This window comes from Zosterops lateralis (genome assembly GCF_965231275.1).
Source record: "Zosterops lateralis genome assembly, chromosome: 5".
Classification (NCBI taxonomy): Eukaryota; Metazoa; Chordata; class Aves; order Passeriformes; family Zosteropidae; genus Zosterops; species Zosterops lateralis.
In genome coordinates this window covers 35,954,024-36,085,994 of record NC_139766.1, presented here as the reverse complement: position 1 = coordinate 36,085,994, position 131,971 = coordinate 35,954,024, and the positions used below count along the sequence as shown (strand labels likewise).

General features: G+C 35.8%; 1 protein-coding gene across 3 annotated transcripts; it reads right to left on the bottom strand.

The window, feature by feature from the left end:
* Nucleotides 1–53,192: 53,192 nt before the first annotated feature.
* GLRA3 (glycine receptor alpha 3) lies at nt 53,193–127,103 on the bottom strand (the record flags this gene model as incomplete). 3 transcript variants are annotated; one of them, XM_083861961.1, is made up of 10 exons in its annotated part: nt 53,193–53,462; nt 57,071–57,190; nt 60,869–61,015; nt 62,580–62,794; nt 75,567–75,704; nt 85,767–85,849; nt 88,559–88,782; nt 101,647–101,714; nt 106,950–107,077; nt 127,033–127,103. In XM_083861961.1, 10 exons carry the CDS (start codon nt 127,101–127,103, stop codon nt 53,193–53,195), a joined length of 1,464 nt encoding a protein of 487 aa, XP_083718087.1. The 3 variants fall into 3 exon arrangements, with proteins under 3 accessions (XP_083718087.1, XP_083718088.1, XP_083718089.1); XM_083861962.1 differs by having other exon boundaries at nt 57,071–57,175; XM_083861963.1 differs by lacking the exon at nt 57,071–57,190.
* Between the last annotated feature and the right edge of the window lie 4,868 nt (nt 127,104–131,971).

The window sequence follows — 131,971 nt, the reverse complement described above, 5'->3', positions numbered from 1 at the left end:
CTATTTTGCCCTCTCTCTTACCCATCCTCTGTTTTCTGCCTTTATCCATGGAAGAAAGAAATGACATCACTCCTAATACCCAGCAAACTGTTACAGAACATTAAGGTAACTATGTTACCTAATTGAGTAAACCCAGTGACACAAAATGATTATTATAACCTTTGTCCTTAAAAATGTGAACTAACATAATCCAGCTGCTACACTGGATCACAGCCATTAAAGTTTTCCTAAAGATCATGATTCACTGCACTTCAAAAGAGCAGTCAAAGGTGGCCTCTGGGACAAGTGATTTGTTAGAATAGGATACCTGTGTTTCTGGGTGGACTCCAATTTGCTCTGGACCTGTGAAAATGATGCCACCTGAAGTGTCATGCCTAATGAGCTCTGTCCCAACCAGCTGAGCCAGCTTCCCTAATTTGTTGGGACACAAGCGCCAGGTTAAAGTCACATCATGAGAACAGTATTACCACATAGGGGCCTAACAATAGCATTGCCATGGTGTCTTTCACCCTCAATTTAACCCCGATAACCCCCTGCCCCTCCTTCCCCCTCTTTTCCTCTCCTATGGCAATGATCAACATCTGTCATGGTCTTTATTTCCACAATGTAATGTTTTTTTAAAGAGCTATGCAAAGGAAAAGATCAATAAACCCTTCTGTATTCCAAACAGCTGTAGTTGGGATGACCTTTGGCAACAGTTTTCTAAATTGTTGATAATTTGGAATGAATGTTAAGAACAATCTGGACTCTTTATAAATGATAGAATGCTTTAAGATCTGAGTGCACACACTGTTTCCATAAAAAAAGCTTATAATTCTGTGTCCAGAGATCAGCTTGGTTGAATACAATCTTGGCTAGCATAGGCTGAAATAGTTTAGAAGTATTCTGATAAACTAAGCCAGGTTTTCTAACCTGTATCTGTTGGCTGAACAGACTCTTGCCATTATTCTATTCAAGAATCTAAATGACACATCTTCCAAGGTGGCAAAACAGTTTCCACACTGATACCCATAACCTTCGAGAAAGATATTTGATATAAGAGACAGTGTTCCTGACTAGAACAGGATGCACCAATCCTCCAAATTCAGGAGGAAGTAATGAAGGATGGCTCTGTGATTTACCCCTGGAGCCAGAAGAGATGGCTTGGCTCTATGGGATATGTGTACTTTGCTCTTGCAAACGACACTGGATTTGTTGCCAACTTAAGGTACTCTTAAGAAAATTATTGCAATGTAGTCCTTCCTTTACCACCTCAAGTTTTTAAGTTTTTTAAAGTTTTATTTTTTTACCAACTGCATAAAAGATAAAATATTGCCCATAGGAAGAAGCTCCTTGTAGACATATGTTAGAAATCCAGAGTTAGCATCTCAGTCTTCTTGGCGAAACTTGGAGGTAGGGAGTAGTTATGAAATACTTTTCTCTCTTATTCAGAAATTGACACTTTTTGAACCTTTCCTTCGATTTTAAAGAAAACTTTCATAGATGCCTGAGAACTTCCATTGTCAATTTTTTCAATGGTCCACCTTTTCAAATAACCCAACCTTCAGAAGAAAATACCCAACCTCACATAAAAAGTTGGAAGAGCTGTCACATCAGGCAGTAATACACCGTAAATGATCTGTCTTCCTAAGTAGCCAATTTACAGAAGACTGAGTATATGCCTTGGGTACTTTATTCTGTGTATGCTGATATGCTTATTTAAGCTGCTATGCTGATTTAGGAAAATGTGAGACAGTTAATAATGGTGCATTATTCAATGGTCAACAGTCAAACCAAATGTTACCATATTTGTGATGTTTATCACCAAAGTGAAATTTGCACTAATGCTTGCCCTAAGGATTTTTGTGTAATACATTAGCTAGACTCAAAAGTATCACAGAGAACTATTGTCTGAAATCACAGGCATGAAAAGATACTAAATGAGTCCATGAATATTTGATTTGGTGCTTTGAGAGAAAGGTAATTCCATGCACTTTCTGCTCAAATGTAAGAAATAATAATACTACTAAATAACGTCTTAGATGTTGAGGCTGCTCAGGTCAAATGTTTCACACAAACTCCTACACAAGAGTGCAATGTTGAATATTTATTAACCTTTGCATGTTGTTTGTATACAGAATGTAATTTCATTTATTGCTTTCTAGTAAACTTATTGGCTAGCAATGCCTTTTTTTGCTTTCCTTTTATGTCGTTTTACATCCATGTGAAGGAGCTCCAAGTAGTTTTAATCTATTTTTGTAAAGACAGAAATATGACCTCTCAGAATATGTCACCCTGTTCATTCATTTTTTGTTACCATCTTCTCATTTTCTGCAAGGTGTTGCCCAATTGCTATGAAGACTAACTAAGTGGTATCACACCTGCTTTGCATGTGGTAATTAAAAGCCAGATTTCAGACCACATACTTAATGGTGTGTGTTTGTTCATTAACAAGAAACTTACAGCAAGTATAAAACAGTTTTCCATGTCCAAGGGGCTTATCCATAATGCAATTTCTGTGTTTTCTCTCTGCATGTATTACATTGAAAGGTGTAAATTACTGCAGAAGAAGATGAGCTTATGCAGCTATACTACATTTCAGGTATTACACCTAGCTGTGTATACAAAAGACTTCAAGACATAGACTGGCTGCCAGAAATATCTAACTAACTAACTCAGAAGAAAATGAATGAATAACAGGCTCAGAGATTTGCCAAAATGCATTTTTAGAGGACAACATCATATCAGCTCATGATAGTGAGTGGCTAGATTATTTTGTTCACCCAGGACAGCAGTAGGACATGCACAAAAATATAATGTACTTGAGAAAACAGAGTACATCAAAGTAGAGTACAAGAAAAAAGATGTCAAAAATCTTTTTTCATAATGCTTGTACTGTATGTTCAAGATGTCATGATTTTCATGATGAGATTTGGAGTAAGACACTGACACAAACTCTTAATAGTAGACAGAATTGGAAAGCAATAATGTGGGTTTTTTTTGAAAATACAAGTAATTGAGGTTAGTAGTACTGTCATAATAAAAATGGTAGTTGATGAGGATAAAAAGTCCTTGTTTATTAGCTTAAGGAGGACCGTACAGTGAAGACTAGATCACTTTGCTTTATAAAATTGAAAAGGAATGTCACTGGAGATGATAAAAAAGAGAAAGAGAAACCTGTACAGTGCAATTTTCTGATTCTTGAGAATGTCTAAAAAGTATATAGTTTTTGTGAAAAGATGTGACAGAACTTGTGTGAGGATGTGACAATAAATGAAACACAAGAGAGATGATGACTGATTTTTAGATTGCCTCTAATTGACATTAGAGAATGAGAGAGAGAGAGATTCTTATCATTTGGAAACATCTACCACTACTACTGAGAGAAAAGTTTTGAAGTAAAGAAAATAATGTAGTGTCAAATATCTAGAGAAGAGGTGAAGAAAGATGCCCAGGAGGATAAGGACAAAAGATTTAGAAATCCTCTCCTGAGTGCCTGTTCAGAGAGGCTTTCTAGCTCTCCAGCATGCCTCCATCAAATTATTTCTGCCATGCTCAACATTAATTCAGTCTGTATCTCAGGTATCACAATGATGAATATTTCAATCCATTGTCCTGCATATAGTCCATATAACTGGGGAACCCTTGCTACTTGTGTTTCCCCTTAGATATTTAATTCTGTTAAAAAAATAAAAAAAAGCTTAAAACAATTAAGGTAACACAATGTTCAATGTTCAATGGGGATACATTATTAATAAAATCGCTTAAAAAAAGTTACTAGATAAGGGAATTTGGGGTTAATCTCATGCTTGAAAATCAATAACATGTATTAAAAAAATACAGTCTGCTGGACTGAGAACATGAGCATGAGGCCTTGCTAGGAAGGCAGTTCTGCAAGGTGTTAAAGCTTCTCAAGGCTTGAGACAGGCTCTAAATGAATAAGGAAAGATTCAGTAGTAAAGCATGCCCTGCCCTTTCTCTATCTGATATAATTATAGGAGAACCTTTAAAACCCTGTATTTGGCGCTGTCTTTAAACACCACAGCAGTACAGCAGCTGGCAGCAAAACCAAAACAAAAATATGTGAACCCCTCCCATGCCTCTTGCAAGTTTGGCAGCACACCATATGTAGGACTGACTGTCTTCCCTATTAATTTGACTATCAACCCATCAAGCACTGCAAATATCTATATGTTTGCAAAGAAAATGTTGTAGGCTTACACTTAAATTTTAAAGGACTTCCTTAAAAGCTACAGTGAGCAATTAAAATTGCACTAACCCCCAGTACAGTGACTTGAGTTTCTTAGAACTGTGTAATTCTACTGCTGGAATTGTACTGTTGCATGTTTCTTTAAAGGATTATAACCACAGAGTTATATGGATTTGTTGAAATCCTGGAGTCTTATTAATTATCTTATTTGATAGATAATACTTATGTGCTTTGAGTACTATCCAGTTGAGAAGCAATATTGTTTTGATTATGTTTTAATTATGTTTGAACATTTAAAATGAAGAGGGAAAAAAAAAAAAAAAAAAAAAAAAAAAAAAAAAAAGAGAGAGAGAGAGAGAGAGAAACCTCAGGAAACCTTCATTCCAATATGAAAAATAAGGAATTAGCAGGGAACCATGAAATCAATCAATCTTCTTATTCTGCTCTCCAGTTTTACATATGGTCTGATAGTGATACTTATCTTTCAAGCCAGAGTTTTGGCTCCCTCCATTTTTCTATACATACAGTCACTGTCTGGGTGCATCAGTTTGTGGATGTTCTGTTTTAAGAAAAAGATATCACATACAGAGGTTTTTTTGAGTTGGAGCAGATTATTTTGTGTTGTTGCAGAGTGATTGTGAGATGTATATTTTAGGGAACATCTATTGCTACTGAAAGAAAAGGTTTGGAGTGAAGAAAACAATGTGCAAAAATTGGAAGTGGTACATACGATTTATAGTATTCTATAGATTAACAGCTGGTCAGAATAATGAGGTAGTTCACATCCAGAAATAATAAGAAAAAGTTACCCAAAAGTCAAAGATATGAAAAAGGAAGTAAAAATTCATGAGTGATCTACTTGCTAGAAATTATCACATTAAGTGAAATTATGAAATGAGTCAACAGTGTCAAATGTCAACACCATGGCACTTTTTCTTATAGGAAGTTCATTTTTTTAAGTTAAAGAATGCTATATGCAAAGGAAAGTTGTGTTGAAACAATTTCTCTCAGAAAAGTAACTGATATACTCTTTTAATATTTTCCTATTAGTAGTTACAATACAGAATTTTTAAAAAACCCTCAACAGTTATGGATTAATTCCATCCTGAGGTAAATCAGGCCGAAGCTGACAGCAAAGATAGTTTGATCTTATTTTATTTTATAAATGCACATAAAAATTGTTTGAAAACATTGTCCCATATATCTTTGAACTGCAGAAAACAAAAAAAAAATACTTACAGGAAATTTTTCATTTTTCTCACACACTGAATTTACTGGAGGGTAAAAACCATTTTGTTAAAATATTATGTTAGAAAAAAAATTTAAATTTTCACAATTAAAGATCTTAATGAAAGAGAACATAAAGTATTTTCTTAGAAATTATGATTGCAACTATAAGCAGGGTTGGTCGCACAACCCAAGAAGCTGTCTCACCTTTCTCATTAGAATTTTTCTGCTTAAAATTCTTTATAGTTCTACCATGTTAAAAGGAAGATATTTTCATATCAGATGTTTTCTTCTGATTGAAAAAGTGCAGGTAAAGACAAGTTCAGTGAGACCTGAGACTCCCTCAGCTGCATGTCTCATGTGTTTGGGCTGTGCCATGCAGAGCTACATCTGCACAAGGTTTTCAATAGTTTTTGAAAAAGTGCTCCCAGGATGTTTTTGTTTTCCCAGGAAAACTGTCTCACTGGCTGTTAATGGGTGAAGTGTAAACTTTGTGTTAATCTTTGTCCAGTAAAACCTCTCAGCCTTGTGATGGTCCTGTATATGTGATTTGAGCAGCCAGCACAGACACTGATTTGGGCTTTGTTTAGTGCTGTGACAAGGCCTCTCTCACTGGATTATATTGTTGTGCAACCATTACTTTTCAAAATAATTCCATGAAAAAAATAATTGCCTGGTTTTTGGCTCTTTTTCTTTTCCCTATCAGGGACAAAGGAAGGTTCAAATCCACATTTCAGTCTTTTGAGAGAAGTATGTATTTACCTACCTAAATTAAAGGTGCTTTAGGATTAAAGTGCTTCTAGTATTCTTTTGATACAGGGTAATGATGAAATTTCTTTTGGCTGGGTAGAAAGTGAAATATAAAGGCAAAACCACAACAAATACCTTCCTGTTGTTATTTCCTACTTACTGCCTTTGAAATTATTTAGAAATATGTATAGTGCATTAATTAACAATTTTGTATTAAGATAGGCCCAGTGTTTATTGGGATATTTAATTTCTCTCCTAAATTTTATAATTCACTGCTGTTGATGGAGTTAACAGGTCTATAGAATTGAAATATGTACATAGCTACAGAGATACAGGTATTTTTAAAGGATCTAGTCCTTCTTCATCTTGTGACTGAATTTCATTTCTTGAAATAAAGATTGTCAATACCTTTGCACTACAATATTAAAAAACATTTTCAATTTTCTGAAATGACTTGTCAATTAGGAGAGAAATATTGCCCCTATTTGAATTATTTAATGTCAATATTTAATAATAGTATAATGTTTGAAATGCTAAGAATTACTTAACCTTTTCAAAAGAAAAAAAAAATCCTGACAGCTGAGAAGTTAAAAATCCAAATCAAGGATATGAGATTAACATAGGTATGAACATGAGAATGAACATACCCTTCTAAAAATCTGTGAACTGTGTAAAAAACCAGAATGAGCCCTAATAACAACCTAAGTATTTTTGCTAATGTGAAGTGGATCAGGTTGGATATTCCAGCTTTCTGGCTCCCTACACCACACCATATTTCGAGTCACTGTTCTCTGCAAGTAGGGATGTTGAGTGTTTCACTATTAAGAAAGCAGAATCTCTCATAGAACATTTATTTTCACACATGTCAAATAAAAAATCATTAGAACAAGACTGTGCTTATTTCATTAGTAATGATAACATTTCTTTTGGCAAAATTAATTTTATTCCTAATTTGTTTTCTTAATGTTGATTTGGACTTTTATGTTCTGTTAGTTGTGTTATGCCGCAATGCAATTTCTGTTGTATATGATACTTTTGCATGTGTTTCAGTTCTTTTAGCAGTTCTTTTTCCCTGAAAATTTCTAATTTCATATTTCATGAATAATTTCCTGATTATGAATTCCTTTGTAGTGATAAAGGTAGTTGTGAAACGTGAGAATTTTCCATGACACTGAACTTCAAAGTCTCAGCCATTCTAGTCAGGAGATTTTAAGGCTTACTAATTATAAAGCTTATTAATTTTAAGGCTTACTAGGCAAACACATGTAGACAGACTGCCTGCCAGGAAAACAAATAAGGAAAATACTACTAGACTGCATTCCCATGAGTGAAACCAGCTATTCAATACCCCCATAATTTTTATTGTCTCCCAATTACTGCCTTTTTACTTTGCTTTAAATAAGGAAGGTCCCATAAAATAAAGTGTATGCAGTACAAAAATTTATTAGATATACCATGATATGAGAAAACCCTCCCAGTTTTAGAGGAACGTTTTTGTTGGTTTATGAATCCCAGCCTAAGTTTAAAAAATTATGCAATCCATTTTCAAGAAGCTAAGACAACAAAATCTATAAGGCAGAAGTATTGCAGGAGAAGTCTACAACTGATTTTATTTAAAGTGCTCTGGTGATCTGAAGATATTCATAATCCAGCACTGAAATTAAAAATGTCCACATCAACAGAAATTTTCTCATTTCAGTGCCAGTTTGCCTTGTTAGGCATATCTATCTATCTATCTATCTATCTATCTACCTATCTACCTATCTACCTATCTACCTGTCTACCTATCTATCTGTCATGTATTAATCTACAGTTAATGACCATTTTTCAACCATGTCCAAGTAAGCGAAGCAATTCCAAGTTATGAAGCCCCTGGTCCCAGGCTGACTCAGATAACTCAACTGAGGCATTCTTTGGTAAGAGACATAAAGCTTTTGTACAGGTCATTGAGAGAATGAGCTGTGTGATCTAAATGGGAAACACATGCTGAGCTACTTAGAGCGTGTGAGTATGAATGTTAAACATTGCATAGGGCTTGAATAAGCCTTGTACTTTGGGTTCATTTGCCTTCTCAACACCAGTGTGTAACTAAAAAGTAATACTTGACTATTTAAAAGACATACCAGTGGTGTCAGGATCACTACAGTGTGCACAACGTGGCTAGACTGTGAAACCCATTGCCATAGGGGGTCATATAATTTTAAACGAGTTAAAAAAATTATCAATGACATTTACAGAATCACAGAATAAACTGAGTTGGTAGGGGCCCACAAGGATCATCAAATCCAACTCGCAGCCCTGCACATCACTATTCCCATGAGTCACACCATGTGCCCAAGAGTGTTGTCCAAACACTTGAACTCTGTCAGGTTTGGTGCTTTGTCCACTTCCCTCAGGAGCCTGTTCCAGTGCCCTGCCACCCTCTGGGTGAAGAATCTTTTTCTAATATCCAACTCAACCCTTCCCTTGCAAAGCTTCAGGCCATTCCCTTGGGTCCTGTCACTGTCACCACATAGAAAAGATCAGTGCCTACCCCTCCTCTTCTCTTCAAGAGGAAGTTGCAGACTGCAATAAGGTGTCCCCTCAGTATCTTTTTCTCCAGGCTGAAACAACAACTGCATTGCCTTTCTTGTGTTTTTTAATACTTCCCAGAATAATCCTCTCCCATAACTTTACCAGGCACTGAAGTGAGATCGACAGGTCTGTTGTTTCTGGAGTCCTTCTTCTAGACCTTCTCAAAAACCGGGACAATGTTCACCAGCTTCCACTCAGCTGGGACCTCTCTGGATTCCCAAGAATGCTCAGAATCATTGAGATAGGTTTTGCAATGACATCAGCCAGCTCTTCGAATATTCTTGGCTGAATCCCATCAGACCCAATAGATATGCAGGGAGATCTCCAGCTGGAGATCCCCCACAATTTCAGAGTTGACTGGGAGTTGATCATCCTTGCATTCATGGCCCTCCATCTCTCAGTAGATCCCCTTGTTCCATCATCCATGTTGAAGGTAGAATGTGTTAAACACCTGTGCCTTGTCTGTGTCTGGGTTTGTGAGGTGACCAGCCTCTCTCTGTAATGGGCTGATGTTATCTCTACACTGCCTATTGCCTTTAATAGATTTGAAAAAACTCTTTTTATTGTCCCCCATATTTCTGGCCAGCTTCAACTGTGATTGAGCTTTGGCCACATGAATTTTCTCCCTGCAGTGGCAAGCAGCATCTCTCTATTCTTCCTGTGTCAGCTGACCTTGCCTCCACTGTGCAAACACCTTCCTTTTTTGCCTTATTTCCAAAGAAGATTCCTGTTAAGCCAAGTGGGTCTTCTGCCTTATTTGCTTGACTTCCAGCATTTGGGAGTTGCATGCTCCTGTGCACTGAGACAGAAAATTACCATCATTGAAGGTGAGATAGCAAAATGTGGAATACTTACACCATATATATATATATATATATATATATATATTCTCATATGTTCTGGTGACTGTCAAAGAGAGGATTTTAGAATACAAGGCTCTTTGCTCAGAATGAGTTAATCCTGGTTTTGGTATTATGGCAGTACTATAATGTCTATAAAGTTGACTAAATCTATTCCACATATTTTTTTCAGAACACTTTTTACAGATGAAATATTATTTATGAAGAATGTTTGATTTTTTTAACCTAATTTAGGTATATTTCATTCTGTTCTCTCTATATCAATATGCACTCAATAATCAGTGTATATTTGTGTGTTTATACAAATATATATATATCTTGCATATCTTTCTATATCTAGGAAATAGGCTGGTTCTCCATGTTATTTATTTCTATTTGAAAGACAAATTAACCCATTATGAAATACCCAAACTGCTACAAGCTGGAAGAAGAACAACAGTGTTGATAGAGTGAGTTTATAATTTCTTTTCTGGTTTAGGTGACATTAGGTGGGACTGACAGAGATCAGCCAAGAAAAGCGTATGTATTTTCATCTCAAAGGGCATCTTGATGAACTAATCTGATTCCATCCCTTAAAAAATTGTGCTTGTTTAAATGAGAAAAAAGAAATTTCAATGTGTGATATTTTTACACTTGTACAGTAAAAGTTTTTGTTTTTTCTCCTCCTGGATTTCATGAGATTAAGGCCGACACATAAATCTAGTTTGTGAGTGATTCTAAATAAATTTCAGGCAAGCTGCAGGTACTTAGCAGCTCTTAGGAGAATCTGGTAGGATCAGATTCCACAACCTAGAGACAGTTTAACCATAGAGTTTATCATATGGCTTTAAACAACAGAAAACCAGTATTTTACAGGAAATTAGGGAAGAGAACAGCATTGATTTTAACAGACTTTCATACATGTGTTATTTTCACAAGTTATAGAGGTAAGAGACATTAAAAATACACTTAAAAATATTCTGTATCTCTGTAAAGCTGATTAACTTACTCAAATTCTGTTAAAAATAAGACTATTCTTCATAAAGAAGAAGATGAGTACCATAACTCTTATTATCATGCCTATTATTATCAATATATTCCTGAATATACTTATTTATTTTAATTTGGACTTTTTATGTTTACAAGTAAATATGGATGTTTATTTAATTAATGCATATTTTCTGTAAGGTAGAAACATGTTCTCTTCAAGTCAAGTAGGGGCTTCCCAGAAATAAGGCCCAAATAAACTCTAGATATGTTGAATCAGATGGCCCTAGTAAGCAAAAAGTCTACTGCTAGGCTGAAGCCTTCTGGTTTCCTTTTTGCAATTTTTCTAAGGTCATTTTTCACAGTATTAAGCATGTAGATGGAGCACTTGTTTACTCAAAGTTTTCAGTGTACCTTCTGTGCATGAAAAGTGAGGGTGGATCTTGGCACCACTGTAGGGGTTTTTTTCCATATCTGTTTTGGACTTTTTTTTTTTGTTTGTTTCTGGGCTCTAGCTCAAAGTTACTAACCACATCTGGCATCTGGACCAGATAAAGTTCAAGGCAGGGTGTCTCAACAACCAGTAAAGATGTCCAAAAATTTAGAGAGCAACTATGTGCAAGTTCAAAATCATACACTAGGAACCAAGACAAATCAAATATTGCGTGACTAAATGTAATCCAATGAAGCTAAAACACACATGAATTATTTTATGCTGATTCACTTAGGTCTATGACTAATCAGGCAGAATTGACACAGGTTAATTAACACAGTAGCAAACTCAAAAGGGAATGAGAGCTGGAGAGATCAGCAAACTTTGCAAAAATATCAGTAACTGGGAAAACACTTTGCTTAACACTTAATTTATTGCACAAATCCATTGCATAGCTTCCTTCTATTGCTCTGAGAACAAATAATCAGCCTAAACAATCAGAGATGTGTCTATACTAGCCTTTTGCCCTACATCTTTCAAGCATTAGTATTAGTGAGGAGGCAGTCCTCATGGCAGCTGGTGCAGTGCTATAGCACCAAGAGCTCCTGGCATGCAGACAGCTCTGGAGTCAAAGGCACTAGTGGTTTTTCCATAGCAGATCACTGCAGTTTCTCATAGGACTGCTCTACTTCAAATCAAGGCTCAGAGCTTTTCAGGCCAAGATCCACCAAAGTGTTATAATGCCAAAAGGGAATCTGTAGATGGTTCAAGCTTCTAAATCCGAGACTGTGATTCTCTAAAGTCCAGCTGAACCATGTAAGGGGCTGTATTTTGGTGGCAAGACTCCTCTAATGCAAAAGATTCTGTTATTTTCAATGAGTGCCATCTTGCTAGGATTAAGACTGGTAGCTGTGTGAAACTGAAATCTGTCTCCTGTTTTGTGGAATACCTGAGCAATTAAAGCATTCACATAGAATATGGGGCCACAGGTTAAAGACTTTCCACAAAATGAATGAACTGAAATCCATATCTCCTCAGAAAGTGTTTAAACCTTAAGGCTGTGAGGCTGTACAGTGATACTGGTTTTGGTGTGAGGAAATGTCCTTTTGAAACCAGGGCACTTTAAGTGCCTTCAGTAGTTCCTGTAGTATGCCTGTGTATTTGAAACTAAGTGATCATTTTATGTAGCTGCAAAAACATCCAGGCTTATGTGAGATGTTTTTGTTATTTGTTTATATGCATACCAGCATGATTAATTTAAATTCTAGACAATATAATTTCTTGCAAAGACTCCCGTCTCACCCTGTGGGCTTAAAAGAAATCCCACAATTATAAACTGCAAATAGAAGTGGAAAATTCCAACAGAAAAGTAATTTTATCGTAACTGAGGATTAATTTTTGCATCTAGATACTGCAAAATTAGTCTTCAAGAAAAACAAATAATGAAATAATAGATAGAGAAGTAAAGCAGAAAGATCTGTGAGTCTGTCGAATTTTTACATGGAATAGTTTCTGGTTATTTAACCTAGAAGTTGTATCAGCTGGAGATGTCATTTATCTTGACATTAACTAGTTGTGACTAGTATTTAAAAATAAATGTTTTTGCAAAAAATGAGGTAAATAAATACAGCTGAGTAACAAGCTACTTTGAGACAGCTGTTCTGTTTGTTTTTCTGGCATCAGGGAGCATATTTTGGTCACAGAATCTAAATGAATTTTCAATTCTGTGATTATGAAATGCATATGTAGTCAGAATTAAACTAAAATAAGAAAAAAAGAACTAAAGAGAGAGAGACTAAAAATGAGAAAAGTAAATAAACACACAGTATGTGATGACTACAACATAGTATACCATAAATATGAAATACAGATGGAGTATCCTGTGGTAGGGAAGTTACAACTGAACATCTGTTTCTTCCAAATTTCCAAAGAAAAATAGGTTCACAAATAACGTCCAAACTTTTAAGAAACTAGACTATACAAACATGTCAGAAAAATTCAAATTCATATTCAAATTTTAGCAACTTAGTTTTTGTGTTTATAGACTGTCTTTAGTACAGTCACTGTCAAATAAATAATAGTCAATAAAAATGCAGATATACACCACATTATCCCTTAGATCTGTCCCAAGAGAAAGTACTTCACAGACTGTCTATGTGTACTTAGAAAGAAAGCAAATATTTCAAATTTTGAGCAGTGGCCATTATGGCCATCTTCTGTGCCCTAAGAATTATTCACAGAAAGCCTCAAAATAGTTATAGCTCAAAGCTGAAGTATTGAACTTAATCTTTGAGCTGCACTGTATTCTGTAAGACATATTTTACCTCAGTTTAGAGACAATAGTGGGAAGAATTCTGTGGCTTAAACATTGGAATCCACATAATTTGATATGCATTAAGGAGTAGCAGATACCCACTGGTAGATTTGCCATAGAGCATTCCAGAAACACAGATTTTCTGGAGCAACAGGGAAAAGGTAACCATGCACATGAACATGAAACCCAAGTCTGCCCTATGCAACGAGTGGGGATTTCCTATAAACAAATTAGTTTCTCTGAGATGTAAAAATTGTCCTATCCTCTTGATAGTTTTTACAATCCTGAGATTCAAGAATTATGGGGAGGTGACAGAGCATAAAGGTGGATGTGTGTGTGTGTCATACATATATATATACAGGTGGAGACAATGAGTTAATGAGTTCATGGTAACATAAAATGTTTGTGATCACATAAATGATTAGTTCCTAATCCATTGTGAAATAATTTTAGATCAAGCCTGGTGCTCTCTCACCTCAGAGCAACTCATTCTAAAGACATCATTGCCATGGAACAATAAAAGGTAATAAATAAAAAAGAATTTAAATATTTTTGTGTCTTACCAGGATGTTTACAGCCAACGAGTATGAAATGAATTATTACTTCAGGATGACTCCAGGAAGATGGTATAATAGTATTTGGAAGATGGAAGATTTAAAAAAAACTGTTGCCTCTGGCACATGAGAGTCTGTTTTTCATTTCGGTTTACTTAATGAATTTATTACTAGTGTTTAATTTAGCTGTAGTGACTCTCTGCTAATAGCTGCTATATAGATTCTTTGCAGCACAAGTACATTCATGTCACTACTCACTTATGTGTCTTTAGCAGGACTTTAGCTCCTCAGTTTGTTCCTAAATGTTAACATCTTTATATCACCACTGAATAAAGAATAGATTTTTATTCAGTGAAAGAATACTTTGAAGATCAGATCTCTGAGGTTTTCTGAATCTATTCTGCACTTTGCAAGTAGTTTTCCCTAAAGTTGGTCCAAATTTTTCCTGAATAGCATTTTTTTTTCCACAGAAAATACTGGTAAACCAAAGCCAAATAATTTGCATTGGCTTTAGAAAAATTTCCAGTAGCATGCTCAAGCTAATTGAAAAATATGTTGCCTATTTGGTATCACTCTGGTTTTATTGTTTCATTCTGATTTGATTTCAGGAAGTTCTACTTCTCTTGCATGTTATTGCATGTGTCTGTTGACCTTGTGAGTGCATACTGATGATAGACCTGGTTCAGCCTGGAGAGGAGGAGACTGAGAGGGATCTTATCAATGTATAGAAGTTTTAAACCAGACACTTTAGCACAATAAATATATTTAGATGTCTGAATGGAGGGTGTCATGAACTGGGCCCTTCTCAGTGGGGACAGGCAATAGGACAAGAGGCCACAGGCAGAAACTGGAACACAGCTCTTCACATGAACATAAGGAGGAACTTTGCTATTTGGGTTACTCAGCACTGCAATAAATTTCCCAGCGAGGTTGTGGAGCCTCCCTGGAGATATTCAAAATCTGTTAGGACACAGTTCTGAATAACATGCTCTAGAGAATCCTGCTTGAGCAGAGAGGCTCCTGGAGGATCTCCAGTGGTCCCTTGCCATTCTGTAATTCTGTGAAACTGCAGAAACTTACATTTGAAGTCTGCCCCTAGTCATAGTTGTCAGATTTTCCAATTGAAACTGTGTCTGTTTAAAATGGTGAAGGGAAGGAACTGCCCAGAGGAGCAGAAGGAGCAGTCTGTAAATGATTCTCTAGAAAAACGTACGTAAGCATACTGTTTGAATGATGAAAAGGAGGATAGGACTTACTAATTTGCCCTAGTCTCAAAAAAAGAAGGGGAACTTTGATAATGCAATATTTCTGCTTGATCTGGCAACTTCCCAATTCCCAAAGCCACGAACTGTGTTTATGGTTCTAGGAACAGCAGTACAGGCTGTTCCCAGCATTCCTCTGAGCCTGACTTCAGAAGCAGAAACAGAAAGAAGTCCTCTACTTCTGGAACATTGCTAAGTGGAACAGTTAATCTGGAAGTTTTGCAATGTGAATCCCAAGAATCAGTAATTGTGAATTACCTAAGCCAAACTCTGACGTAGAGGTACAGCCCTTCACTTTGAGAATGTTAATGATGTGGAAGAAGACCATCTGTAATCAGCCTGAGATCACCTGAGAAAACTTCTTCAAAGTCTCAAAAGTTGCCAGCCTTTTCCCAGAGATTGTAAATTAAATCTGTAATCGTGATCGACTTTCAGTTCCGAAAATAATATTGTTGCATTTTTTCACAGCACCAGGCTAGATGCACTCCCTATTAGGAGAGCAAGTGACATATTTCTTGATATAGATCATCTCCACTTATATTTTTTTAAACCCAAAACTATTGAGTGGCCTTTTAATGGCCTTGCAGATGTTTTGACTGTGATCTGAAAAGTCTGGGGACATTAGGCATGATAAAATAAATTAAAAACAATCACAGAAAATAGTATTCCCCGGAAGGTTACTTCAGGTGAAAGGGAGTCAAGCACTGTGTCTGCTGGCAATTTCAATCTAACATTGAACTGTTGCTTCCATGATTTCATCAGTTCATTCCAGCAGCATGGCTCAACACACTTTAGCAAGTCTTTTCAGAGGCAGCAAAAATACCATTGCAAACACCCTGGAGCCACGAACTTCAGCAGGTAACATGTGTGGATGCTGACCACAGTTATGCTTTCCTCTAGGCAGTAGCAGAGACATTATTTGCTTTGTTGCTGCTCCTGCCTTCACTGACAGGTTCCCTGTAGTGTTAAAAACGGCATTTACCAGACTCTGTTTTGCCATGAGAAGAGCACTTCTGTACAGAGGTGATGTTGGCAGAGCACAACTCGTCATCTACCTTGTCCACAAATGTCCATAGGATGACTCTTCCTCATGTTACAAACGAGTAAAAACATATGGTAAAGAGGGCACATCCAAAAAAGGGCAGTTTACCAGGTGGTCCATTTTCTAACAGGTGAAAGAATAAAATGCTCCCAACGGTGTCTATGGAAAAGCACAGGATCATGAACGACTGATTCCAGAAGCTTCTGCTGAGTTTTTGGAACATGACAATAAAAACTTCACAGGTAAAAAGAATGATAACTTTTGGCATGAAAATCAGAAGTTCTTAAAATTCATGTAGACTTATTTTCCAGGTGGATGGTGTTGTTTTAAACCCCAAAATATTATTTGCTCTTACAGTAAACTGGTATTCCTGTGCATTCAGGAGCCAGAACACAGATGTGAAGTTACTCAATTGTAACTTCTTTTCTTTCATCAGGAAGCAACAATGCAGGGGAAAAAGAAGTCCAGAAAAATCTGACAGACATAACTAAAATCTATCTGTGTTCAAGACAATGTCCTCATCAGACTGAATCAGACTTTAAATTTGTCCTCAACACCCTTACTGAACTTTTTTGGTTATATCTTAAGTAACATGTCCCTCTTCTTAATCCCATGGATGGCACCACTGAAATGGCCTAAACAGATCCTCTAAATCTTTTAACTCAGGAGCTCTTTATCTGACTTTGATAAAATCACATACACTACTGTCCACACTGCATCATATAATTGGGTCAAGTTAAAGTTCATTCATGCACAACCCTTTAACTGTAAAAAAGAAAATAGCAGCCACAATTATAAAAATGTTTCAGAGATACTGAATAAATCAAATTATCATTGAAAACCAACCACAAATTCACTTCTGAATGTTGTAACTAAAAGCAATTCTTTATGCTTACACTATCCTTATACAAATCATATGAATGATATGGTCCCAGAAGATTAATCTTGTGAAAAATTTTTACAGAATTTAGACTTTCTTTTAATGCAAATTTAGTCACTACTTTGAAAGAATAGAATTAATCTGTTGAGGATTCAGAATTAACATGCAATGTGTTTGAATTAAAAAAAAAAAAAAAGTGTTTAGTACACCATGTTCTTAAAACAGGCTGAACTGACTTCAGTTTTAGATCTTTAGCTTAATCTACTTACCAAAGCATATTCTTTCAGCTGGAACAAAGGACAGATAACCTTCAAGACCCAGCAGAACTTTACAGAAAATAACAGGAACTAAACTGTCTAAAACTGAAAACAAAGATCTTGCTGCATGAGTAAAAGTTCATAAAGAACAGTTCAAAAAAGAAAATAGTGACCCTCTGAGGAAGTTAGGAGTGTGTTTCTTTGGGGGATGTCTGGTGCCAGAAGATATCTTTTGGATTGGAGGCATCCCAGAACACAAGCAAATGGACTGAAAGGTTGCATATTAAAGAAGGCAGATGTGTTGATGTGACAGTTCTGAACAAAATAGCCATTTTGCACAAAAATCCATACTGAATACAGAAGGTGTGATATTGGAAATGCGGATTGTTTCTTCAGTGATGTGAAGAAAATGAAGAAAAGAACTAGGATTCTGTGATACTAAAGGGTAAACTTCAAATATAAACTGTCAAATGTACTCATCCTTATGTGGTATATATTTTGCCCTTAAATTTGCATGAATGCACAAGCAAACACAGTCTTGTTTTGAAATCAGTGTTGCGCAAATTCTAGCTGATTGTTGGCAGTTTTAGAATGAGCTGAAGTCAGTGCCTGAGGCACAGCTCCATAATAAGTAATAACATAATGACAAAATTCCGTAAAGAATCAGATCAAATGGCCAATATTCTCCAGTGGTAGCAATAAGAAGTAAGAAACAAGGCAGAGCAGAATGGTTCTTTCCCTTTTATACACATAATGATCTAAAAAGTAAGGGAAAGCTTAGTTGAATTCCCCTTTAAAAAGTATTACGTGTTCCCATGCCTCAGACAGTGCTTCCAAGTAAGAGAGTCATTCCTCGGCCATTGGGCAGATCTAGAAGCATCTGTCAAAATGTCAAAATATGCAGCTGCAGGACATTGCAATGACTAAGATATGGAAAAGGGAGCAAAAAAAAAAAAGTTCTCTGTTTCGACTGCTTGACCAGACAATTAAAAGAAGAGCATATTTTCTATTAAAAAGATTTTTTTTTGTTTGTTGTACTGAAGTAAGCTTGAGTCTTACTTTCATTTCCCACTTCTTAGCAAAACCCTTTGTTCAAAAGGAATGCTTTCCAGGTTCTGTCAGAACAGCAAAAGGAGGGAGTGTAGTTACAAATCCAGTGAGAGGTCACCTTTTATTTTGCCAGGAGATTGGGATAATCAGACATAGAATATAGAGTCTGGCATTTTCTCTGAAAAATTTTTGAGATTTCAAATCATGTCCTTTACCTCCCAAAAGAGCATTCTAACTTCCTGGGTGTGGAATGGCTCTCAACTATTCCTGTTACAGTCCATCTTATGGGAACTGCAGAAAGAAAAGAGTGAGACACTAAAAACTGGAAGGAGAAGAGTGACTCTGGTCATTGGGACATTGACTATAGAAATAGGCACCTAGATTCCCATTTCACTGAAATACTATGACTTACAAGGGTAGGTAGAGAAAACCTTCCACTACTAAAGAAAGTTCATTTAAGAGGCAGGAGATGCAAATAGTCATCAAGTTATGAAATTATTTTTTACAGCTTTAATCTCAAATAGACTTTTCTTCACAAGCTGGTGCTTGCTATGTATATATTCAAATTTGGAGAAGTAAAAATTGTATTTCTTTTTGTTCTTTCCTTATTTCTGAGATATGAAAGCATGCAGAATCTTTAGTAAGTTCATTGTATTTAGTACTTTGTTGTTTAACAAAAACCTTACCAAACTTTAAAAAAACTACCAGAAAAAAAGAATCTAACCACTGTGTATTGATTTACAATATTTGTTTGTATTTTTCTGTACTGGGATGCTGCCAAGTTTGACTTTTCTCTCCCTTGAAATGCTTATTCTTATATGAGGAAGCATTAAGCTTAATCCTGCTGTGGTTAAAAAAGAAGGTTTAGCAATTTCATTCCAGGCCTTCAACTGTTCTTAGCCATGCGTGCATGTTTCTTGCTACTGTTTGATCTGCTCACAACAGATTTGGTTCACAACGTCATAGGGAGATTCAGCATAGTTATGAACACATGATTTAGCTGCTGATAACAAAAATATTTGCTGTAAGATTGCATCTTCTTTGCTGTAAGATTGCATCAGTTGTAAGTAGTTAAGGAAGAGAATAATCAAGCATTTTTGATGGTTGTCATGGGTGTAAATTGCTCAAGGGATGGAGCCATGAAAAAAGGCAAATGAGACTGAAATATTCCCAACCAGGAGAATTTCAGGGGAGCTAGTGAGCAGGACGATGTGCTGCAATCATCTGGAATACTTAAACCTCCAGTTGCAGATATGCAAAAAATTAAACTAAAGCTAGTTTGTTTGCAGAGAAGGGTGACAACAGGAAAGGAGAACCCAAGTAACGAAGATAGTGGAAGGGAGTGATTTATTTAACTTTGAAAAAGGAAGGCTGAGAGGAGCTAAGATTGCTCTCCTCGAGGATAAACACCATGAGGGACCAGATCTGTTTAAATTAAAGAACAATGCTGGCACAAGAACAAATACATATAGACTGACCCTGAAAAAATCTTGGGTTGGATGTTAGAAGAGTCTCACTCACTGTTATTAAAGTGTTCTTCAAGCAGTGACAGCCATCCTGCAGGATGGCCAGTGTACACCTGCAGGTGAAGCTAAGAGATTTACATCTCTGAGTGAGAATGCATAGTCCAGAGGCTGAAAGCATAGTTTTGTAGGTGTTTTTCTCTGGAAGCACCAGTGTGTTTCTCTTTAAATTTGGTTTGCCATATGAGTCTGAAGTTTAATTTCTGTGGACCCAGGTGTGAAGGCTCTCTTCCAATCTCTCTTTCCACCATGTAATCCCAGCTCATGTTCCCATTATTTTCCTAAAATTTAGCTAATAGAAGTTCAATTCTTTACTGTGATGTAATTCAATTCAAGAGGAAGTTACTGACTTAATGCAGCATTTACTTGCTGACCTGCTCTGCTGTGTGTATCTGATCATAACAAACGATCATAATGGTACCTTCTAGGCTTAGAGCCCACTAATCTTTAATGTGGGTGACCTGACCATGGAATCCAGGGCTTCATTGGTTTTTATAGATAACAAAGATATTTTTTTTAAACAGCAAAGCATTTTTTTCAACATGGATTTTGAGGTGTCAGCTATAAAAGCTGCCATAAGGTTTGTTATGATATTGCAAATAGAAAGTAAAGGGGCTTTGAAAATTACAGCATTTACAATAGATTATTTACTTTTGGCTGTCAGTAATGAAAGATTTAGAGTGTAGCCCAAGTTTTGTTGCAAGGGGTTATGAACTTAAAAGCACCTGCTTTTTTATGTGTTAGAGTAATATGACATTTTTTGTCATATACGGTGATATTTTCCTTGCAGGCAAAGCCTCTGTTCCATTATCAGTATTTTATTGAGGAAAAAGAAATCCAGCTATTGAAGACTTTATCTGAAATATCTTAACTGTCATAGGGAACACAGGTATAGGACCAAACACCTGGCATAAAAAACGTTAAGATAAGGTCTGTTGAGAAGAGTATAGTTAGATAAAAGACAATAAATAATTTCCCAGAAGAAACTAAAAGTCTTTTAGCTACCGGCTGTTTAAAATTAACATGTCACTGAGGTCTTAGGATTTTTTTTTTTTTTTTTTGTAACAGAGATTTGAGTAGCACTTTAATGATGGAATGAGAACTGTGCTCCTAAAAATGGGGCAAGAAAGGATATTTGGCTTTGGAAGGAAATCCAGTGGAAATTGGGATAAACACAGTCTTAAGGAGAGGGATCAACTTGTCCAGTCTAATTCCTCTTCCCTTCCTTGGACGGTGGATGAAAGACCTAGCACATATTATGGTGCTTGCTATCTTTTATTCTTTAATGTGCCATTGAAGTAGTGTGTGAACTGGGTTCCTGGAAATCGATTTTTGGTCTCCAGAATAAGATTTTCAGTACATGCAGATTGACTCACAGACAATATTTTGTCTGTCTTTTGTCTGTCTGTGTGTGTGTCCATCCTTACAAATACTGAGCAGTAATAAGAAAGAATAAGAGTATTGAATACTTACAGTTCTGTGGCAATGCGTGGCCAGGCCTCAGGGAAGAACTCTGAGGGATTTCGTGTGACCTGGCCCTGTTTTTTGGAACACTTTTTGTAACTTTCTTGCTTTTGGAGAGTCTGGCGCTGCTTTCTGGGTGAAGGGCTGTGTTAGTATATTATCTAGCCAGGGGCCTTCACTGCTTCTCAGCCCCTCTGTCACTGCGGCTAAATATGAGGATGGTTCTTCAGCTCTCCATGCTTCCCCTCTTTGGGAGTGTCTTCTCCCTGGCTGTGTGTCTGGGATGTTTCAACATCTCTGGATCCCACTGCACAGCCCTGTCCCACCAGGTGATGTGGGGAAAGGTGCTTTCACATGGGGCCTCAGGAGCCACTTTGGACCACTGCATGTCACAGGCCCATCTGTGGGTCACCTGTGGGGTTTGGGCATCCTCCCTCCACCAGGCACTTCCAGTGCCCAGCTGACAGTCCCAGCTCTGATGGAGGCTGGGCACTTCCTGGGACTCTCCCCTGACACACAGAAACCCAGTCTGAAGAAGGGAAGGTTATCTGATCTTCATGTGCACAAGCAGATGGTGTTACTTTCCTGAGTAAATATTTGCATTTAATAATCCATGCCTTTTTAAAGTTCAGAAATTTGAGAAGAAGCCCTCAGATAAGCCACACATTCAGATAACTCCTGTGAGGTGAGAGGAGGGGTAGGTACTGCCAGCAGTGTGTCCGTGGTCAGTGTGGGCATTACCTGTGGAAACCAGGGAGGAGGGAAGCTGAAGGGGAAGGGGAAGAGTAGCTGAAAACATGGGCCAGTGGATTCCGGGCAGGAAAAGCAGCAGGCTGTCACAGGCCAGAGGTAACAGGGAACATGCTCTGCTCTAACATTTTACATTTGCTATTGAGACTTATGTTTAATCCACATAACTGCTGAACTGCACTGAATTTTAGTGGGTAATCTGGGACTTATAGATATATGGTAATATGGTAACAGTGTGCAATCTGTCCTTGCACCCAGTAGCAGGAACCTGGACTTTTGTTGTGAAAACTGTATCCCTCCCTCAGATGCTTTAGGCACTTTCAAACTTAGTGTTAAGGGTTTTCCTCCAACTTCAAGGTTTCCTGTGATTCTTTATTAGACTATTTGTTGTCTTTGCTTCTACGTTCTGGTACCAAAAGCTTGTAGAGAACCCTACTTAGCTGGCATACCCAGCTAATTTACTGGGAACACACCCTTTCACTGATAAAATCTCCCGTATTTGCACCATCCTCACCTCCCCCCCCAAAAAACAAATATTGTCAAGGTAAGGAATATTTCTTTCTTTTGTAGCCACACCCAACATACTGTAACCATGACTCAGTCTTGTGTTCATCCTATGTGGCAAAACCATCAGCCTCATTTTGTAAGGGTTGGAATAAAGAACCATATTTTTCCAGATGAAAGCATAACAACTATAAATATTTCCTTCCAGAGGAAAGCTATATAAAAATAATTTTCCAAATAACCTACTCTTAAAATTTTCTGATTGTAAGTAAAATATGAAGCCAAACTCTACTCTTACTTGCAGCCCTTTAAATCTGGAACACATCCATGGACTTCAATAAAGAGATTCCAGATTTATTTTTCTTTAGGCAGAACTTGGCTTAAGTCCTTATGGATGAAAATTTTTCACTGGATTACAACTTTTAAAATTCATGTGATACCATAAATCCTGAAGCAAAACTTTTGCTTTTATGTTATACTCTTCTAAAACTCCCATTACATATGCCAAAAGTTCTATGAGAATATCAGGGGGATATAGGGCTTCATTGCTTCTTTTATCTCCAAATATCAAATAACTTTGAGATCATTCTCATTTATAAACTAGAAAACTATGACAGGTCATGGCTATTTTTGCATCAGGGACAAAATCAAGGGATCTTCTTAATATACAGTTGGCATACAATTAGCTCTTCCTCTTCTAAAGAAATCTTCTAAAGATCAGATCTTGCAAATATTTAGGCATGAGCTTAAACTTAAGTAGGTAAGCAGCTTCAGTTAAATGGATCCTACTCATATAATATTTACTTGTAAACTGAAGTACTTTGAGAATATAAAAATATATATACAAAGCCATTATTTGCATTCATTTTATCTGAACACCCTTGTCTTAAGAGTATGCTGATCTGTAACTAATTTAGCCTTATGCGTAATAATGATTATAATGAAGAAAATATAGGAGAATGATCTAAACATCTACATCTACAAAAATACACAATGAGGCATAAACTAGTATGAAGTTAAAACATGGAGATATACTTGCAGGGAAATGTTTTGATATATGATGTGAGGACAGAAAAGATGTGAAAAAGAGATTAAAAAGCTATGAATGGTAATAAAATTACCCAGGTTAATTGATATAAGTTGCTTTTTTTGGAATTTGCAGTTACTTATTGTTAGATAAGATTGAATTTCCTGTACTCTTGATACTTCAGAAGGAATTCACTAGATGTTGGAATGGTCCTGATCTTCCCAAGAAAGGTGGCACAAGCACCATTGAAGAAGAGATCTGTTAATACAGGTTATAGAATTGGCACTAACTAAATACAAACCAAATCAACACACTTCACTACTTTTCCTGAATATATTTTTTTAAACCTCAGTAAAGCCAATGTGGTGTTTGACAATGTTACTTCAAAGTATAGACCTTCAGTTCACTTCAGTGGTTAAAAATACACTGATGTTGTCTCGTGCTGTGATTTATTAAATTTGTGTCACTGAAGGAGAAATTTAGATGTACAAGTAATATGCCCTAATTCCTTATGAATAATACATGGAAATGGAAAGGAAATAAAACTATACGTAGGACAATAAAATAATGGGGATGTTTATTATTTTAAATAATTAACCTCAGATATCTATGAATGTTTAAATAAATATCTCTTCTTCTAACTTTTTTTTTAGATAATGTGTATATTTGTCTTTCAGCATGTTTATTTAATATTGGTATCATCCATAAGTCTCTTAAAAGCAAATATTCTAGAAGTTCTGTTAATTCTTTAAAGTAAGTCTACAGCCTCTTGCTTTAAAATAGAACTGTTTTGTTTAGTCTAAGACAGCTGTGGCAGCATGAAAAATGAAAACACAGCATAAATATTAGCATTCCACTTTGTCTCTTAGCTTACTGACAGAAAATCATGTGAATTTTTATGTTAGGAAGACTATCACATTTCATTTAAGATCCATGTAATTTCTGTATAGAATATATTTTAATGAAAATTCTAGCTAATGTTGCAATTTTATTTGAGATGGTAAAATTAAACCTGTTTCAAATGGGTGAACTCAGGTAAAATATACTACAGCATTAGGCACATAAACCACAAATATTCTTTCAGTGTTGGGTAAAAAGGTGTTCTCTTAGCATGAAAAATTTCCAGATCTCAATAAGACCAAGGAAGCAGCTTGTTTCCTCAGATGTGAAACAGTGCTTATACCTCTTCTCTTCTTCTCTTTTCTATTAAAAAAAAAACAAACCAAAACAAAAAAAACCCAAACCAAACCAAACCAAACCAAACAAACAAAAAAAAAACAAACCAACAAACAAACAAAAACCCCAAAAACAAACAAACAAAAAAACCCACCAACTTGAAGGGAATAAAGTACAACTATCTTCTTTCTCCCTCTTATTGAGATCAACTACAAAGCAGCTATGTCAAATTTGCGTTTCCACAAAATAAACTCCATATCATTGCAAACTAGAGTACACAGCAAAGAGATCACACAGGACCATTATGCTTATCTTATTTACACCACTGTTCTCTCTCTGTCAGAAGTATTTGTGAAGGGAGAGCATAACAAATTTGTCACTTTCCTGATCCCAAGTAGCAGTCATGCATGGGAACAGCTCTTCATTGTAATGTCACTGTACATGTTAGCCTTGGATGAGTATTGCTGTGGATTGCTTCTGATTTACACCTCCTACCATTTCAGCTGTCATGACTTGGTCCTTAGTCTGTCCTCTGGGTTTTGTAACTAACCTTCACAGGATTCATCATCACATTAGAATGTGATCCATGGTTTCTATATTTTCTTACTTCTCTTCCTAACTGTTGCACCACCAGACATGCAGTGAGAGAAGGAACACAGCATTTCAGACAGAACTCTGTGAGCTAAAAAGATTATGGTTAAAAATGATTTATGGTGATATGCCAGGTTCTGAGCCTCACATAAGAGACCTCTTGCTGATGGAAGTATTCTGATAATTATTTGTGACTAATTTGAAAAGATAGTATCACAATACACTCCCTCTGCCATTTCCCATTAAAATACCTTAGACAAATAATGTCCTCATCATTAGGCCTGGGGCATACTTGTGATAATCTGCTGATAATACCAGTGCAGGTTAGAGATTGCTAACACTTAACTCATCTGAGCTCACTCTTTATCACCAGCTCAGTCTGGTTGTGAATACCTGCCCAAGACTTTGTATTGTGTGGTCTAAACCACTTAACTGCTACTTTTGGCAAAGTACCCTTTTTGTACCTTTGAATATTCTACTGCAGATTTACTGGGACCTTGCCAATCACAGCAGTGTATGTTACATAGAAAAAGTCATTCTTCATGTCTTACTTGTGAATAGATTTTCAGAAAAGCAATTTTCTGAAAAAAGCAATTTTCAGAAAAGACAATTCTCATAAATTGACCATTATGCAGTCCTTTCCAAAGACATTTATATTGCTTAACCATCTCAAGAAGAATTGGCTCTTCTCATCTGACCAGTTTTTGTGGAATAATTATTATGATTTTAACACCCTGTACAGTACTCCATTAGATGTGACTCATGGTAATGTAACAACAAAACACTTCACTGTCTCATCTATTTTGTTTTCTGCTGTTGAAACTTTGTGTGCCATAGTTCCTACTGGCAAATATGGCAGCCAGATCTCCCTTCTGTTTCTATAAAATTTCATTCTGCTTTACTTGTACTGTAGAAATTTCCAGGCTATCTTTGCATGCTGAAATGATGTTTGGGCTGAAGAGGTGAGTTTCGATGGAGTGCCTGAAAAGCAATGTAAAGTTTGGAAAGCTGGACAATAGGAAAGTTTAAGCTATAAATTTATGTCCAATTTTTGGACAGCAAAGCCTCACATAATAGAACAGTGTATCTAGTTGCTGTAGAGCTCCATCACATTTTTCTGGCCGCCGCCAAGTTGTCTGTTGTCTCAGAAAAGCTGTCTTCCCTTGGGTACCTTCTGTGGTTACTCTAATTATCTGCAGAATCTTTTGTACAGCTTCCTGTACTATAAAATTTTCATTTTCGCCTCTGCTGAACTCTTCATCTTTGCTGTCATCTGTCTAAATTTCTTTTTATTTACCATCTTTTAGTCTCTCCTGAATTAAATTAATATTTTCTACTTGGATCTTTGCCTTCCCTTTCATCTGTTTCTGATCATGTTCCGCCTTGATTGACATTGTAATTACCATGTCCCAGTTATTACGTGGATGTCTGTAATAACTCCATATGTTTTGCTGCTGCTTTGTTGAAACAATTTCCTCATTGCCTTTGTTCCAAAAGCTAGATGTTATCTATCTTGTAGCTGCCTCAGGAGTTCCACAGTCTAGAGGATGCCTCGTTTAAACAGACTTGCCAATATTGGTCTTTTTTGTGTGTCAAGTAGAGTAAATATGTTTTCATCAAGTAGTCTTTGCTGAACATCTGTTCATGGACAAATGTAATCATGCTTAGCAAGACCTGTTGAAAGTGTGTGGGGATTAAGACAAATTACGACTTTTTTTAGCTATGACAAAATTATAAATCTTTTTTATTGTGTTCATTTCAGCCTTGACTGTGGTTTATGAGATATTTGGGTACAATTTTGAATCTGTCTAATGCAAAGAGGCATATTATAGTGACTGACTGATAGATGTACTCTACTGGCATATTTGCACACCTGCAAGGCCTTGAAAAGTACAATCAGGGTTTGTGTGTGCATGTGTGTGTGCGGGATTCCTTAAAATTCAATACTTGTATGAAGATATATGGTTTCTTAGTCTGTCATGAGAGACAAAGAGCTGAAGACTTGACCGTAAATGGTGTTCAAGTGACTCAGTTTGGAACTGCTGTGTCTTACAGGTGTAACACCAAAGTAGGTGGTATTTATTACCACTTGGCATCTAACTCAAAAGTTGAACTGAGGAAAACACAGCTTCAGGCCAAGTATAATTCTTGATTATCAAAATGTGGAAAACACATCTGTTGCACATAGTCAACTACTTTTCCTGCTCAGCATTAATCTGTTTTGGGTCTAAGCAGAGTAAATTCCATACATACATTTTAAGTATTACCTTAACCTAAAATTAATTCCAGTCTGCACATGGAATCACAACAATTTGGTTTTATAAATTTTATAAATTTTGCAACATGTTACTCTGAAGGCTGAGCAGAACAGTACTTGGGTGCTATAGCACACATGCACTGTTCCACTGCATGAGCTATTGATGTCCCTTTTATTCTGGCTGTATCTGCCTCAGCTGCTGGCAAGCAGGTGAGGACATCCATGCAACACTTTTGCAGTGGGAGAGATTACTTCAGATAAACTCTGGGCTTGCATGAAGTTGCATGAAGTCTGTTATCATCTGAAGAGTTCTTATGTATGTGGAAGTGAAATCCTGCACTGTAAACCAGTCTCACCCCAAAGTGTAGCAATTCATGCACTCTGAGACTGCCCTGCAATGCAAACCAGCATTTGATAGTTGGAAACAACTGAGGGACTTCCTTCATGAGGCTGCTTTTGGTCTGAAATAAAAAGCTACTTTAGGTAACTGCTGCTTCTAAAATTTTGTGAAATTCTCTAGGATCCTTTGAAATGACAGAATTGTACAGATGGACAAAATTTCTGTTTCTGTGCCTATGTCTTGCAAGATACTGTCTTTTCTAAAGTCTCCTATTCCTTTATCCTGCTCCACACTGACTACATCTTTTGGTATTTCCAAATACATAATTTCTTGCCTCTCACCTCAGCTTTATTACAAAATTCTTCGTGCTTTTTTTCATATGGGTAAAAATTGTTAGTCTATAACTACTTTGAAGACTTTATCAGAATCAAAGCCTATTCACTACCATGACGCACAATGAAAGGCTATTATGAGCTTTGAGAATCCTTGCTTCTATGAATATTAAAGCAAAGCTTTTAAATCACTCAGTACTAGATTGTTTCCTGGAGCCTTGAGCTGTATGAGGAGTGATCCAAATATCTCTACTTCTCTGAAAAATTGCCAAGAAGAAATTAGACTGGGAATCACTGACAGTTGATTAGTGTGTTTTATTAATATTGCTTTTAAGTATGTTCATATTTTGTTTTGTCTTGTTTCTTAAATTTTATATTCTTATCTATCTATCTATCTATCTATCTATCTATCATCTATCTATCTAGTTTAAGATAAAATAACCTATTCTTGCTTTAACCCAAATGGTGTCACTTTTAATACAAGATTTCCTAGCTGTTGGCTATGCAGAAATTTGGAATGATCCCAAAGGATGACAAAAAATTCTCTCCCCAAACACCATGCTTTGCTTTTCCAGACTAAGTATCTGTTTGCATGAGAGCTGCTTCCAGCTTCTAACAGAAGCTTAGCTATTAAAAAGGAGTCATTGTAATGCATCCACATTACAGTATAACATTTTGTGGTAGTTCAGGAGTTTGGGGGTGCACTAATACCTTCACATTTTGTGTAGTTGTAAAAGAATCAGACTGCCTGTTCATACTGGAGCACAGGACATTCTTGAAAAATACGTAGCACTTCATCCATTTAGATTGCTTCATACTGTTTAAAAGGTGACTCAAGTAAGCAAAATACTTAAAGGGATCACAATCTTAATGTAGATTAAATTAATTTAGGGTGGAAACATGGGTAACTGCAATCCTCCGGGAAGATTCAGTATAGCTTTACTAAAGGGAAGTCCAGCATTGGAAACATCTTGAAGATTTTCAAAGGGCTCAACGGCCATGTAGCTAAAGGTAATCTGACTGCTAGATTACCTCTCTAAAGACTAGTTGGGTATTTGTCCAAAGACTTTTAAGGGGACTAAGTTATCGTGGAATTAGAGAGAAAGCCCCATTGATAAAATGCTGGTTAAAAGATAACAAAAATAGAATTTATATGTTTTGATTACAAGAGAGAAAGGTTACCACTGTAGTTCCACTGCATTACACAGCCCCTTGGATAAGCATCTTGGCTTATCAACATACTTCAAAATTATTTAGAAAATTATATTCTCAGTGGGTGAAACAGTTTTCAGATAATACTATTTATTAGAGCATTTAAAGACAGATAATGGACTTTAGAAATCTATGTGACTATGTAATGAAGAATGAACTAACATTCATTTTATATATATATACAGCAAGATGCACATGAGGAAAGAATATCTTAGCTTTACATGAAACCTGGCAATCTGCAACTTTGTTTCTCGTAAGTGAACCGGTGCTATGATAAATAGCTGTGTCAAAACACTGACTTAACATTCAGCAGTGGACAAAAAGGAATGTTAAGAATTATTACAAAAGGAAGCAAGGGCAAACGCCAAGTAAATGTTTATGCCGCTTTGTAAATAAATGCTTCGTCTTTGCCTAGAATTCTGTGATTTTTTCTTTATCTCACTTCAGCAGAATATAGGCCTACAGAAGCAATCAAAAAAGTTCAAGGAAAAACAGGGATGATCAAAGACATAAACTAGCTTCAGAACATATAATGATTAAACTGAATGATGTTCAACTGAGAGATGACTAACGAGATAGGAATATGGTAAAGCTCTTCAGAATCATATCTGGAGATAGTTAATGTAGAAACTAGAGGAGGTCTCTCCACTGTCTTTTACAGGACAGCAGCTGAGGGCTAATGAATAAAGCTGTAGTTTAAAACTTAAAGAGATGATTGATCATGCAGTGGTGTTGTATATATTTTGAACTTTTTGCTAAATGATATTTTATACTAAAAAATTAACATGTGCTCAAGCAAGCAACTGGAAAGAAATGCTTAGAAATGTGATGCAAGTACTGGGGAGGGGTTGTTAAATAGATAAACCACATGAGGCTCAAGAAATTTGATAAACTGAAAATTATTGAGGCTAGGAAAACATTAGAGAAAGTATAATGTGTGCTTGCCCTGCACTATCTTTTTTCCTAGCTACTTCCTCTGTCTTTTAGAATCAGGACATGGGGATACTAATTTTACTCAGAGCCCATGATCTCATAGTTTTCTGTACTTCAGTTCTGTTTCATTATTTATTTAAATTTTCTATTTATAACTTATTTTTATTTATTCTTGTAAATTAAATCAGTCTCTGCATTAGCGAATTTCAGTAATCACTTAATCGAAAATTCATTTACACTGGTATTCTTAGAAAATTTGTCCTAATTCGATTCGATTCATACAAGCTGCCTGCCAGCCTCTCCAATAAACACACCCAAAGAATAAACTGTCAAAGAAAGATATTTGTGTGATTTATGAGGAGTATGAATAAAAACATGTATGTATTTACTGGAAATTACTGATGAGCTTTGCCATTTAACTAAGTTAAATTTATATTAATTCAATTTAAGGATTATTGTATATGACTTTTTGTATGTAGTTGTTTCTTCTAGGTTTATAACGACTTTCAGTGAGACAGGAATAAGCTTGGTTCCATGTAGATTCTCTTGGAAGGGAAGAATGAATTTCTTAATATGTAATAAACAGTAATAATTTCACAGTACTACCAAGCAGGCATCAGGCTTCACACTCTCACCAACTGTATGCAACCACCACTCCAAACCCCACAATTATAAAAACCTCACTCTGTCTTTGATTATTAAGTAAGCCTTTACCTCAGGGTAATTACTACAAGCAAACTGCATGCACTGACAAGGAAGCTCAGCTTTTCTACCAGGTAAATAAATATAAACCAAAATAGACACCCAAAGGTATACTGCTAACCTAATCTATTTTACCTAAAAGCAAAACTGAAGAATCTTGCCTCTACTAAGCTTCTAATTCAGCATAGCTCTGCAATGGGATGTAAAAACAAAGCAAAGCAAAGCAACAATAAAAAACAATTCCTCTCAAATTACCATTTTCTAAAGCAATAAAGCAGTAATTATCTCTACGGAAAACCCCCAAAGCATAACAAATGGCATTCTAGGATCATTGCATGTGTACGTTTCATTTGGAAAATCAGGCAAATCACCAGAGCCCTGGCTTGGATTTTTAAAAGAATGTTAACCTTATGATTGCTTGCCAAGAAAAAAATATTTTGTTTAAAACCTCCTACATGATTCAATCTAATTAGCAAATTTTGCCAAGAAAGCCCTTAACAAGGGACCAATATCTGTCCCAACACCTAGTCAACTCCCCTTCTCCCTGTGGTTCTTATGAGTTATTTGCATCCTAAATGTTCGAGAAACTTCCTTCTTTTGTAACAGTAGGATGATAAAGATCACCAGACTATTCTCATTGTAATCTTAGACTTCTTTGCTTTCAGATGAGTTGTAATTTAGATCTCAAGTAAACAGATGAATTCTCACACATCTTGTTTTCTCAAAAAAATCATTACTCGGTTTAGCTAGCACATGATAAATAAGATTAAGGGAAAGGCCTTATGAAAATAAATCTATTCAGAATTTCAACATGAATTTAGAGGTGGTGAATAGCCAATGTATGAAGCTGAAATTTCCTGACTTCATTAGGAATTTCTTAGGCATTTGTTACCTTAGGTGACAACACACCTCGTTTCCTACTGAAGACACATCTCCATCAGAATGGTTTCCATGCTTGGAAAAGATTTTGCTACCTGCAGGCAGGTAAGTAAACAGGCAGACACAGGCACACAGAGCTTACAGTCATTTGGACTACTTGTCTGCTTCAAATTAAGCAGCAGTTAAATGTTTTGTGGCCCATAGCCTAAGTTTTGGAATTTGAGGCCCTTCCCACTCCCCCATAGGTTTTAGAGAGCCTGCTGTCAAGACCTTTGGAGACAGTCTTATACAGACCTTTAAAGTTTTTGTATAGACAACTCTGTGGAGTAGGATTTTGTTTAATGTTTTTCTTTTCACCAAGAAGTTCCTTGGTTTTTTTGTTTCAATGTTTTCTTCCTTTTTCTGTGTGCGTTTACTTGCGAATACATTCATGTTGTGGTAGGAAGTTTGTGGATCCCAAAGAACAAATACTGGTGATGCTATATGGATAAATAACAGTGAAGATTGATAATAAAACTGATAGTAACAAGTGTCTAAACAAAACTAGTGGACTTTTACTTGTTTTCAAGAAAGTTAATGGAAAATAAATGTGGCAAATGGCAAGATTCCAAATGCTGTAGCTAGAACATGCCATAATTAATTTCATATTTTTTTCTGATGTATGTCAGATAATGATTCATTTTGCAATAAGTGTTTAACACAATGCATGACTTCTCTCTCTTTGTTTTTGTTATGGAAGACTGAAAACAAAACAACATAGGAAAACTGTGTCTCTGTGCCAGCTGCGGCTAAAAGAAGGCAGGGGATACAGGAATGGACTGATGATGCAGAAAGGTTCTTTTGCAGTTAGGGCAGAGAGTCTTACAGAAATTTATCTTTCAAGTGAACCTTCTATATGTATGTCACTCATATAGTGGTAATTTGACCATAGCACTACATATGTTTCCAGTCTCCTAATAATACAGAATAAAATTCTTTACTTCTTGCTAAATAATTGCTGTCTCCTGCAAGCTTGTAGGAATAGCAAATATTTCAAGTAGTTAATATACAAGGTACTGTTTGTATTCATTATATAAGCACACATGCATGCACATAGGTGTATGTAAACATACAATGCAAAATAATCAGATGTTATTCAGCCATAACTCATGCTTTTTACCTGTTTTCACCTAAGTGATCTGTCTACTGGGCCTAGTGAAAAACAAATTACCCACTTGTGAATTAAAGCTACAACAGTAGCTGTCAGAGACAGAGTTTTTCTGTGATAACTGTGCACCTGGTGACACTGGACTTTTGCAGGAAAGTGATGAGTGCATTCAAGATCAGAGTTCTGTAAATTTATCTGATAATATATTTTGCTCAAAGACTTTATTGTCCTGCATACCTTTCTTTAAGCAAGACATGGTTAGTTATGCATATCGACTCATAAATTTCATGTATATTTTAACTAGAACAAACTGTGAATTGAAACACATGGTCACCATCATTATGTCACTGTTCAGGGAAGACTTTTTTTCCAGGGGAAACAAAATTATCAACAAGCATTTTAATATCCTCTTTTCCAAGGCAATAGCTTGACATTTTTCTAAGTGAACTGGAAACTGAGTATAAATTTAACATGCAACAGTGAACTTCTTGTTTTCATAATGTCCACAAGAATATGTACACAACCGAGAGTTCTAAATTTAGGAGATCACTTTAGGCTTAAAAGAGCTTTATTTTAACTGAGCAGAGGGCCACAAGAAAAAATTTAATTTTGTAGAAAAATTGTACAATATTTTCCTCCTCCATCACCTCATCAGGTGAATTTTCAGGGTGAAAGAATTCCTTATCCTCTTTTTCCAAGACTGTGTGAAATGAGCTATTCATGACAAGTATGAAGACTCTTTAAGGGCACTAAAACCTGCTTTTATGTATTTTTGAGTTAACAGGATCAAGTGAGAGACAGTAGTACATCAACATTCTCCTAACAACCTGACATTCAAATGAGTGGACGAAACCAGTGAGATAATGATAAAACAGAAGGAAACCATTCAGGATAACTGATCTCACTCTGGTTTGTATTTTTATTGTTCTTAAACACACCATAACCATCCCCCACCCTCCTCTGAAGACATGAAGTCAAATTCGTTTACACTAACTTCCTGGGCTATGCATTGTCTTAAAAAATGCTCTTCAAGGCAACTCATTCAGACTTTTTCAGGGAAAAAAAGAGAAATAAACAAAACAAAAAAGGGAAGTAACAATTAAATGAAATCATCTGTTTTTAAGAAAAAATTCTGAATTACTCAACAAGAATATCTTATTTCATGTTTCAAAAACCTCCATATTCAGAGGGCATTTAGCCATAAGTTTGGTGTCTAATTTTTCTCACCTTTCACAGCAATCCCTCTTTCAATAATATTTTTTCTGAAGAGCAATTGCTATGATTGTGCAAAAGCAAGGTTTAAAGTTCTGTGCCATACAAAAATATGGCTTTCCAAAACCGTGCATGTACTTTCCTTCAGCCCTTTTGTGTAAAGTGAATTTCATCATTCTCTTTTTGTCATAAAACACTCCAAAACTCCTCCTGTCGTGCAGATATGAGAAGGGATAGTATTCAAATTCATATTTGAGTGTTGCAGTTTGAGGAAGCTGCATCAAGTGAAGGGTGTAACTAAAGATACCAGAAGAGAAAGAAGAGCACATATCAGTGGCTTTAATTGCAGTGACAGAGAAGCTTGTGTCTATAACAAAAGTCTGGACTTTGTGTAGTGTGAGATAAAGTTTTCAAAAGTTGCATGAAGACATGAAACTTACCACTGACACTGTGGGAAAGAGGAACCAAAAGAAGGTATTCTGACTAAGCATCATAATTTTTACACAGAAATTTATTTCCAGATTTTTCTATAAAATTTCTAAGGGTTAAGGTCATGTATTTGTAGTTTAGAGTAGATCCAATAAAGAAAAGAAAAGAAAATATTTATCACTTTAAGTTGGATGATGGAAGAATTTAAGTCCAGATGTCATATGCTCTAAAAAGCAGATGCGTATCTGCGATTTCGATTGTTTTTCAGCCAGAGTTTCTTAAGAGCAAGTCATATATTTTTACTCCATCCAATCTGACTCATAACAAAGCACAACAATATTTCCTCAGTACAACTGCAGCATTTGTGCTTTTCATGCAATTCCCTTCACAATGGGGAACCTTTCAACAAAAATAACTAAAGAATTGAAAGAGAGTTTAAGGGAAATGGAAAGGTATGATACTCATAAAAATTTGATTGCAATCTGTTTTCTGCTGAGACACAAACCCATAGCTTAATCTGTGATCCATGGGTCTGACGATAGCTAATTGTTTTAGCATTTCAGAAAAAAGAAAGCATTTCTTTCTTTGGCAAAGAACTCTTACAAATGCAAGAAATACAAAGCTACTAAAAAGGAAAACAGAATAAAGAAACCATTGGAATTGCTTTTGTATAAAGTCATGTAGAGCTATATATGCATAGTGTGTTGTAGGATTTGTTCTATCAGTTAGATAGAAAAAAAATGCAAATAAATTAGCACAACCTTACCATGTTCTATTGAAAAACCACGTTATTCAAATGCACGGTACGTGGATGCTGATTCTTTAGGAAGAGAAGGGAAGGTTGTCCCTACTGCCTGGGTTGTTCCTGGGTTTTCCTGTTGGGAGTGGCTGAGAGCATGCTGCATTGCTTTCGCTAATACCACTGAGGATAAAAAAGATGGATGGAGGCAGTAAAATAAAACATTAAACATACCCCATGTTTCTTTTGTTAACATTGCATGACTAAAAAACTTAAGGACAGAACATGATGCTGCTATTGGCTTACTATTAAGTAATTTTTTGAATTGGCTTATTTTATTTTAAATTTTTAAAATAATGTCTCATGATACTTATTCATAATTTCTGTATTCATATATAGAAAAAAAATCCTTTTTTCCGCCCCAAATAGGTAGTGTAAAAATACAAAGGGAGCTGTTAGATAATGTGATCAGTATTGTAGAAAAGACACCATATCTGTAAAAAAATTAAATAGAGTTAAAAATTGTGGAATTTAGTGTAGAAAAGTTTCGGCATTTTTAGTGATGATTTCCAGATTCTGCCTTGTAATAGCAGCTCAGGTTTAACTAGCTGGGTGTGCTGGAGACAGCAGGCCATGGGTCTTGTCCCTGGATCTCTGGAGGGACTTCAGGCACAGCTCCACATCACAAAAGGAGTAAGCTGGCTGGAATTGTTCAAATCCAGAAGTGTATTACAAAATTTTGCCATCAGCTCTGTTAGCTGAATTATTTTTTTTTTTTCCCTGGGATCATCTCAGTGAAAACGGACCACTCGATGTCCAGTTGTTCAAATCCAGCTCAGCTGGAGGATGGTTTAAGACTGAGCCCAAGAGGTTGCCAGCCTGAGAAGGGCCTTGGGTAGGGCCTTTGCCAGCGGGTTCAAGAAACACTAAAATTTCTTTTGCTTCTTTAGAAATATCCAAGAAACCCTTCAGTACTATGGAGCAAATAATGTTGCTTCTTTAGGTAGCTAGTTTGGATCACTATTCTGGATAATCTAATCACCAATGCCACAGGTATTTTTGGCTATAAATGTTATTAATGAGTTTTGAAATGTGAAATGGGTAACTGGCTTATTCTTCATTTATATACATAAAATACATTCACAAATACATTCAAATTTTTATCCATCCAGAAGTAATTTAGAGCTAAAGATTAATACTAAATGTAAATGACTGTAATTTTTTGGTATAATCCTTGAAAAATTATGTCTCCTCCCTGTTCCTCAATGTTTTGGTAGAATGATTGCCTGAAAGATATTTGTGGAAATGGTGTTATTGCTCTTGAGAAATAGATTTTTTTCATCCCTTTTGAAGAACGTAAATGTAGTTTCATATGACTCAATCAGTTGAAGAATATTTTATACTAAAAAGCTTAGCCTTGAATCCCATGGTCCTGACTTTGAGCACCCAGAATTGACTCTTCCTTCCCTGTTTCTATTGATAAAATGGAAACAGTGAGCTCAATGAGCTGAATTAGATTTCTGAAGGGCAGCCACAGAGCTGGTATGAGGGACAGAGCAGGGCTGTGTGTCTGGGGATCAGGGAGGAGTCTGGCAGGGATGACATCTCCTCTTTCACTCTCACTGGGCTGCTGGACTGCCTTGATTTTTATCACACCTTGAAGACTGTGCTGCACTCAATACAGTGAGTGAGTTACTACCAATTTCAGTAATTCCATCAACACTGTGGCTGAACTAACAATAGTGAAAATAGGCCCCACTTGGCTTTCTTCTGACTAATTGTAAGTCCATGATAGAGCAGGAATTGAACAATCTTACGAAGCTGGTGCCCAAATGAGTCACTCTTAAATTGTACACTGTTTTTCAGGGTATACTAAGGTACACTCAATCCTAACTAGTTCCTGGAAAAATATATTTGTTCTTGCTTTGTCGTTGTGTTTATCTAAAATAAAAATATTGTATAACAATTTAATGTCAATAAAAACACTGACTCAGGGCTATACACCCAAAGTACATATTTTGCTTTGCAGTGGCAAAAGGTTATGACATTTAATTCCTGGCCAACCTTTCACATATCTCTATTTACTCTTCACATTCATACAGTCAGATCAAATACTGCCATGGGTAAAAACACACTCCCATGGGTAAAATGCATTATACAATAACATGCAGTTTCTATACAATGAAAATTTTATCTGCTTGCACATATATGTGTATGTATGTGCACAAGAACATATTCAAACAGTAATGGAAACAATGTATTAGAAGGAAATAAGTCACTGAGAGAAATCCCATTCTATTGTAGGAAAGCACATTATGTTCCTTAAAAATTCTCTAGTTCCTTCTAAGTTCTCTGTTTGAAGGCTTTTGCACCTACTGATTTCACTAGAAGTCTATTCCAAATACTGAAGGCTCTATAGGTTAGGACTCTTTCATCTATAAGGAGAAAGTCTAAAATACTAATGGCCTCTTTTTTCCCCCCTGACATTCTTTCTCAGCTTAGAAGGGTCCTTTTTTGTTCTTGATGTTTACTCTCATCAGGATTACAAGGATAGGTTCACTTTCTGCAAATCAGTCATATATGCTTGTTGCTTCTATTACCAAATTAAAAAATTAAGCTCTTCAAGCCATCTCATGTGAAAGACAAATTTCATATTCTTTTTTGTAACAGAAGTAGTCCTCCTCTGGATCTGCCTTAAGTGTTTGAACGTATTCATCCAGTACAGTTCCAGGACTGTTGAAAGGAACCTTTTCCTAAAAAAATTGTGTATCTGATTATGCTTCCTATGATTCCTTTTGCCTTTTTCTCTCCTACAATGCATGATAGTTTAGTGCTGTTCTGTACTTATCTCTAAATGCTTTTTTCTGGGCATTTCAAGCAGACCAGATTCTGGTTTACTGAATATTTTGAAGACTTTCTGTTTCATACTATTGAATGAAAATTGGCTCCTCTTTCTCCTCTAGCATGAAAGGTCATTGAGAAGTTTATGGAAACTGTTTTACACATTTCCAAACAGCTGTGTTTGCAAGTTGTGAAACCAAATTTGAAGTCACAAGCTGTTGGAGAGTTACAGAACTTGTTGCAATGATCTTGTGCACTGCTAGTGTTGATCTGGCATCATACCATGTGCTTCCAAACAGTCAAACGGTTGACCAAGCAGCAGCAGCTATTAAATGCAACTTAATCAACTGCATCGGCTTCTTGGAAGGCGTTTTTGTGACCAGGAATATATATGCCTATGATTTCATAATGGCCCTGGTGTGACAGGAGTCCAGAACCACCCAGGGAATTTTCATGTTCAATGTAATGTGTTTTCGCTTTTTTTTTTTTTTTTTTTTTTTTTTTTTTTTAAAAAAAAAAAAAAAAAAAAAAAAAAAAAAAGGAAATCACTGTAAAGTTACAATTAGTTTTCAGTTAGTTATTTTGTTTCCTTAACTGTGGTCACAACCAGACCTTCTTCTCTACTACCTTGTATTTTTGCAGTAACTTACCCCATTGCAAGCATGGAAAAGAGAAAAGTCAAGATTATTGAACCTCTTGGATGACCTCTAAGTAAAAACAACAATGTCAGGATCTTAGGAAAACAAACAAATAAACAAACCAAGCAGAAAAAGAGGATGGGAATTCTTCCTACCATTCTGACTTCATTTCTGTTTCAACAGAACCCATTTCTCTGCATCACAGATACAGCAGCACTGAAATAGTATTGTCACTTATTTGACTATATTTAGTAAATCACGATAGCCATTAAATTTGAACCACAAGACAAGATCTTTATTAGAAAAATAAATTAAGGTGAAGGAGAAAAAAGACTCTTCGTGAAATATTGAAATTCTCAGTGTCTAATTACTATTTGCTACTTACTCTGCTTCCCAGGGGCACATAACCTCATGTTCCTTTTCTCACGTAGAAATCAGAGATGCAAGTGATATGGAATAGGGACACAAAAAGAGAGTTCACCATCACCAAATAATGGTTAATGCCTTTTCTTTAGAAAGTGCTTTAGACAACAAATATTCCACAGTGGGTCGAGACACCTGATATAAAATCAGCCACCAGTTTACATCAAATAACTTACTTTTGATAGAGGACTTACTTCACTGCCTTCCCTCTCAATTTTAAAATTAATGCCTTCTATATTTTGCAGAGATAATAACTACATGAGACTAAGAATCATGTCTCTTTTCTTGTTTCTTTAATGATTTAAGAGAAATCCTTAGCATTGGCCTAATAATGTTTTTTCAGATGTCTGAAATTACTTCAAGGGAAGCTTTTGGATTTGCTGACATTTCTGGATTTTGGAAAGGGTTTTTTCCCCCATGTGCTCTCTGAAATAGCTGGTAGTCCCATTTAATAATTCTTGACATGCAGAACAGTTTGGCAGGTTCAGAGAAAAATTAAAAATAAGTATTGATTTTGAACACATTGTCCTTAGCAATGGGAAGGAGGGACTAGAGGTGTGGGTGTATTCTTGGAATACATTGGAAATCCAAATGTACGAATATTAAATTGTTTGGCTGAATTTTACTGCAATTTAGATCATCGCAATTATATAAAATCTCAAAAAATTAAATTGCATAATCTCTAGGAGTGAAAGACAACTTTAAAAACAGATTTCTGTGGAGGTACTGTAGATTTCTGAATACACCTTCTCCAAAGGCTTTTCTTCTCACTAGATCCAGCTGCCTTTCTGTAAATGACACTACTATGACCTAAATATGTCAGTGTTTTAATTAGTAATTTCAGATTTTTCTTTTCTCTCTCTAAACAAAAGTATTATCATCCAACCAAAACACTTTGAGGAACTACACCTAAGATGTTCTTCTAACATTTATCACAAAACTTATTCATTCAATAACAGAAACTCCTCCTCTTTAGGTGCCAGACATATGCTGAAAACATTATAATAGCTCTCTAACACGGACAGAATCCTCCATAAGAAATTAGTTTGTGCCTGTGAGCATATATGTATGAAAAGAGAAGGATGGAAAATCTGGTTTTTATTTTCTGAAAGCAAGAAATGGCATGAGATGAATATTTACTCAAAATTTCATGCTTTCTTCCTTAAAAGCACTCTTATTACAGCATGTGAATAATATGTATCTTGGCTATGACTGGGAAACTTTGTTATTATTGAGTGATTGGGACGGCTCTACTGACACAGCCCTAAAATCTTTGAAGACTTTTGAAGGAAGGAATTTTAAAAGGAAGGTTCACAAGTAGTGAGCAAAATATTTTACTCCAATACGTGAAGTAGGAGGCTTAGGAGTATTTGTGCACAAAAGAAAATCTATGGATTAGTGTGGCTGAGCATGAACCAGCAGAGTAATTTTCTTTTACATGCAGCTGTGTAAAAGAAAATGTATAAACAGAACCCTATAACCAAAACACATGAAGTAATCTCTCTGCTCTGCACCTCACTAGCAAGGCTGTCATTAGAATATTTTGTGCAATTCTGTTTTTTCCTCTCCAAAACGGGCGGACGATTGGCTGAAATGCACATAGAGGAGAGAAGCAACAGTGACTTCAACTCTGAAACCATGATCCATGAGGAAAGAATAAATTATTTAGATTTTTTTTTTCTCTTGAAAAAAAAGAGAAAAATAAAGAACTATGGTGTGCAGAAAGAATATAATAAGTAAGCCATTAGCAAAGAGGGGGTAATGCTTTCCCTGTTTGTTGTACATAAAATGAAAAATAATAACCTAAATTGTAAAAAAGAGTTATATAAGATATTTAGGAAAAAACTTCCAAGAGTAAGAATAATGAGCTGCTGAGAAGCTGTGAAGTTCTTTTAAAACAGATTTAACAAGTGTCTGTCCACACATACATATCTGATTCTATGTTAACTCAGAAATCTCTTTTACTTCTATGATTTTATGTTCACTTACAAAGGACATTTTAGGTCCACACGGTTCATTTCTCCAAGCTAACTCGAGATTTGCCTGTTACAGTAACTGTTTAGTGATCTCTCTCTGTCCTTTTATTGAACCATGAACCTTTCCTAATATTTTCTGTCCCCAGTCCAGCTGAGGAGAACAGTGCCATAGCAGCATTGGTGGGCATCTGACATTCAGACTGGGTCTGCCCACTGCAAAATATCTGAAAATAATAACATTGTAATTTTGAATTCTACTTAATGTATTTTATTTATTTTATCACCTACTTATGTTTCAAATAAAATTGTTGATTTGACATAAAGATAAATTTTACTTTGATTAAAACTAAAAAAACATTGGGCTGACTTTTTTTCCCAATTTTTAATTGCATAGTTATAGGAAAACAAATTGTTTAGACAGATGGGTTCATAAGTAATTTTTATTCTCTACAATATCCAAGGATGATTCTTCTGCAGATAAAATATGGGTAAAATCTATTTCATCACCTGTGTAAATTTCTCCCCTGTTTCTGGTGATGAAAGGGAAGTTCTTATCAGCACAGAAATCCCAAGGAGACACAGTTTATATGATTGGACTTGGAGCAGTTTCAAAAATATCTCTGCTCAATGGTGTATCTGTTTGGAGGGTACATGCAAAAGTCCACTTCCTTCCACAAAGGATTTGCTTTGTTTTAATAAGATACTGTCTGGGGAAAGACAAGAGTTGTTAACATTTAACAGATTTAAAATGTTGATATAGAAAATTTCAATTTGACTTTTCAAGAGGGAAAGGAAAAAAATCATGACCCATTTAGGATAGTTATGAATATTCTCTAAAACTTGAAATAGAAAGCAAAAAGCTACCTTTTTCTAAATCTGAACTCAAATATATTGTCTAGAGCTACGCGATTTAAGGGTTTCTTTCCTTGTTCTGACCTCTGCTGACTATTTACTGTCTAGATATAAACAACACAAACAAAAATATTTAGTTTGTTTCCACAGGTTTTTATTCCTAGAATTAAAAAAAATAAACAAACACTAAAAATAATAAATAAGAACAAGAAAACAAACAACAAAAACCAGATTGGAGGATAAAAGAAGTGTCAAAAGGTTGTATGACGGAAAGAAATTTTTTGGTTGCGTTTCTGGATGTTGCATGATTACTATGTTACCGCCTCTGACAATATTTTCCATGTTTATTTTACTATTGAAAATATTATAGTATAATTGAAACCAGCCACTCTTGAGGTCTGTAGAAATATTTTTGCTTGAGGCAGACCTAGATTTGATGGCAGTAGAATTAAGAGAGGCAAGATGGCAAGCATATTTTACAGATGTTCAAGTTTGGTTCAGATGTTCATGTTCAATTTAGATTCTGCTGCACTTTATTTTTATGAAGAGAATAAATAGCTCATTAACTTGCAGGCACACAACAATTAAACACTGGAAAGGACTCACAGTTTGCCTAACTCCCTGAATTTGGAACATCTGTTTAAGATCCAAAGTAAACTGAAGTTTTTCAGAAAGATTGTATCAAAGATGATGATTTATTTGCCTTTGAAAGAACAATAATTAAAATTCCAGATACAATGCGATCTATAACGACTGCCTTTTGTAATCAGGTAGACCATCCTGATCCAATTTCTCAAACATTTTTCCATTGACTTCAGACCCACAAAATAAAGTGATTGGTAGCTACCCAAACAAGCTTGACAGAAAAATCTGCTTCAAAATATATTCACAGAAACTCCAGCCACTAAAATTCTCTCAAGAATATTAAGCTCAGAAAATTGCAACCACGGAATTAACTCAGTCATTCAGTGATTTAAACTATTGATTATGCAATTTGAAGCACCTTTTTCGATGGAGATTGCATCAGGCAAGATGGATGGGCACACATAATTTGTAACATTCCCACAGAGATGATATTACAAGGTTTTTCTCCCAGGTAGACAGCTCAGAGTGGTCTGGTAGCCTGGTTAGATACTGGGAAAAAAAATTGTATTGGATGGATTTACACATGCCTCAAGAAGCATGCAGGTTGCTCTGGTGGTTACAAGTAAAATATTCTGCTTTAATTTGCAAAAGGTTAAGTAACCTTACAAAATTCACAGATGAACTAATGCTGGCCATACCCTGAAATTACCCTGTAGAGATCTCATTAGTATTAGAGAGTGGGATATGGTTGGGATGAGAGCTACTACAGGCTCAGGAGAGATTATGAGGGCAGACAGGAAAATGGAGTGTATGGGATTTTCTGTGTATTTACAATTGTCCTGCAGCCCCTCTGGACATCCCAAAAGAACTGTGCCCCACAGGTGAAAACAAGGAAGGAATAGAAAAAATTACAAATTATGAAATGATTTAGACATAGGTTTGATATTCGAAAATGTGTAGTGAAAAAGATAGTTATAGAAGACTTAAGACAACCTGGACTTGCTAATACTGAAAAACTTTTTCCAGGATTAGGTAGTAAATGAAGAAAAAACTTGAGGAAGTGATCTAAGTACCTAAATTTTCTAGTAACCCTTATGCCAAGAGAGTGCTTGGGGTAAATCTGAGTCCATACTTTCCCTTGCAGGGGGTGGCAGAGTAGGAACACAGCATGAGTACTGTAAGTAAGAATATAGTATTAGAGGTTTAATAATCTGAAAGACAATGTAACTTTGCTACAAGTGAGGCAACTGTGTGAAATGTTGATGGCAGTCACAGGGGAGAAATAATTAGAAGGTGAGCAGGGCTAACAAAGCAGTGTAATACACTTGTCCTGTGTCATAGGGTGGTGTTGGAATGTGCTACCTTTCAAATGAAAGCAGCGTTCTGGAGGTGTCATTAATAAATAAAGGAATTAACTCAGGGGTGAAATCAGTATGTGAGGAGCTCTCAGAAGGGACCTTCTTATATCAAGAATGTGTTTGAACACAGAACTACTGCCACAACCAGTAGCTCCTTCTCCCTGTTCCCTCTAGAAGCTGCTTTGACACTGCCTCAGAACTCTTCAGAAATTTACTTGGTCTCATATATTTGCAATAACAAAAATCAAGGGGGATTTTTTTTTTTTTTTTTTTTTGTACTTATAAACCTTAATTAAATTTGAGGCTACTGGAAAGGGGACAGATGATTTTTGAAAGTGCTTTTAAATTTATTTTCTCAAAACTGTGTGCAGTATAAAATTGTTTCTGTATTATGTCTGACCACAGTTGTATATAATTTAAAAGTTTCCTATTGAAGTGAGATATACCCTTCTTGTCTTATTGTTACGGATATTCTTTTATTGTCATGGATCTTTTTTTATTGTCAATGCAGTTAAATACAAAATGTAAAGTAATTCAGTTGAACTATCATTGAGGAGAGCCCTCAAAGCCTATGGGGAGAAAAGTTTAACAACCACAATACTCGATGATTTTTAAGTTGTAAATACTTCTGTGAACCTTAAACACACAATTCTTTAACTTTGGAGAGATATTTTACTAACTAGTACTAAATTCAAAATTAATAGTGTTCATTGTGGTCCTATTTAATTAGCATGTAAATCATGAAAAAAGCTGTATGTTGTACTCTCTTGAGAAATAAAGGAAAAAGAACAAGTAGATGTTAGTGGTAAAATGTAGTATCTATTCTAGTCTGCAACAATTCTGTAGTATCTGTCTATAATAATATTCTCAGTATCATGTCAGACCAAAGTTCAGGGAGTTCTTACTGCTATTTCCATATTTGTTTAGTGACTGTGTAAAGGGGTGAAGTCTGCAAGGAAAGCAAGAGGGTGGTGATACAACAAGCTGTCACAAGACAAACTGAGTTACAGATTTACACTGTTAATGTTGAGGAAGCTTATGGACTCAAGTCAACTTAGATATGAGATAATATTAAGTTATCCATTCCTCAGTGAAACCTATATGTCATAAAATCATAGGATGATTTAGTTTCGAAGGGACTTGAAAGATCACCTTGTTCCAGCCCCTCTGCCATGGGCAGGGACAATTTCCACTAGAGCAGATTGGCCAGAGCTCCATCCAGCCTGCTCTGAACACTTCCATGGGTGGGCCATCCACAGCTTCTTTGGGAAACCTGTTCCACTGCCCCACCGCCCTCGCAGGGAAGAATTTCTTCCTGATATTTCATCTAGATCTACTGTCTTTTAGTTTCTATCCACTTCCTCTCGACCTATGTAAAAAACTTCATGCCCTTATTAAAGTCTCTCTCTATCTTTCTTGGAGGTTCCTTTCAGCCACTGGTTAAGGCTCAGTTAAGTCACCCTGAAACTCTAAAACTTCCTTCTTTGTGTTTACGACAGCATGACAACACACATGCTGGTAATGAGTGGAATGGCTGTTGTGCACATCTAATAAGTGGTGCATTTCTACCTAGAGCTGTATCTGCACTCTGAAGGCATCCTTACCCTGAGGAATCTGCTCCAAAGACCATCAACTAATTATTTCTAAAACACCGTCACCTCAAAATGTTTCCATCGCTTTCAAAATGAATTCTGATCTCTGGCATGAATAATAATTATATCTTATAAATTTCCTCCTAAATAATGACTGTCAGTGAGTGGAATGTTTTCAGGAAGAATGCATTCTGCTAAGATGTTTGTCCTTTAACAAAAAGCCTGTTTCCCAATCCGTATGAGGGAGCACCACCTTGTGGTGTAATTTATACTGTCCCGAGAAACTGCGATGGTTTTGCTGCAATAAAACAGGGAATGGGTGGGGAGGGACACCTGGTTCCTGTATAAAGTAATGAAGTGTAACTGAGGTTTGTAAAAATGCCCAATAACCTCCTAATTTAAATATGTTAATACTAATTCGAGTAATTTTTGGATTTATTCTGATTTTGACGTGAGGTTTAATCTTCATTCAGAATGACAGAATAGGTCAGGTTGGAAGCGGCTACAGTGGCTCGTCTGGTCTGATCTCTGCACTCAAACAGGGTCATTCCAGAGCACAGAGCACAGAGCTGTGTCCAGACAGCTCCTGAATATCTCCATAAGGGACACTCAGACACTCCACACCCTCTCTGGAAAAATCTCTTACAGTGCACATTCACCCACACAGTAAATATAAAATTAAATATTAAATATAAAATTTAAAAAGTTCACATTTGTTAATGATAGAACTTTGTATAAAAATATATAGCTGCTTATTAATTTTTTGGGAGTATTAATAAATTTTTAAGAAAGTCTGATTCATTTCCAAAAGGAAAATTGCTCTGTAATTCTAGGCCTGTGACTTTTGAGGATTGTTGTCCTGAGTTTTAAATTCACAAGCTTGTGTCTTATTCAGACAAAAAAAAAGTATGTTCTCAGATCCTGACAGTGTGTAGATAATACAAAATAAAATCCACTGTATGGATTATCTAAAATTAAATATTTTAAAATAGCTAGGTATTTTTAAAATTAATACATTGCTATATATGCAATCATGGAAAGAGGATATTTGATATCTGTTTTTCCAGAACACTGTGCTTAAAAGGCCATGTAGTTTATGCCATAAATCACATATTGTTCTCTTTAAGATCTGTTACTTCTTTTCCTATGATTCTCAGGTCACATTACCTGGCTGTTACTTTCTTTTTTAATTGCTTGTTGCACACGTGGTAGGGTGCATTTGCATTTTCATGCTCTGGGAACTGCATATCTCATCATGAAAACATTTGCTACTGCAGTAGTTTCATGACATTGTTTCTTGTGAATATATCTGAACAAGGGCAGATGTACCAGCTGTGCTCTGCTTTAGGGAAGACACGATGGTAAAGATCTGCTGCAGCAACAGCTGGCACAGATAGCAAAGATCTGAGAGCTCTGCAGGCTCTGTGGAGGCTCACTCAAGATTCCTGCTAAGGCTTCTCTGGTGTTCTTTTTTCATTTGACTGTTCTTCTGAGAAAAATAATAAATAAATAAATAAATACATAAATATTAATAAAATAATAAAATTTCCATTTTATAGAGCTCCAAGAGGATTGCGGAGCTGAATTACTTGCAGCTGATAATGGAAACTCTATTTGTGACTATGTCAAAGTTGCTGGTTTTGTCCCATCGATATGATAAGCAATTTGAGAGGAGTGAACTGTTGTTGTTTGTCAAGTGGGCAGGGAGTGACAAACAGCTGTGCTGTCTCCTGGAGACGTGGCTGTTACTGACTGTGCTCTTTATAAGAGCATTAACACTGCTGTAATCAGATTAGAAGAACTCAAACTTTGTTCTCAAATGACTTATCTGCTAACTGCAAGTTTTTCTATCAAGGAGAACATAGGAGGGGCTCAGAGCTCTATAAACTTTTCCTAAGGCTATTTTGCTGCAAGTGAAACTCTTGGCCTTTTTGCTAAGAAATTCAGCAGGACTGTTTTGGAGTGGCTGTACTTATTTCAATGGGCATTTATCAAGACAACTTTCCCTGAGTTTTCAGAACAAGGTTTTTTTGAGAGCTTGAGCCCATATAACAACCAAAGGCACTCTAGTCCTGCTCTCTCTTGCTTTTACTCCTGACATATTTAATGGTAGTGCACCGTAACTACTGCTGAGAGTTTAATCCTTTTTTCCAATGGTGTTGTCTGTCCCTCTTTTGACTTTAAATCCATTACCAAAAAATCATAAAATTGTTTCACAGTTTCTGAAAAAAGATAAGTTTATTTTTTTTTGAACAAAATATCTACAATGACATGGGTGACACCATAAATTTCACATTTTTAACACTTCTGACTGCAGAGAATGTCAGTTTAAGTGCAATATGATACTGTAATACAATAAAAAGGAATATAATCAAATCCATGCACAACACATTTATAGATTTTTACCAAAAAAAAAAAAGGAAGTACTTTGAGATTAAATTGCTGTCAGAGAGAACTCACAGGAGAATATTTTGAAAACTCACAGACAAGTTATTAATACACTATCGTACCTTTTTTTTTTTTTTTTTTCTCGCTGTAGCCTTTAAAAAGCCAGGATCACTAACACACAAAATACCATATATTGTCAAACTTTTATGTCAGAAAGTTATGGAACATTTCCTTTTTATACAGTTCACAATTCCACATTCATGGAACATCAGTAGCTACTTCAGTCCATTTCATCTGTTAATATCACTCTAACGTACATTAAAATACAAATGTAAGAAATGTTTCTTGCATATTTCACAAAGATGAAAGTGAAGAAGTGCAATAATATTCGAGAATGTCAAGAAGACGGGATGAGCCAACACTTTTTCTGGCATTAATCCCCTGCTCCCAGCAATCTAACCTGCCTCCACAAGCCTTCCAAACTGATAGTGCTTCAATAATTACTGGAGGTTATTGTTGCCTGAAGACACCTTTTCTGTAACCACTCCAAAACAGAACACCCCTTTTATTACTAACAAGTAGTCTGGCTTGAGATTTATATTTTTCTTCTTAGTCGTCTCAAAAAGGAAAAAAGGCTGTGAAATCTGATATTGTACTCATCTAAACAACTATCAGGTTGTGCAGTAAGATGTGGATATTTTACTTTTATTTTACTACCTCACAGGGGTGCTGTATGAATTACCAGCTCATTCAGCAGTTTCACATTTTAAGGCCAAATTCTATTCTGTTGAGTTAGATTAATTTCTATGATAGCTCAAATGAGAGCAGAAGTTGCATAAAAAATGTATCTTTTGCAACTAATCATGTCAGCTTGGGCTGGGAATGGTATAAATAAATTCATTTCCTTCTACTATAAAATTATTGCTGAAAATATTACTTTTTCTAAGGTTAAGGAAGACTTTTTATCTTTCCCTACTGTTAAAAAATATAAATTTTTTTACAGTTTATTATAGTCTATCATTATCTACATTATCAGTCTACAGTTCTGTAAGGGATTATACACAAAGTGGAAGCAACATCTCACTCTTTAAATGTAAAGTGCACATTTAATCACTTTAATATTTCTGTCTAGTGACTAAACAGAATCATCTCTCACACATCACAAATGGTTCTTTAAAAGCAGATTTTGGAATGAATTATAAGAAAAGGAATCCAAAGAAAACTAATGCAGTATTGAGCTGAAAAAATAATTAAATCTTAAGTAAACGCTCTGTTCTTCCTGAATTATACTAACCTGTTTAAATAATACTACTTGCTGTCAGAAGTCCTTGAAATTAAAATACACTTTATTTTGGTGTTAAAATAGCTGAATTCTAAGTAGCAAAATATTAATATTCCATATTCCCCTTCATTTTCACATAGTTTATCAACATCATAGAGAAAAAAAACCTTCCCTCTAACCATGCAGCCTATTGTGTTGATATTTTAATCTAGTTTTAAAAATAAAATGCATTTTACTGTTTGGAATTTAAGTAGGAGTTTGGTACAGTGATAGTTGAGTATTTCTACTGCACCTCTAATGGGCTTTTCCTCTCCTCTCTCAAGGTATTGAAGTTTTTTGCCATATGAAGGGTGGCACGGGTTTGGTCACATCTCTCTTTAGGGCAGAACGAAAAGACAGTCATGGAAGAGCTCCCAGGCTCTGCTTTGGGCTTTCTCTCTCTGTGTGTTGTGCTGTGTACAGCCCAGACTTTTCACCCTGAACCTTCCCGTTCTGCTTCTCTTTCTGGCAAGAAAGAGGATGGTGTGGAAGTCAATCTGCACAGGTAGAAACTACTGTCACAAAAAAAAAAAAAAAAAAAAAAAAAAAAAAAAAAAAATTGCAGCAGATGATATAAATTGCTTCCTCCTGACCAAGTATACCTATGGAGACTTGGCAGGATTGGGAAAAATGCTAAGGGTGCCTAATCCTTTTTTTCCCCTTTATGGTGGTTGTGTTAGCTCCTCAGTAGCTCTTTTACTGGGGTATTCCTCCAGATCCTACAATGTCTCCTTCTGCTCTCATTGTGTTACGCTGTCCTTCTAGTGCCAGTGTTTAATTTTTGAAGTAAAGGGCTGGTCCACAGAAATCACAAACACATTACCTGAGAAGTACAGGGTCTGCACTTATGTTAAATGATGACTTGGGACAAAGCTGGATTATTCTATCACACAGGGGTTGTGCTTTTGAGAAAAAAAAAAAAAAAAAAAAAAAAAAAAAAAAAAAAAAAAAACCACACACCACACCTTCTTCTGTGGTTTTGCCAAGGAGTTGCCCTCTGCAGACCCCAGGTCCAGTGAAATGAAGTGAGGTAGCTATTACTTCTGCCTAATGAATGGGGCCTTTTTTATATGTAGGAGGAACCCTGCTAGATAGCATTTGCCTCAAGCATTATCTCCTTGAGGATTATTTTTCTGCATTTCCACTGCCTCTTTGATGGGACTGCAACATAAATATTGGTGTTGTAAATACTGAAGAGTACCTTTCAATTCTTGCATTTTAACATCATTTCCTGCTGCTTCATTATACAGTTGCAAAAAAATAATCTCTTAGAGTAATCTTAGATGATGTTAGTAGCTGTTGATTCCAGCTTTGCACAGAGGGCTGGCACACCTGCTGGTAGTTTGGGACAATTCCCACTGTCAGTGGTGAATAGCAGGCATTGGTGCCTTGAAGTTTCTTATCATCCTAAATGACATTTCTCTCTTTCTCTACCAGGTGACTTTATACTAAATAATTTAGGCATAATCTAAATGAAACTTAAAGTTATTGTTTCTTTTGAAAAACTCATTCTTAGTGGACTACAGAGGCTTCTGTTACCTTGGTAAATGTTATGGTTCCATTAAAAAAGTCCACTAAATGATCAGCTCCAGAGATAGATCTTGGTTCCATTATATAAAAATAGAATTACATGCCAAATGTTATGTGCATTTGAAAACAGCCCTTAAACATAATACAGTTGATTTTGCTGATAACAGAAACATGTTTCTTTCATACAATAGAACTAACATCCCTTTCCATACAATAAAACAAACTGTAACTTCGAGAGAGGTGAATATCAGCCATAAATTCGTGATACCCCCTGACACTTTCAGAAGTGAATGAGATATTTTGGAACATGCACATAAAGAAATCAATTAAAAAGCAGACACAATATCAGAAAAAAAAAAAAAGCAAAAAAGTGAATTGAATTAATTTTATATTATAAATGAAACAAAACAATAAAAGAATAATAGGTTTAAAATAAAGGTGGATTATATATGTTCTTTCTGACTGTGTCAGAAAATGAGAGAGCTACTCTTATAGAATCTCTCCAACTAATCCTGAGAGAAAAACAATAACAAAGCAAAGCAAACCCAATGTTGTTACAATCCTCAGCGCAGAGTTCCATTGCTTCTGTTACTTCATATGCACCTTCATATGCACAGCCTTTGGCAGTGCACCAGATGTTTGCCTGCAGCCGATTCTGCTCTTGTATACACATTCTGAACATCAACAAAGCACAAATGTTAAGCATCTTCAAAATAAAAATATTTTGCGATGAGAATCAACCTCACCTACTGGATTTAGAGTATCTAATAATATTAAATGCTGTATTTCCACATCATAGCATGATTTTGTTTTGCCAATAGATTGACAAAAGTAGATACTCTTGCCTGGACACTGTGCCATAAATGTTACAATTCAAACAAGCAACTAATATGGCTTATTTAAACCTAAGTAGGGAAGATCTTTCTAAGAGTTTTGATAGTTCTTCTCCTATGTATTAATGTGAAATCCAGTAAATGTAAAAGACCTTTCAGGTATTTTTTATGTTTTAGAAGAGCTGCATGTTTTTACAAAGTTGTGAACTGCTTCTTAATCAGTATCTAAGTCATATTAACAAACTTCAAAGAATGAATCAGAAAATTTGACACAATCATAAATTAAACTTCCCATAATTATGTAATTTATAGGAGATGAATGTGCATAAACATAACTGTATTCATCCTCCAAATGCTTCAGTGAAGCAGTTGTCCCTTTGCTTTCAGTGTTGGTCTGAGATCTCTTTGCATTGAAGCAAAATGAAAAATTGCAAAATTTGATGTAATTTGTCTATTTCACAAGCTGCATGAGTTTTATGACTTGAGAAAAAAGACCCCTTAAATTATAAAAAAGATTAAAGAATATGCTTCAATTATCAAAGTAAAAGTAATTAAAAGAAAAAAAAAACAAAAACAAAAACAAACCTTTGCAGGAATCAATCCTTTACAAATTTTAGTATATTTCTTATATGAAATGCAGACTGTTAGGCTGTATACTTTGTACTGTCTGAGATTATTTCAACATACACCTTCCAGGGGAACAGTAATATGAAGCACACTGAATAAATTATATGACTTAAATATATTAAATATGTTCATTGTAAAATCACCAGTTCTGTCCTTAAGACTAGATTAAGTCCTTTAAAATGTTATCTCCAATCAGTAATTTGCCATTATGTTGTAAAATTAAAATAAAACTTACAAACACTAATTTGTTCTGTAACACTGTGGGATTCACCTAGGGTATTCTGGAAACATTTTTAAAATTAAAAATACACAAGAATTAAAAAAAAGTAAGGACCATCAAAGAGTATTGTACAATTATACCACTATGTAACAATATGTATAAATACTTGGCAGTAAAGCTTCAGTAGAGAGTGATTTTCAATGCAAAAGTTGCTAATATTTAGTTCGACAAGGAAAGTTTGCAATAGCAGCTGTATCTTCTCTGGGTGTCATTCTTCCATCCCACTGTAGCTGGTCATGGCAGGCCATGCAGGAACTTTTTCTCCCCCTCATTGCTTTTAACTCTTTCACACTCCTCTGATGTGCATTTCTAACAAAAAGCCTCTTATCAAGTGTGACAGCCAGATCTTGATGTACTGCAGGCCTGAATCTTGTTATTGGTGAATGTCCTCATGCCTGATGATTTTGTAGATTACCCAATAAAAAATGTTGAAAATCAGAAAGGCCAATGGGAAACAAGCTCTGGATATCGTGTCTATCTTCTTGGCCCGGTCAATGAACACCTTTCTCATCTCATCAGGGCTTTTTGGTACAGCTGGAACAGGATTATTTGGCCCCTTTTGTGCCATTCCGTCCTTTGCTGGCACACATGGGCCCACTCCATATGCTGTAATGCTAAACTGGCTATCACGGGTATCATCATCCTGTTGGGAAAAAAAAAAATAAAAAGAAAAAGAGCAAGAAGTTTTTATTTTTTAATTATTGCTTACAGAAATCTTACCTGCTGCTAAATAGCAGTTGCACCATTACCTCATTGACTTCTTGAAGCCACACCTTATCTTTACTTGTTGAAATTTCTTCTCTATTTGAGACTGCCAAAAATATTTCTGGATCGTTAAGAGGCATGGAATTTTTCTATTTGTTTATATATTTTGTAATCTACTTAGAGAAATGAGAAAGCCTAGTAAACTAGTGGTAGTGGGGCACACAACTTCTGATTTGGTTTAAGTTTCCCCATTTACAGTAAATATGTGCAGTCACAAATGGACAAATCTCACACTGGTTTTTAGAAACAGCTGTTAAGTGTGTACATTGCCTTACAGGAACCTGGCCTCTAGAAATACTCATCATAAAATCACTAATGATAGGCACATTCATTATATTAGTGAGAATTCTGCCTGTTTGGCCACCATATATTTAATTACTCTTATCTGTAGCCCTAATTTCTGCTGCTCCCTGTGAATGCATCAGATAAAGAGAATAGTACACGAGGTGTCTTAGTTTAAAATAAAGGAAATGGAAGCTAAAGGCCAGGTTTTTCTTCTGACTCATTCTTCTGTCAGTTCAGGGGAAAACTGGCAAAGACATTCAGGATTAGGAAACTATATAAGAAAGTGATTCTTAATCACATGGCACAGAAACAGTAGGTGTTCTGAAGATACACATATTTTCATATATTTGCATAAAATTTGAAAATGCAGCTTGTGTCTGGAAACACCTTTTTTACTTCTCTTTACCAAGGTATCCTTGAGTAATAAAAAAGCACAGATGCAGACAAGTAAATGACACATAATCTGTGAAGTCAGGGCTAAATTTGGTTCTAAAATACAGTCCAGTGTTCTCCTTCTTTACAATTGTCAATTTTTCATGTGTAATTTAGCCTAGCTGCTTTAGGATTTTACACTTTTATGAAATATAGAAATTATTACATTAATTATTAAATAAGTATTTTTGAAAATATTTTCATAAGTATTATAAAAAGTTGAGCAGCTGCAATTTTTTCTTTTGTAGAATTTTTGATATTTTAAAGCTCTTCCTAGCTTAAATTAAAATAAAAGTCTAAAAACCATTTATTTGCCTAAGCAAGTCAAATAATTAGTTTCAATTCGATAGTTAGAAGAATTTTTTGTTTTACTTTATCTACTTACTTTATACAAATGCAATTTCTCAGTGAGCATGATTTAAATCCAAAGTTCCAAATTTTTTATTTTAAAAATGTCTGTGGCTTTTTGAAAATCTGAAAATATTTTTCAATGAAGAATTAATTTCAAGCATATTTAAAGCTTTCATCAAATAATTGTTAATTACTTTGTTTAAAACCTCTGAGTTTTATTATCAATATAAGTTGAATAGGTTAGCTACAAAAGAATGCAGATAACTTACTAAGTTTGAAGTGAACTATTTGACCATCAGCACGACACTCCAGCAGAGCTGGAAATATCACCCAACTGAAATTCTTCTTTATATATGTAAATTGAGTAAATATAGAGACTGATAAAGTTCACTGAAACTAGTGCATCTAAAATCTATATTGGAATTTGCCTTTAAAAAATAAAGAAAAATTAACATGAAAGAAAAGGAGGAGGAAAAATCATTGACTGACTTTACTATGAAAATGAAAAACAGAAATACAAAATGGTAGGATCATTATTCGATGACGTGATAAAACAGAGATTTAATTACTGCAATAGTGTTCCTCTCCTGTCATGTATGAATGGGAAATAACATCATTAATGTAGTTGTATTCTAGACTTGTAGTCTTGCCTTCCAATTAAGAGAAATATTAAGTTAGAAAAGCATGTACTATGAGAATTTACTATAAACTTGCCATTTGAACATCTTCATATACATTTCAGAATTTTGTCTTTTTATGCTTCTCCAGAAAATAATGCTTGTGACTGCACAGGCTGAGAAAGATAAGAAAATGATCTTTTTGAGTAGCAGATTTCAGCTCTGCATCTTCTCAGGATCAGGCACTATGTACTAAGACTTTACTTGTCTCTGTTTTAAGTTTACCTGAATGGAATGATCCCCTAGAATATTTTAAAGGCCCAGTCTCTCCATATTTTTGTGCTTGCAGATCTCTGTATTTCATCTGCCAGCAGACTGCTTGGAAATGCTCTCTCTTGCTGAACTGATGAGAAGCTCCTTGTAGGAGTCCAGCATTTCTGCCCAGTCTGTTGGATGGTGTCTCCACAAGGGCAGGCAGGATGGCTGGAGCCAGCCAAGACACACCCTGGTTCAGGGCTGGTGGATGTGCAGGAAAGGACACCTTCTGCAGCACACCAAGAGCCACCAGAATTCTTTTCAGGGGCAGCATCTTGCATATTCAAAATGTGGTTCTGCAAGATTTTCAGCAGAAAAATAATGCAGAATGTAGAAAAGTCACTTTGTTGGCCTCAGATTTATATCTGACAGTGCTTGTGCACAGCAGGAAATATGTAGCTGCTGTTATTATCAATACTAGATTTGAGTGCTTTTTGAAGGCATTTATGTCTGTGAAAACCCTTTTATTTCTTTCTATTGATTGACTTGGCTGAAGTCCCTCTTTTTGACTAGAATTATTTCTCAGAATGCATCTATCTGAGTCTAGATGTAGATGTAGAAACCATCTGAAGGACAATACCCTGCATGACCCAATTAAGAGCCTTTACAACGAATCTTCTTGAAAAGTCCTGCATATTAGCTGAATTAACAGAATTATTTTTTTAAGTGTTAAGGAAGCTTTTGTTTCTTTTGTGTCCTTTTTAGTGTATCATCACTAAAGCAAAGAAAACTATTATAGATTTTTGATAAAAAATTAAAAATCTTATTATGAATGAACTTTAGTAAGAGTTTGATTTGAATGCATTTTTCAGCCATTCAGCTTTAGAATTAACTGAAGAAAGTTGTTCTGCACAAAGTTACATTTAAATATTTTATCATTTCTATTCAAATTGCTGTAGTTAAGGAATGGAAAAAAATTAGATAAGTTTCATTTGGAATGTTAGAATTCTTTAGTGGTCTGAAGGAAATAATTTCAATTAATTTACTTCTGCATCAGTGTTGTTCTACAAAGTGCTTAGCTATAAATGAATAGAAAACTGTGAGTTTTGTGGTCTTGTGAAAATGGTGTTTTCTGTCTGTCCAGTTAATAATACATTTATCTTGAGAAATGTATATAAGGGCTGAAAATCTGAAAATCACTCCATAGCCATTTCTTTAAAACTTATTTGAAGTCTTGACTTTGGTAATTTGAACACTAACTTTTTTATTGCACAGTTTTGAAAAGGGAAGTTGTATAGAGTTGTTTTGCACTACAAACAGGGCAAAATTTTATTATTATGTTTTAATCCAGATTTAAACAGATCAAGATGAATTATGAAATCAACAAGACGGTACCTTTACTAACATTTCACGTCATCACATACAGGGAGCAATGAAGGTTTATGAAGTTCACAGGGGAAGATGTTATTGTAGACAAAAGGACAGGGCCTCTGTTCATGGTTGGATATCACATTATGACAAATGGGACATCTTCTTCATAGTTTACCCTTAAATTTGTACTGTAGATTTGAGGCAAAGTCCCGTCTATACGTCCTGCACATCTCAAGCCATTGCTATGCTGAAATGATTCACTGATTTCATTTCCATCAAGAACTCCCTCAAAATACTTTCATCAAAACGGATGGTTGACCAAAAAGAAAACAAAAGAAAAAAAGGTGTGATTACCATTAAAGACAATCTAGTTTGCAAGTCTATTTTCCTTTCTAAAGATATGATGATCTTTAGATTTTGAAAATAGAACTAATAGACTGAATATTCTCAAAACCTATATATATTAACAGCTAATCTAAAATCAAATTGTTATTATTCAGCATATGTACAGAATGAATATTTTTCCCATAGAATGTAAATGAAACTAAGAAAAAACAATGATCATAGGTGGGTTTCAGTATCCCTGTATGACTTCTAATTCTGCCATTTTTTTCCTTTTGTCTTTTAGGAAGGATATGAATAATTAACATTCATTCTAGAGGAATGGTAACATAATATTTCTGAATAATTCTTTTCACTGGCCATGTTTCATTTTTTGTCAAAAAGCTGTGGCTCATATACTAAGTATCAAATGAAGTCTCAAACTGGGAACCAAAATTCCCCTGTTCTCAGGATTCATTATGCCATTTGTGTAATCATAAAGACATCAGGCCCTTTAAAAAAATCTTCTACACCTACCGTGATGTTTATTGGAAAACAACACTGAGTAGGTTGCACGTTATGTTGCAACAACAGCTTTCCTTTATAAGTGAATTTATAACACAATCCCAGACACCTTAAAATTTTTGCTAGTTCTGTACAAACTGGATTGGGCCTCTGAAAAGAATGTTACCTTTATGTAATTTGGAATCACTTAGTGAAGTCCATGCTTACAATCACAAAAATGGTGGCCAGAAGATGCAGTTGTACCTAAGAACTGCCTCTGATGCTGCTGTTATTGTTGTATGGGAAGGGAGGCCACAAATGAACCAGATGGTATGAAAAAAAGGCAGTGACTATAAGTGGAAAAAGTGTGAGGAAAATGGCAAGGATAAATGAACTCTGGATGCCAAAATGTCTTGTTGTAGTTCTGTACATAACTGTCATTTGTATAACAACAAAATTTACTGCAGGTGTTTATCTGAGTTCAAACATATGCTTCTTAAGAGGGAGATTCCAGTTCCTCTGTGTTTTCAAAAGGACATAACCCATAGTTTGAATTGATTTACAAAATATTCCAAACTATGAAAACTTGAAAATTTGTTTGAGGATATGTTTAGAAATAAAATTGAATTCAATGATTCAAACAAAGCATCTGAAAAACACAGGAGAATCAGTAAGAAAGACATTTAGCCAGAAATAATCAGCTTTGCATTAGAAGGAAAGCCATTGTCTCTGCAGGGTGTTTGTCTGGAAGAAGACCCCGAAGATACAGAAGATCACAATTCTGATACAGGTCAATAACATCCTGTTGTTTAAAAGGCAAATGGTAAAGCAGTTTGGATAAACAACTGCAGTACTTGCATCACTTGATCCTTTGGCTGCTTTCAAATGTTACTAAATGAAGAGGTTTCACGTTGTTCATGTAGCAAACATAGTTTTGAGGAATTATATGGACTTATTAGGAGAATTTCCAGGGGAGGTGAATGACAACAAAACAAAACAAAAACCCCAAAACCCAAAGCAAACCAAAACCAAAAACTGCATCCACTGGGGGTATTTACAAAAAAGACTGAATGGAAATGTGCAAATGGTGACATGAAGGAATGAAGTAGTCTGGTTTCTGTGTCCTTTCTAGACAAACCACGACAGGCTGAAAAAACACATTAGTAAAATAAACTTTTTAAACAATTGGAATAGATTTCAGGGGAGCTTGTGGAAATTTTTGGCTGGGATGAATTAAGTATGAATGATCTTAAGTCAGGAAAATGGACCCACTTACCTCCCAAAGACACTGAAATTCAATCACAGGACTATTGCTTTGGTTACTTGGTAAGAGTAAATATTTTTTTGCAACAAGCATATCTTCCTAATTACAAAGAAAATAGACTTTGGAAATTCTCAGCTGACCTACACATACCTGAAATGAAGCATTTCCAGACTGATCTATTTTTGCAATTTTGCAATCAAATCACTAGAAGTTTTGCTGTACCCCTGTAGATAAATTACCAGTGGCAAAAAATTCTGTATTCAACAATCAGAATTCACCTGGTGGAAAAACCTGATCTTAGTAAAATGTTCCAAGATGATAAGAATACAGAATGAAAAAGTCTTATAAGTTATCCTATCTGTTTTATTTCTCTTATAGTTTTGCATGTAAATACTGAATAGAATATTGCTTTTCTATTTGCCAAGGAAGACTTGATGTTCAAGGAAGCCCGTAAAGTTTATTTTAAATGCAGCCTTTTTACATAACTTCTTTTCACCTCTTGAATTTATGGTCAAATGAACATGTCTTAATACACGGTAGTTTTCAAAGTCAATACAATCTAATCCCTGAGAGCCAGTGGCTGTTTGACCTAGTCCAAAGGAAAAACAAACATACAAAACTTTATAATCATGAGCTATAGTAACTGACTTTGAAAAAGACAAAAGAAGAAGGAAAACCAAGTTATTTTAAATTATGATCCTAAGGCCTGCATTTCATGTTATAAATTGTGGTGAATAAATAATAACATTTGTGGTAAGGAAGGCAAGTTATTAACTGCAGTTTTTAATCTGTAAGACATAATTTATTATTTGTATACCAGACTGTTTAAGATGTGATCTAAATTTCTTTTTGAGAGATAAAATCTCCATACTCCAATGCTTTGAGCAGGAAGAAAGAAGCACATTTTTCACCAGGTCAAACATTGAACACAGGTATTTGCAGTCTGAGTCATCCTCTAGTCTACAGTACATGAGTTTCTCTGTGCAGCTGAAGAAGTCTGGGGCTCAACACACAGGGACAGACAAATGTATGAAAATGTCATTTTCACCTGACTGGTGAGGTGGGGAGGTGTTACTCATTTAATAAGTAGGCTGGAGAACTATTTACATTTTGTAAAACCTGAAGTTACACATGGTAAGAAATTTTCCTTACTGCTTGATTTAACTACAAATTTCAGAATTCAAATTTGTAGCCTTAGCTGTTTGGCTTTGCACACTGGTAGTGAGTTATTTCACTGGTAATCTGTATAGATCCAGCTCTAATATAAATACTAATGGCCATTACTAGAATTAAGTTTCTCACTACTAATATGAACAACTAAACCAAAATTACAGGACAGAAGAAAAAAAAAACCCCAAACTTACCAGCCATTTAAAGTAAAATGTTTAAATGCTTGTTCTTCGAACAATAACGTTATTTGAATAAGTACTTTTTTGTATTTAAAAATATTTGCATGAAACACAGCTGTTGGGGCTTTGAATTGAGTATTAGAATGAAATTAGGAAACAACATTTGTTGAATCTCAATGTAGTAAAAAGTGCTGCAAATGCTCAAGGTAGTAAAAAGTGCTGCAAATACCAGTAACATTCATTCACTGAAGTATAATCTAACTCTTCTAACAGAGGGAAATTCATGCTTGTGCAGATGGCTCCCACATGGCCTATGCCTCATTTAAATCCCTCTTAATCCCTCTTTGGAGAATTCAAGTTGGATTTATGCAATTCATAGTCCTTGTAGTGACCCTCTGCCTATAGTGAATTTTATGCTGTGTTGCCATTTTATTTCTATTGCCACTTCAAGCTGCAGTGTGTTTACCAAATTGACCCTGCAGCCTGGAATAATTCAGTCAGACCGTTTAAGAGCTGTGAACACTGTTCCTTTTACCTTGCTCTTCTTCCTCTTGCGTCGGAAGCGCAGAAGCTCTTTGTGCTGCCTGGACACAAAGTTCACGGCTGCATACTCCAGGAGTGCAGAGAACACAAAGAGCAGACACACCGCCATCCAGATGTCAATGGCTTTGACGTAGGACACCTGGGAGAGGAGGCAGGAGAAGCCGGACTATGTTCAAACCACAGATGTGAAGTTTAGTATTTCATGGCAGGGGGAAGTGCATTAATATTTCCACATCCCAACAATACTTTTATTGAAGAAGATTTTCCATGGAAAGTTAGACAATAATATGAACAATTCAATCTATACATGTTAAATTTTTGTTAAAAAAAGTACTTTTTTACAAAATGCGTTTAAATCATTAACAGTTCCTTATAGGGTACTGCGTATTACATCACAAACCAAATAATCCTCAGGAAACACATGCTCTTTCTTCATTTGTCCTTTGATCTTTGAATGACACTAAGGAAGCAAAAAATAGTTTGTAGTGAGACCAGTGGGAATTCCTATACTAAAATGGATAGGGCTGAAAGTTCCTGGAATAAAAATCAGGTGGAAGAAAGGAGAGGTGGAGAGGGCTGATGTGTTCATTCTCTGCTAATATAGGCACAGTAAATCGAATGTATAATTTCAAATTAGCCCTGCAGTTTTGACACAGTGAAAGTACTAAAAATCAGCTACAGATCAGAGCTCATTGCAATCCTGCATTGCCAAGATCAGATGCAGGACATGATCTGAACCAAGAAAGTAAGGCCTATGCTGTCTTTGCAGATTTATAGGAGCTTTTTTATATAAGCAAGCATAGCTATCTTCAGGCCTCAAAATGTGACAAAAATAATCTTCAGCTCTGTTAGCCTCTTACACTGTTGTTTGTCTGAGTTTTTAGAGCATTCCATTTTATATGTTGATGCTAACTGGATGCATTCAGTTCCATATATTTGGGACACAAAGCATGCTCAAATCTTTTAGGGCTATCTGTTTTACTTTAAAAAAAAGTTAATTAGACAACCTAAAAGTATCATGTTAAAACTAATACAGAATTGAACTTTGTGTGTTTTTATTGTATACATTTTGTTTCTACTAGCTGCAATGGCATATGAAGATGGTCAAGGAATAAGCTTTAAAATGAAATGAAAAATATTTGAAGCAATTATAACTCAGAAAATGGAAATAGTTGATCATAGAAATAAACTTTAAGTGATTTTCATTGTGTTGAGAGTTATTTTTTGCAATTGTTTGGAGCTGTTAAGGTTCACATTTTTCTACACTTTAATGTAAATGTGTTTGTAACTAGTGAGCTAGGCAGTTTTGAGAAAGGAATATAATTGAGAATCTATGGTAAGAATCTATGGCATTTAGAATTTCAGTCATAACTTCTAGCGTCATGTCAGATACTGAGATGTGAAAAAGGATGAGCCAGTCAGTTAAGAAGGGTTTATGTTTATGTAATACTGAATAACATTGTTTTCACTAGTTATTAAGGTTTATGGAATTAACAAGATATGTGGCTGCCTATATAGTTGAGACAGGGGAGAAATAGAATGTGTTTGATTGAGGAATCAAAACATCTCTAAATATTTCAAAACTTTTTATCTGGTTTAGAAAATGTTTGGATGCTAATAATGAAGACACATAAGGTTGACTGAAAGTGTTTGCCACATAATATTATGATTAATAGAGTACAAGCAAAGGAAAGTTAGCCCACCTTTGGGAGAGACGCTCGTGAACCTGAGCTCTGTGTTGTCATGGTCAGTACAGTGGTTATGCCCAAAGCCACTCTGGCTGGAGCTGCATCCATATTGATCCAGAACGACACCCAGGAGAGAATCACGATCAGGAGGCTGGGGATGTACATCTGGATGAGATAGTAACCCATCTGCCTCTCCAGGTGAAAGCGGACTTCAATACACGTGAATTTCCCTTTTTAAAACAAAGGAGAAATATTCAAGAGAAATAGAATGTTTTTACTGTCAACATCTAGTGCACACTCCTAAAGAATGTATGCTATGTCAAATATATTTCTTCACTAGAAAAAGATTCATGTTTTGAACTCTCTAGAGTGACTTATAATACAGATAGTCCCATCATAATAGAAGTATCTACTGCAAAGAGAAAGGGCAGAATATCTAAAAAATAAAGAATTTGATAAGGTCTGAAATTCTTATTTTCTTATAAAAACCCCCCACAATTCATTATACCAATAGGAAATTTCCTCTGTGAGATCACACTTTTTGCAACTTATGATTTGGAAATACTTCTGTGTACAAGAAAAATACTTGCTTCCCCATTATATACTATCTCCTTCATATTTGGTTCAATTTTAAACTTAATTTTATTTTTATTAAACTAAAAATTGGGAAAAATAGTGATATCAATATGGGCATTAGGTTATCAATAGCAGAATCTGCTAAATCTCTTTGTGTTTACCCATTCAAACTATTCCAGCTCATAAGAGAAACGATCAAGTTTCAAGCACTCATTGAAAGACCAGCGATTAGGAAACTTTAGGAAGGTAATTAAATGACCTATTTTTATCCAGGTACTGAATATAAAGCTACTTCTACTAACTTATTCAAACCAGAACAACCACAACAAAAAATCTATTGGGAGCTCATAAAATTTCATAAACCCATCTTTTTCTATCAGCCAGGTTGTTGTGGGGTTGGGATTTTTTTCCACCCTGCAAGCTGCAGATTATTTCACAGATCTTGACCCAACCTCATTAGACTTTCTAATTCTGCCCAATGGCCATATCAGTCACATAAGAATGGTGCTGAAGGCAGTGCTGTTACTGTAAGTGCTGTATGCATAAAACAGTTGCTCACAGCAATAAATACACATAACTCAGTTTTCTTCCTTATTTTGAGTAAAAAGATTTCCTAATTCTAAATTTAACAAGGAAGGCTATATTGTTATATGTTTCTTAAGTGGTATGAAGCTCTTTGGTTATGTTTTCCCCTAATTTTTGACAGATATTCTCCTAATCAATTTCTATTTGTCAAAATGCCATTTTATACAAATTTTTTCCACATAAATAAAGATTTGATACTTATCAGATTAAAAATTATGTAATGGATTTATAAGCTTATCTTATACTAATATATTGTGGTTTATGCTGTCATAGCAGTGTTAGGCATACAGAAATGAACTTCAGATAAAGTCAAACAAATATTTTTATTTTAGGGATATTAAATATCTGAACTCCACTACTTTCATAACAGTTCTTTTAACAGGCCATTTTTCTATGATGCCATAATGAATGTAATTTTATCACAATTTTATTCTGCTGAGGCACTAAAAAAAATTAGAAAGCCATTTTGTTATGATGTTTAATTCTAAGGTTACATTCTGTATCACAGGAGTTTTATATCTGCAAGCTCAATTGTTAGTTCCATTCCTAATTGCCAGCGTTTTCTGAATCCTATCTACACTCCCCAAATCTGTGTCCCAGATCCTGCCTCAACCATCTGCTACCCCAGCCTCAAGACTAATTTCTGCCTCAGTCACGGGATGAAATCCTGGTTTAAAAAAGTGAATGGGAATTTTGGTGTTTACTTCAGAAAAGGGCAGGATTTTCCCCTACGTTTCTCTTCCACGGTCTTCAAAATACAGCTATGCAATTTAGTCTTCCACTTAGCAGTTCTGTAACCCCACGTCACCAGAAGTTCTGCACTGACTGGCCTTTGTTGGAATCATATTCTCACTTCAAACTGGTTCTTACCCTGAAGATTTCTTTTGTTTTTGTGACATTCATTCTGTTAATTCAGCAGCCTTGGACAGCAGCAGTCTCTGTCTCATACATCACAGTAAATCGTGGGGATAAAGAGTGACAGAAATGCATCAGCCCAATCCAGGTCTAAGCAAAGCCATTTTATTTGGCATCATATCGAAAAGAATTGTTCAGCATGCAACATTTCCTTCTTATAGGGTCCCATATTCTCCTTTCAAAACAAATTAGGAAGGAAAACTAAGGAGCATGGACTGCATAATAAATGCATATATGAAGTGTCAATAAACATTAGCTATTGTTTGTATATTGGTTTTTTTTTTTTCCATCCAGAGAAATGTGGGATAAGAGATCTGAGGTTTTTTCCTGAGGACTCCAGTGGACTTGAACTATTACAGAGCACTCAGCACAAAAATTCTGTGGTCCCAACCAGTGAAGAGTAAATAATATAGTAGCTCTGATATGGATTATTTATGTGGTTGCATATTTGACAGATTTTTATTGAACTAAAGAAGAAGAGAAGAATAGTCATAAGCAACAGAATTCTAAAAAATTAAAGAGATTCGTAATAAAAGAAGTGCAAACAGAATATATTGTAACCACAGGGAAGGAGAGAAAAAAGCCGGGATAATGAAGAGGCCAGAAGTAGGACTGAATGCTGTGTCAGAGAAAATATACAAAAGCATTTTTTGCTTGGCTTAGTATTTTTATAAATATCATTGGCAAGGAAAATACCCCTCAAAACCTAGAACACCAAGACCAAACAATAAATTGAAAAAAAAAAAAAAAGTGAAATGTGTCTCAAAGTAGAAAAACACTTTGCATAACTCTACATGTGTGACTTAAGATTCCTGTCTTTTTCTTAGAACCAGAGAGTTTATGGACTTGCCAGGCATATTTCCAGTGCTTCCTAGTCAAGACTATTATGTTCCTCTCTTCCAGTACAGCACTGAAAAAATAATATATAGTAACTCCTCAGGAAGACTGGTGGCTACCCAGCTAGACACCCTTCTCTATTGCTCCACTACCACGTATTGGAGAAAGGCTGCAGATGGAAGTCAATCCCAGCACTGCAGTTTCAGCAGTTGCTGGTCTAAGTGTGTGCAGTGGTCGGCTTCCAATGGGTGCAGCTCCGGCCAGCCCTGCCGCCACCACAACCCGGGGGCTCCCTTTGCCAGAGGAATGGCAAACCCCAGACCCTAGCGCAGGTATGGCAAGCAAGAGACGGGACTCTCGGGAGGTACCAACAACTGATGCGTACACTCGGAGGTGGGCTCCAGAGAGAGAGACCCCGAACCTCTTCGTGTACGGCTTTTTATTTGGGGGTGGGTTGCAAGGGGTAGGAACAATCTGAACCAATGACAATCAACTGGGGAGTGGCACAACAGCTAGCAATCATAACTACAACCAGTAACATTCAACTTGGGGAGGAGAGGTGCATAACAGGGAGGAGGGGAAATTACATAACCAAAGATTGACAGGTAACGGAAACTTGTAAACAACTATTATGGGGTGTGGGTTTCCAGGACAACAGGGGTTTAGGCGGGAAAGTCTGAGGGGAGGGGAAGCCATCTTGAACAATAAAAATAACTTTGAAATAACCATAAATTCAATCGGAACTGTGACCCACGCACCACCACAGTGTGAAAGAGTTGATTTTAGCTTTTGCCCTTCCTGACAGAAATAAGAACCACCTGCATAAACTTGGCTCATGCAGCTGAGTGGAAAAAGAAGCACTTGCAGCAGCAGATGTGAGCTCCAGCCAGCACAGGCTGTGCTGGTTTTTCCCACCTGAAGCAGCATCCAGCTTTGGGCCTCCTTTCTCCTCCTGTATTCCATTTCAAATTCAAAGCCTGGTTAGCTGTGGTTTAATCTATTTGACTGGATGGTTGAACGGATCAGAAGAGACATACCTATAAAGTCATCTCAGCTGGGGAATGAGATAGACAAGCAACTAAGAGCATTGCTCTAATAATGCATTTGCAGTACATGAAAGGTAAGATCCAGTTCATTTTGATGTGCACTGTGAATGTCAGAGAGTGCCTAGCTGGAGGATAGGAGTCCCTTGTGGGATTGTGGCTTTGCTGGGGCTGTGCAACAAATTAAGACCTGATGGTAGTGTCAGGCTAAATCTAAATGTAAATGTGCACACAATCCATTTTTGTGAAGCAAAAGAAAGAAAAACTATGCAGGGCTTCCCAAAAGAAGTATTTTTTCCTGAGCTGAAATTTCATTTTTTGTGTTTGTAAGTCAAGTCTCACCAGGGATTTAAGTGCATGAAAGGCCCCAAAAGTGCTGACTTGATGAGTGTTGTGCCTATGCATGTGAATTGAATGTACTGATGTACATGCATGCAATGGTGCATTTTTAACTCTTGCAAATTTTGTCTCTTTGGTAACATTGTTAGAGCTGCTGGACTGGCAAGATTTCCATGCACTGTCCATGCTGAAACCATTAGCATAGTGAAAAAACCAAAATTGTAGTCAATCTATATGATTTCTCTTTTCCCTAGAAAGCACTAATTGCTTTTGTTTGGAGTCAGTATCTAGATCACATTTTTTGTTGTTTATTCTATGGCCAACTATGAAGAAGAGCATTTTTGTACTTCAGGTCATGTTCACACTACACAGGCTCTTATGACTGTGGCATGTGCTGTTTAAAAAATGGGCTGTGCAGGCAGAAGTATGCCTGTGTCATTAAAAATTACTGTCAGTAGGATGGGATGTGCAGGAGAAATCAAGCATAAGTTGTAAATTCAGGCCATAAAGAATCCTCTTTTATAGTTTAATCTGTCTTAAACTCTCCCAGAGGTAAGAGTTGGTAGGACTTAAAAGTACTTGTTTCCTTTTAGCAGCTCTTAAGATGTCTTTTGGTGAAAGCTTTTCTTACTCTACAATGTACCTCTACAATGTCATAAATATATTACAATACCCAGGAAGGCTGAGTAGCTGTTTCTGAGGCTATACAGAAAGTTTTAATAAGGGAGAATTACTTCAGGATTCTGAGTCAAGGAAATTGTGTGCCTGAGAAATAATTAAGAAAGGAGTAACAATTATTAAGCTACTATGAAATTAAAAATTAATACCATAACAAAATATAAAATGAATAAGTATAAACAACAGGGAAAAGAACGAAGCATGCAGAGTTCAACTGTTAATCCATGCAGAATGGAGAGTTATGTGCTGAAGGTTCTTGATACTACTTCAGATAATAGTAAATGGTAGTCTGACCCTGTAACTCATTGATAATGCTAATAAATTATTTCCTGTGAAATATCTTATGGATATAGAGAAGACTGTGGCTAAAAGACTATACAGCTTAATGAAATTACATTAATCTATTTACTTTAAATAAGAGTCTTATGCTTACTGAATAGAGATGACTTAAAGCTTAGCACAATTGAACTGAGTTTAGCAAATCTGAATAAGTTTTTATGGTGCTCTGCAGAATATGTGTCTTGGATCTGGGAAGCAAATATTTTGTATTCTGATTCCAACACATCTGTCAATATGGATGTATATGACACAATTCTGATTTTACCAGTGACTGATAGCTAACAAGCAGCCAGTCTAGCAATCAAAATATTCCTAGCTATGGAGATCTGCTAACAGAATCCTGAGTCAATTGGACTGTGATGATGTTACTCTGCAACAACACTTCATTTTTTCCTCTTGAAAAACAGCCAGAGACAAAGGTTTAACATGAAATTAGAGAAAAAACTGAGAGACAGCAGAAAAGGAGAAAGGGAAAGTGGCTAGGATACATTCAACCTAAATGGCTGACTTAGATTTAGATCTCTTTATACTATAGAGAGCTTCTCCCACTTGTCTGTCTTATGGAAAGCCATTTCTTAAGCACCTCAATTCCTCTACTCCCCATATCCTGACAGATATCTAAAGCTTGAAAATTGCATCAGACAGAGTATTTGCCTCTCAGTGTTATTCTAAACCTCTGCATTTCTAGATATGTAAAGATCAGACTTTGTCCTCTTATGTGGAAAAGATAACATATTGCAAAACCCAGCTGACACTCTCTTCTTTGTAGAGATAAAAGTAATGATAGTTCTTTCTTCTCAAGACGAAAGTTTAAGACCTTTTTTCCAAAATGAAACAATAGGTGGACTCAAGAAATGGATTTGTGTAGATTGATGTAATATGGCTATATCTTATGCATCTTATGCTTTTGACTGCTTTCTCAAGTCCAATAGCTTGGATTCACAGGTTCTTACTAAGTGCTTGTCACTGCAGTGCTCTGAGTGTTCCTATCTACCCTCTCTACAAGGACAAATATTTACTCAAAACAAATATCTGTTGCAGGACAACCCACACTGAGACATGTAATATATATTGCAGATATGATCTTATTTCAGGCCATCATAGACACTCCCTTGGCTGTATTTATCCAGCCCTTCCTTAATGCTGGTTCTGGCTCTTATCACCTCATGAGCTGGGAAATGTCAATGGGCTACATAGTGGAAAGCTAGTCCCTTAAATACCTGTGTGTTAAAGCCCCAGGCAGATGAAGTTTGATCAATATTGTCCTGAGACAAAAAAAAAAAAAAAAAAAAATCATGTAATTAATCAATGCTTTTATTAAAGGCCCTGCAAATATATAAGCCCTAATATTTCACCTAGTACACAGGATGGAATTACCCTGGCAAAGGTCCTTGCCTTTAGTGAGAGTGTGGCTATTGGCTCCAACAGTCTTCAGGCATAAGGGATTGGTGGAAAAAAAAGTCCCCCAAAACAAAACAAAAACTAAAAACCAAACCAAAGAAATAAAAGACAAACAACAACAACAAAAAAAACCACCAAAAAACCCAAACCCAAACCAAACAAAAACAAAACAAACAAAAGAAGGCAAACAAAAAACTCACAATGAACCCACCAAATTTTATGTTTGAACTTATTTTAAGTTTGAATGTTGAAAGGAAATTTTCTGAGAACAATTTTACCTTCTAACAGAAAAAACATCTTAGCAGAAAATAGACAGGAGGAAATGAAACTGTATTGCCATAAGAGGGATCACACAGACCACCAGCCCTTTGCTTTTGCATTTTGTTGTGTGCTTTCTTTTTTCTCTGCATCTGCTAAAATAAGATTGCAATTAGCATCTCTTGGCAACAGCATGTTATGTATAACACTGCAGTCAGAATAGCAGATGATTTTCATAGAGAGGATGAAGGAGGATGAAATATATAAACTGACTTTTTCATAAGGCAATATTGTTCCCTTTACTTTCTTTCCTGTTTGAGTCATTATCAGAATCGTCACAAGAAAAGCAGTCCACTTGATTTTACCTTGTTGGGTAAAGACATTTCCTTTTTATTCTTCCAAGAATGTCACACTTCCTGCTTTACTTACTACTGAAATACAGCTAAATGCTTTTTAAAGTGTTTCTAAATGCTTTCCTTTGCCTTCCAGTCATATTTTTTAAAACAAAAAATAAAATTCATAAATTATATGTATGCAAAACTCATTATTTCAAGAGATTATACTTATAAAACTGATTACATATAAGTAAATTTGGCTTAGATTATTTTCATACCTTTCTAAGAAGAAGTCAGGATAATAAAAAAGAACTAGGTAAGTGCAGTCTCTAGAAACTTTCCAATTTGTACTTTAATATAAATTGCAATTTGAGTGTCTTTTGCTTATAAAAGTGCTAGTTTTTTCTTCATAAGATAGATAAAATACCACATCTATCTTCATACAGCCTGAATAGAAATAATGATTTTCCAGTATATAACATGTAGAACTAGACAAATTTTCATTTGCATGGCACTTGTCTATGTATCTAAAGCCAAGATTCACAAAATTACTCTAGGAATGTCGTACCATTCAATTTTTCTCTCAAGTCCCAGTCTGTGGATATCAGCAGTTATTGGGGGAAATCAGTGCTGAGGCTGTCACCTGTCTTTGACTACATAGATTCCTGGACAGTAAGGAAGTGTGCTCATGTAGCTTTTTTTTGGAAAAAAAGTACTCAGGCAGGTGGTAAACTTGATATTGGTGTAACACTGATAATGACTGCAGTAAAAGACAGATCTCAAGCTGAACAGAAGCCTTGTGATGTGAAAGACTTGTCATGAGCTGCACTGGGTGGGCAGAGAGGGGACAAGTATAAACTGGAGAGACATATTTAGACGTAATGTTTCCACTTCCAGGATGGATGATGAATTTCTATTCAATGAGTCTTTAAAGTAGAATGCTTGAATTTTGATCAGTGCAGGGTTGACAATTGTGGCCTCTTTGCCCTTGAGAAAATGCTGTGTTGGAGTCAGACAGTGCCATTTTGTGCATCTGGGGATGGTCACATCCTCAGCTTGCCTAGATTGTTTTCCAAAGTGTTTATAATTTCTGCTTTTTCCATGAAGGCATGAGCAGCTTCAGTGATTTCACACCCATAGACTATCTCCTAGGTAAAAAATACACACTTCCTTTTTGGAGAAAAGGTCTATGAATATAAACCTGAGGGAATTAAAAGTCCCAGAGAGAGTGGTTTGGGTGTTTGTTAATACAAGTAAGGGTTTGAATTGTTGTCAGAATAAAACATCAAAGTTATGTCTCCTTTAATCACTGTCAACAAGCTGGCAGCAAAATGGCTGAATATAATGCCCTGGGTTGGTTGAAGGTGAGACTTAGAAGGGCCACAATCTCTTAAAGGTTGTTAAGCAACCTTTTTGGCTATGGGGGAACAAATGGGATCACGAGAAAAATTTGTGTTTGAGATGTGCCTGGTAGGAAGTCAGATGGGGAGTGTGGAGCTGAGGAGATTTGCTGTTCACCAAATCTCAATTATCACAAATGGTCATGTACAGAATCCATCAGTTCTGGTGGTGAGTGTAGCAGTCATAGCTCCACCATTTCCAGGACCATCACATCCAATTCTCTGACCTAAAAGGCATTATTAGACCTAAGACAATTCTGAGCAGCATCACTCAAATGTGTATATAAAGCATTATCCATGATGCAGGAGTAAAGCCAAGACTCATTTGTGCTTGTTACCCAATGCCATTATGTATAAATTCATGCTACTCTATATTGGGCTTTTTGCAGTGGTGATTGAAATTATCTGTGATTGAAATAAAATTTAGGTGCTGCCCAAGGAAGGAATTAATGTCACATAGGAATTGCAGCAAAGCAAGACCATCCTTGTAATGTATATGGTTCATGTGTGATTTTTCTGGTTGTTATGATTCTACTTCACTTTCCAAATTGGTCACTGTGGATATGCCTATGGATACAAAACATGAAAATTGTCAGAAATGCTGTTGTGTCACTTTAGAACACAAGATTTGATGAGCCATTTTGCTGTACTGTTGCTGAAACTGTTACATCTCTATATTTAGACAGTTTATTTTTTCAGCTCTGGTTACAGTGAATTATTTTCAATTGTGCATGAAACACTGATGAGACATGCACTGATGAGTTTCCACATACTGTCCTAAAGCTCCATGTTAATTTGCTTCACAGGGAGAATTTTGGGATTTTTTTCTGTTCTACAGGATGTCTCAGAAGAGCTTTACATCCTGTGTTGTAACTGAATTAAATTTGAAAACTCTTCTTTGGTCACTTACTGCATACCAGCTGCAGTCGCTTAGCATTATTTTAAGAATTTGTTTTATCTAATCTGTCATAGACCACAGAAACAGACTTCACATCATTTTTTAAAAATTGCTTTTTTGTAAATTTTGTGGTTCTTGTGGAGTATCCTAAAGGCATATCTGCCTGCAGTATCCCATTACAGAAGCCTTAAGAAAGCACATTACTGATCATGTATCCAAGTGACATAGTGAAAATAGTTGTTGTTGTCTTTTAACATAATGCTTATGGGGTTTAAAACTATAAATGGTACTTATTAATATTGATTGTAACAAAGAAATAAAGGGAATTCTTACTCTCCCAGAAATCAAACCCTTCTAATCTGATTAAATTTGCTTAATATAGAAGATTTGAATTTAAAAAAAAAAAAAAAAAAGTGAAACAAAACAAAACCAAAAAATTTGGACAAAATACTGTTATCTTGAAGAGGAGACTATTATAATAAATGTAGTCCTCCATGGGTAAAAACACCTTTTGTTTTTGATTTGCCCTGACGAAGTTCTATAGGTGTAATTTTGGTGCTGTAACTCAGAGCAGGCAGCTCTGGTGAGCACATCCCCTTCCACCTGCTGCTCAGCATAAATCACATTTTTTTCTCCTCTGCCCATCACAGGCAGGTCCCACAGCTGTGCAATTACTTTATTTTTTGCTGACATCTTATAACATTCCCATCCTCTACCTGCACCCAGGCTTCCAAGCTTTCTGTGTTATCAAATGCCTTGATTTTTTTGTGGACACGTTAAACAGTCCAATTACTTTTTCAGTAACTTCATCTTTCCAGGGCTGTGGGTTGCACTCACATCTTAGAGCATGTTTGGCCACAGAAATGCCATTTGGCCAAAGCAATACAGAATACAACAGGCTATTTGGCCAGATTTTTGCTGGACTTATTGCAGCAAACCCTTTCTCTCACCCAAATGTAACAGAATTTCTTGGAGACAAGCACACTTGTAGAATAATATCTCTTGCTCCTGCTTCTCCACTCAGGTTAGGGCCACAGTGAAAAAAAAAATCAATATATATATATTTAAGTTGACCCCATGTAACCTAGTGTAGTGTGCCTAGGCATAGCATATTTTCCTATTTTTCCTTAGATAAAAAATAATACCAAGTTAAATAAGCTTGAAACATAGGTTGTGAAGAAAAATGCTGCGTCTTCAAAATATTGAAGAAATGAAGTTTTAGTCAAAATCACAAGGTTTAAACTCTTACATATGTATGAATGTAAGGTCTCAGACAAATGAGTAAAACTTAGCTTTGGATGGAGTGTTTGAAAATCACTGGAAATTCTGAAATTTTAAACCATGTTTCCATTCAGTATCAGGTTAAGCATCACAGTAATGTCTTAATTTTTCAGAGGTTTTTGATGCATCATGTTATGCAAATGAACTTTAGAAAAAAGAGCAGAAAACCCCACACCATGATTTCTCATTAGTTAATATCATATACAGGATATAGAACCAATTACAGACACTCATTAAAATGGCACAAAAGCAGGAGAATCCTAAAAAAGAAAGGGTAAGTTGCTATCTCAAAGGAGGAAGTGGAAAAGAATGAAAATAAAATTTTCTTATTTTTCATAAGGATTATGGTAGAAAGGAAAAAAGAAATAATAGGAAATTCTATCATATCATTAACAAAGAAATGTCTGAATGAAAAAAATCCTCTTCTAGAGGATATGTATCACAAATATTAGAAGGTTTTTAAGGATTATCCAGATATTAGCATTTGTACAATAAAAGTGCATGTTAAGTATTCCCAATTTATTTTAGGGAACACTTCAAAATATCTCTATCAGTATCTTCCTACTCTAAATGGAAATTATGAAAGAACCTTCCTTTCTCTTAGGGCACCACTGCAGTTGTGATAAAACTCAGTGTTGGAAAGCACTTCTTCTTAATTTGGATTTTTGCAGGACATTCCTTATGTATACCACATATTTAATTTTCTCTCCCTGACATTTCACCAGAATCCAAATGAATCATTCTAATCTTAAATTTTAAGACATGTTTAATCATACTGGAGAGCAAAAACTAAAAGGTATATGGATTAGAATGGAAGAGTTTAGCTTTTTCTTTTCTCAAGGGGATAGATAAACTGTGCATTCTTAGGCTTTGCTTTTCAGGATTATTGTGCTTGTGATTGTTCAGTTATTCATCTAGTCTTTCACAATTAAAAATAAAAGTATAATAACTATATTATCAATTTTAATCCCCTCCTTTTTCAAATAATCCCAGAGATGAGCTAAATATCTCAGTTCAACAAAGGCTGCAATTCAGTATCATAGAATCATAGAATTAGAGAATTATAGGATGACTTGAGTGGAGAGACCCTAAAGATCCCCTAGTTCCAACACCCCTGCCATGGGCAGGGACACCTTTCATTAGACCAGGTTGCTCAGAGCCCAAATCAACCTTGCCTTGGACACTTTCAGGGATGGGACAGCCACAACTTCTCTGGACATCCTCTTCCAGTGCCCCACCACCCTCCCAGTACAGAATTTCTTCCCGAGATCTACACTTACTCCCTTTCATTTGAATCCATTCAACCTTCTCCTGTCACTGCATGCTCATGTCTGGTTTGTACACCTGGCCATTGCACACTAAGAATCCTTTCAGCTCATTCACATTTCCCCCTTGCTGTATGAACTAGGGCAGGGACAACTTGGTTTGGCATCCCTATGTCCCTTTCTCCTGACTGAGCCACACTGTGATCAGTGCACAGCACTCTTTCCCCTTGCTGTATGAACTAGGGCAGGGATAACTTGGTTTGGCATCCCTATGTCCCTTTCTCCTGACTGAACCACACTGTGATCAGTGCACAGCACTCTTTCCCCTTGCTGTATGAACTAGGGCAGGGATAACTTGGTTTGGCATCCCTATGTCCCTTTGTCCTGACTGAGCCACACTGTGATCAGTGCACAGCACTCTTTCCCCTTGCTGTATGAACTAGGGCAGGGATAACTTGGCTTGGCACCCCTATGTCCCTTTCTCCTGACTGAGCCACACTGTTATTAGTGCACAGCACTCAGACCTTTGGATTTCAGTGGTGCTTCAGGTCCCACATTGTAAATGTGGTCATGGCACCTACTGAATAAGTAAAACCCCTGACTGAACAGTTTCTGAATTATTTCAACTCTGTATTTTCTTAAGGTACCTAAAATTGAAGTTTGTTCAGTTTTAAGGTAGTTTTGGTTTGCTTGCCAGTTATTTAAGACTTCATTACCTGGCACAATGCACTTGTGCATTCTAACCCTCTTCTGAATTCAGTGAGAATATTTAAAATATATAAAATATAACCCAACTGTGACATTTATGATAACAATAAATATTAAATGTCTTTTCAGTTGTAACTTTCTTACCTGTATTGTAATGCTTGGTGCAGTAACACAAATCCTTTTCTTCTTTCAACAAAAACTGTGGCAGAGTGAGACCTTCTGCTACTTGAACCGCTCCCTTTTCTTGCCACTCAAAAATGAGATCATTCATTGTGTATCCAACTAAAACAAAGAAAAAGCCCAAATAAACTCTAAGTCAGCTGCAAACTTTGAAAAGCAGTAATATATCAAATTACAATATTTTAAATAAATGTTATAAAAAGGAGGTGATACAGAGGGTTTGCTTGTACCTGTTAATCACAAATTTTTATCTGCCATTCTATATCATACTGAATTGGAAGAGACAAAATGATATTTTATGAAACTTTTAAATCTTAATAATTAGATGGTCTATTAATGGTTTCAACAAAAGCATTTAAATTAGCCAAACATCCAAACCTCTTGGGTGCTTGGGAACAACTTTCTTTCCCCAGCCCATGAAGGATAAAATAGACCCTTCACACTCAGATCTCTTCCTGCTTTTACTTGGCGTGAAATGTGGATTGTCACAGTTATGTTTATGGATTTATGTCAACTTGAACGGTTAAGTGCAAATTGTTCAAAGACAAAAATGAATTAAAAATTCTGCAGTGGTATTAGTTGAATTAAAAACCTGCTTTTCTCTGAGACTGGAACAACACATGGGAAAGCAATTAATTATAATCTTCTCATATTAACTGACTGTGACATATAATGATATTAAGAAGCACTCAGCTTTGTTATTCAGTCTCTTGCACTTATTCATACCCCATGTACGTGTATAGGATTAGATATATGAAACAAAAGACATACTAATCAAGGCCCAGATTTTAAGCACAAGTACTTTTCCTTCTATTTCCCTCTCTCAGATAAATATTTGCATGGGATATCACTGGGGAAAATATCCCTATTTCTTCTGAATACATACAATCTGTTAATTTTTCCAGGCATTTAATTGTAACTTTTTTTCTAAATAAATTTTTTCTGGTTATTACAACTGGAAATACAAGGCTTCAAATTTCCATTCAAGTCTGAACCACATATACTAGAAGGGAACAGAATGGTAAAAGGAGATTTTTTTTCATCTATTTTATATAGCTTTCAGCTTCTTTGCAATATTTCCTTTCTGCTTTAGTCCAATACTAATAAACTGTTGAAAACAACCTGTTGAGAACCAGAAATTCTTTTAACCTTTAACAGTTCTTACTGTTCTTTAACAGTAACAAATGAATATTTAAAGCATATTGTTCAGAACCTTCTGAGAGTAACTGCCTGCCCAAAATTTTGAGTTTCAGCAAAAGAATTAATGTCTTTGCTGTGTGGGCATAAATCTTACCCCATTATATTCAGTGACTTCATTACTCTTTTAATATACCTATAAATGGCATTCAGTGACCTGATCTGCTGACCTGATAACTGACATACACTTCATCTTTTCTCATCTATATTGAATGAACCTAGGAGCTAAGAATTAGTATTTATAGATGTAAAAATGTTTTCAACACTTCTTCCTTGTAAGTTCTTGATGTTTCTTTTGGTGAGAACCTTTATTCAGGGTATTCACAGGATCCCAGGCTGACTGTTGATTTACTTTGCACTTTTTTTGAGGCTGGATGAATATGACAAAAATGAGACCACCATGTCCTTTTTAAAAAGTAATTAAGATCAGACATTGCTCAAGCCACAACAAGCATGTATCAAAGGTGCAAGAAAACACTTTTTTTTCTTATTGGTTGCATGATATTCCATGAACACAGTTAAATGCCATAAAGTGTGAAAAATCAGAAGTATGTATCTTTTCAAACTTCGCATGAATTCAGACAAAAAGCAGTTGTGTGTAAAGCAGATTAGCACTTGAAGCATGTAGATTATGGCCAGAAGTGAATTCCCTGAGTAAAACTCATTGAACTGGCAAGAAACAACTGCTGTGTCAAAATGCACTTCACTAAATCAGGTCCATTCATCTCTAATGCATGCTTTTAATTTTGGTTTTCTACTCTGCCCACTAATTCTTCTATAATGCAATATAGTACAAGTGATAGCAGCATATTCAAAATGCTGATGTAGTAATTAATTTTTGTCGAGTTTAAATTTTAAATGCACAAATATAGCATTAGCATTCAAAACTGTAACTTCAGTTTTGTATGTCAAGCTCATAGTCATAAATTGTCTTAAAATAGAGAGAACTTAATGGAGATGTGAGTTTATGTTATGCCAAATATATTTAAAATAGTATAATGTTTCTACCAGTATGTTAAATTAAATTAGCTTGAATGACATCAAAAGAAAATATATTTTTCAATTTATTTTATGAAGAAGACCTGCTGAATAACACAGTGCTTAACATTCAGAATTTCATGGCACTGTGTGCATTGTGCATAAGGGGAAAAAGTAATTTCTATAGAAATCACCCTTTAAAACTACAATAGTGTGGTATTTATACTATACAGTTAGGTATGTGTTGTTACATATACAATGAACCTAAAACACAGTATCCTGGCACACTAATTTTGGGACCTCTGCTGATTAATTGTAATAACTGTCCCTGTCCTGTTCTAGAAATTCTAAACCTGAAGTCCACTTGAGCTTTTGGTTCTTGGCTACTTGCTACCTGATCAACAAATGTGCACTATCTTTAAAAGAATTTAAGAAAAAAAAAGTCATTCAGTAACAAAAAATTAACTAAAAGCCTAAATGCCTGTTGCTGATACTGGTCTGCTTTTGAAGATTAGAGATACACTGTGTGTATTTTCCAAATGGTGTATGAGACAAAAAATCTGAGAAATTGCATTCCATTCCATGGTTAACACTGTGCAGATGGAGGAGTGAAGTGTGGTCCTGAATTGTGAAGGCTTTATCCTGAATGGATGTGTGGTTACCTGTACAAACTTGTGCTACACATGTTAATTATATTGTTAGACATATTATGCAACTTGTAGGCACTGCACTGAAATATGTAGCATTTATAAAGAACAAGACATTTCTCTTTAGGGCCTATAAGGGATTAACTAGGACCCAATATGATATTTATCCTCTCATTAAACCAGTTTTTATTTTTTGACTATGAGGTCATTCTGGTGACTATTATAAATTACTACCAGATATTTTTATTACCAGTGACTGGGAAGTACAGTGTTATTTAGGCCATTCCTAGTGGATAAATTTTATTGTTGAAAAAAGGGCAGTTAGTCACTAACGTAGGTAGTATATGAGGGTGCAGCTCAATGGTGCAAAAAGTGAATCTTTTATTCTACATGAAAAGCTGAAAGCAATGGAGGCTATAATCTAGCATGGTATTCAGAAGCAGACCAACCTAAACTAAATCAAGTTTCTGTCACTGAAATGCCGTGTGCTAGGGTTAGGGTTTGCAGGGCATGAATGAATGAAGGTTGGGAAAGGAAGTAGAGATGGTAAATTGTGTTTTATGGAACAAACACAGTTTCTGTGGCTGAAGAACTGTGCAGTACTTGATCTTACTTAATTCTATAAAGATAATACTAATTATACAAAATCTAAGTGGTATCATCATAGAACTATAAAGAAAATATAGTAAAAACAACCTTGTTATGTTTGGACAGTGGTGCTCAGGACTTACAGGGTTGGTTAGGTTACACTAATACACTCTCTATTTACCCAAAGTCTGAGGTCTTGCACATCTAAAATGTAAAACCAGATGGTAAATTGTTGGCAATTATATGACAAATACACCATCCCAGGAGGAGAACGCTTCCAGGGGGAGGATTTCTCAGGAAAACTCCAGAACTGTGTGAATGCATGGCACTATAGCCTCTGTGCAAACAGTTCTCTTAAAGAGACAAGTAATTTTCAGGAGCCTGAAGTCATTGCAGGTAATTAGCTAATGAAGCATATACTGGCAGACTGAGAGCTCTGCCTGAGATGAATATGATGAACTAAAGAAACTAAGTAGAATTTAGAATTTAATAGAAGGGGAGAGGGTCTCAAACAATTGGGAAACTTGGATTTGGTTTGCAGAAATATTATTTTAGAAAACAATGTGCAACAGAGTTGATGATAAATGTGACAAAATGGAAGTAAAACTCTGTCACATTAACAGAGGGAGAAGGTGGAAGAGATAAGGCTTTGATGAAAAGTAGTTCTCAGGACTTGTGCCTGGAATAGTTGATGGAGAGTTTTGAATAACTGGATGCCAAATAAAATTAAATTGTAGTGGTGTTTTATTTAGTTGGTGTAATCTATGCAAAACTCTGACAGATGGTGGACAAGACAGACATAGTAACTTTAGCATTTAGACAGCACTGAAAATTGTTTAGCTAGAGTGAAAATTTTCAGCATTTTTCAATTACAGGTTCCAGGAAAAAAATCAGGAAAAAAGAAAGTGGTCCTACTAAAATATTTCTAAGTAAAAAGGGTATCTACAATGTCTTGAAAGAAAAATCAAACTTCCCTCTTGGTCTGACTCATCTTTCCCAGAAAAAGTTATCTCTTCAAAAATGGTGTTGAGAAGTTGTTATCAACACTCATATGAGGTTCCTGAAAGAAAGGATTAGACTGTTTTTGTTTGGTTTTTTGTTTGTTTGGGTTTTTTTTAACACTACCATTAATTATAAATATCAACTTTTCATTCATCCAATTTTGAAAGTATAGGACTAAAGCCTGCCTTAAATAAATAGACTCCCATTCAACCCACATCAGTTGACATTACTCTATAGAAATTAATGGAACCAAGATACTTATATCAGTTGCATGCTAAGAGTAGGAAGATTTTATTTCAGCTAATTCAGTATCAGTGGTAGGCATTAACAGCCCATTATCTCATAGACAAGACAATGAACATCCAACAAGTTTGTCTTGAAGAATTGTTGAGGTGTCTAACATCTTTCTCTGGCTTCTCCAAGGACTACAGAAACACATGTTATTCAAGGCAAGCAGCTCCCTTGTTCCTTTAGAGACTCTACACCTTTGAACTGTCATTGTCGTGGCAATTCCAACATAATTCCTTTATTTCATCTGCTGACACTGTTTTATTTGCTTTTTCCATCCACCTTTAGCAGCACACATGTCTTTCCAAGCCACAAGCAAACTTGTGATCCAGGTGAATATCAATATATCCTGTAAATTTTCTGCTCATTCTGTTTTATTACAAGTATCTTCCCTTGTGTCATTTAAAAATATGTACAGGTATATTAAAACCCAACTCTTTTCCTCATGTTCGATAAACAGACACATATACAGCATGAAACAACTGAGCAGAGTATCTGGCTTTTTTGTAAAAGAGTTTAGTTCAACTGCAGAATTTATTTTTTAATCCCAGTGATTTATCTTAATTCCATTCTCATTTCTTTAATTTTTAGTAAGGTACAGGTCCAAAAGTAACATCGGATTTGGTCAGCAAACCTATCAGTCCTTTAGGTCTTCAGTTGATGCAAGAACCACAGCCATGTTGAGCAGGGTTATTCCACCACCCTCCTGTCAGGCATCCCATCAGTCTGCCTCCAGGACAGGCTGCCTGCACATTACTGTCCCTAAGAGCACGACAGACATTTGAATTGTGCCCTAAATTCCCAGCAACACAGCAGGGGGAAGATATGACAGAGCTAACAAATATGGTTTTGGCTTGAGGTTAGAACAAATTCTTCTACATTATGCACTAAATATATTAGCTTCAGAAATGAGCTGTGATTCATTTCAAGGCTAAATTTGTGCTGGAGCTCCAAGAAAGCAGGATTTTATTCAATGTACTTTCCTTTGCAAAGGCTCTGCCCCTTGCACTGCCCTCTGTGTTGTTCGGAAGGAATCTCTCCCTGGGGAGTTACAGGTTTATTCTTCTTAGCCTGAATTTTGGAAAAGAGTAACATTTCAGCTGAGCATTCTAGTGCATCTCTCAAACCTTCTATTCCTTGCTGAAGCCTCCAGCTGTTCAGCTATCACTTTTATTCTCATTTCAGTATGTCAGCAGCAGTTGTACAGTTGCTGTTGCCCTTTCACCCTGCTCTGGCCAGGAGCTGAAGACCACAGGTATCCTGATCTTTGTAGCTGTGTCATGTCTCACTTCAGGTGGACACAATAGCCTGAGTCACCATCTTCAGAATAAAAACTACAGCCTGAGCAGTTGATCATTTTTGTGCCACTGAAATGCAAGCGAGAGAAGCAATGTGATTTCTGCACCTTCTGGCACTGACAGGCATTGACCTGTGTGTCCACACTTTATGTAATGCAGGTAGAGACTGGAGGATTCCTTGGCTGATGACAAATACACTCGAGTTATTTTATCTTTCTTATGTTTTCTTTGTCCTGTTGTGGAAAAGGAAAAATGTGCACATACTTTTCTGTAATGCTATAGTTTGTACTGCTGCAGCCTGCACACCCATCTTTTTACTTGTACAATCTCCAAATTAGAGACTGAGGGGAAAGAAATTGTGAAAATAAGAACCATGTAGTACAGAGGGAATTTTCTTTAACAATCCAGAAGACAAGAACATTATTATTTAGAAAGACTAAAAAGCCTCTGTAAATCAAAAGGGGGGAAAAGGGCCACTGTATAATTTAAAAACAAATGTCAAATTAAAATTATAAGTTAAGAAAATGTTTTATGCCTTACCTATGTTGCTTTTCATAGTATATTTTTTCTTTTGTAGCTTAGTATTTTCAATATTCTTTGAAAATTCAGGAATATTAAATGTCACATGGAGTTATAATTGTAATTTATGAATAAAGGAATGCTGTGAGGTAAAAGCAAAACTTAAAAAAGAAAGACAACAAGCTTTAGCATATGAAAGAAAAACATTTCTTTCCTGGGAGACAGGCCACAGAAATAAGTATGTATCTAGCTGACATTTCTTTGTATCTTATTCAAGCAGAATAAAACTAAAATTATCCCACATGCCTATAGGCTGCCCTGGTGTAAGGCATAGAACTGTAGAAGGGATTATTTCATATGTGCATTTTCATTTGTTCCCTTTCTAAGATAAAAAAGCAGCTCATTCTGGCTGCTGAGAAATCATTTGGTAAAATAAATCCTTTAAAATAGAAGACATTTCCACTTAAATATTTTTCAGACACTTCATGATTTAATGAAGTACTTTTACCAGGGGCAAATCCAGCTGCTCAGACTGACCTTGGAGAAAACATCACATGAGCCAGCTAAAAATACAGATATCATTTGGGAAAAAAAGCTATACATTTTTTCTCTTAGATTTTTTCTCTTAGACTTTTCTATGATGGAGCAACAGTATCAATACTGAAGGAAAGTATCTAGTACCAAAAGAAATTACTACTTAAAGGAGAGACAAAACCCATGATCTGTCTCTTACAACTGTCAGTCTTTGCAACCCAGTGATAAGATGAGTAAAAAAAAGATGAGTGATTTATTCTAATTTGCTCAGTGACACATGCAGGAGCAAGGCTTGCAAGATCAGATACAGTTTACAGAAACTGTGAGACAAATGAGACAAATGGGCCTTGGAAATTCACAATGTACAATGTCCTGCACAACTTGGCACTCAGCAGGAAAAGCAGCACTGATCACCACTTCAAAAAGAAACATCTGGAAGCATGGCTACTGCTGTCGTGCTCCTGCAAACACTCTGGTTTTTATAACATAGCCTGGTGGTCAGATCATTCACTCAGGACATGAGAGGACTGTGTTTTCTGTTTTGAACCCAAATGTCTTCCACTTCCCCAGACAAGGCATTAACCACTGGGGTTAGTGCTTTGATCTCTGTGTTTACATTGTCTCACTGTGCACCAAAAACTGCAAGGCAGACAGCCAGAGCAGAGTATGACACTGTGGCCTAGAAATTAGAGATGCTTGGATGGATTCCGGCTCTCAGGGTTATGTCAGTTCTTACCTCAGGAGATTTGATGTGAAGCCTGGGAAAATGCCAAATGCACCCATCCTCCTTTTTTCTTCTATAATTTTAAATAGAACTGGATGCCTTTTCTTAGCCAGAGAGTCTGGAATTTGAATGTTTCTACTCATCCTTTCCTAAGTTTTGGAAATTGGTCTGAGTTCACTCTCATATAAACTGTTTTGGTTTTTTTCAACCTGGTTATTCTTCTTCCCAGCATGTAGATATTCTTTGCAACACGTCCAAGTTTTCTATTTCCTTTCCTGTACAGAGAAACTGGCTATGGACAGGTGAATTCCTGCTCTCAAAGGTCTAGGATCTCAGAACTCAGGTCACTGTACACATCTGCCTTGGATTTGTCCCAAAATAATCTCAGGGAATTGCTGCCTTGCTCTTGCAAACCCAACTGGCTATTCTGCTATCAGATATTTAAGCATATCCAGAGCTCCCACATGCTACAACATTTTCTGCCTCGGGCCATCATCTTTTCCCACAGTCTGTTTTTTCATGTCTGAAGTTACAGGTAAAATAGAATTAGACAAGGCAATATGGGAAAAGATTTATTACTTGTAACTTCCTTATGAAATCAAATTTGATCTCTGTGAATAAAGAATTTGAAGCAGTCATCTGTATTTTCTTCAGCTTTTCTTTTGTGAGATCTGCCTCTCTTTACCATGTGAATGTGCAGCTGGGAACTTACTCCCACTGAACTCAATGATTAAAAACAAGACTCCAGTGAAAAATGTTCTGCTGGAAAATACAGTAGAACATCTACAGTGCTATTCAACTAATAAATGTTGGTTCCCTGTGGTGTAGTTTGTGGGAATTGTGTGCTCCTGCAAGGTTTCTCTAAAGCAAACCAGATGCCTGTTTGTTCAAGAATGCTCAGTTGTTGTCTGACCTGTCCTCACAACAGCTGAAAGAGAGGAAAAATGCAGCTGAGTTTTATGAAGCTGTTAAAGCAAAAATTTAAAAACTTTTTTAAACATTTCTTTAATGACACATTTTGCTTGTTCAGTCAAACACTATGACCCTTTGAAAGTCCCATCTGCATGTACTCTGATGTAACTGCCTCCTGTCAACCTTTTGTTTAGTCACATTAATTATCCAGATGACATAGGTCATCAGTAGGATGATCTGCTAACACTGACTGTGGAGTTTCACTCAAATCCTGGATATACAATATTGTCCTAAATTCCTTGACATTTGCAGCACATAATGATCTCTCCTTTTTAGTCAAGAAAATTTCTGCTGTCAGATTCAGCTGTTGTCCTCATATTGAAAGGCTGCTTCATAATGTTACCATCTGTCCATTGTAATAAAAGATAGATCTGGCTTTTGTACGCACCCTGCAATAGTCTATAAAAGCATATAAAAGTGTATAAAACCATACAACAAACAGTTCTGACATACTGACTGATAGATAATTGCCTCCCCTTCCCTTAGGTGCTGCTTTGTTCCAGTAAAAGAAGAAAAAAACCTCCAAAAATGTGCTCATAAAATTATGTGCATTGTGTTTCTGATCTAGGATATGTTTCAAATAATCCAGTATGTTCATTCTATATGCACAATTCTTTTATTTTTGAAATATTTTACTTGTTGGTCCTGACACTGTAAATCTAGATATTTTAGATGAATACTTCTTAATCTGCCTTGCCCCTGTCATTTATTTTCACAACCTTCAGATTGCTGGAAGCTTTCAATTAATGTTTTAGATTATTTTATTTTGTTCTTTGCATCATTAGGAGGATTTTTCTGCTACAACTCTCTTTCAAAGTCCTCTCATTTTAAGGCAAACAGCAATTCCCAAATACTTCATATCACAAGGAAAATGAGAATATAATGCATCAGACAGAATAGCTGGTTTCTCATTTTGTGAGTGTGTTTGTGCCTTGAAATGGCATAGCTGCTTTACACTTTCCATCCTCTTTTAACTCCCAAGATATCAAGGTAGATGATAAGTAAAATACACATCAGAATATAACAATTTTGTTTCACATAAAATCCCATAAATCACTTTAAGTTATTCTTATGTTTCCTTTATGCTCTCCCATATTATTCACCTTCCGTATGTGTGAACACAGAACTTATGGTGAAACCTTAGATACAGAAATTTCATATAAAAATAAACTGCCACTGGGTACTTGATTTTAATGGTAACTTCAGATTTACACAAAACTCTTGATTTTCAGTTCAAATAGGTGTGAAAGAACCTCTTCCTCTTGAAATCATGTATTTTTCAGAGATTCTATTGATTAAATAGAAGATTCATTTTGAAAACTTGTTCTTGTACCACTACAAGGGGTTTTCCTACCTCCTGTATAGCTGTTGTAACCCCTGCAAAAGCATGTATAGGATAATACATTAACACACTTACAGCTTTCCAGCTGCATTATACATGTTTGCACATCCATTGGAAAATTTTTGAGATCCATCGGACAGGAAAGTATTAAAGTCAATCTGAAAGAACACAAAAAAACCATTAAAAATATACCCCCCCAAAAGACAAAGAACTGTGCAAGAAGAATGCATGAATACAATGGAAGAAATTTCAAATAGAATAAAGACTTCAATAGAAAGCTCTCAGAAAAGATCTCTATTAGCTGAACCAACCTAACTCAGCCTTCCATGAAAATATGGAAAAAATTTTACAGACTTTCAGAAAAATAATTTTTTCATAGGGTTGCCTAACTTAATGAGAAGTCTAAAGGAATGCAGCAACAGTGTGCCTTTTTGTGCTACCAGCAGAATTATTGCTCTGTTCCAGTATTTCAAATCCTTGGCACAAAACTTACCCAAATTTGCAAGAATTTCATAACATATGTCAGCTGGAAATCATGGTGGAAAAGTAGTTTTGTGTGTTATTCTCCTAAAATAAGGTGCTTGAAATGCCAACACAAAGATTTAAAGAAACATTTTATGATATTGATGGTAGACTGAAATATGCCTATAATTTTGAACTGTAGCTGTGCATCAGTGTTAGTTCTAATCCTTCCTGTGAAATTCTTTGCAAATTATAGGCAAAGGAGGTGCTTTTAAATTTTAAATAAATGTAATAATTTATATTTCGAGTAGAACTTCTCTGAGGAACAAGAAAGAAAACTTTATAAGAGATAAAGGCACATATTTTTCCTCCCTGGCCATGCCTAGGTACCCAGTCATCATTCAAGGCTGTGACTCTACCTGCATTAACCAGTTCAGTTGATAGAATGTCCTACAAAAACCTGAGGAGCTTCAGTTCAATTGCTTACACATGAGGCTCTTCCAGCACGGCTGTGCTCTGATCTCCCTCTCCTGAACCCTCTCCTCTGTTTTCGGCACTGGGGCTAAAGGGAACTGGGCAGTAGCTGGCAAGTATGGCTGGATGTTTCCTTTACTTTTTTTTTTCTTTTCTGACCAAACTGCCTTGATTAATTTTTGCTCTAGCTCGTGTTCAGTCAGACAGTGACAGAGCTGCGTAGGGAGAGTTAGAGGAGGGAAGTCAGACCCATCCCTTGTTCCCATGCTGTTAAAAGTAGTTCCAAAGGCAAATTCTGGCCAGTAGGCTGGTAACCCAGCAAGTCATTTCAGAGGCAGCTGGACTTTACTTAGTGCTTCAGTAAATATTTTAGTATCTTATATTAAGTATTCATTGAGTTGGGAACTGTAACCTTTCATTATTTTCTTGTCTGAATTGTTCCAATGTAATTAGGTATGATGAGAAATTAGGAAATGAAAGAAAGAAGCAAATTTAGAAACTTTTTTTTTCTTTTAATATCAGCACACTAGCAGTTAGCATATCTTCCCTTATCAGGTTAACTTACTCAAATCCACATAACTAAACTAGATGCCAATGATATGATTTTAAATCTATTTTAGAAACTGTAATAGTTCTTAAATCAAGGCAAAATAAACTTTCTGGCTTCATAAGAAACAGAGGAGCTACCTGCTTTCAGCACAGTTGATGCTTGCCTTTATAATTTAATATGATAATATTTCTCACATTTTGAGCTTTTCACTGCATTTCATGTGGCCATGAATTTGGTCTGAATTGTACTGAAGCTGCAATCCAAACTTGTTTCAGCTGAGTGGTGGGTTCAGCACTGTGTGCTGTATGTATTTGGAAGGAAAGGGACAAGGCAGGGAGTTATTTGATTAGAGTGGGACAACAGCCAGTGCCTCTTGGGGTGACTCAGACAGTCTGCAGATAATTGATTTACATCTACTTTCTACTTGAATCCTTTTAACCTACTTCAAATCTCTTTCTATTGAAAGAATACATGCTCTGACACTGAAGATTAATTTTGTTCCACTGACACATCCGTGCAAGTCATAAAGTTTTCTCTTTCTCCACTATACAAATTGTTTACAGATTCCTGATGTCTCTTCAAAAAGTCTAATTACACATTAATTCAGTGTTATAAAAGCATGCAAAGCAAAACACTGAGCGGACAATAGTATATTTATTTTGGAAAGAGTAACATTTTGCACAAGTGAGTCACTGCTTCAATACCAAATCTATACCGTGTCTAGTAGGGCATTAGCATATTTTTATGGATGTGTTTCTCATTAGATCAGGTTTTTCAATACAGTGGTAAAATGCCTACTGATGTCTGCATTAAAAGGAAAGCGGTGGGAAGAGAAGTGGGATAATTAGATTTTGTCAATACTTATGATTGCTGCTTTCAGCTTCTTAAAACCTTTTCAAAAATTTACTTTCCAGTTTTCTCTCCATCTCCAGCAGTAAGTGACTAATCTCTAAATGTCATAGTTTCTCAAACAGAACACGTTTTCATGTTGAAGTGCAACTGCAATACCCAGAAAGGGGGAAAGAGAAGTAACATTGGATTGTCATGACATTGGAGGCTACAGACTGTGGAACTCATACATAGGCCAACTCAGATTATAGTACTACACAATTGTTTTTTCTGTGCAGTGTCCTAGTTCCTCTAGGCTCAGTACCGATACTTTAAAATGGGAAAGATACTTTTCTTATTACTTTTACTATGTGCATGCCTAATGAGAGATCGTTTTCTATTTTAATATTAACAATGAATGTTGACAAAATTCTGCATTCAAAACTCACACATAATAGTTCTGCATGACTAGCAACTGAACATATGTTTTAGCAATTCCAAATTATACTTTTGATCTTCTATCTGAAAAAAAATCATTAGATTAGAGACTCACCTGATGGAATAAAGTACATTTCCATTTTTGAAAATCCGCAACAACTTATTATCTGTTGTAACTTCATGAAAGTTGGCACCTTTTTCATTAGCAAAGAACAAGTCAGGTTTCCAAATTGAATCCAGCATGGATGGATCTAAATCTAAAGAGTCATCTGGATATTCACTGTATGCAAGGCGTGGATCATTCCAATTCTGACGGAGAAAGATGTTCACTCGGTAATCCTGAATAAAAGGGAAAACAAGCACAGCTTTATCGAGCATAGGGATTTAGCTTTTATTTCATTTCTTAGCCATGTAATCTCCTGTCCATCTGTGGATGACAAAAGAATTACTCAGCTGAGTGCCAGAATGATACCTATTTACATTAGTGGAGACACAATGGGTAAGAATAAAGATGTATTTCAAGGCAATCAAAAAAAATCCTCAGATAAGGAAATCCAACCTCCATGGTTCATATAATTCCATATAACTCTACCACGATCACAAATTGTCTAGAATTTGAAAGGAGAGGCATAAAAAGAGTTTTATGGTGTTATCTTTTTCTGCTCAAACACGGGCAGGGGGATTTCCACTCCCCTCTTTCTGTCAGTGAGAATCTGTCCCACTGTAAGACAAGTTGAATTAATTTTTTTTTCTCTCTCTAATCCTTATTTGTTTTAGACCCACCACACAGGCTCTCTGTGCCTCAGTTGCCTATTGAACACTGTGTGAGCAGTAACTTGCCATACACCAGTCTGAGGAGGGCACATGTTCCTCCTCTCTTCAAATAGGGTAGAGACCATGTAAGTCTTTATATTTTAAATTATACAGCCTGAGGTATGTCTATTTACTTTACTTTTTTCAGTAGCATATGAAGAGTTTATGGACAGGATTAGTTGCAGATCAAAGGTCTTACATGTGTGAGACAGAACAGGTGAAAAATGCATAGCAGGAAGGCCAAATGAAAAAGGAAAATGGAGAATGACAAATGATGGAATCCTTTCATAATTATGTTAAGTTATTCTGTATATCAGTATGGGTAAAGTTGATTGGTTTGTTTCCAGTTAAGATGAAAAAAATTCCTGGTTAAACTTCTCACTGAAGCAACTGGAGCTATTTTTCATTGTTGTCGCCCTTGAAAACTCCTAATCTATCAAAAGGAAAGAGACTACATTTGACTGCTATTTTATGAAGGACAAGGATTCACCATCTCAGTTTATAATTACATGTTATGAACACAAGGCCTAACTGCTTTAAACAAGTAGAGTTGTTCAATGCCAACACAGACACCAGAAACAAACTGCCTGAATTGATTTGTTATCCTACAAGAGGCTCTGTATTCTCATGTGCTATTTGCCTCCTAATTCAAATGACTCCTAATTCAAATAACTGTAACAGAAAGGTTTCTTGAGGGGAGGGAGAAATCATCATTTCAGTTGTGGTGACTTCCACAGCCCCATCTGTAACCATTGTCTGAACAGCCACTGTACCCTGGCTCTACAGAACAAGAGGGGGACATGGGGCTGCTCTTGCTTCACCAGACTTCAAAACCTGAGCCACAAGGTGAGCCTTCCTGGAGGGTCAGGATACTGTTCATCTGCTTCATAAGGCTCAATAAAATAAAACCTGGAGATCAGGTAATTGCACTTTGCTGTCTATGCCAAGGCTCAGGCCGCTATGGACCTCAGTACTGACATTTTGATTAGTAATTTCCAGCACACGGTAAAATCTGAAACACTTACAGAATATTTTGATTTCTACTTCATTACACTTGTACAGATAGAGCTATATTAACATAACATACAGAATGTAGCTTTATGGAGATTTTTGCGCAAATCCTCAGGACACTAATTTCCTAGCTCTCGCTATTTCTTTAATGCATTTTTCATATACACTGTATATGGAATCCTTATACATCTGAGAGATTCCAAAATATGCCTCTCATTTGAAAGTTGAATATCACCTGCTCTCATAATTTTTGTATGCTGTTATTTGAACCAAGTCGTCAGAACTTAATGCATAAATTACAGAACTCTCACTGTTGCCATTCTAAATATTATTATAATTTTGCCTAATACATACTTCTAAGTGAAATATAGACTTGTTTTTTGTATAATGTAGTCAAATGATTCTTCCTTCACTTGTTTAAACAATAACAAATATTGAACTTGTGGAAAATTTTTTCTTTATATGTTAACTATGATGCTTGTAATGAAAGCTCATTTTCACTGCTGTACAAGAAAAGCTGATGTGTTGCAGAACACATTGATAATTTTAATTTTTACTGCTGAGATTTTCCAAAGTTACTGTCTTGGTGTCTGAAAAGCAAGCAACTTGACATGCTTTTATTGCTGCCTTGACTGGTATAATTAGACAAGATGGCCTATAGCATAACAGTACTTTGTGGTAATAACATCTTTCCATTTTAAATTTATTCACTGTTCTTAAGCACTATGGCTGCACTTTAGGTAATCAATTACTTTGTCCAAATTGATGGAATTTTCTAGTTTTCCTTTACACAGCTGAAAATTACAGACTGGACCAAAATTTTTTCAGCTAATGATTTCAATATGCCTTTGACTAAACTCTTCAGGTACAGAAACTCAAATATTTAAATTGAAGTAAGCCACTCAAATTGTCAAGTCATTTTCCATGCAGGTTACCAATGCCATTGCAAAGTCAAAGTAGAAGAATCTTGAGATTCACACTCACATTTGAGAAATGCAAATATAGTTTTTGTATTCTGAAGGATTGCCTTTTATTTCCTCATGTTTAATAGTCGGAATTCCATCATTACTGAGATTACTTATGGTGCTGCCTTATCTGTTCAAAAGAATATGTAAAAGAAAGTGTAGGGAAGAATGATACATGACTGGACAGGGTAGTCAGTTTTGTGAGAGCAGACATGAGAAGTTGGATTTGTTTAAACTGATATTGTAAAGGACTTGGTGTTATGAACTTATTACTTGATTGCTTTCTGAAAGTATATCAAAGGGGAGAGAGAAAACACTTTAAATCTAAAGACATGAATATCCTTCCTTTAATTTCAATATATTTAGATGGAACTGAGATGGTTCATCTATTTTCTAATGCTAACAAACACTGGTGATATTTTCATTGGTCTTATTTATTATAGCAAATAAAAGTTGGGGGTTTTTTTATTATTACATCTTAGCACTATTATTGGACTACTGTTTAAAGTTCCTGTGTTTGTTCCCAGTACAAGAAGGGAGCTGCTCGATCAAGTCCAGAGGAGGTCACAAAGTTGATAAGAGGGCAGGAAAACCTCTGCTATAAAGACAGGGTGAGAAAGATGGGGCTGTTCAGCCTGGAGAAGAGAAGGTTGAGTGGAGGAATTTTTTCCTGTGAGTGACGAGGCAGTGAAACAGGGCGGTTCTGGATGCTGCAGCCCTGGCAGCATTCAAAGGGAGGTGGGATAAGGCTTTGAGCAATCTGGTCTTGGGGGAGATGTCCTTGCCCATGGCAGGGGGATGGGACTACATGATCTTTAAGTCCATTCCAATCCCTTAACATTCTGTGAATCGATGATTACAAGGCTGAACTGCAGCAAGAGTAGTGCACATATCTATGCTGTTTGGCATGTCAATTAATGAGTGAAAACCAATTGCAACAAGCTCCATGCTCCACCATTAACTGTAACCCATTAATCTGTCAAAGATTTACCATAGCAGCTAGAGAGAAATTAACCATGATTTAAATCAGTTGCTTAGTACTTAGCTTTAATTGACACATTAAATCTGTGTCAGAGTACCAATATTTGACTAATGCCAAACACCCGAGAACATGTTTTTCTGTAGTGAAGAGCTGTAGGGCATTCATTACAAGAAGCAATGCAGATACACTGTTAATTATGATAAAGAGCTTGTCTATGGCACAGAGAATCCTTGGCAATCTATCTCTGGATATTGCCATAGGTGGAATCTCCCTTCCCCGAACTGATTTTGTCAGTGAGTAAAACTAAGGATGTCCTTATTGTTCTGACTCTGAAATTACAGAACCCACAGAGACGCTGAGAGCGACTGCAGTACTGTACCACTCCCTTAGTACAAAGCAACTTTGGGAATTTTCTAGAACCACAGGACCCCTCCCTCAGACAGCAATGTCTTCATGGATATGCCTTAGGAAAATGACTTCTTCTTGCAATTTTTTTTTCTAATCCTCCCAATCCTGCGATTCCACTGTATAAAGAAAAGAATTCGGTTCCACACACAAACACATGGAAAACTTTTCCGTCCGGTCCTGCCTGAAGTCAGTTGTCTAAACACTTTGTGGGTGATTAGGATGTCTAGATTTCAGCTCTTAAAGGCTGAGGATGAGTAAGGCCTGCTCAGTTCCTGGATAAAAGCTCTAATCCTAGTCTAGATTGAAAATCGTGGGTGCTCCCTCTTCCTCCATGAAGTAGGACAGCCCAGTTACATGAGAGGTTTGGTGAGGACTAACTTGCCTCTGATCTCAGGAGGATTTAAAAATTATTTGTGCTATTCAGAAAAGACTGTTGATGAATTTGGATCAACAGCTTCTCTGAGCTGAGTAGACTTTAAGGTTTAATGTTTAATGTTTTTATATTTCTAGGATTTGGGGTGGTTTTAGTTAGGTTTTTTTTTTTATTATTTTTTATTAGTTTTTTGGGGTTTTTGTTTGTTTCTCATACATTTCAGAACTAGTAGATATCCTGATGGATGTTCTGTGAATGGTTCGGTTAAAACTTTATTTCAATTTTGCCTAATTCCTGTCAGATTTTGACACCAGTAACTATCCATCAATACTTATATGGAAGTCAATAGAACTAGAACTCACTGGGCAAAGAGCTGGCCAAAACTGGTACTTCAGCATTGCTACCTGTAATGTCAGACCTCTCAGACTTCCTTACAAAATTAAAATTTAGAGTTCAGCAAATAAATTTGCACACTACTTCTGCACCAAGTGCTCCCCTAGTAGGCCACCTGCCTTCATACCCTTGGATTGTGGAGTGGTATGGCCTCAGTTGGCATTCTGGCTGGCACAGAGGAATGCTTCTTGCTTTATTTTCTTCTGGGAAAAGTCCTACCTCATTTGCCACCCCTACAAATGATGGAGGATGAGAACTTCAGCTACTATAATTCTGTCTTTGCCTTAGAGAAAGTATTGGGTCATTTAGAGGATGCTTATTAGCACAGAGCTATCAGATTCTGTCATTCAAGCCACAGTTAAAAATAGAATATAGCCAGTATTTCTGAGACAGCTTCTTCACTTTTGCCTTACGTACTCCCTTGTCTCTTTTACAAAACATTCAAAATCAGTTGAATTCAACAATGTGCTACAATAGCTACTTAATTTCCATACTTTTTAGGGCTAAAACATTGCACATGGATGGGTTTAGTTTATTTTAGCATTGAATTAATTTTTTGAGTTTATTATCCATAGCACTACTGGAGTTTAGTTTCTGTGCTCACATATAATCATCAGAAGTCAAAGGTAGTTAATATCTAGGATGTTTATTCCTAAAAAGATTATTATAGTACTGACATACCATATAATAATGTTTTTTGTAACTCCTACTGCATGTACTGGAATACTTATTAATTAAAGATTGAATATACTACTCCCATATTTAATGGAAGTTGTGTGTTCTTAAGTCCTAATGCATGACACTAAAATCACATTTTGAAACTTGTTCACCGTAATTACTTCTTTAGGCTTTAGCTCAGGCACTATTAAAATGTTTGCACTTTCAAGCAGTAGTAGAAGGGATTAGATGAAAAACGACATGACAATTACATGAACAAACAACATACACTAAGCCTCTGTCTTCATTTGGTCCTTGCCATGTTCTCATTGGCAAAAGATTCTGTTTTATTTTCTGCAAGCAAATCCCTGAAGAAGTCTTTGCTCTTACAGCAGAAGGTACTTCTTGCTAAGTGAAAAGTTAAGTTTTTCAGAGATTATTCATCTGTTCACATGAATTTGTGGTGCTATATATTCCATTTTGTTATTAATGAATTTTATGCTAGCTCTTTGAATATGACTGGTTTCAATGATAGACTGAATGGGCTAATTTTATAACTCTTTACTGAAAACATGTATTTGAAATCACCCTCTGTTTCATCTCCTCAGAGAAATAGAACAGAATTAGATCAAATACAATTTGGGGAATTCCATACTAAATTTTCTTGATGTTTTCTTGTGTTGGTAGACAAATCCAACATTGTCTAGAACAGGGTAAACAAGGCAAAAAAGGGTAAAGCTAAACTAGAGCAAGGCCAGAAGCAGGGCCTGCTAATTCCTGTCGTCTAAACATCTGCTAAAGTGATGCTATGAGAAGGAATATATTTCTAACTTTAAACAAACTTGATCTGATATGAGTTGACCTTAAATTTACTGATCTGCATGAAATCCAGCAAGAGGCCTATTAGGAAAATCATGCTGTTTTAGCAGTTTTACAATCATAGCAAGGCAACATATAAAATTTTGTGTGTTTGAACTGTACCAGCACTGAGGAGAAAGGGAATAATTTGTTTGTCTATCCAAAGACATCATCTAGTGGCATTAGAAAATCCCTAGGATAGTTTGCCTTTTGGCTGCTGGTTCAAAAAGATGCATGTCACCTGCAATCCTGTGATATGTTCACCTTCCCTGATAACTCTTAGGGTCTTAGGGATTTTTAATGCCAAATTAAATGCGCTTGGGCGATTAAATAAAATTTTAACAGTCACAAACTCCATTCAGTATTGATTTGCTAACCTGTTCCCTTCATAAAGAAGTTAACTTTGTGAACAAGTACACATGGGTGTAGACGAGTAGAAAAGGAGAAAGAAGAAATGTCAATTTTATGGGCCTCCATGAGGTCCATGATGAAAGGGGTAGAAGTAAAGATTATTGATTGAAAATGAATCCTTATTTTAAAATATCTCAAATACCGTAATTTGTAACACTATGGTAATACCAGAACATTAGTCACAGGCACGAATCTAAAACATTTTCTCTACATTTTGCTAAGCTGGGAAATAGTCTTGCATCCTTGTGAGGTTTAGTATAAATATTTAAAAATTGAAGCAAAACTATCCAAAATTAATGAAATAATTACCCAGTATAAAATATAAACATATACATTGAAAACTGTTCTTATATTCGTGTGTAGTATATATATTATATATATTTATATATGATATACATTAACAAGACATGCAAATTATGTATTTAATATAGTCAATTTTCTGAAACCGTAGAGCAGCCACATTCACAAAAATTAGGAAAAATATATTGCAAACAAGGGACCTAATTATGGCTGACTTGAAACATCAAATTTTCAGTATTCTATCCCTTCAATCCTGCCAGGAGTGAAGTAGCTAAACCCTCATTCAGTTTAAATCTTTTGAAAGAAGATAGAGGAACTAAAAAGAAGATTGTGAGAGATCCCACATATTGTAGCTTATAATGTTTGTAGATGGAAAGCAGACTAGAAATCTTCTTTAACTAATCCTGTTATGCCAATAAATTAGCTTGCATGTATTCCTATACATCTACATTTTGCAAATCCTTTAACTGAAAAGGAAACCTGGTGGCTGAAAGATCAGGCAATGTAAAGACTGCTTGGTTTTTAAAGCTGGGAATAAATTCAGATTCTCCAGGAGTGTTTTTGAAGATTATTGTTTTATCATCCAGAACAGGTAAACAAGAAATAATGAATACCTACTTTTTCTCATTTATGTGCGTTCAATATATTTGTTTTTAATTCACCTTCAATATCTTCATGGTTGTAATAATGTTTTAGGTCAGCATCTATTCACACTGCCTCGGTTTCCAGTGAGAAATGCCTTGAGGAGGTGGCTGCCTGTTTCTCTTTTTTTATTTTTTTTTTTAATTTTTTTTTTTTTTTTTGGGAAAGAAAGATATGGTATTAAATTTGCTTCTAGGAAAAATTAATTTTAAAGCCTAGAGGCTTGCAAGTTGGGATCTTTCTGAACTCTGGAGAAGGCTGCAGCTTGTTTGAGCTGAGGTAAAGTTAATTTACTCCAGAGTGGCTGGTGCAGGGCTGTATTTTGATTTGTGCTGAACACAAGGGTGATAATATAGAGGTGTTCTTCTGTTATTGCAGAGCAATGCTTTAACAGAGACAAAACATTTTTTGTTTTTCCAGCTGCTGTGCTGGTGAAGGGGCTGGGGGTGCATGGGAAACTGGGCAGAGACAGAGCTGACATGGCTAACAGCCACTGACCAAGGGGATACACCATACCATGCCGTACCGTACCGTACCATACCATACCAATCGTACCATACCATACCATACCATACCATACCATACCATACCATACCAATCGTACCATACCATACCATACCATACCATACCAATCGTACCATACCATACCAATCATACCATACCGTACCATACCATACCAATCATACCATACCGTACCATACCGTACCATACCGTACCATACCGTACCGTACCATACCATACCATACCATACCATACCATACCATACCATACCATACCATACCATACCATACCATACCATACCATACCATACCATACCATATGGCATCATGCTCAGTGTATATCGGGGGACAAAGGGGTAGGGGGACAAGAAGGAGGAGGGGCATATTCGGAGTGAGGTTGTTTGTCTTCCCAAGTAACTGTTATGTGTGATGGAGCCCTGCTTTCCTGGGAATGTGCCTTTCCTTGTGCTTTCCTGGGAATGGCTGAACACCTGCCTGCCTATGGGAAGCAGTGAATTAATTCCTTGTTTAGCTTTGCTTGTGTGCACAGTTTTTGCTTGCTCTATTAAACCGTCTTGATCCCAGCCCACGAGTTCTCTGACTTTTACCCTTCCAATCAATTCTCTCCCTGATCCCACTGGTGGAGGAGTGAGCGAGTGTTTGTGCAGTACTGGTTTGCTGGCTGGGGTTAAATCATGACAAGAGGGGTTGTTGTTGGCTTTGCAGCACTTTTCAGCCCTGGATGGAATTGTTGAGAAATTCAAAGCCTCTCCTAGCTGAAGCACTAGAGGCAGATGAGCAGAGAAGCCTGTGACCTGGGATTACCTGCAATATGGAGAAAGGGAGGAAGGTGTCAATCTGTAGATCTCTGTCTAGAGACCTGTTGGATGAATCTGAACAGCAGAGTAGCACTTCCTGGGTAAAATGGTTTATTAGAGTCAAATGGAAGTGCTTAGGAGTGAGGGAAGAGAGGATCCAATTCCTGTGCTGTGGTCTGCATATTATGTCTGAGATTCTGAAGTCATAAGGGTTATTTTGTGCAAAAAGAAATCAAACTATCTGAGATATGATGAGGTTTTTTAATTTGTAAATTGGTATTGGGGGGAGGGGGCAGAGGTCTAACACTATTGATATAATAGCAGTAATGACATAGGGAGTGACATGTCAGTAAAAAGTGCATACCAGACCACACACCTTGCTGTGATCATGTTAATTTTTAAAGAAAATTAAAGCCTGAATCACAGACTCATAATACTTCTTGTTCTTCTAGTTTTTAATGACCGTAATTGATAGCATCCTGTGTGTTGTCTATGGAGAAAAGAAAAATACTATGTAAAAACCAGATTCTTACAAACACTTTTGAAAAATTGTATAATTTTACTGTTTAATTTTAAAGTATTATAAAATGGTTTCAAGGTTTTAAATGTATGATTCACAATGTATCTTTGCACTATGGGTATGATGTATAAAAGTCTGAGCAAACAGCTCTTTCATGCTGAGTGATTGCTTTGGCTACTGTAATTAAAAATTCACACCCAGTGTACGCACACCCAGAGAGCAGGAAGGACCAAGTATTCAGAATAGAATGAAGACATGATGGGAGAATGGAGTTCTTAAATGATGCTAAAATCATGCTTTGAAACTTATTCAAATCATGAATTTCAAAGTCATGTAGAATATTTGTACTGGGAACTTTTCTGGGGCATATTTACTAGACTTAAGAAGAGAAATAAGGAACAGTGACAATCCAAAAATCCTTTATTTTCTTAATTCAGGTTCATTTAACAACTATTCTAAAGTCCACTGTCGCTTTTGTTACTGTAAATAGAGTTAACAAATGGCAGGTTCATGCAAAACTGAGGGAAACAGGCTACAGTCTTACAGTGATAGAGGGGATTTATGGACTTATCTCCTACTAGTGTTAATGGGAGTTAAGGAAAAAAATCCACATATATCATGATGAGATTAATTTCCATTGCTTAAATACATATCATGAAGCAACTACACTAAAAATATTTTTTAAACTATTACTTTTGACCTAGTCCTTTGATTTAACAATTTTTTAAATAATGTTTTTACACCGGTATCTGTGTTACAATTTTAGGAAACATCACGAGTGTTACATAATCATAACCCCAAGGGAGTTCATCTTTCATGACTGCAACAAAATAAGAAACTCCATAAAGAGCATGCCTCATATGATGTGAACAGAGCTATGTAGTGATGCCACAATCTTATTTTCACACACTGTGACTGAGTAGAACTCAGCTTGCAAATTAAATATTTTCACAGCTTTTTCTGGGTAATGCTGCAATTGCTATACCAGGATGTAGATTTTTAGGAACAGCCTACCTGATAATTTCAAAATACAAATCAGATGGTTTACAGCAGGGAAAAGAATGCCACCTCTTGCTAAAAGTTGTGATTGGGATAATCACAACTTGTGATAATTGGGAAGGAAGGAAGGGAGGGAGGGAGGGAGGGAAGGGAAGGACAAGGCTCGATGTATTCATTCGGAATCCTTTAAAGCTGGTAGATTATATCAATACCTCATTATCAGCTGGTAGTTTTAAATACAAGGTATCAGTGGCCAGGTTTTATTTTGCACTTGTTGCTTACTTAACCTGCTCTGTTTACAGTTTAGAAAAAGAAATATTTATCAAGAATTTAAAAGTCCTTTCTGAGTCTAAAAATTGGTTCTAATGAGTTAAGACAAAGGTACCTGAAATATAAGGAGTACAGTAAATTCAGTTGATAAAACAGTGAAAATTGAAGACATGCTGAACTGCAGTGAGTTGACTTTTATTAAACCATACAGAAATTCAGTTTGTGAAATAATGCAAGATTGTTTTCATTTTCTTTTAAAGATAGAAAGATTTTCATGTTTTTTAGAAGTTCACCATCAGTGTTAGGGAGAAGAAAAGCTAATAAACCACACAATCGAAAGTCCTATCTAAACAAAAACATTTGTTCTTCTGCAAAGAAAGATTTGAGTCTTTGAGAGGTCATCAGCAGCTGACAATAGGGAGAAGTCTGATTTGAGCTACATCAGTGAATACATTATTGACACAAGAGAAGCATCATGAAGGTCCAGGTTGTGCCTAAATGCCCAGTTTTTTTTGAATGCATAAAAACAAGAGAATGAAAAACTTTGTGATTCTGACCAGGTTTGGTATTCTCTGTAACATGTTACGTTACCTGGAACTATTTGTTAGAGACCAGGTTGCTGTCTACCTTTACTGTTTTAATTTGCTTTTGAGGTAACACAGAGCAGAATGTAGTTTCATTATAAAATAGAAATATTGTACTAACTTAACTAAGTTGCACTGAAAGGAAATGTTTATAATTCTCTGGTTTTGGAGGAAAAATACACTTGAGGTGTAAATTTGATCATCCTCTTCCCAAACTCAGGACAATTTTTCATGTTAACAACTCCAGTTTTGTATATATCCTTTCTATAGCAATTGCGTGGCTGTGTCCTTGCACTTTACTGACCTTGTCTCCTCTTTTGGACCAGATTCATTCATGTAGACATTAGGAAGTAACTGTGGAACACTATTCTAATCATGTGGCTATTGCTTAATCCTCTGATTGAACCTGAATAAATCTCTCTGGATGCCCTGTCAATCTGTTTGAGATTTGCAATCTGGAAAGGCCCCCAAATACAAATTAAAGTCATTTTCTATCTGAAAAAAAACCTCATCTACCTCTCTCAGTAGCATCTACTCCTTCATTCCAAGGGAGGTAAAGAACAGGCAGTTGTTAATGCCACTTGGAGATAGGTCGCATAAATATTTGACTATATGAATTTTTCTTATTTTTTTCCTAACTTCAGGTCCTTGGTTACGTTAAGGTTTTTTGATAGTATTTTCTTTGTTTGTGTTGGGTTTTTTTTACTACATCAGCTCAGTTCTGTCATTCCAGGATGTGTACATCCTGACCCCCGAAATTGTTGGATTTTCTATATTTGGATCTTACAAACTCTCACAATTTTTCTATTATCACTCTGTATTTTAACCCTCTCTGCCTCAAAATTATTATTTAACTGTTTTCAAAGAGGTGTTTTTAACTTTCTTCAAAAAAATGTGAAATGCTTGTAGAGAGATGGAATGCCAGTATCTTCCCTCACTAAATTTTAGTGATTATATTTGTACTCTAAGTTACAAGTATATTTCTCACCTTTTGGTGTGAAATCCTGGAGGTTTTCATAAATTCACATTTCAATATCTAGTTTTACTACCTTTACTTTTTTTTTTTTTTTTTTTTTTTTTTTTTTTTTTTTTTTTTTTTGGGGGGGGTGGGGTGGGTGTGTGTGTGTGTTAAAAATCTCATTTTTTGGTAGTGTATCATCTATCTTTCTTTAGTAGAAAAAGTTCAATTCTATGTACAAAAGCATGAAATCCACTTCTTTTTATTCCAAATCTTACATACCAGTTAATATTATTCTATTATTTCAGTGTGCTAACTCTATGGAAGAAGGACTTTTTTAAAATAAAGTATACACCTCTGTATGCACTGTATATGATATTAAAAATATTATTAACAAAGTGGCTTAATGAATTAGCACTTTTGAGGTTAGAAAGGTGGAACATTATAGAAACTAATATCTGTCTGATAATTATTTCATTGCAACTGTCAAATAAAAATTAGGGAGAAATTATTTAAAAAACCCTTTTACCCTTGGCTTTACTTTTACTCGTGTGTGATGGTGTAAAGATGAATTTTTTTTTCAGAAAAAATCAATTGCCAAATTAGGAATTCTCACTTTCCATTCTCAGGGGTGGATTTTCTTTGCTTAGTTGCAGGTGAAGAAAAGCCCTAGCTAGCTTTAGAGCTCACGGAACATATTTAACTTGAACTTCAAACATTGACTGAGTTAAAATACCTTACCATGGTTGTCTCTGCAATGGATCCAAAGCTGTTTATAAATATGTTGCATGTGACATTAACTGGAGGACCTGCAAAAGAGAAAAAAAACCCACCAGTCCCTGTTCCAGAATTATTGCTTATTGGTTGATTATTCACCATAAACCATTCAGGAGCAATATTTACTGAATTTGGAAGAAATAATGCTACATTCACAACTAATTTAATGCACAATTAAATTGAATGGTTTCTAATAATTTTCCTTTGAATTTTTCTCAAAGGTACACTACGTATCTGGCCAGCTTTAGCAATTAAAAAACCCACAGTAACAAAGTTCAGTATAAACCTGCACACATACTTCTAAGCAAAAAAGAAAAAAATAACATCCCATTTGAAATATGTAGTAAAAATATTTGCTGTGTATTTCAGTGAGAAGGCATGTCACTTCTCACAGCAATTAGAGGGAAAAGTGACTTTCTTCACTCAAGGCAGCTTCTGCCTTCAATGTTATCTGTCATCGCTGGGAAAAGAAATGCATTATTGCTGCTCTTATCTCTACTGCTTACAGGAAAGTAATTTAGATTCTATTCCCGTTTCTCTTAAAACCACAAAATGTTTAAGACTTCATTTATAACTGAATTCTTTGTTACCACAGGTCCTCAGTCAACTCTTGTTTTGTCTTATCTTGCATTTTGAAGTCTCAGTAGTGGCAGGGCAGTCATTATGATAACTGAACAATGAATTGCCTCTTCATGGAAAAGAGTTTAATTTTCTAGAAGTCTCTTTAAAAATGTCATTGTGGAAAAGCATGCTAATTTTTCCATTATTCCTTATCAGTTTCAGGCCATGTCTAATAGAAACAAGGTTTTTCCACCTCAAGTGGTGGTTTTTTTTTTTTTTTTTTTTTTTGTTTGTTTGTTTGTTTTTTTTTTTTTTTTTTTTTTTGTTTTTTTTTTTTGTTTTTTTTTTTGTTACCTTCCTACAACTCAATATTCTTATATCAAAATAAACCAGTTTATCAGTGGAGAACCTGGATTATTTTTGTACTTGTAAGCAGCCTGTTGATGAGAGGTCTGTATCTGGAATACCAAGACTGGTTTTATAATCCTTTATGTAATCTCTTTTTTAGTATCACTGAAGAAAGAAACTGCTCTGCTACTACTGGTGGTTTGCAACTAGCAATATCTAACATGACCAATAAATTTCACATTAAATACCTGAAGAATCTGAATGTCCATTAAACATTTTGCCAATATGACAGAACTTGGAACATCCAGCTTTCTTTCTTGACAGCAAAAATTGTTTTGTGCAGCAATTCTAACAAACCACTTCTATACATCAACCTTTGCAATACACAAAACTACACCTCTGGAGCAGAATTATCAGGTAAGGAGGTAGCACTTGCAGTCACTCTGGTGCACAGTTCATTATTTAGAGTTGTTGAGTATGTCCAGTACTTCTGAGAATTCAGTAAAAGTTTTACATTAAAAGCTCAACTCTTGAAAAGGATCAAGGAAAAAAAGAAAAGCAGGGACGATGAATGAAGCCAGTCACTAAAAATTATCAAGGAGAAAACTGTGATTCTTGCCCATGTTAGTAATTTGTTTACAAGGCAGCTTTTCTTTCTAAGGCTTCCATGTTGTTGCACCTGCCATCTTTTCAAATTTGATGTGACACCATCTTGTTTAAAATAGGAAAATACTTTAAAATATGAGTTTGCTTTATCAACATAGTTGCTTTTATTAAGAAAAAGCTCTAAACCACTACAGTGCTGATGCCTAATTTCAAATTACAATAAAATAGTTAATAGCTAGTTAAAAGGAGCACAAAAGTAGAAGCTAAAAGTAGCCTGCAAACGTTTTAGAGTTAACTCAAAGACAGTGTGCTGAAAGTAAAAATGAACTTTCCAAAACATGGTCAAAAAGAATGACGAATGAGAAGCTGGAAAAGCTGGAAATCATATTTTAACACAGGAATTCAGGCAAGTTGAACATAGATTAAAGAGAGGCACAAAAGAAATAGAGCTAAAACTCCGTAGAGACAGAAAAGCTCACAATGATCTCTATCTACAAGGCATTAAAAATAGAATCCTGCCAAGATCTGAAAGCTGAAAGAAGATGATTAAGGTATAAAAGTATCCATGGAAGTGAAGAAGGTCAGAGCAGAAATACCAGATGAAGTCTTTGTGGCAGCATTTGTCTCCAGTTGCCGGCTGTCTCAAACACTAGAGCCATTCTGCTGGAATTTTATACGAGGACTGTAGAAGACATTTCAGACCAAGTGAATAGGAACAAACTGACCAGCTGAGGTGATATAAATCCAGATGTTATAAAAATATGTGCAGAATTGTGGAAATACAATTCACTGTGAGCCAGCTATCACCTGTGTCAATTTTGTAAGCAGTGGAAATATGCACCATGTCCAACAAGTATAACTTGAATTTAAAAAAAAAAAGCCAAAGTTTCAGGTGTAATGGTGGGGAACAGGAACATGAACTTTATCCCTGCAAACCTTACCTCTGTACCAGCCAAACTGGTAGAAATGATGAGAACTTTTATAATTAAGAGATACAGATTAATATTAAACATAAACACATTACATATCCTAATATATTTATATATTAGGGAGAAAGATGTCAAAAAGTCAAAAAGGATCAAAAATTCTATGAAAAGCTGCCACACAAAACCAGTTTAAGTAGAAGAGGACCCTTCATACTGGAAAAGGTGTACAACAGGCAGTAATCTGCAAATATACAAATTTATAAAGATCAAAAGGAAGTAATACATCTCTGTGTCTTAGTATGTAACATGGTATTAAAATCAGTAAAACAATCAACAAACTTAAAGCAAACAAAAAAACACCCACCTTTTAATATTACAAACCACAAAGGTTTTATTGCCAGAAAATAATGTAAAGACCAAAAATATAAACAATTTCCAGAAAGGATCAGGAGAACATACGTAACTAATTTTTTTTTTCAATTAAGTCCTGGCTTTCAAAGCTTCTAAACTAATGGTTGCTGAAAAATCTTTTCCTTTGCATTTTCCTATGTAAATGCTCAATTTTTTACTTTAATATTCAAATTTTTTACACCTAGTTTACATAACTGTGTTCAAATTTGAAAGGCAAAGAAGTATTTTCCATATTTGCAGGAATGGATACCGTCTGCAATGTGGACACTGAGTAAGAAAAGCAGATTGCTGTAGGTTTGATGTGACAAATTTTTAAAAAAAATGCAACTGGAACAAAGCTTTTACAAAGATTCTCAATATCCTGTTGTATTCCATAGCTGAATAAATATCCTGTCTTCTCTATTAATTTTTTTAACAAGAACTTATATGCAGTATTCCATATCCAAAAGCAGAGCACATAGACAAAATATATAATTTTGTCTTCTTGACCAAGATTAATTATGAATAAAATTGGCCATTAAAAATCTTGTCTGCATAGGAATTTTACTGGAACAAAAAATGATTTAAAATTAATGTCTCAGTATCTTATTAATACTTATCCTCTTTTTTTTAAAACTACCAGTTTAAAACCTCAAAAAGGCATTAAGCCCCAGCATTTGTAGGAGTAATAAAACTAACCAAAAAGTGGCAAAGTCACTTAAGGAGATACTTATTCTTTGTGGTAGCTCTGAATCATTCTGGGCAGATCTGTTCAAACTGCACAGCTGTCCAGAAAATTTAGAATGTGCACTTTTTGAAAAGGAACAACGTCAAATTAGGTTTTGTCTCTTTGAGTTTCAATAGTTACAAAACAAGGCTCTAAATCCTTTGAATTATACTTTCAAGAAGGACTGCATTTAATTTCATAATCTCTAAACTATCTGCCTTCATTGTTGCCTCATCAGAAGATTGTGAATGGGCGCTGTCCATGACAAACTACAAAATCCAATCCCCAAATCATACAGAGATGTGTTTGAATTTCCAGTGCATGTTTACAATTTCCTGGGAAATATCAGCATCACTAATTTAAAAAGAGCAAAGCATTTCCAGCTGCAGTAAATCCTGGGTAATAAGTTTATATATACACAACCAAGTGTATATGGTTTGCTGATGAGGAAGTAATCTGACAAATCTCTTACATGGTCCTTATGAATCACACTGGGCAAATTCTGGTAAAACCAGCACAGAGCAGTGGCTTTAAAGTCAAAACCACTTAAGTTTCTGGAACTTGGAGATGTCAAAAAATTATAACATTTCTTGCTGAATAAGAATTAAGATGGAAAGGCAGTGACAGATGACTTGGAGGAGAAAGCACTGCCAGCTTGAAGGAAAATTTTTGTAGTAAACATGGAGTAAAGTCTTATAGTGAAATATTAGAGCTAAGAGAATATCTTGGACTCAAGAAGATTGGCATAAGAGAAAGCAACTAAGGCAAGGTAAGATTAATATAATTTTTAATCACAATATGTTTATTCTTTCAAAACATTATTTATATTCTGGCCAATTTAAAGACTGATACCTTGTTTAAAGGTTCAGTAATAGAGTTAAATATGGTTCCACTATAATATTGGAACTGCTTGTTTTCCAAAAAAAGAATAGTCAAATTTACCTAAATTTCCCAGACTACAAAAGTTAGAATGGATGGCATTTTTCTGTATGATATTTTGCATATTCATATAAAAATATGATTTTTGTAATCCTTCATTAAATACTCTAACATGCCTGAGTCTGGATAATTTTCTAAGACCCTCAGAAGACATAGACATTCTATTTGCAAACTTTGCTGTTTCAGTCTTTGAATCTGCTTTGTCCATGTATTGAGAACTTGTAATTTCAGTGAGAAATGGGAACAGGGAAAAGAACAAGATGAAAGATGGCCCTTTTGGCATTTCAAGGCACAAATGGGGCCCAGGAGTGAGGAATATAATTTGGTGGTGGAATTGGTAACTAAGATAAGCTGCCTTGAGTTTGATGGTCATTGTCATTTGCACACTCTTTAGAACCAGACAGATACAATGATTTGGCCGATCTTTCACAGAACTTGCTTTCCATAGTGTTTCATGCTATGGCAATCCAAGGTGGGAATCTGAATCCATCAGTAAGCATTTCAGGAAAGGAAAGAAACTAACAAACCATATTAGACAACACAAATCTAAGGATAAGGTATATTTCTGAAAGGCCTGCAATGTGAAAGTGGCAGGTGTAGTGTACATTGCCACTGAAATGAGCTGCCATGCACACAAAAGAAAGGCAAAAGAAGGCACTTCTTTTTTCAGTGAATGTACTTCTTAGTTTTCATATTTGTTTCAGAAATTGCATTTTTGTGAGCAGTAATACTTACATACTAAAAACCTGAAAGTTTAGTTTTGAAATTACCTTTGAAATTTGGTCTGATCCTCGCATCATAGCCTGACATCCTGCCCATCAGCTTGTCCAGGAAATCGGATGGCGACATGGGCATGCTACGGGATCTTGCACTGTCTGTTTCCTTTGTGGCTACCAAGCTAACAGCAAGGAAAAACAAACAAACAAACAATTGTTAGAAGTTTTGTTAGCAAGACATTGATTTTATTTAGTCAATCATAGTTCATTTTTGTAGGAACAGAAAAACAGGAAAGCTAAGACAGTCTTTCAAGCTATTTAATGCTTCAAAAACAGAAGTAGCAAAGAAATTGAAAGAGTAAGTTCTTTCTGTATCTGTCATTTAATACAAAAATTTTATTCTGCTATGCTGTACAGGTATAGATTACTTCTTCCTCAGAACTTCTGAAGATTAATAACACTTTCAGTCAGGAGTAATTAATATAATTATCACGGAGTTAAATAACGCCATCTACAGAAGTAGCTCTGTATGTGGAATGTCATATTTTGGAGTCTGTTCTGAGAATGATCTATTTTATGTGGGTGTGCTGTGATAGGAGCCTGGTTTAGAAAAAAACAAAAAGTACTAAGGATCTTGACTAGAATAGTATTTCTATCATCAATTTTTGTTCTATGTTGACATGTAACTATAATAAAACAGATCAGTCTCTTGGCAGAGGGTTTTCGTTAACATTGTCTTAGAGTTTCATTTTCTGTTAAAACAAAAGTGACTGCTACAGTGGGTTAAAAAAACCCTAACAAGTTACTGAAGAAACTATTTTAGGACAAACTTTTCTTCCAGGGCCACACGACAAATGTCATCTCCTATAGTTTCTTCTTCATATGGATGCAGAATTCCCATTGACATTCTAAAGTGTGCTCTGCACATGCCAAGGGAGCAGAGCAGTGACACTGTGATCAGCCATGGGACCCAAAGGAAAAGTCTTTGTTTTGTGGAACAACTCTTACCTGAGTGCTGTCTAACGCAGCAGAAAAATAAAACAGTCAGAAAATACATAAATTTTTAGTAACATTGTGATACATGGTGCATTTGAAACCATTTGTGGCTTTTGGAGTCTCAAAAAAAGATAAAGAGCTTTGCATATTTGTGCTGAATTAAAGTCAAAAATCTGTTACAGAAGGACTTAAATTTCTTTCACTTACCCAAATCTTTGTCTCTGTATCAATTCAGTCTTTTAGAACTATTTAAATATGTTTTTGTTTAGATGTAAACACAAGGAATAATGTAAACCCTTTATGAATTTTCTGACTTATAAAAAATTTTAAACTATGCTTCTTAGCACTTCTGAGCAATGGATGGAACATCAAAATGGAAAAATTCCATACAGGTATGTATGGATGGATAGGCCATGTGGAACACAGACTGAGAATATAATTTCTTTCTTTTCAAGACTCTTTTACTCAGGATGTTAAAAGTAACAGTTTTATAGAAACTTCCATTTAGAAAGTCTGCTAAAATTTTTGTCTTCGAGTTTGAAATTTGGATTTATTATCTTAAATAAAAACAGATTTCATTTTTATCCTTGAGAGTTATAAATTTGGGCACACGTAGAATATGAACATAGAAGACTCTAGAATGCTATGGATTGCTCATATTTCAATTAAAAATGGAAATTAAGTCTTTTAGTGGTAATATTAAGCCAGAAAGTTAAACTTTATTCTTGAGTTTATTTGCTTAGCTAGTGTTTATTTAATTCTATGAATAAGTTGATTTGTATATTCTTAAATTGTTCATAAATTGATAAATTGTTGGGTATTTCTAAATTGTTTTGAATATTTTGGTATCTCTTTCACTAAAAAATGTTTCTTTACTCTCCTTCAGCAGCTAACACAGTTCTTTATTTCTTTCCATAGCTGCAGAATGTATTTCCATTTTCGAGAAAGTAAGTATTCAACATATTCTTTTTATAGTTCAGTTTGAAATTATACTATTGCCATAATATTCATTATCAATCATTCTGAATGGATCTGATTCATCACATTATTGCAACTTGTAGTGATTAATGTTTCTGTAAAACATCCCTAATGTCTATAAAGCAAATAAAATACAAGAGTCAGATTCCCCTTTGTTGGGTATTATCCATTGGAAGGCAGGAGAATTGAATTACTGTGTGTATACACTTAGGATATACACTTAAACACTTAGATTTCTTTCTACTAGTCTTCTATAAGGAATTTATATTTCTATTCTGTAGGAATATAAAATTTCTACACTACAGGATATACAATGCTATATTTTTATTCTTAGTATGCATAAATTATCCAGAACACAAATACAGAAAGGCCCATTGTTAGCTTGAATATCATTTTCTGGAAGGGAAGAATTTTTTTCTTTACTTTTTTTACTTCACTGAACTTTTTGTAAATCTTTTCATGTTGTACTTGCAGTTCTTGCTTTGCCATGGAATAAAGCACTTTGAAACTGAGGTAATGATTTCTGACTAGGAAAAATAGTAATTGCTGTGACTGTGGATTTTCTCAGTGACATTGACTATTTCAAATGTATTCACATTTTTATATGATAGCATCATTAATATTTGCTTTCATTAATCAATTTTAAGTCTCAGAATATCTTGAATAATTTAGTGCCTGTTTATGAAAAGAATACATTCAGCGTAATTAATACATTTTGCATAAACAAAAGTCAGCTGTAATTTGTAGCTAAATATTTCTTCAAGGAATGTTTTCCCTTTTACTAAGCTTGGGATGTAATGAGTAAAATCTGGTTGAGTTCTGCAGAATTCTGCCCTTCTGATTTAACTTTTATTGAAAATATGTATTTCAAGAATACTGTTGGAAAAATAAAACTTTCATCAATCAAAGCTGGCATATGGAATACTTGCAGAGTTAAAAAGGAGCTATACTTGATAAAGTAGTAAAATCCAAGTAAAACTGTGGATTTTAGAAAGGGATCTGTTTCCAGATTAATTTAAAAAATTACTCTGCATGGTAAGGGCTCTTCAGTTTTATTGCACACTGTCTCTGAAAGCCAGGCCCCTGGTTAAGGGGTTAGAGGAGGTACACTCCTTTCATGGACTAAGAATTGAGCTTCTGTTAGCGTTAATAATGCACAGAGCTTTGTCCTTGATACACAACTATTGCATAAGTCCAGGAATGGTTTGCGTGCCTCCAGAGGGAATTCATTCTGACCTGTCACAGCTCTTTAAAGAGTCTGGACATGCATTTTCTATGAGGCAGGATTATAAGAATTTAATATCAGCAAGAATTTCAATATCAGCAAGGTACGATGGACCTGTGCTGAGCATAAAGTCATTATGTGACTTTAATTACTGAGAAAGAAAGCTGTAAACTCTTTTCAGAGGTAGAAACTTCCCATTTCTGAAGTCTTTTACTGGAGAGAGATTATAACCTCACAGTCTTCTGGTCTGTTCATATTTTATAGAGAAAAGTTACCAACAAGAATTCTCTCGCTGACAGTGATTCTGAGTTGCCATGTGAGCTATTGGCAAATATTACTAACAGTTATAAGGATTGATACCGTTTTCCAGTTTCAGACTTAGAACAGTACTTGACTTCAATTTCCTGGATGTATCCTGAACATTTTATAATGTAAATTAAGCCTTCAGAAGCAATCAAAAACAAATTTGATAACTGAAGTTTTGGACAAGAATGAAGAAAAAAAAAAGAAAATTAAATGAAAAGATGCATTCAAAAATTATTTCTGACCAGACAAATTTGCACCATCAAAATGTAGGCTAAGAATTTTTGTTTCAAATAAGTTGTCACACAAAACCAGATGATCAGAAAATTAGAATCACAAGGCCTATAATTACTCCTATCTCTGGTCTATTCTGTCCATTAACTTATTTTTTCACCTAAAATCTGAGCACAAATGAACTTTGCATAAATGCCTTGAAGCCTTATCAAGTTGGAATTTCAATCACTGAGAGAGGAAACTCCTAAATCACAGGTGCTTTACCTACAAAAAGTCATATTTGAACCAGAAACTGTTAGGTCAAGCTGAAGACATTTCAAGTGGGATATAAATGTTAGAGAGTAAGAAGCAGCCTGACAAAGACAAGATGCAGCTTCTCTAGATCACCTACCACATCCTCAATTTCAGAAAAAATGCTACTTGTAAGAATGGTGTTCAGCAATGTCATCTATAATCTAAAGAAAATGCAAAACAATTGATGGTTTAAAACTAAGACATGCAAAAAGAATTGACAGAGACATAAATTCTGATGATGTGAAGAAAACAATCTCTTTCCTAAAGTCAGCTCATTTAAGTAGAAGACTAGAGGAAGTATATTAAGGGATGCATGAACCAGGAACATGGGCAGAGTTGGAAGGGCAGTGAAGGAGGACTCAGAATTCCTCAAACAACTCAGCAGTGTTGTGGTGAAGTTCTCACTGCACTCCTGTGTTATCCAGTGGAGTGGAAAGATTGAAAGAGTGAGCAGAAGCATGAAGGTCACTTATTATTTTATACGATATTAATGAGACCAGTTCTGGGATGTTGCATCAAATTCCATGTCCGAGTTTTAAAAGGACGTTAAAGTATTTGGAAAGGCACTGAACAAAGCCACTAAACCATGACCTGAGAGTTAGGGAAATTTGCTGCAAGTAAGAGACTTTAGGAACTTAATCTGCTAGTTTATTGAAAAAGAAGAGTGAAAAAAAAAAGAGTATAAATATCTCAAGGCAGCAGAAAATCCTGGACATTTATTTAATGTCCATATCTGAGAGAGGCAAAACAAAAAACCAATGAGAGATAGACAAATTCAAATGGGAATTTGGACACACAATTTAATAATAACTTAAAAGAAGATCAAGCTGTACAAACCAAGACAATACAGCTTTCTGGAAGAAACAATTTAACAAAATACAAGGTATTGTTCTTTATATATGGCTAGCTGGTAAAAGGGAGGAGTTGTGATATATAGAAAAGCTGACTAAATTCAGATTAAATGTTACAAATCTCATGCAGAAATGTTCAGACTGTCAAAAGGCACTTGACTGATTTGAGGAGCTTAAGGGAGGGAAGCAGTGGGCACAGCTCCAGGTGTGAAACCAGCTCTTCTCAGGGTCCTTCCACAGGGGGTGGGTTGCAGGCTGGCAGTTGCTGTAATGAGGTTTGCAATCACAGCTGTAATGTTGGCTCATCTTACTCGATTCATTTCACAGCTGGGTATTTGACTTACTAAGGAGTTGTGTGAGCAGCAGCTCCTTGCACAGTAGGGACTTAAGCTCCAGAATGGAAAATGCACTTGAGCTGCCCATAAACTAGAAGCAGCTTAAAAAATCAGAGATTGACCAAAACTAGGAAAAAGAGAAGTAAATATAAGACTGTCATGAAAGCAAATGGATGTGAAATAGCCAGGAATAAATTTAGATCAAAGCTAAAAGACGTTCAACCACTGAAACACTTCAGGAACAGTTTAACCCTTTGCCCTCAGATAGACAGCCCTGTGTGTTTCAAGACTGAGCTTGGCCTTAGGATGCTGTGACATGTATGACTGTGATTGCAGGTTCTTTTTTAATCCTCTGCTGGAAATATGTTTACATTATTATTAATTATTTTATTTTTTAAAATAATTGCTGCTGCTACAGAAGTCTGAAAAAAATATAGTTAGCACAGCCATACAGCCAGAGCACCAAAATCTACAGCATTTAAATGGACAATCTCATCTGTCAGCTGGCAATTTAATTCCCAAGATAAAGCACAGGTCATGAATCTGTGCTCTCCTGAAATGTCCACTTAAAGTGGGCATGTCTGTGAGAGAACATCTTTCTCTTCCCTTCCTCCAGAAGAAAATTATTGAAAAAACTCTTCAAAGGGAATTTACAATGTCCACAAATGTTTCCTTCTCTAAAACATTTAAGGCTGCAAAAATCAGATTGTTTTCCTATGTCTTTTTTTTCTTTTATGAAGAACTACTGCTTTCTACCTGTAAATTGTCTCTATCTATCCCAACCTCCTGCACATTATTACCAAAGCACAAACAGAGGAAAGAAACTTTACATACAAAATTGCTTTATATAAGCTTTATTTCAAAAAGTGTGTTTTCAAAGGTAATTTCAGGCCCATTACGTTTGAGACTTTTGATTGTACTGCAGAAAGTGCTGGTTTTTACTAATTTCCCTCATTTAAACATTCATCTTCAAGGTGTGCTATTAAAAATTCCTTTCAATGTGTGGTTTCAGCCTTAAAAAATAAACATTTCTTTGAAAATACTGAAGAAAAAAGTGGACTACCATCAGCATCATCTTACACCATTTGCTGAGTCTTCTCCTTTTGTGGCTGCTACAGGGAGGTGACAGAGATAAAGAAAGAATATGGTCTGCTGTAATTATACCTTCAACTGGAAACTTCCTAGAGAGATGTTTCCAAGTCCAATTTAGGACAATCCACTCATTTATCCAAATCAGCCTGAGAGCAGTCTCCAGAGTCTCACAGACTTACTTGTGAACACAACTGATACAAATTGCCTTTGAATTACATGGTAAATTCATTTTCTCCCCTCCATAGGTAATCTACTGACACGTTTTTCTTGAAAATCTTACATTAACATCAAGTTACTGACACATTTGTCTTGGGGATTCTTTCCATCTGATCATAAATTACTAATTTTGTCTCAAACACAACCTATTTAAGTAATTCAGGGAGGTAGGTGGTTTGTATTTCATCTTATAATGCATACTACAGTGCTGCTACACACATTGTGATGGTCCAGTAGGTCTTTCATTTCATTATTTCACTTATTCTCTCAGACAGCAAGTGTGGCCAAATCCCTGGAGCAACTGGATGTTGTGTTTGTGGTCCATTCTCTCCAGCTGATGTTTGAATGTTTTTAATGCACTTCATACTAAAATACTTCCCAGAAAAGCTCAAAGAAATTAACTGTACCCTTAGAAAGGAAAGCAAAACTGCAGCCAATATGCTTTTAATTCCTTCTCCCACACATTACTACACAAAAGCATTTCAGTACATTAGTCTAGTGGTACTTATTCACTGGTTCACCAGCAATGGTTAGGTGAATGAATCTCATGACTAGTCTCCCTGATTCCATAGCTGTAAGCAATGGTGATAGAAAACATCAGCTTTTAAAACAAAAAATATTCAGTGTAACCATGTAATTAAAGAGATCTGCTAGGAAGGACATGATTCTCTAATTGGTGGTGTTGGATCATCTGATGGTGTCTTGCATTTTGAAAATTTTAGCAATAAGATCTTGTGATATGAAGAAAGCATTCAAAGCCTCTTCTGAGCAATACAGACCTTCATTTGGTAGAATCAATGGGGAAAGCAAGCTTTTAATTTGAGGAGGTCAGAAGCATAGGATGGCTTGTTTTGTAATGGTAATGGCTCTAACTACCTGATCTACTAATTAAGTAGGTAAAGGATAACAAGATCAGAGTTTACAGTAAGCAGAATATACACACCTGAGTCAAGACGTACATAAACCTGACAAAAAACCCCTTTTTGAGAGTAGAATGTTCCAGTGTGTGACAGCTTAAAATAAAAATCAAGAAATATAACAAGAATGATTGCTGAAGGCTTCAAGCCTGTCCAAATTAGTGTTTTCCTTGTTTTTACAAAAAAACTCCTGCTCTTTTTAGAAAGACAAAAACTGTCTCCAATTTTACACCAAAAAATATAATACAATAATGTAAAGCATAAACAATACTAATTTGTTTGATTTTTGGGGATAAGGCTAAGGTTTTTCCAAATTTTTGCAGGGTTTATCACTGAGATGTGTTTGTTCAGTTAAGTGGTGTGACACAGATATTCTTTTGAGGTGTGATGTGTTTAAACTGGCTAACTGAGATAGCTGTGTCAGAAGAGAAATACAAATCTGTGTTTTACTGCAATAAAGAATTTAAAATTTGTTCACCTTGAAGATTAGCAAATATTATGGAGTGGGAGTTCAGAAGACAGGTTAAATATTTTTTTTAAGTAATTTTTTTAAAAATTTCAATAAAATTTAAAACCAATCTCTTGACTGAAAATTAAAATACTTCATAAAAATACAAGAAAACCAGATTTTTCTGACTGGAGGCCATTAATTGGAAATATTTATTTATGAAATCCATGGCCATTCTGGAGCCCCAGGAGCTACATCAGGGGGTCACAGCTGGATGCAGTACTGAAAGTGAGATATAAAATCATCTGTCACTGCTTTTCTGTTCTAGCTCACACAGAGACACTTTCTTCTGAAAACAAATAAACAACAAAATTAATTTCCCTCTCTGAATTATCCTTGGAAGACAAGCTCTTTACATGATCTGTATTATGAACTCAGAGTAAGTGAACCACCAGTTTAGATGCCTGAATTAGACAACATTACCTTCTACTGTTCAAGGTTAATTCAAGGAGATAATTTCCTTCCAACTCCTTTGTATTCCCTTATAAAAATAACTCAATTTGAATAATGATTTATTGATGAATAAATTAATTTCATTCTGAGGGACAAAAAAAAAGTTTCAAGTGGTGAAAGAATAGAGGAAGAGGGTGGCATGTAATAAAGCCAAAGATAGTAAAGGACTGAGAAAGAATTAAGTTTGCAATGTGTTAACGAAGACTGAGATTGCAAGTGCTTTTCATTTTATTTCTGCTAAAACTGACAATAATGTGTTTCTTCCTAATTAAAGATGCAATCTCTTACTTGTTGGAGGTCATAAAATTGACAGTTCTTAGTGCAAAGAAAATGCAGATTTTCGTATCCTGCAATGTTTTAGATAATAATAATTTTATCAGAACAAACACAGAATTCTTAACTCATGTTTGCTAGTGTCATATCAAGAGGAGCAGATGCATTTTGTCAAGACTTTAAAAAGTTATTTTCCAATAAAAACTCTCAAGAAAATGTTAGATATTTTGTGTAAAATTTAGATGTTCTACTAATTTTTCCACAGTTTTATATTTTTTTAATTGCACTCATATCCTCTTATTTTGACTAAGTGCAAATAGTTAGAATAATTTTCAATATGATGCTGCAGAGATAAGTAGAGTTGCATCAGGACACCTTTTCAGCCAAAGTAACAATACAAAGGTGCAACAAAAAAAATCTCTTTCCATTTTAAGTTCACTATCTATCTTTTATTATTTTAGGGATTATAAATAAAAGCTACATTAAATGTATAGGGGATTGCGTTTCAATGCAATTATTAGAATTTTTTTTCAGATTTGAATAATTTTTCTGTTTCAGCTGCAGAATTAACATTAAATTTTAGTGCTCCTGTAGCTTAGCCAATGGTTACAAGCACTTTTTAATGTTCCTAATACCTTTATGGTGTCATTTTTTTGCATTTATTAATACAGTTGAGAATTCCTCCAGCTCTACAGTCGTCCTCTAGTCATGTTTGTCATGGAAGTAAAATCACTTGTTAAAGTAAACACATGTTTAACACATGTTAACATAAAGTGCATAAATTATGGACGATAGTTTCGAAAAGCTTTGGATTGCTGTGGAATGTTTTAGCTCTCACAGAGAGAAAAAAAATAGAGAATAATGAGATTTGAAATCTGATTAAGTCACTCTGTCATGATCACCATTCTAGTATATTAGATAAGGTTAAAGACTAGATAAGGTTAAATTTATATATATATATATATATATATATATATATTGTTTGCGACTTGGTACATATATATAACCACAATGCTTTTCACCTTCCTTAGGGAAAAGATCTCTTAAGGTAAAAGAAGAAAACTGATTTGTCAGCATTCTTCATAATCCTATGGGCAAGGCTTTCTATCTTCATTGAGATATGGATTAAACAAACTACAGGTTGTCTCTGTAATTTTGCTTTGTTGTATAAGAGAAGTTTATTGCTGCCAGTTTCAGCAATGAAACATGAGAGTTAATATATCTTATAAATTAGAACTCTGGTCTGAATATTTTTTGTTGTTTTCCCAGAAGCACCTGTTTAATAGTCTTTTAATGTATTGTGTAGGCTATTTTTATAAATTATCTAAGATCAGATCTTAGTTTCTTGCCATTTTTAAATTTATTTAGCCTACTTTTGGGGGAGGGAAAATCTAACTCAAAGAGGAGCAGAGAATATTTCAAATATTCAAATTCTGACAAACCTCGCACTCTTCCAAGGATATAATGAATGGCTTTAGGTTTTGACAACTTTAACTTTTAAAATAGTTAGATCTTCTTCAAATTTAATTAACTTCGTTTTGGTTTGATTTGGGTTTTTTTGATAGATTGTACTTGGCTAAAAGGAAAGGAATGTGTTTTAAAATGTTACAGAATGTGTAAACCACTTATTTACAGTAGTCTGAACTTGCATTATTCTCTCACTATAAAGTGTAATTTGTGCATTCACTAAACAATGCAGAAAAGTTATTGGTACGATGGATTGATTGCAAAATGACCAAGTGCAATAATTTCTTGAATACTCCATGTTGTTACACCAGATATTCTTCATAAAAGCTGTGAGGGTTGAATAATTACATTTTTTGTCATGGTTAGTAGGTGATTCCCCTGACCAACTGACCTTGCACAGGCACTGACTGGTGTCTTTCACCCCCACAATGAATGGTAATGCAGCTGATGACAACACAAGACTGAAAGGCAAATTAATGCAAATGAGACTTTTGATTATGAACCGTTGTTTCTCAAAGCAATTCTTCCTAGATCTAGGAAGAACCAGTGAATTCTGCAAACAGAATTATACAGGATATAGCTGCTTTGTTGATTCTGATTCTAGAATACATCTCAAAATATCCTTTAAATTGTAGAGATGCATATCACTGTGTTTCTTAGTTCTAATGGATTTTTTAACATTGTGGGGGTGCCCCAACAGCTTTGCATTTATTAGGTTGCTGTCCTCTCAACAATATGAACAGAAAGAGTGTCCACTGAAATGTAAATCTGTTGAAAGAGATGTCTTTCTTGTAATCATAATTAATGGTCAATTAGAATGTCATATGTATTCTGGTCCCTCTTTATCTTGTTTTGTTTTAAAAACCTTCTTTTATAAGTTTTAAAACCTAACCAAAACTGAAAATGGGTTCTTTGATGTGTTTCTTCTTAATTTTTACTATGCATAAAAATCTCAGAAAATCTTAAAATAAAATGATTGATGGTTATCAAAACTAGGTAAAAAATTGATTTTGAATGAAAACTCCAGATTTGTGAAGACTGAACCACAATTCAATGAAACACTATTTGTTTGCCTTAGGGAAGCTTTGCTTGTATCAGTCCTGTATCTTGAATTGAGCATGTGAGATGGCTGTTCAGAAGATTTGACTTTTTTCTCTAAAATAATTTTTTCAAAAGTTCTTTTAGGGAAAAGATGAATACAGCCTGAAAAGTCACTATATAAAGTATTTTTTTTTCCAAACATGCTTCTCATTAAATTGTTTATTTTGATTAGCCAGCTAATTATAGCGTTATTACTAATAATTTAGAGTTTTCAAGTAAGATAAAATATTTCTAGTTGAAAAAATACTGTTTTCATGAAATGAAGTTTTAAGGAAACAGATTTTTTCAACGTAGTTTTATGAAATGCTGGCAGGCTTTGGTGGAATTTTGTTCAGTGTCCTTTCTATTTTGTCAGTAACAATCAGTTTTCCAGTATCAATGGAAACTGAAGTTGGAGTCTCAGGTTCTAATTTTCAAAGACTGTGAACATCCTTCCCAATGAATTAGCAGAGATTTTTCCTGCTTTCTGCAACTTAAACTTCTTTTTATGCATTGAAAAGTGAGAAAATCTTATCAGAGCTTTGGAAATTTTTGTGAGACAGGAATGGTGATGTTCATCCAGCCATGTTAATTTACATGAGATATGTGGATTAAGCAATTTTTTTCCTTTTTATTAATTCTATCCGGAATCAACACTGTAGTAAATCACTGTAAGACTTTCTTTAACAAGAAGAGAGTTGAGCTTCAGGGTGATGATAAGAGTGACAGAATTCATGCCCCATAATGACAGAACCCAGTACTCCTAATGCATGCACTGAAGCATATTCCTTACGGAATAAGTCAGAGAAAATAATGTGAAGGTTAAAAAACCAGTGCTGCTAGCCTTTTATGCTTCCTCCAAAATTATCCTGATCCACTAAACACCAGAAAGTGGTGTTTAAACTTCCCCTCAGATACGTATTCAGTCTTTGCTTTTCCAGTCTTCATTTTGGCAGCATCCCCTGAAATCATCATCCCAGTATTACGAGCTTTGTGTAAAGAACTCCAAATAAGCCGAGGGAAGGAAGGGTCATGACCTGAGCTGATCCCCCAGTGCCCTCACAAATCCCCCACCAGATGAGTGAGGGGTCCAGGTGGAGCAGCCTCTCCCCTTCCAGGGATCATCATAAAACCATTGAGGACACTGCCCACTTCCCAGTGTTAAAGGCTTATTATGTGCAAGACCCATTTTCTCCTGAAGGAGTTATCCCTGTTGAAAAGGAACAAAAAGAGCATTCCGTTGACTATTATTTAGGGACTCTAAGTGCCTTTGTGCTCACATTTTAATTACAGACAAAAATTTGAGCACTCTTGGATCCAAAGATGTGTAGAGAAGCAACAGAAATAGGTAAAGAGAGAGATATTCTGAAAGCTCATTTGCAGAGTTTTAGAATTTGGGGAAAATTTTTTATGATAAAAGGCAAAATTTTAACACATATATGGAGAAACTTCCAAATAGTACTTTTAATTCTAATTCCCCGCTGTACTGTACTTTTTGTAATCATAGATTACGATCTCAAATGAGGGGTTACTTGTGAAATAAAAATTAATTAAAGTGTTGGTAAAAATCATACAAAATTATAAACAGCCTATTTTGTAGAGCGTCATCTGTGAAATTTCATATTCTGGTACTTATGGATCCTCAGAGATGCTGGGATAACATTAGGCTCATATTTTACCTTTCAAAATTCAGAAAGGGCGAATTTATTCAGAATGCATTTTATAAGGAAATGGAGATAAACTCTAGACATAGTGGAGTCCTAATGTAAACTGTACATAGTATATGAAGCCTTGAGCAATGGTGTGATGGGTAGCATAAGCCAATACTTTTTTTTATTAAATGTCTTATATATCTATCTATCTTATATCAAAGAGGGAATGAAACAAAGAGCAAAATATTAAGACAGTAGGTGATGTAGTTATAACTACAGCTTGAATTATATTTTTAAAAAATTAGAGGAAAATTATAGTTTCATAGCTGTTTTGATTTTGCTTGTGATACTTTTCCTGAATTAGTTTTAACTGTAAGAATCTCATGCAGGTTAATAGCAATTGAATCAACCTAAGTAGCAGTTTGAGAAAATTTAGTATTTATGTGTTCTACTCTATTGTTTCACTAAAAGAGCCTTGGGATAATCTGCTGCCTTATTTTTCCTCTAACCATTGATATGCATTAGTCAGTAGCTCAACTACATGTGCAACTCCACTATTTCAACAGCCCCATCAGTGACCATGATCATGTCAGACTAGAGCATTCTTGAAATTTTCTACCTTTTCTGTAGTCTCAAACTATTTTTCTTGGAAAATGCATCTTTGCTAATGTTTCATGTCACCAGAAAGAAACTTCAGTGATAACAATATCAAAGAGCACTGATCTTCCTTAGGAAGTTCCTTCCTAGAAATAGCCCTGACCCTTCCGGCTGTCCCCACTCATTTTGTACATCAGTGGTAAGCCCAAATAAGTTACAGGGTGGGATGTGGTATAGAAAAGTTGTATAAAAATGTTGGGGTGTGGAGTCACTGTCCCTACAGATGTTTAATGGAAGACTGGACATGGGACTCAGTGCCATGGTCCAGTTGATATGGGGGTGTTCATTCATAGGTTGCACTTGATGATCTCAGAAGTCTTTTCCAACCCAATTGATTCTGCAATTCTGTTCATTATGTGGAAAGTCCAGTTCAGTGTGGATCAGGTTTTATTACCCTGTTTGCTGTTGTATTCAATAATGTGTATTGGAGCAATTCATTAGCCATCTGACTGGAAATGTAATAATGAAATGCATTCTTTTATACTTGTATAAATATATGCATCTATTTTTTTAATTTTTTTTCTCATTCTTTCTTTTTTTTTGTCACTACTTACACTTCCAATGCCAATGCCACTACTTACACTTTCCAGCCAGAAAGGATAATATTGTCTCAGAAGCCATAAAAAATAATGGATTGTACTAGAAAAAAAGGACAGTCTTTAAGATTCTTGCCCTTTCTCTTGACTTTAATGTGAAAATTATTCTGCTTTCTGATGCTCTTTTCATTCTTCTGTTTTGGTCCTGCACTCTTGTTAAACACAGTTTTTTACTGTGTATTTTTTTGCTCTCTGAGATGTTTCCTTTTTGCTGGTAATTATTGTCAAAAAAGTGCCTTTTACTTGACCTATTCATGATGCCGATATATCAGTGAAAGTGATATCTTCTATTTCCTATCTCCCTTCACTGATTCTTTCACTAAACATCATGAAGTTTAGTAGGAAAAGCAGTAAAGAGGACAAGAAGCAACACCACACTAAAGGGCTCTTCACCATTCATTACTTGAGAAAAGCTGATTTGCAGGAATAATTCCCTATAGGTATTATTACATAATACTCAGTTAGGTCATTTGAAGCCTATATTCTGAATCTGTTAAAACAAGAAGCTCTAATCTTGTAAAAATTTTCATTTTTTCTGATTGTCATGATTCCAAGGATGCCAGGACAAAACTAATCTGATGGAGGAGCTATTACATTTATTACCATATGGAAGCACAGCACTTATCTTACAATATTACTTGCTTTCAGCTGTTGTTATCATCAATTGGCTAGGAATGAATTAAGAGGAGTTGAAAAGTATGAAAATGTCACTAGCACTGTAAGAATTGACAGTTTCATGGTTTTAATCAAAATTTCTGAGTTATTTAATTTTCTCAAAGGCTAAAAATAGTATAAACACAAAAAATATACACAATATATAAATATGTAATCCTTTCCTGAAATTATAAAGATGGTAATAACTTAGAAAAATAACCAAGTTTGTAAAGAAATAAAGCATAGATAGCTAAAGCTCTAATCAAATTTGTACTCATGAAGAAATTCCTATTTGGTACAAAGGGATTTCAGTGTCTTCAGTGGTATATTTGAAATACAAGAGAAATTGAAATTGGTAGAGCTGAAATACAAGAGAATTTGAATTATATTTTCTTGGTCACCAAACCCCCTTTTGTCACTTTTGTCGGAGTTTTGGAAAGTACAATGCCTCTCTAAAGGTACTGATGCTCTCCTCCTGGACTTTTAGAAGGACCCTTCCCCACAGGAGTTTGACTGGCTGGGCTCAGTGTGAGCTCTGGTAACTCAGCTTTGAAACAGAACTGTATTTGTTTTGTAGAGCCCTCAGTGGGGGTTCACCTCTCTTCTCTGAGGACTTATTTTTGTTTCTCTTAACTGTGTTTGTTTTTCCCTGTTGGTGGTTTTGTTGGTTTTTTTTTTGTTTGTTTGTTTGTTTTTGGGTTTTTTTTGGTTTTTTTGTTTTTTTTTTTTTTTCATGCTCAGAAGTGCTTGGGAGATCCTGGTGGTCTCTGCACAATCGAGTGTGCAAACATACTTTCACCAGTCTTGCACCTTCATAATTCTGATTGTGAGCCTGATCTGCAGACCTGAGCCTTTGGCTTTGACCCTGGACTTACCTCTTCATTGCCACATTTGCCCATCAATTTGAACTTTTGAACTGTTCTTCTCCTGCACAAGTGATGTGGGACTGCAAACTTTGATGGCAGAATCCTCTTCCTTCCAGCGCTGCTGTGAGTCTGAACTCCCACCTCGCCTACCCTTCCTTTGCTACTCCCTGAGATGTGCTGAGTGCTTTTCATTGGACCTGGAGTCTGTCAACTGATTTATTCCACAGAAACTATCTTTCAGGTTAAGTCTGGGCTGCTGAGGAAAGGTGGTGTGCCCCAGTGCTGTCATCTTGAATTAGTGGATATTCTTTCACACATTTTTATTCACATCTTGATTTGAACAGACACATTTATTTCTTGAGGAGCATTGTAGGTCTAATTATTAACATATTAATAAGCTACTGAAGCTTCATCAGAACACCTGAAAATCTTTATTTTCAAAGATGTTTGTGATGCTATGTCAGATTTAATAGTTTTTAGCTGTTGTATTTTTTTTCTTTCACTATTGGAAGGAACTAATACTGGCTTAAAGGAGAATGAATTCTGCTTCTTATTGCTATTCACCTAAAATCAGTTTGTAGGAACAATTTCAAAATCAGTTAACCATAAACTCAGATATGCCCCAAAGTTAGGTTTCATGGAGGTTTTTCCTACAAAAATCTGTTTTTTAAGAGCAATTATCTGTGTCTGTGATATTGTTTCCTTCAATGTAAGTGCAATGGAGTAGTGAAAAGAACAAGGAAAGAGGAAATAATCTAATTCTACCATGATCCTTGGTCTATGCTAATATGGATCAATGAAGAAATACTACACAGGGAGAATCTATTTTGCATTTCCTTAGTACAACCTACCTTTGATCCTGTTCTTTCCCCATACACAGATCTACATATAAAATAAATACACTGCACCCTTCAAGGAAAAAGCAAATCCCTGTCAAGACCCTGAGAGCCTAGTTCCAATAGATCAGTGCTGGTCTCCATGAAAGTTCCTGAGCTGTTATAAAACTGGTTTGACTCACAAATCTGATCTTCATATTTACTCTACACATATGATCTTGCTTTCATCATGACTTCTTTGAATTCAGGCAAATCCAGAGGATTTTTTGTTAACACTATTATTTTATTGAAAACTCAGAAGAATACTCAATCTTAGATATTATTATAACTTCAAACTATATCTCAGAATTTTTTCCTTTCTTTGGCAGTAAATTCCAATTATTTTAAGGCCACATTACATTATTTTCCCTAGATTTTGCCTCTTTTTTCCACCTTCTTAGTATCACACTCAGGCTCAGACTGGCAGTAATATTAATAAGTAATTTTTTTTTTTTTTTTTGGATCTAATAATAGATTTTCTCTCTATCCTCAAATATATTGCATAAACCAGAGTGTTAGGTGCTTTAGCCATTGTTTTTCATGTTTAAAATCTATTAATGCTTTATCAATATGTGTGTTAATCTATGACATAATAGTACAAACATGCACAGTGTTATGAAAGACTACGGATAATCACAGAATCATTAAGGTTGAAAAAGACCTCAAGATCACGAAGTACAACCCTTAACTGAACACCACCTTCTCAACTTGACCACAGCCCTAAGTGCCATGTCCAGTCATTTCTTGAACACCTCCAGGGATTGTGAGTCCACCACCACCCATTCCATCACTTGACCACCCTTTCCATGAAGAAATTCTTCCTGGCAGCCAATGTGAATCTTGCCTGGCACAGCTTGAGACTATTTCCCCTTGTCCTGTCACTGGTTGCCTTGGAGAACAGACTGATCCCCAGCTGGCCACAGCCTCCTTTCAGGGAGTTGTGGTGGAGAGCAGAAAGGTCTCCTCTGAGCCTCCTTTTCTCCAGATTAAACAACCCCAGCTCCCTCAGCTGCTCCTCACAAGACTTGCCCTCTAGACCCTTTCCCAGCTTCATTGCTCTCATTTTTTTTTCTACAACATCTTTCAGAGATCAAATTAATAACTAGATCCTATAATGACCAATATACATCTTGTTTCAGTCATTGCAATTTGAAGAATCTCTTGATGTGGAATGAAAAATGAATTATTAAAAAAAAATCAGGTGAAGTTTCTTCTTGTGAAGCATGCATCTCGAGACTTTGCTCATTAAGGTAGTAAGTCTAAATTTACACTGAAAAAGATAATTTTTTCTATCTTCACAGGCATATAATTTAAACATTAATTTTAAGTAGCCTCAGGGCTGTTGGACAAGTAATGAAGGCTTTTCTTGTTAGTTTCATTCAGTTTTCTTATACAACCTTCAGTTTCTTAAATGAAGAGTGGAAAAGTTTCAAAGTTGCATGATGTAAGAGAAGATAACATAATTTCTTCCAAAATGTGTCAGCAAGTAAGCCCCTTAAGGTTTGACTATGCCTAAAAATCCATAGCACATCCATCATCAAGTGTTATATGGGTGGTAAGGCTGGAGTCTATGTCTAACAGAGAGTGGAGGCAGAATTCTACTGTTCCCTTTGCTTCAGTGGAAATCATTTCACAAGGCTTTAGTTGGAAAAGAAATAGAATTAATAGCTCCAGGAGAGTTAAGAATTTTACAGGTTTTAAATTTTTTTTTTCACTTCCCTCCCCCCCCCCCCCCCCCCCCCCCATTTTTAGAGCATGGAGCAGACTTCTATGTGTTTTGAACAGACTCAGGTTTCTCATGTATTATTTCTAGACCTAAAGTCATCAGCAGCCTCTGTCTTGAGACTGGTATGGAAGATAAACATGGATTCTGAGCAGCTTTCTGGACTCTTTCTCCGACCATATAGTCCTTGTGCACAGTAACCATGTTCATTATCATAAAGTGACTATTTATGACCAAAATGCTATTACAATACCAGTTATCTGGACGTTGAAGAGAACAGTTTGAATTTATGCTAAATAAGATATCTGAATACATTTGGAAACAATTCAATATTAGTCCAGATTTATGTGATGCAAAATACCTCTATGCTTTTGATAACTGACTTCACAGATTTTTACCCCCTTGGAATAAATGCTTTTATATCATTAAAATAAAGAATGAACAATTCAACAGTAGGATGGCACTTGCATGGAATATTATGCAGAAGAAAAACAAGTTCCATAAGTACATTTAAATAGAATAATAATAGCATAGCACTGCTGGTATTGCCTACAGTACACAAGTGTTTGATCACCTACACCAACAATTAAATACTCACTACAAAATTTAAAGTGTAATATACATGCATTGATTCTTTCCTCACAGTGTCAATCTCATACCATGTCACCAAGTTTCTTAAAATCTCTTTCTTTTGGCACAATTACAATAAAACCATGCTACAAACTATTTATGTTACATATATTGATACAAAGGATGCCCTTAAATAAACTTCAAAAAGGAAATATTTGCTATTAAACTGTGAAGTGTGTCATCATTGTGGGGCACTACATGCTCTGACTTAACTTCATGGTTATAAATCCCTTACATGTATAATCCCCAAACTCTCCTCTCAAATTTAAGTTTCCTTTTTTGCCTTTGTTAAATAACGGTGTGATTCTTAAAATAGTCTGGCACTGTCATTTTATATGCCATAGTTTGTTTATTGTGAAATAGAGCTAGAATGTTGATAATAAGCAAGGCTAACTACATTAGCAGTGAATATACAATGACACTGAAATCTCTTTCTTTACATGTCTGATTTGTCTTTTAAAGTTGTCCCTCATGGGGGACTCAAGTTCATTTTAGCCTGGTATCCCCACACCTCCAGAGCTGTGTGTTAAAAGAAGGCTTACACTGATATAATAACATCACTTTACCCAGAAATGTGTGCTGGGCAGAGAAAGCCCTGTAAACATCACTCTTCTACTCGGGTCATAATTTATGGATATGTTGCCATCTTTCATAATACAAATCCTAGACCGTTGGTAGTACAGCAAGTGCTTTCCCTCCTAAAGGAACTTCTGCAGACCACATCCTCTCTTCACTCAGCTCGGGCTTTTCTCCTCCTTCACTGACCTAATGCCATCTGTGATTTTCCTTTTGCCGAAAAGAACTGACAGTAATAAAGAAGTCTATGTATTCCCAAATCAGAAGTCTGTACATTCCCAAATCAGAAGTCTATATAATCCCAAATCAGAAGTCTATATATTCCCAAATCAGACCATCTTCTGTAACTTTTACATACAGACACTTCGCACCTTAAGGATTTTCAATATCACTGATATTACAATTCCCGCTAAAGGCAGTGATAAAATTCACAGATCTTATAGGGAGCTCTATCTGCGAGCAAGTGAAGGCGGTACAGAACCTCCTGCATGTAAATGCCCAATGAGACTGGGGCCAGCGATGCTGTGAAGGGTTCACCCTCACTGCCCACAGCCCGGCCGCCGAGTGTGCCCAATGTGGGCAAAGGCGGTGACGGACCGCGGCCGCTCTCCGAGCTCGTCCCGGGCATTCCCGCTGCCCGAACCCGGCCGGGGGACACCTCTAGCGCTCCTAAGAAAGGCACTCACCTGAGCAGCACCGCAGCCTCCCAGAGACAGAAGCCCGAGACGGCGGCGCGGAGGTTCCCGATGCGGGCCATGCCGCCCGGGGAGGCGCGGGGGCCCGGGGGCGGCATTGGAGGGGCCGGGGCGGTGCTCCAGCACCCTGGAGAGCTCCGGCGGGCCCGGGCAGAGCTCCAGCACCCTGGAGAGCTCCGGCGGCGCCCGGCCCGGTCCCGCTCAGCGCCCCGCGCCCCTCCGCGCCCTCCCGCCGGGCCCCGCCGCTCCGGCCCCGCCGCTCCGCATGGCAGCCGGGGAGAGCCTGTTCCCGGCCTTGGCGGCGGCAGCGGGAGCCCCCCCGGCCGCCCGCCCGCCCCCGGCCCCTGCCGGCAGCCGCCGCTGCTCCGCCGGGCGCATCAGGGCACGGGCGGGCGGGACGGGGCGGGACCGGGACCGGGAACGGCCCCCCGAGAGCGCCCAGGGCGCGGGGCGGGACCGGGAACGGCCGCGGCGGGGAGGGGGCGCCCTGGAGGAGTGCCCGGGAGCGGGGGGGTGCCCCGGGAGAGGGGAGATGCTCCAGGAGTGGGGGATGCTCCGGGAGTGGGGGATGCTCCGGGGTCGGGGGGTGCTCCGGGAGCGGGGGATGTCCCAGAGCTGGGGATGCCCCGGGAGCGGGGGATGGTCCGGGAGCGGGGGATGCTCCGGCGCTTCTGTTTGCCTGTAGCCCTGGTGGGAGGCTTTCCGGAGGAAATGAGTGAGGGGCTGAGAAACCCATCGCTGTATTTCAGTCTCTCTGAAAGTAAAGTGCTGATTGACACGTAAAAAGTATATCCTGTTCTTTGTTACTTTTTTCAGGAAGGAAAGATGATCCAGAGCCATAGGCTGGGCTAACAGGGAAACACAGTGAGGCTGAAAGTTCAGGAAGGAGAGTAGAAGGGGTTACGAGAAGGAACGAGGGAAAGAACATTTTAAGAGGGAAACTGAAAAGTTATTAATGAGAAGAGGGGGGACAGAGAATAAGGTTACAAGTACAGGGGGCAGTATTATATTTATTGTGATTATATTTATTGTCAGAGAAACCAAACGTTTCAGGCAAACCAGGGGCTGCTTTCCTTAGCAAGAGTAAGGCTTTATGAGCTGATATTGAGAAATATTGCTGGAGAAATTCTAGTGGGAATCTGTATGGTTTGGGACCAAAGTAAAATGAAGGATTTGTCAGGAAAGGCTACACCTGGAGAGGGCAGAAGGGGAAAATGTGTGAGAGATTGTAAAGTAGGGCTGCTCTGGGAACCTAAAAGACAATGGCCTTTGAACACCCAAATCTTGTCTGGGAGAGACAGTGGAAAGGGAAATCTGGGAGGAGCAGTTCAGGACAGAGCTCTGCATCTGTGAACAGCATTTGACTGAGCCCATCTCCCTCTCCTCGACTCAATATCATCATCAGTCTCTGTATGATCTGAACAGTCTCTTATGATCTGCCTGCTTTTTTATCCTGTAGCCACTAACTTGTGTTAGCTGCCAGCCCCAATAGTTGTGCAGCCCCAATAGTTGTGCAGCCCCAATACTTGTGCAGCCCCAATACTTGTGCAGCCCCAATACTTGTGCAGACCCAATAGTTGTGCAGCTCCAATAGCTGCACAGCCCACACGATTATCTCTTATTAAACTATTTAAAAGCTATAGAAAACTTAAGTGCCAAAGACAGAAACAAATGTGGTAAAAGGCAAAGGTTCAGCTGGATAAGGCACATGAAGCAAAGAAAGGGAAACTGAAATTCGAGGGAAGTATAATAAACTCATTACAGGAAAAGGAAGACAGAGAGTGAAATATAGAACAACTTTTAACACAGAATAGGAAAACCCCGGTTAAAAGGTCATCAAGTAGAGGAGATGCAGGAAAAAAATAAGAAATAGGGATTTTATGCATTCCTTATATCCAAAGATAGATTATGAGTTAGAAATATGGTATTTCATAGAAACTTTGAAAGTAATCACCTGTTCCATCTGCAGGTATATTGTCTTTTCTTTTTAATTTCAAAAAATACCCCACATGTGGCTTTCACCATGGTTCTTAATTTACATTGTCCATTTTCACAATATCTATTTTTTTAGCTCTTCTTCAAGGTCGTTCCCAGCAGGTATCACTAAATATTAATTCCTACCACACATTTTAGAGCCAGTTGGGATTTCTTTGTTGATACCTATCAAGTGTATGGCAAAGAATGCACTACAATGTCACTAACAAATTTTCCTGTTCCCTTGAACTGTTCAAATTAGTAGGCTCACATAAATAAAGAGATGCTCAAAGTTTATAGGTCCACTTTGCAAACAGTTGATCCTTTTGTTTTTGTTCTCTCTGTAGTCCTGAATGTCAACAGTGATCACAAAAGAAACTTGTTAAAATCCTGAAGTGAAAACACAGTAACAAACTAATGAATCCCTCTATTTGCTCAGGGACAGTCTGTCAATGGTCCACAGAATAAGTGGAGCCCTTTCTTTTTACATTTAGAAGAGTTGATTCCTCTCTTTCCCCTTAAAATGAGTATCCAGTGAGGCTGCTTCTCCAGAGACTGTTTATCTCTGTGCATTATGTACTTCAACAGCGAATTGGTCTCATTTAATTTTTTTGCACTGAGTCAAATGCATTTTTCTTATGGTGCTATTAGTTAAAACTACAATCACGAATATTCCATGTCTCCAATAGGAGCAGTTCTATTAATTACAAATGCAGGCTGTACTTTAGGTATGCAGAGTTCAAGCTTCTCAAAATCCTTGTGGGAAAAATATATGCTTACTTGTGCTTTAGGTAGCCAGTTTACCATTGCATTATTTTATTCTGCTAAATGAGATTCTTTTCAAACTTTGGAAAATTTTCTGCTGGTAGTGTTGAATATTAAAATATTTTCTTCTGAATTCAAACAACTCAGCCTTATTTATAAAAGGTTCCAGTTGAACAAAACACTCAAGCACATACTGTTGACTTCAAACTTTGATGAAATATCTCCTAATTCTTACAAATACTTTAATTGACTATTGTTTAATTGCTGTCTTTTTAGCCTTTTCATATCATTAGTGGTAGACTTACCTGTTTATTATATGAAGCTAAACCAATGGTTATGTCCCATCTTTAGAAGATCTTTATGGTATCTTTTGATACTTTTGGCAGTTACAGTAGATTGAAAGGTCAGACTTGTTTGAACATCTGTTTTAAAGCCAGAATCCACAGAGCTTCTGTCTCAAATATTAAGGCTGTTTATTTATATGCCTCACATATTGTTGTTTATTTATATGCCTCACATACCTGCATAAAAAAATCAATCAATATTGCTCATAATTCAAAACATAATAGCTGGTAAGTGTGTGCTATATGCATACAAAACTGAGCTGCATCATTTATTTTCGGTAGTATTGGAGGAATGTGAATCATAACAGTAGATATATTTTTTTTTTCCAAAAATGGGGATACTTGAAAAACTTTGTATATTAGGACAACAAGAGATAAGATAGGTCAATATTACAGACTACCTCAGTTTATTAATGCACAATTTATACAATTGAATGCAAGATAATGTACCTACTTCAAATTATTCACACAGAGGGAACAAAGTGCACATATGAGTGGAAGAATTAAATATTGTGCTTTTTAATGTGATAGCACTATTCTTGAATATTAAGACAAACTAATCATAGTTGTAGTCATGAGAAATTATTATGATTTTAGCATGCCCATTCATAAACACATTATGGTTCAGTATGTTTAATAGTTTAATTTAATAAAATAATAATAATCATTTAATACAAGAAGAATAATCTTACTTTGAAGCAATTAAATGATTGAAATACCTCAAGAGGGAACAAAACTGATCACCTTTAAAGTCTTTAGATTTTGTTCAGTTGTATGTCCTGGGTTTGGTCCAGAAGCCACTGGGTAAAATCTGATCATCCTTGAGATTCATTTCAAGTTAGCCATGGTTCCAATGTTAAAACATGTGAATCTAGAAACCCAAAATGTTTTATATTTATATATTCAACTAAAGAGTTATTTACTTTCTTATAAGTTCGGCTTCCAAACTGACAGTTGAAAACCACATGTATCATAATGGCAAGGAATAAAGAGCTCATGTATGTAGTCCTTACCACACTTGTACGGCCAGTTTGTACATTCTGGCATTTTTAGAGGGTGTTGTGATGGGATATGACATCACTGTAGTTTTAGATACTGGTTTTAGTGAGACATGTTTGATTATGTTAATTAGTCTGGCTTTCTCAGTACACAGGATTCCCCAGGATGTAATTCATTCAAGTGTGAAACCCCAGAGGCTTTGACCTATTACTAAACACAAAACTACAAATAGAATAAATGTTTTTCGATAAACACAGTCCTAAAATAGAAAGGCCATTTTTAAAACATGAGAGTAACTTCACAAGAAAGGAAAAATGTAGCTGTTCAATATAACTCAACAAGCAAGTAAAGGCTTAGAAATGTATTTTATTCTCTATAAAAAAAGTGGAGTTTGTATGAAATAATTTGCCTGACAGTTTTCTCTGAAAAATATAGGTGTTCATCACAAGGCTGAAACATAACATCCTGAAAATGTATTGCCTCAAAAGCAAGACTTGGAATAACTAAAATATATAGACTTTTTAATTTGGTTTGATGAACTGTTGGCCATTGCATTTAATTTTGGGATGCATACAAAGAAATAGTCTCTGATTCATGATTAATCAAACTTTCAGTCTTTTAACAAACTGTGAAACATCAGATCGCAAGTATTTTTCCTCAGATATTTTTTTCTTCTCAAACACATTCTACCTTAAGCTTTCTTCTCATAAGTCAGATGGACTTCCAGTGGCAACAGTTTTATCCATCATGATCTTTAGATCTGTGCTAATCTATATGAGACACCAGTATTTGAAGAGGTGGGTTATGGTAGTAACAGAAATAAAAATGCAGATTAATGGTTTATATTT